This window comes from Pipistrellus hanaki (assembly GCF_964339955.1).
Source record: "Pipistrellus hanaki genome assembly, chromosome: 6".
NCBI lineage: Eukaryota > Metazoa > Chordata > Mammalia > Chiroptera > Vespertilionidae > Pipistrellus > Pipistrellus hanaki.
In genome coordinates, this window is record NC_140508.1 from 7,183,227 (window position 1) to 7,327,405 (window position 144,179).

At 47.7% G+C, this 144,179-nt stretch overlaps 3 protein-coding genes and 1 long non-coding RNA gene across 12 annotated transcripts; 2 read left to right on the forward strand and 2 right to left on the reverse strand.

Annotated features, from left to right (window-relative positions):
- Positions 1–13,598: 13,598 nt before the first annotated feature.
- GNAS (GNAS complex locus) lies at positions 13,599–68,438 on the reverse strand. Of its 8 annotated transcripts, none has more exons than XM_084888015.1 (13): positions 68,319–68,438; positions 24,394–24,466; positions 22,096–22,140; positions 18,182–18,236; positions 17,981–18,100; positions 17,270–17,367; positions 15,325–15,379; positions 15,150–15,223; positions 14,996–15,054; positions 14,777–14,897; positions 14,494–14,624; positions 14,340–14,407; positions 13,599–14,079 (listed from the first exon to the last, which is right to left on the reverse strand). In XM_084888015.1, the coding sequence occupies exons 1-13, from the start codon at positions 68,359–68,361 to the stop codon at positions 13,933–13,935; spliced, it is 1,089 nt and encodes a 362-aa protein (XP_084744141.1). In that variant the 5' UTR covers positions 68,362–68,438; the 3' UTR covers positions 13,599–13,932. The 8 variants fall into 8 exon arrangements, 7 of the variants coding, with proteins under 7 accessions (XP_084744141.1, XP_084744135.1, XP_084744138.1 ...); XM_084888009.1 differs by lacking the exon at positions 68,319–68,438 and adding an exon at positions 53,183–55,322; XM_084888012.1 differs by lacking the exon at positions 68,319–68,438 and adding an exon at positions 27,808–28,243.
- Positions 18,246–21,203, forward strand: LOC311624593. Its single transcript, XR_014795344.1, has 2 exons — positions 18,246–20,889; positions 20,934–21,203. It is a non-coding gene; the product is annotated as an uncharacterized lncRNA (long non-coding RNA).
- Positions 53,499–86,130, forward strand: LOC311624592 (uncharacterized protein). Of its 2 annotated transcripts, XM_084888018.1 has the most exons (6): positions 53,499–53,614; positions 57,656–58,137; positions 66,748–66,839; positions 67,084–67,180; positions 70,789–70,877; positions 77,616–78,034. In XM_084888018.1, the coding sequence occupies exons 2-6, from the start codon at positions 58,110–58,112 to the stop codon at positions 77,634–77,636; spliced, it is 327 nt and encodes a 108-aa protein (XP_084744144.1). In that variant the 5' UTR covers positions 53,499–53,614; positions 57,656–58,109; the 3' UTR covers positions 77,637–78,034. The 2 variants fall into 2 exon arrangements, with proteins under 2 accessions (XP_084744144.1, XP_084744143.1); XM_084888017.1 differs by lacking the exons at positions 66,748–66,839; positions 70,789–70,877; positions 77,616–78,034 and adding exons at positions 85,421–85,518; positions 85,616–86,130 and having other exon boundaries at positions 57,656–58,339; positions 67,084–67,182.
- LOC311624591 (neuroendocrine secretory protein 55-like) lies at positions 68,361–69,426 on the reverse strand (the record flags this gene model as incomplete). The annotated part of the gene is made up of 1 exon (XM_084888016.1): positions 68,361–69,426. The coding sequence occupies exon 1, from the start codon at positions 69,087–69,089 to the stop codon at positions 68,361–68,363; it is 729 nt and encodes a 242-aa protein (XP_084744142.1). The 5' UTR covers positions 69,090–69,426.
- Positions 86,131–144,179: the final 58,049 nt, after the last annotated feature.

Genomic DNA, 144,179 nt, shown 5'->3' on the forward strand with positions numbered 1-144,179 from the left:
GTGCATGGCTCCGACGGGAGTCCAGTCCACAACCCTTTGTTCCACGGCTGACACTCTAACCACCGAGCAAACTGGCCAGGGCACTCCTGCCACTTTTGTTTAGCAGAGTAGTGCAAGTTGTAGCCAGAGCACTTGGGTAAGAAAAAGAAATATGAGGCATTCAATTGGAAAATAATAAGTAAAATCATCTCTGTTTGCAAATGACAGTATCACATATGTAAAAAGCTCTTAAAGACTCAACAACAACAACAACAAAATTGTTAGAACTCATAAATGAATTAAATAAGGTTGCAGGATAAAAATAGCAGTCACATTTCTGTACACAAATAACAAACTTTCCAAAAGGAATTTAAGAAAATAATCCCATTCGCATAGCAACAAAAAAGAATAAAATGTTCAGAAGTAAACTAAACCAAACAGGAGAAACACTGGTACACTGAAAATGATAAAACATTGATGAAGGAAGCTAAAGATAACTCAGATAAATGGAAAGACATCCATGTTCATGGACTGGAACAACTTATTTGTTAAAATGTCAATTCTACCCAAAATGACCTATAGATTCAATGCAACCTCTATCAAAATCCCAAAGGTGTTCTTTATAGAAAAATACTAAAATTAACAGGGAATGACAAAAGACTCCAAATAGCCAACACAACCTTGAATTAGAACAAAACAAGAGGCATCACACTTTCTGATTTCAAAATGTATTACGAAGTGATCGTAATCAGAACAGCAGAGTGAACAAAAAAATCAATAAACAGGATTGCATCCAACGAGAAAAACAATCAGCAGAGAAAAAGGCAAACCACAGGGTGGGCGAGTATGTGTGCAAATCATACCTCCGAGTAGGGGTTATTAACCGAAGAGCACAGGCCAACCTCAGAGACACTCGGTTTGGGTTCAGGACACTGCAATAAAGGGCCTATCGCAATAAAGCAAGTCATGCTGATTCTTGGTTCCCTGTGCGTATGAAGGTTATGTTATACGAAACCATGGTCTATTAAGTGGGCAATAGCATTATAGCGTTAAAACCGATATACAAACCTTGATTTTAAAATCAAACATTTTATTTTTTATTTCTGCTCTTTTTAAAAAACCTTCATTGTTGAAAGTGTTACATAGGTGCTCCTTCACCACCCCCATGAACCCCTTCCAGCCCACTCCCATCCTCTCCCCCCAACCTCCCCAAATCAAGCATTTTATTGCTAAAAATGCTAACCATCACCCGAACCTTCAGCAAGTTGTAATCTTTTTTGCTGGTGAAGGGTCTTGCCTTGATGTCGATGCCGGCTGACTGATGAGAAGGGCTGCAGAAGGTTGGGGTGGCTTTGGCCATTTTTAAAATAAGAAAACAATGACGTTTGCCACATCAACTGATTTTTCCTTTCACAAATGATTTCTCAAAGATCACTGATCACAGATCACTGTACCAACTATAATAATAGTGAAAAGTTGGAACTATTGTGAGAATTACCAAAGTGCGACAAAAATTGAGCAAAACACAACAAAACTATGTATGCCTGTATAAGGAACACACACAACTCAATAGCCAAAATGTCAAATAACCTGATTATAAAATGTGCAAGGACCTGGATAGATTTGCTCAAGAGAAGACACACAAGCCCTGGCTGTGTGGCTCACTTGGTTGAAGCATCATCCCAAACACCAAAAGGGTTGCAGTTTGATCCCCATTATACGACAGGGGTTGTATATGACAGGCAACTGATCAATGTTTCTCTCACAAATTGATGTCTCTCTTTCTCTCTCTCTCTCTCTCTCTCTCTCTCTCTCTCTCTCTCTCTCTCTGTCTCTCTCTCTCTCTCTCAAAATCAGTGAACATATACTCGGGTGAGGATTAAAAGAAAAAAGAAGACATACAAAAGGTCAACAGGAATATGAAAAGATGTTCAGCTTCACTAATCATCAGGGAAATGGAAATCAAAACCACAATGAGATATCACCTCTCACCTGTTAGAATGGCTGCTACAAAAAAGGTAAGCGATCACTGTTGGTAAGTCTGTAGAGAGTAGGAAACCCTTGTACACTGTTGGTGGGACTGTGTATGTGTGTGTGTGTGTGTGTATATATATAATACACACACACACACACAACACATACTGAGTGGCCAGATTATTATGCGTTCAGAGATCATAATAATCTGGCCACTCAGTGTATATGTTACATAGTCATTAATGACACTTTAATTACACTGTTATTGAATTTCTAAAAATATAAATGGGTATTAAATTTTGGCAAAATTTAATTTTGCTAATATTGGACCAACCTTGAATTCAAAGGATACACCTCATCTAGGCATAACATATACTTTTTAAATTTAATATTGTATTCTGCTTGCTTGCATTTAAAGATTTTCATATTGATATTCATAAGTGAGGTTAGTTTATCACTTTACTCTGAGATGCAGTCTTTGACGCGGTTTAGAGACATTGTTATACTTCATAAAAATAATTTTGAAGTTTTCCTTTGGTTCTACTCTGAAATAATTTAACTAGTATTGTAATTATTTTATCTTAAAAGATTAGGTAGAATCCCCTGTGGGTGTGGTGCCTTTTTCCTTTTCCTTATTAAAAAACTTTAAAATGTAATATACATACTGAAAACTGCACAAACCATAGATGTATTATAGTTCAATGAATGTTCTAAATGGAATATGCTTATTTGATAACCTAAATGCTGATGGAGCAGACACTGGCACCCAGAGCCTCCTTTAGGCTTCTTCCCAGCTTCCCACTTCAAAATGCCTAGAGCCATTTTATCTCGCTGCTCTCAAACTATGCACTGTATTTTTTTCTGTGGAAACTTGGATTCAATTTTGATAAACAGTATTTATCTGGAAAAATTATCTATTTCATGTAGGCTTTCAAACTGACTTACACAGAATTACACAAATTAGTCTCTTATGATTTGAAAGTTTTTTACCTGTTATCTTCCATAATCCTTACAAACTATAGGCAATGCACATATCTTTCTGGGTATTCTTTCAAGATCTAAGTGATAAGTCCGTGTGTGTGTGTGTGTGTGTGTGTGTGTGTGTGTGTGTTATAGTGCTATTGAATAGGCATTTTTCTGTCAGTCTAGCTAGCTGTGTATCTATCCATACACCAATTTATCTTGCTATCTGGTGGAGAGAAAGAAGAGCATCAGGAAAGCATTTGCATTCCTGATATAGGAAAGAATTGACTGAGCTGTCCTTTTCCTCATCTTTCTGCCTTGGGCTGATGACATGATACCATCTTACCGCCTGGAGAGAGAAGCCAAAAGACTTTGGTGGTGGCATTGGCGCTGCCACTGAGGAGCTGCTGAAATCACACAGGAACCACCTACCTGTGGAATGCTCAGCGAGTGAGAGAGAAGCCTCCTTTTTTCTGTGCCACTCCAAGTAAAGATTCTGTTATTTGCAGAATACCTAAATGATACAGAGAAAATAGTTAAAACCAGAAAAGTTTACTCATTTATAGTATATGAATGTTTGAACACAGGAAAATTATGGTAGAGACACTAAATTACCCAACCCCAGAATAGCAATTCCTCAAATAAAATGGTGATTGCAATGGCCTCTTAGTGTAACCATTGTTGAAAAAATAATTTGCCTGAATTCTTCACAGTGTTTTAGAAGTAATTTACCTTTTTCATTTTTGTGCAGTGCAGTGCAACCTTGGGTACATGTTGTAGAGATGTTAAGGATACACTCTCATAGAGTTTCAAAATGATTAAGTGAGATAATCCATATCAAGGGCCTAGGAAAGTTCTAGGCACATAGTAAAGTGCTCCAAAAACATTAATTAGAATGTTTTCTTAATTGGCATTAATCAGAAATAGTGCTACTTGTCCTTGGATTTCTAGCTCCTTCTTATCCGTGTACTCCCATAAGAAAGGTCACCTCTTCCAAGGGATCCTGTTGGCCATTATCTCTAAAGTGGAATCCTTCCCTAGATATATCCCATTCCCCATTGTCACCAATTTTCTTATGAGCTTAGGCACCTTGTCATCATATATCATTCTTTTGATTATTTATTTGGTAAATGTGTATCTCCCCTAATCCAGTATAAACCCATGAAAGCAGTACTCCTAGTACTGGCAGTGATTAAGGATCTCTCCATTTGTTGAATTATAAAATGACTAAAAATGTCCAAGAAAACACACATTATGGTAACAGAATGTCATTTGACAAAGAAGGACATTTATTTTTATGTAATTTTGCCCATATTTTAAAAAAAGCTGAAAGTGGGTAAAAATTCTGCCCATTTCTAGGCATTCCTTACATTAGGCCTCATCCAGGGACTTAGTCACTTTATTACTATTATTATTATTATTATTATTATTTCTCTAAAAGATCAATGACTAGACTTCTGAGATGGAGAATGCAGTTGATTGACCCATGGGTGTCGGCAGCTCCCAAATTAAAAATGGCGGGGGAGTTAGTGGATGCTCCCAGGACCAAATTGAATTACAACAAAAATGCAGAAAAGACTCACTGAAGAATCCTGATAACCAAAGGCAGAAAATTAAGACTATAAAGAGACTGGCAGCCAAAATGAGGAAGCAAAGAACCCACAAATAAAAGAACAAGAGAGTTCTCCAGAAGAAGAGATAAATGATATGGACATAAGAAATTTATCTGATACAGAGTTAAGAATAATTATGGTAACGATGCTCAACAGTGTGAGTAAAGATATAGTAATTATAAAAACAGAAATACAGAATGACAGCACAAATAAAGAATACATTGGATGGAATACACAGAAGATTAGGGGAAGCTGAAGAAAGAATCAGTGAATTAGAAGACAGGGTTGAAAATATCATTCAATCAGGGAACCAAAAAGAAAACACAGTTTAAAAAAACACACACACACACAAAAAAAAAAAAAAAAAAAAAAAAAAAAAAAAAAAAACCCACAAGAGAACAACTTAAGAGAGCAGTGGAACAATATGAAACAGAAAAATATTCGAATAGCAGGTTTGCCAGAAGAGGCAGAAAGGGAGAGAGGGCTAGGGAACATGTTTGAAGAAATATTGGCAGAAAACTTCCCTAAACTGGTAAAGGAAAAAAGTCACACAAATCCAGGAGACACAAAGAACCCAAAGCAAGAAGAACCAAAACAGTCCCACACCCAGACACATAATAATTAAAATGCCAAAAATTAGAGACGAAGAGAGAATCTTAAAGGCAGCAAGAGAAAAGCAAACTGTTACCTACAAAGGAACTCCAATAAGGCTGACACCTGATTTCTCATAAGAAATTCTACAGGCCAGAAGGGAATGGCATGAAATATTCAAGGTAATGGAAAGCAGGGATCTGAAACCAAGATTACTATATCCAACCAGGCAATCATTCAAAATAGACAGTCAAATAAAAAGCTTCCCAGACAAGAAAAGGCTAAAGGAATATATAATCACCAAGCCAACATTACAAGAAATGCTAAAGGGAATGCTGGTTTGAAAAGAAGAAATAAAGAGAGAAACCTAAGCTTACAGAATTAAAGTGGCTATAAATAAGTATCTATCAATAATAACCTTAAATATGAATGGATTAGTGCTCCAATCAAATGGCAGATGAATAGCTAGGAAAACATGACCCAACAATATGCTGTCTACAAGAGACCCACCACAGACCAAAAGATTCACAGAATGGGGGTGAAGAAATAGAAAGAAGAAAAAAAAAGACCTTTCTCTGCAAAAGGAAAAGAAAAAAAAGCTGGAGCAGCAATACTCATGTATGACAAAATAGACTTCAAAATGAAGGTCATCATAGGAGATAACAAAAGTCACCACATAACACTAAAGGGATCAATCAAACAAGAGTATATAACTCTGGTAAACATATATACACCTAAATTAGGACCACCTAAATATATATTAAAAAAAAAAAACAAAAAAAAAAACTTCTAGAGGACTTTAAGGGAGAGATAGATAGCAATACAGTTATATTATGGGGCTTTAACACCCTGCTGATGTCACTGGCTTGATCTTCTAGACAAAAACTTACAAGGAAACAGTAACTCTAAGGGACACACTGGATCAGATAGATTTAATTGACATTTATAGAACGTTTCACCCCAAGGAAGCAGAATATACATTCTTCTCAAGTGTACATGGATCATTCACAAACATACACCACGTGTTAGGACACAAAACAAGTTCCTCTAATTAAAGAAGATTGAAATAATATCAAGCATCTTCTCAGATAACACTGGAATGAAATTAGAAATCAACTAAAATAAAAAAATATCCAAATGCATGGAAGCTAAATAGCATTTTATTAAACAATGGATGGGTTACCAACAAGATGAAGAAACAAATCAAAAACTTCCTGGAGACAAATGAAAATGAACACACAACAATCCAAAATCTCTGGGACACATGAAAAACATTCCTGAGAGGGAACTTCATAGCACTACAGGCATACCTTAAAAAGAAGAAAAATCAGCAATAAACTATTTAACCCTAGAACTTAAAAAACTAGAAGGAGAACAACAAGAAAAGTCCAGAGTGAGCAGAAGGAAGGAAATAATAAAAATCATAGCAGAAATTATGAAACGAAGAGCTGGTCCTTTGACAAGATAAACAAAACTAATGAACCATTAGCCAATCTCATCAAGAAACAGAAATGATCCAAATAAATAAAATCAGAAACAAAAGTGGAGGAGTAAACACTGGCACCACAAATATACAAAGGATTGTAAGGAAATACTATAAACAACTATACACCAACTGGACAATGTAGATGAAATAGACAAATCCTAGAAAAATACAATCTCCCAAAACGGAAACAGGAAGAATAAAAAAAACCTGGATAGGCCAATAACAACTGATGAAATAAAGCAGTAATCACAAAACTCCCAGCAAACAAAAGTCCAGGTCAGGACAGCTTCTGAGGGGTATTTTACCAAACATTTAAGGAAAACGGACACCCACTAGTATACTCCTCAGACTATTTCAAAAGATCCAATAGGAAAGAACATTTTCAAAGTCTTTTTATGAGGCCAGCATTTTCCTAATTCCAAAACCAGATAAAGACACTACAAAGAAAGAGAATTGAAGACCAATATAGATGCTAAAATCCTCAACAAAATATTAGCAAATTTGATCTAATAATATATCAAAAAGATCTTATACCATGACCAAGTGAGATTTATTCCAGACATGCAAGGCTGGTACAATATTCACAAATCAATAAACGTGATACATCACATAAACAAACTGAAATACAAAAATCACATGGTCATATTGATAGATGCAGAAAAAGTGTTTGACAAAATCTAAAACCTACTTCTGAAGAAAAAAAAAACCTCTCAGAAAAGTGGGAATAGAGGGAGCATATCTCAATATGATAAAGGCCATATGACAAACCTGAGCAAAAACTAAAACCATTTTACCTAAGACAGGGATGCCCACTTTCACCACTCCTGTTGGACATAGTACTAGAAGTCCTAGCCATAGCGATCAGACAAGAAGAAAAAATAAAAGGCATAGAATTGGAAAAGAAGAAGTAGAATCATCATTATTTACTGATGACATGATATTGTACATAAAAAAACCTAAAGACTCCATCAAGAAACTACAAGGTTAATAAATGAATTCAGCAATGTAGCAGGATACAAAATTGACACCCAGAAATTTATGGCTTTTTTTATACACCAATAATGAACTCACATAAAGAGAAACTAAAAAACAATCCCATTTACCATAGCAACAAAAAAAATTAAGATACTTAGACATACATTTTTTAAAATATATTTTATTGATTTTTTACAGAGAGGAAGGGAGAAGGATAGAGAGCTAGAAACATCAATGAGAGAGAAACATTGACCAGCTGCCTCTTGCACACCCCCTAATGGGGATGTGCTCACAACCAATGTACATGCCCTTGACCAGAATTGAACCTGGGACCTTTCAGTCTGCAGACCGATGCTCTATCCACTGAGCCAAACCGGTTTCAGCCTTAGACATAAATTTAACTAAGGAAATAAAAGGCCTGTACTCAGAAAATTAAAGAAATTAAAAAAAGAGATAGAGGAAGACAGATGGAAGAATATACTGTGTTCATAAATTAGTAGAAACACCATAATTAAAATGACCATACTACCCAAAGCAACCTATAGATTCAATGCACTCCTCATTAAAATACCAATGGAATATTTCACAGACCTAGAAAGAACTCTCCAAAAATTCATATGGAACAACAACAAAAAAAGACCTCGGATATTCACAGCAATTTTGAGAAAGAACAACAAAGTTGGAGGGATCACAATACCAAATATCAAACTATATTACAAAGCCACTGTTCTCAAAACTGCCTGGTACTGGCACAAGAACAGACACACAGACGAATGGAACCAAACAGAGAACCCAGAAGTAGACCCAAGCTATTATGGTCAATTAATATGTGACAAAGAGGGCAAGAGCATACAATGGAGTCAAGACAGTCTCTTCAATAAGTGGTGTTGAGAAAATTGAACCAAAAAAATGATACCAGACCACCAACTTACACCATACACAAAAATAAACGCAAAATGGCTGAAGAACTTGAATGTAAGATGGGAAACCGTAAAAATCTTAGAAGAATGTATAGGCAGCAAAATATCAGACTCATATCATAGCAATATCTTTATTGATATATCTCCTAGTACAATGGAAATTAAGGAGAGAAAAACAAATGGGACTACATCAAAATAAAAAGCTTCTGTACAGCAAAGAACCATCAACAAAACGAAGAGGAAGCCCACTGTATGGGACAACGTATTTGGCAATGATACATTTGATAAAGAGTTAATATCCAGAATATATAAGGAATTCATACAACTTAGCAGAAGGAAAATAAACAATCCAATCAAAAAATGGGCAAAGGACCTAAACAGACACTTCTCAAAAGAGGATATACCAGTACAGATGGCCAAGAGACATGAAAAAATGCTCAATGTCCCTGACCCTGATCATCATCATCAAGATGCAAATTAAAATGACAAGGAGGTATCATCTCACACCTGTCAGAATGGTTATCATCAACAAATCAACAAATGACAAGAGCTGGTGACAAGTGCTGTAGAGAAAAGGGAACTCTGGTACAGGGCTAATGGGAATGCAGACTGGTACAGCTATTATGGAAAATGGTATGGAGTTTCCTCAAAAAGTGAAATATGGGTCTGCCATTGGACCTAGTGATCCCACTTCTAGAAATATAACCTAAGAATTCCAAAGCACCAATCAGAATGGATATATGCATGCTGATGTTCATAGCAGCACAGTTTACAATAACTAAGATCTGGAAACAGCCCAAGGGCCCATCAGTAGATGAGTGGATAAAAAAGCTGTGGTACATCCATACCATGGAATACTATGCAGCAGTAACAAAGAAGACTCTCTTACCTTTTGAGACAGCATGGAGGGATCTGGAGAGTATCATGTTGAGTAAAATAAGTCAGTCATAGAAAGACAAGTATCCCATGATCACACTCATATGTGAAAAATAAATAACAAAATAAATCAATAAACAGTGTGGATCCAGAGACATGGAACAGGGTGTGGAATCTCAGAGGAAAGGTAAGGGAGGGAAGGTAACCAACCAAGGACCTTGTATCCATGACCCATGGACACAGACAGTGTGGGAGTGAGGTCCTGGGGGCGGCGGCGGGGGTGGGGGGAGGAAGGGGGGGGTTGGGTGGGAGGAGGTTAAAGGAGGGCATATATAATACTGTCTACAATAAAGAATTATATATATGGCTAATATGCAAAGTACCCCCTCAGGAGTTCGACCAGGAGAGCAGAAGTTGGATCACTCACTATGACATGTGCTGACCACCAGGGTGTGGCGCAAAATGAAGGAAGGCCCCAGCCGGCAGCCAAAGGGCCTTGATTGACCCTGGTCACCAGCCAGGTGTAGGGTCCCTACCTGTGCATGAATTTCAGGCACCAGGCCTCTAGTCTATATATTTAAAAGCCCAGAGACCAAACAGCAGAATGACCAGAATGACCAGTTGACCAGTCGCTGTGATGCATACTGACCACCAGGGGGCAGATGCTCAATGCAGGAGCTGCCCCCTGGTGGTCAGTGCACTCCCACAGTGGGAGCACCACTTGCCTGACTGCGATGAGTGATATTCCCACAGCTGGGCCGATCCCCGCAGGCCACGCCTCCACCAGTGTAGGAATCCATGCAGCAGGCCTCTAGTAAAAAAATAATTTTAAAAAGGTCAATTAATATTTGTTTATAATAATTGGCCTCTGCACCTTAATTAATTGTGGCGTAGATTGTTACTTTTATAAACACATGTTGCTTTGTAAACTCATGGACACATACAACAGTGTGATGATTACAGGGTACAGGGGGATGGGCAGAGGTGGAAGAGGGCATCTATTCTAATAAAAGGGTAATATGCAAATTAGGCCAGGTCAACTGGCTATCTTCCGGACATCTGAATTCCTTCCAGACAAAACCATGTTGGTGGGGGCTGAGGCAGAAGCAGTTAGGGGCAAGGTCAGGCTGGCAGGTGGTTAGGGGTGGTCAGGCCAACAAGAGAGGGCAGTTGGGGATGACCAGGTCTGTAGAGCAGGGCTGTTGGGGGCAACCAGGCTGGCAGGGGAGGGCATTTGGGGGTGAGATCAGACCAGCAGGGGAGAGCAGTTGGGGGCGACCAGACCAGCAGGGGAGGACATTTGGGGGTGACCAGGCCAGCAGGGGAGGGCAGTTTGGGGCAAGATCAGACCAGGAGGGGAGGGGAGTTGGGGGCGAGATCAGACCAGCAGGGAAAGGCAGTTGGGGGCAACAAGGCTGGCAGGGGAGGGCCATTGGGGACGAGATTAGACCAGCAGGGGAGGGCCATTAGAGGCAACCAGACCAGTAAGGGGAGAGTCATTGAGGGCTACCAGGGTGGCAGGGGAGAGCCGTTGGAGGCAACCAGGCCGGCAGAGGCATGCCATTAGGGGCGAGATCAGGGCAGCAGGGGAGGGCAATTGAGGGAACCAGGACGGCAGGGGAGGGCCATTGGGGGCAACCAGGCCAGCACGGGAGGGCCATTGAGGGCGACCAGGCCAGCAGGAGAGGGCAGTTAGGGGGCGCATCCAGGCAGGCAGAGGAGGGCCATTAGGAGCGAGATCAGACCGGCAGGGAGGGCCATTGGGGGCAACCAGACTGGCAGGAGAGGCCATTGGGGGCGACCAGGCTGGTAGGGGAGGGCCGTTGGGGGCGACCAGGACGGCAGGGGGGGGCCGTTGGGGCCGAGATTAGACGAGCAGGGGAGGGCCAATGGGGGCAACCAGGCCAGCACGGGAGGGCCATTGGGGGCAACCAGGCCAGCAGGAGAGGCCATTGAGGGCAACCAGGATGGCAGGGGATGGCAGTTGGGGGCAACAAGGCCGTTGGGGAGGGCAGTTAGGGGGCACAACCAGGCTGGCAGAGGAGGGCCATGGGGGGCAACCAGGATGGCAGGGGAGGGCCATTGGGAGTGACCAGGATGGCAGGGGAGGGCTGTTGGGGGCGAGATTAGACCAGCAGGGGAGGGCCATTGGGGGCAACCAGGCCAGCAGGGGAGGACCATTGAGGACGACCAGGACGGCAGGGGAGGGCCGTTGGGGGTGACCAGGCCAGCAGGGGAGGGCCATTGGGGGCGACCTGGATGGCAGGGGAGGGCCGTTGGGGGCGAGATTAGACCAGCAGGGGAGGGCCATTGGGGGCAACCAGGCCAGCAGGGGAGGGCAGTTGGGGGCGACCAGGCCGGCAGGGGAGGGCAGTTGGGGGCGACCAGGCCGGCAGGGGAGGGCCGTTGGGGGCGACCAGGATGGCAGGGGAGGGCCGTTGGGAGTGACCAGGATGGCAGGGGAGGGCCGTTGGGGGTGAGATTAGACCAGCAGGGGAGGGCCATTGGGGGCAACCAGGCCAGCAGGGGAGGGCAGTTGGGGGCAACCAGGATGGCAGGGGAGGGCCGTTGGGGGCGACCAGGCCAGCAGGGGAGGGCCATTGGGGGCAACCAGGCCAGCAGGGGAGGGCCATTGGGGGCAACAAGGTCATTGGGGAGGGCATTTAGGGGGCGCAACCAGGCCGGCAGAGGAGGGCTATTAAGGGCGAGATCAGATCAGCAGGGAGGGCCATTGGGGGCAACCAGGCCAGCAGGGGAGGGCAGTTGGGGGCAACCAGGATGGCAGGGGAGGGCCATTGGGGGCAACCAGGCCAGCAGGGGAGGGCAGTTGGGGGCGACCAGGCCGGCAGGGGAGGGCAGTTGGGGGCGACCAGGCCGGCAGGGGAGGGCCGTTGGGGGCGACCAGGATGGCAGGGGAGGGCCGTTGGGAGTGACCAGGATGGCAGGGGAGGGCCGTTGGGGGTGAGATTAGACCAGCAGGGGAGGGCCATTGGGGGCAACCAGGCCAGCAGGGGAGGGCCATTGGGGGCAACAAGGTCATTGGGGAGGGCATTTAGGGGGCGCAACCAGGCCGGCAGAGGAGGGCTATTAAGGGCGAGATCAGATCAGCAGGGGAGGGCCATTGGGGGCGACCAGGATGGCAGGGGAGGGCTGTTGGGGGCGACCAGGCCATTGGGGAGGGCAGTTAGGGGACGCAACCAGGCCGGCAGAGGAGGGCCATTAGGGGCGAGATCAGACCAGCAGGGGAGGGCCATTGGGGGCTACCAGGCCAGCAGGGGAGGGCCATTGGGGGTGACCAGGATGGCAGGGGAGGGCCGTTTGGGGCGACCAGGAAAGCAGGAGAGGGCAGTAAGGGGGCACAACCAGACCAGCAGGGAGGGCCATTGGGGGCAACCAGGACGGCAGGGGAGGGCCGTTGGGGCCGAGATCAGACCAGCAAGGGAGGGTATTTGGGCAAGCACACAATTTTTATGTGGACTGCATATTTCATAGGAAGCTTTGAGAAGATTTATGGAAATGGTGTTTGGTACTTTTTGCACCCTCCTAGGGGTTCATTTTGCTTGATGTTTAATGCTTGATTTGGTTGGGATTCATTTGATTTGGGAAAAAGGAAATGGATTTTGGCCTGAATTGCGGAGTTGACTCCGTTAATGTTCCATTAGGCCAGTTTCAGAAATGTGCAACAGTTGATGGCTGACCCTGGGGGCGGTCTCAGCTGCAGTGCTTGTTGCTGTGGCTCCCACCACCTGGGAAATCACGCCGCGGTGACCACATGCTTACGGGATGATCCTGGGGAGGAGCACTAGGGATCCCGAGGGGACCTTCGGTCCAGCACCAGCCCACCGGCCTGAGGATGGACAACCGCCCGCCCAGCAATGGCACACGTTTCACTTATGACTGAGGTTCCCTGGCTCCCCCGTCTTATTTGTGTATTTCTTAAGTAAACTGCTTGTTCATGTACTTTGCTCATTTTTGTGATGGGTTAGCTTATTAATTCTTAAGAGCTTTTTGCTTATCAGGGAAATTAACCCTTTGTTACGGATTTTTATGCAGTCCCCACCCCCATTCACATTTTATTATATGTGGTTTTCTGTAGGCTCCCTCTTCCCTCTCCTCCCTCCCCCACTTATAACCGTGGGGCCTCCCACCTTTTTATCACCACCACCACCGTGAACAACGGCATTTGCTCGAAACCGCAAATAAGTCAAAGGAGTCCCAAAGTGCAATTTTTAAATTTTTATTGATTTTTTAATGCTGCACAAGACAATATTGAATTCATTTCTTTTATTTCTGTTTGCTGCTTTTAATTTTAGTTACTTAAAGAGAGAGGGAACTGTTTTGGCCTTTTTTTTTTTATTTATCTTTATCTGAAGGCCGCCTTAAGCTTTCTAAATTTGGAATATTTAAGCAAGCTGAAAGGGAAGAGGGGTTTGTAATCACTCAAGGGGAAAAGGGAAGGTTGCTTTGTTAATCATGCCCTATGGTGGGTGATTAACTGCGTGTATTTCATGTTAATTAATTGTGCTTAAGGCTGTAATTAAGTCGGGTTCCCCTCTTAGAGCAGCTCGTACTGGCGGAGGTGCATGCGCTGGATGATGTCGCGGCAGTCGTTGAACACGCGGCGGATGTTCTCGGTGTCCACGGCGCAGGTGAAGTGGGGGTAGCAGTAGTGGCGCCCATCTCCACTCGCAGTGCTGATTCTCTGCGGCACAGACAGGGACGCTCGGTTAGCACCGCCTCTGCACAAACCCGCCCCGCCCCGCCCCCCAGGACGCCTGACCAGCTACTAACGTTAATGAAAACAAACCCAAGTCCAGGGGCACAAAAGCTAAAATTCACAGGGCAACCCATGAGATGAAATGGAAGTACTGGATGGTTTAATCTCCAAGTGTGGAATTAAGTTAATTTCCATCCTCGAGAATCAAAAGCAACCAGAGAGAGACGTGAAGACAGTCTACTCACCAGGAACTCATCGCGGATGAAGTACTTGGCCCGGGTCACGCGGGGGTCCTCGCCAGGCTCGGGAGTAGCTAGGAAGAACATAAATATTTTGTTATGGACACATGATTGCATATGGAAACTCACATGCCGATTAACTGGAGAAGGTCCTACGTACCATCCTCAGGAGTAGTGTAGCGAGCAAATTCCGGAAAGTAGTCCTCAATCTTGGATTTTCCAGCGAGGACTTTCTCAGCAAGCAGGTCTTGCTTGTTGAGGAACAGAATCACAGAGATGGTGCGCAGCCATCTAGCAGAGAGGGGAGCAGGGTTAGAGCCCAGGAGAAGAGATTTCTCCTTCAAGGGGCTTGAGATGCTCTCACCAGGACTTGGACAAGATTCTGCTCTAACGCGGGGGAAATGCAGGGCCGGACTCAGTCCGAGGAGGGCCGCTCCACCCACCTGTTGTTCCAGATGCTCTTGAAGAGGTTCAGAGCCTCCTGCAGACGGTTGGTCTGGTTGTCCTCACGAATGACCATGTTGTAGCTGCTGCTGGCCACCACGAAGATGATGGCAGTCACATCTTCAGCGCAAGAAAGCAAGGCAAAACGTGTCAGAAGCAGAAGGATCCCTCACCGTTACAGAGGCAGACAGAACTCAGACGGAGAGAAGCGTCCTTACCGTTGAAGCACTGGATCCACTTGCGGCGCTCGTCGCGCTGGCCACCAACGTCAAACATGCTGGAAGGGAAAGGACGCCGGTTACGCCCCGGGGCCTCCCAGGGGAACACCTAGACCCCGTTATCTCCGCTTCCTAACGGGACCCCTTCACTTACTGGAAGTTGACTTTGTCCACCTGGAACTTGGTCTCAAAGATTCCAGAAGTCAGGACACGGCAGCGAAGCAGGTCCTACAACATAACCGAGGTCAATGGGTCTCCCCAAAATCGACCGAAATGTTAAAAACCGCCAATCTAGAGCAAAACTCGTAAAAGCTGGAGAACGTGTGTACCTGGTCGCTGGGGACATAGTCGTCCTGCTTGATGACATCAATCTTGTCCAGGAAGCTGGGAGGGGAAGGAAGACACGGGGGCAGTTGAGCGTCATGCCAATGTGCCCAATATTTCCAAATTATCTTAAATTGCATTTGCTCTGCTGCTCAGAGTCAGAGGGTGGGGGTGGTGACCCCTCAGGAATAGGGGACACTACAGCTGCAGTCTGAAGTCAGGCCTATCAGATTGTGTGCCTTTGATAATGTCTAAGTAAATAGAAATTTACATTTTAAATGTAAAATTGTTTGGCTTGGACTAAATTAGCGGGTAACTTGAAAATTCTAATGGAAGTGAGCTGTTTGAGTTACTCAGAGGGGAACCCCTTCCTTCTGCCTTTAAGAACCTCGATAATGAAAGAACAAAAGAGGCTGGGGTTGGGGTCTCAGGGAGTCCCATGGGGAGCACCTCCTCTCCCCCAGCTGAACTTGGTGCTTTGGTGTTGCTGGACCGGAAACACCATTAGGAAAAGTAACTTCTGGAAGACTGGATTAACTTAATTAGTGTTTAGTTAACCCAGTGTTTTGTGTGTTTTTTGGGGGGAGTCGGGTGGGGGGCGTTGGGATTGCTCTAAGTGGCTGATCAGAAAACGAAGTGCGAAAGGGGAAAGTCTATTTAAAGAAGTTCTCTAAGTCTTCCCCTTCCTTTTCACCAGGTTAGAGTTAGTCTGGCTCGGAGGACACACTAACTTGCCCAATCAGGCTTACATTACAGCACCAGGCCAGAAATAGCTCCCCCGCCGCCCTGGCCTCCAGCGTATTGCCATGGCAACAGAACCACAGTTCTATAAATAGCTCAACAGCACCAAATCTTGCGAGAGAGACAGCTGGAGCTGGGCCAGCCCAAACCCCAGCTCAACAAATAAAAATAGGCGGCTTCAGACATGGGAAGGCCCCGCTACCTCCACTTTTTAAAATGAGCACCGAGGCAGGGGAGCAGCAGCTCAGTGGTCAGTGCTAGCCAGGGCCTCGGAGTCCTCCTCCAGGGAAGACATTTTATAAGCTATGTCCTCTTTTTCCCCAAGTTTCTTAAAACTTTTCATAAACTGGGGGTGTTTGCCACTTCCATCTGAAGTTGCAGGAGTCACTGAATGTTGCATTAAGAAAAACTTTTGAGTGGGCGGGGAGAGGCCAATGGGGGAAAAGGAGACATCCGTAAACTTTCAACAATAAAGAACCAAGAAAACAAAAGAAAAACACTAAGATGGTGGAAGATTAAAAAACGACTACAAAGCAGCCTAAACTGCTATTAAGGAGGCCGCCCCGCCTCCGGCCTGTACCTGTCCTCTGACTTGGATCCAGGGCCCAAGCAGAAACAATTCCAGGATTTCCATTTGTTTTTCGTTACTATAATTAGCACTTCCAGCTTTTAGTTCAAACTTTTTAGAAAATCAGGGGCTTTGTTGAAGAAGGGGTGGGGGTCGCAAGGACTGGCCCAGATGGGGCTGTTTTTCTGTCTGCTGTGAAAACATACAAACTTGCTTGTCTAGTAAACCCTTGGCAAAGCAATTATCAGCTGCCAAGGAGGGGGGCGGGCGGAAGGGGGGTGGCGGCATCTTTTTGCATGTATTTAAATTACAATAAGTAAAATATTTTTACATTATTCCAAGTATGAGAGCTGCCCTGTCTATCTACTGCCTGGAGATCAAGCCAATTAATTACTTTAAGCTAATTAATTATAAATGTCACCTTATTGCTGATAGTGACCATTTTTGGCTAACAGACATTAATTATTTATGTAAAATAATGTCACTGCACTAAAAAGGGCAATAAGGGCTTTGAGAGGGAGTGAATGGCCCCCGTTTACAAGTGGCTTGGTGTGGACTGCGGCCTCAGTGTGTGCCGTGTGGCTTGGTGTGGATGCGGCCTCAGTGTGTGCCGTGTGGTGCTGCCGGGCGAGGTCACTTACTACTGGGCACAGTCGATCAGCTGGTACTCGTTGGAGCGCTCATAGCAGGCGCGGACGCCCTCGTCCTCCCACAGAGCCTTGGCGTGCTCGTAGAATTCCTGCGGGCAGGGAGAGGCGTCAGGGGGCCGCCCGGGCTGCAGCAGGGCTCTGGGTGCGAGGGGCGAAGGGTGACAACTCCTGGCTTTTGCTGGCGCACACCCTTAGCGTGACGCGCACTTGTGGGCACGGGAGAGCTGAGATTTGCAAGGGGTGACAGGCTTTCGCTCACCCATCTTGAGCCAGGCCCTAGTGATTCTTAGTGGTTTTTTGTTTTTATTTTTTTTTAAATACATTTGTATTGATTTCTGAGAGAAAGGGAGAGAGATAAAGCATCAATGATGAGAGAGGGTCATTGATCGGCTGCCTCCTGCACGCCCCCTAAAGGGGATGAAGCCCGCGACCCGGGCATGTGCCCTTGGCCGGAATGAACCGGGACCTTTCAGTATGCAGGCCGAGGCTCTAGCCACTGTGCCAAACTGGCCAGGGCAGTTGTTTTTTTGTTTTTAAATATTAAGGATCTTATGGAATTAACTCTCTCCTAAGAATCACTGGGATGTGTTGGGCAGGACACAGGTGTGCTCTGCCACAGGTGGGCCTGTGCCACCTAGAGCTCTGGGCACCGAGGGGTGGGGTGGGGAGAGGAGGGGCCCTGCGGGGCGGGGCGGAGCTTACGGGAGGGAAATCAAAGTCAGGCTTGTTCATCACACTCAGAATGTAGTCCACGCGGAACTGGTTCTCAGGGTTGGCCAGCTCCACGGGCGGCACCAGGTTGCTCATGGCGGCCACAATGGTCTGAAAGGGATTTAGCAGGCGGTCAGGGGCAGCACTGTGTGGTGGGGGGGCTAACCGAATGAGAAAGAACTGAGCACATACTTCAATGGCCTCCTTCAGGTTGTTTTTGATGTCCTGCACCTTGGTGGCCTTCTCACTACAGTGGGATTGAAAAGGAAAAAGGAAGTCACGTGGCGTCGTGGTGCCTAACAGGGCCCGTTTTAGTCACACATTCCGCTAAGGATAGTATTCTGTTCTTGAAGGGGGGTGGAGGGTCCCGAGGAAAGGTGGTCTCAAAGCGCCACCGCCCAGCTCTGCCTGCAGGCCACGCCTGCCTGGGCTCCATCAGCAAACTGGCATCTAGGTAGTGACCGAGGCCTACTGTACCAGAGGTTGTGCCCTGCGCGCTGCTCCCCTCACAGTGGGCCTGCTCGCTGGAAGCCCCCAGCACACACTAGCAGGTCCTCGGTGTCAGCGTCCCTGTGGGGGCGGGGGCGGGGGCGGGGGCGGGGCCGTGGTGTGGCCAGGGAGAAAGTCTCATGGTTCCTCTTGGGGCTTCCTCCCCACGGGGGCAGGGGCTGAATGAGGGGGTTATAAATCCCACCTCGGGGCTTTTGCAGCCCTGGTCACTGGCGTATTGATTGATTTTACTTGTTTACTGGTCATTGTGTCTCACTGTGGCCAGCAGCAATGACTGGCTGCTGGCGCGGGCCTGTGGTGCGCTAGGGTTGAGACTGCCCCAGAAGCCTTTTTGTGACCTGGGGCTTCTGCACTGGGAAGGGGAGGGGGGAGGGGGACACAGGCTAGAAGCCTTGTTGCTTTAATTTGGACCTATACAATGGCCTTTGGAGTTAACTCTGCTGAGAATCCCCGGGATGTGCTGGCAGGACACAGGTGTGCTCTGCCGCAGGTGGGCCTGTGCCACCTGGCGCTCCGCGCCCCAGGGGCGGGGCGGGGCTTATGGAGGGAAATCCAAGTGTGGAATGATCTCGACCTCCTTCCCTGGCAAAGGCCACACCCTAGGGCTTCTGGGTGCCCTCCCCCAACCCCCTGCACCCCATTAGGTCAATGAAAGCGCTGTCTTCCCCAAGCTGCCCTTCACCAGAGGCTGGGCCGGCGTGTTTTTAAGGGCAAAGGACCCCTAGCTTGGGGCGTGCATCATGCCAGGCCCATGGCCCCAACCAGCCTCTGGGCTTGGGGGCAGGTTTGGAATCCAAACACCTGCTGTGCATTAGACGCAGGTGGGTGACTGAGGGGACACTGAGGCCCGCAGAAGGGGCGGGGCTTATTTCTCCCGCTGTAACTTCTATAAGAATCCCCTGAGATTGTCTGTTTGAAGCCTTCACCTGGGGGAGTCGGGGTGGGGTGGTGACCCCTCGGGAGGAGAGGGCAGAACATGAAAAGGGGAAGCGCAAATGTGTTAATAGCAGCCAGTCCGCCTGGGTTAGTGGGGGGAGGAGGGGAGGCCGAAGGAGGGGCCGGGGAGCAGGGAGCTGAGGGGGGTGTGCTTGCCCCCCAAACCTGGTCTTTTGTCTTATGTTCCCCATTGCATATGAGGGGCGGCTCTCATCTCCAGGATGAGCTCATGTGGCCCCTTTCCAGAATCCCCCCTCCCGTCCAGCCAGCCCGGAGGCCTGCCCCCCACCAGAGGGAGGGGCCGCGCCGCAGAGTCGGGGGGCGGGGTGACTGGCTGTTCGGGCCAGAGCTGCACTGGGGGACTCCAGGAGCTGGGGCGGGGCGGGGGGACTGGGAGTCTGGGCCCTGTGTGCTGTTTGTGCAACTCGCAGCGCCTCCTGCGCCCTGGGTGCCGGCTGGGCTCGGTGCGCAGAGGCCTGCACCTTGGCAGGACGTGTCTGGCCCCGCCCCCCCCCCCCCCCCGCCTTATTCAGGGGTTCAGGCGCGCCTAGGCCCCGGGGGGTTGGGGCGGGCTGTGTGGGGCGCGTTCTGGGGTCTGAGTAGCGGGATGGCAATGGGCACGTGCCCGCCCTGAAGCCCGGATCCCCTGAGGACGCGCTCGGCGCTGTCGGGGAGGTGGGAGTGGATCAGTGGGAGCCGCTAAGTAGGAAGCCGGCCTCACTGGGGTGTAACACTCCGTGGGCGCCGCCTTCGGCAATTAGCGCGCAGACGGAGCCGCACGCCGGGCTGAGGGGGCGGCACCCCAACTGCTGCTCCATGGGCGGAGCTGGGGGCAGACTGGGAGGGGCTCCGCGGGCTGGGCTGGGCCGGGCTTCCGCCCGGGGCCGCTGGGCGGGACCAGGAGCGCAAGGCTCCGCCCCGTGTGGGAAGCAGAGGGCTCGGTTCAAGTCCTAAGGGCCCCCTCCCCCTCCCTGGGCCTCGGGGATGGTGGCGGGGGGGGGTTCCTCCATTCTTGTACTTTTTATGGGGAAAGACAGACAAGGAGAGACAGAAGACAGACAGGGACTGCTGAGGCATGCAGAGTTTTTTATTTATCAGTTAGAGAGAAGAGAAGGCAAGTGTTAGCAGGGCAGGGTTAGGGCAGCATCTAGCAGCCGGCGTTGTTCAGTAAGGACTGGTCACTACTTCTCAAATGCCAACTTTTGGTACAGTAAACTGAGTCAGTCACTTGTTACATAGATGCCCATTTTGATGCCACACTGCATTTCTGAACAATTAAGGAGTGTATTTAGTTTCATGTCACACTACATTACTGAACAATTAAGAAGTAAACGTCTATTTTGATATCACACTACATTTTGAATTAAGGACTACACGTCTATTTTGAATATCACACTACATTTTGAACAATTAAGGACTACACGTCTACTTTGAATATCACTACATTTTGAACAGTTAAGGACTAAATGTCTACTTTGAATATCACTACTTTTTGAAGTTAATTTCATCCCATTTTTGTTTTTGTGATTTTGTATTTTTCAATTTTTTTGTGTGTTTTTTATTTCCCCCCCCCCCCCGTTATCTTCAGATGTTAGGTGGAGTCCCCCCTCCCTCCGCCCCCCGCCCCCCTCCCTCCTCCCCTCCACCTTCAGCCCCCAACAGAATAGTATTCTTATTAGAAGTTCCTAAAACGGGCGATCCCAGCATGCAACAAGGGTGATAGGACAGTCGGGAAGGGGAAGAGGAGAAACCGAGAGGGGGGAGAAGAGAAACCGAAGCCATCATCTAGAGGGAAAGTATTCTAAAAGAAACAGATGAACAAACATGTGTCAGTCACTTGGTCCTGACCCCCACCTCCTTTGCCCCGCCCCTCCCAGCCACTTCTTGGAGGAGCCCTGACTCAGTCCATGGCCCTGCATGGTCTCATGAGAAAGCTGCCGATGACAGCATGCTGGACGTGCAGGCACAGCTGGAGCAGGGTACCTGTCATGCATGCATGTGTGTGCTGGCATGTGATGGTGGTGATGCAGGAAGTGAAGGAAAACATAACTCGGTAATGAATGGGGGACAAGATGGATGCCATCACTCATTTTCTGTCCTGCCCACTAGCTGACATAGAGCCTCGGATTGAATTGTTACCTTTTTGACCAGAGGCTTTTCGAGATCAACTCACCCCCCCCGTGCCAAGTCCTTCTTTCCCCCCAAATTAAGGAGGGTGTGGCACCTCGTGTTTTAGGGGAGATTTTCCTCAGAGAGGTCTGAAATTTTAAAATCAGACCCCCCCGGTGGTGGAATTTTTTATTTATTTTTTTTTTTAAGTAGCAGATTCAAACGAAGAGCTGGGGGACTGGACTGGGTAGGAACATAGGAAAAAATAGCAATTCTCAAAATCTTAAACTGGTGGTCTGAGCTGGCAGCTAGTTTCCCCCAGCTGTATCTAATCGTACTCTAAGGATGGCCAAAAGAAAAGCCACAACATAGCTGCTTTGCATTTCACGTGCCATGAGATGAGGTTGCTTATGTGTTGTGTGCAAACGTATGTCAGGATGGATGATGGCCCCTGCATGATCTCTGCCTTCGTCCCGGGCTCTGCCTCAGTTTCCCAATCTGCTCTTCATGTCTGTCTGCTGGAAAGTTTTTCTGTTTTTGAATGTGCCTACCCTTCGCTGTTGCTCCTGGCAGCCTGCGGGTCCTCTTCGCCGCCCCTTTTAAAGAGAGATTGAAAGCTCACCTAATCTGCAAGGCACTGCAATGTCACAAACCCCCACCCAAAGGGCCGCCATCCCGCTAGTGCTCAGGCCGCCTCCTTGGCTACTAGGAAGGCCTCCGGGGCTGCGGCCTGGGGAGCGCCACGCCCCGGCTGCAGTATTGGCGGAGCCCTCCGGAGGCTCTGGCCGGGGACAGGAGGGACTGCTAATTATTTTCTCGTGCTCTCACTAATTGTGCATGCACCAGGGAGCCGGCGGCGTTCCTCTCCGTCCTCCGGAGACCACGGCAGTACCTGCGAGGTCCTCAGTGTTGACTGAGCACGGGCAGCGCGGTGACGTCTGCCTGTGACATCTGCTGCGACAGTAAGACCTCCCTTCCTGCAGCCCGGAAACTACCCGTATGACGTCATTGGTGAGTAATTGTCATCACTTCAAACCACATCTGGACTTTGAAAACCGAACCAAACCAAACACACCTTTCACAGCCTAGTCTTCCCGATGGGGGGCGCCCCATCCCGAAGGGCTGAGGGGCAGCCCGGCTAAGTGTGGTGGTTTTATCATCGATTAGCTCAGCTGGCATGAATGGTGCTGGGGTGTTTTTTTTTTTCAGTGCAAGAGGAGTTAGCTGTGCGTTAGGGAAATCTGACTTTGACCTCTACTTCTGGAAGTCAGGTTAGAATTACGTTACTCTGACAGGTAACCAGCGTGGCAGTTAGGGCGAGTTGAACAGCTCAGCTAGCACTAAGGAAGCGCATTTGCTTACGGGAGGGCAGGGACCCCCCGCCCGGAGCCCCTGCCAGGAGGGAACCCGTTTGTTGCGACACCGCATCAAGGAAAACAGAAGTCCTGGGACCAGATAAAAATAAGGGTTCGGACTCCCGCTAAGAATCCCCTGCATGTCACTTTCGCAGGCTAAATTTAACATCCTACAAGATTACCTATGGCTTCCTCTACGAAGCAGGCAAACTGGGAACTCACTTCCTCTTTTTAAAAAAAGAAATTAGAAAAGAGAAGTTTTGGTTTAAATGCCTGGACTGCATTATAGATGGGCTGACGGAGAGAGGAAAATCCTTTCTCTAAAAATAATAAATAAGTAAATAAATAGGGCAATTAGGAGTTATAAAACTTTAAATAACTAAGGTAAACGTGGCCACTACATCCCTTTAAAAATGCTAGCCATGTCGTTTCAAACAAAATATTTATCTCAGGTCCGCAGGCGGGGTCATTCCGGTTAACCGGCCTCCTGAACCGCTCCCGGTAAGTTGTGTGTGTGTGTGGGGGGGGGGGGGGGGGGAGGGGATGTCACTAAAGTAGCCATTGGTATGATGTCATCCTTTTCTTACCCCCCTCCCTTGATCTAAGAAATTCTAGAATTTTCCATAAAGAGCTGCCTTCAGGGCAGTGCACCCTCTGAAAGGGGGAAATTAACTGTGTCCCTGGCACTGGGAGGGCAGTGGGTTTGCGTTTCTGCTTGTGTGCCCCCGGGAGCAACGAAGGGGTCGGCTCCCGCCGGGTAAAGAGGGGCTGGGACTGCTAACCAGCTAGCAATGGGAAGCAGGCCGGTTAACTTTGCCGGTCTGAGGGGGGCAGCTCCCCGTACCCTCCCCTCCTGCGTTTTCCTTTCCTCTCCTTGCACTGCGGCTGGTCACGGCCTGAGACCCCACGCCGAAAAGGGCGTTTCAAAGACAAAAGTGCCCCCTGATCCGCTACAGCACCTACTCCTGGCCTCCCCACCCATCTCCCCTGTCTCTCCAGGCCCGGTACTGATTGTTAAAAAGGAAACAAGGATTCGGGTAACATTAATTCCAGGGAGGGGGCAGTAATTAGCAAGGCTGCCTCTCTAACTTGCTTTGCGAGGGGGTTATTGAAACCATGTTTCCCTGACAGTGAGGGCCTGCTGGGGCACTGCCGGGAGGGGAGATCTGGGGGGTGCTCTGCAGTGGGTGTCACCTGACGGGGTGCCGCAGCCCGGGCGGCCATGCTGGGGACCCACTGCACCACGGCCTGCGGCAGGCGGTCCGGGCCGCCCTTTCCTCACCCGCCACCGTGCCTTACTGCTGTTACTGTCACCTTTGTGGCTGCCCCAAATACCCAAGGGGGGAGGGGACCCCTGAAGAGCCCCCCTCGGGATTCTCCAATCCCAGGCTGAAAAAGTAAGTGGAAATGGGCTGCCCGGTCTCCCCAGGCTCCTGAACGCCCTAAAGGTCAGTGTCCAGTGTGTCCTGTCCCTGGTGCGGCTCAGACACTTACTCTCCATTAAACCCATTAACATGCAGAATCCTCATTTGCTTGACAATGGTGCTTTTACCAGACTCTCCCGCACCTAGAAAATGAAAGTGAGGCTCAGGTTAAGAGGGGCATTTGGCACGGTGGGCAGCGGGGCCGTCTCCCACGGGAGCAGCACAGAGAGAACAACAAACAACAAACAAACAAGAGGCGTGCACTTCTCACTGGCAAATACAGCAATGTCCCCTTGGTCCCTGCAGTATTTCACCACTAAACAACAAACAAGAATGAAAGGCTCTGTGGGCGTGGGCCGTTTTGTTTTAAATTTGTGGGGTGGGGACCCCCAGCGGGCGGGGGAGCGATGCCATTTTGTCATTTTGGGGAGGGGGTGCGAGGAAATTGAAGTTCAAACTGTGAAGCTGAATCCTCCAAACAGAGGATCCAAGTGAACTGCACACGTGGATATGTGGAGCCACGTAATTCGTTGTTTGTCCATGTTTCATGGTTAAAATACCCAGGTCCCACCCAGCACCAGCCCTGCAGTCTGCCGCAGCGCGTGCCCCCAGCCCGTCCCAAAGCAGCGCCGCCGGGCAGCGGCCCCGCCCGGCCCCGCCCTCAGCCCAGGGGCCTTCTACCCGCACCCCACTCTGGGCCCAGCAACCCTGGTACATGGGAGGGGGGTGGTAGAAGACCGCCCATTTTCTCTTCTGGAAAAACACATTTTAATATCAAATACAGTGCTTGAGAACGACATTAACATGCAGCAACTCTAATTAAAGAGTTAAAAACTTTAATCCTAAGGAAACCACTGCATTTTCAAAGATGTCAAGCCCTTCCCAACTAAAAGAAGGGTGACATAGCTCCATTTTAAATGACCTTACCTTTATGCGTTCCAGGCTAGAAGGAGGATTGCTATTGTTTTAATTTTTTTTTTTTTTTTGTAAATACACACTGTTCCACAAAATAATTCTTGTGTGAACCATTTTTTTTTTAACATTTCTCTCACACAAACTGAGGTTTTTTTGTTTGTTTGTTTTTTCTTTACCCCCCCTCCCCTTACTTTTCTTGTTTGTTTTTTTTAATTTTTTAAAAATTTTTATTTCCCAGAGACTAAAGCATTCCTCCTTCTCTTGCTTTTCACAAGGCTGTAATCAATACCTGGGGAAGTTAAAAGTTTCTGAAGAAACATTGATTTCAAAGCAAACACTCCATCTTAATGAGCCTCGCTCTCATTAAAAATAGGAGATTCCATGAAGAAAAAAAACATAAAATTAATCAGAATCTCCAATATTCTTATTTGAGAGGTGTTAGGATGCGTAATAGTGCTTTTAGAGGCACAAAACAGATCGGCGCCTCAGTTTCCACATAAGTGAAATAAGAGAATTGGGCCGGAAACGTTTTTTTGGCGCAGTAATTCACTATTAAATTAAGACGGATTAAAGAGAGGACTTGGGGCGTCACTGTTTCCTCTCTTTTTTTGGGGGGGGGGGGGAAATTTGGTGAGAATCACCTTAAAAATGCAAAATGTCTTGCCCTGGCTAGGGCTGCAGACACCTGTGCCAGCGGCTGCGGCTCAGCTGGGCTAAGATGCAGCCACAGGACCTTGGGGAAGGTGAGCCCAGTGGTGCAAGGTGTGGCCAAGCAGAGGCGGCTGTGATTACTGCCAAAGGTGCTAAGATTTAAGGCACCATTAGCATCGCACTTGTTTCAAATTAGTATTCAGGTATGGCTCGCAGCCAAGGAAAAGGTTCTAGACTTTTCCAGGCTTACTTACACTTTGAAATCAAGTTTTTGCATATTATTCTTCACACAGTGTAATTCTGCCTTTAGGAGTTTTAAATAAGACCTCAACATATGTATCATTTAATTACTGAAAGCGCAAGTGCAGAAACACCAAAAAACACTTATTTACACTTAATATTTCCTGCTTTATATAAACCTGGACTCAGGAGAACAAAGGCATAACCCATCCAAACAAGCAAAGCAAACACCACAAAGAAAATCAGCCTTTACACTTTATTCTTTATAACTAAGCTGGTTTGTCGAAGGGTTACCATCAACTAGGTCTTAACCTACCAATTCACCAACCCAGATAACCAAATAACTGAGGAAGTGGAAAACTTCCATACTAATTAATGCTTGTGTAATTCTTCTGGTCATTTCACCACTTTTTAAGATTTTTTTTTGTTTTATTTTAACTTCTCCCCCGCCCCCCCCCAAAAGCCGCACCTTTAAGAAAAAGGAGGAAAGGTCATCTCAAATTCCACCCCCCTTTTTGGCCAAAGTGAAAACCGCAATCAGGAGCGAAAGCCCAGAACCAAACAACCAAATGTCACTTGACAAACAACTAATTAGCGTCTTTTCATCTCCTCCACCTGGAAAAGTCTCCTCCAAGCGCAAGCCGCCTCCCTGCCCCCTTCAAAGGACAGAAAACGCCATTTCCAGACCCAGAAGCCATTTCCAGACCAATGTCATTTTCCAGTTCTGATTTGTGAATGCTCCCCCCCTCCCCTTCCACAAAGTCCTGGCAATGTGGGGACTAACAGGAAAATGCGTGTGTTAATTTATTGAATTTGTCGGGGGGAGGCGATGCTGCTGGGGGTGAGGGCAGCTGCTGCCATTAATTCTCTTCTCTGCTTTTCAAAAAGCCTGCGTGTCTGGGAGGGGGAAAAAGGTCATACTGTAAAAATGACGTGTCATTTGGCTTCACTGGGCACTCAGCGCACCAACTCCATTTTTTTTTATTTTTTTTATTTGAGTCTCCTTTCCTTCTTTCCGCGGCCTGGCCGGCCCGGGACACATCTGCCCCGCGCAGAGTGTCCGGCCTGGCCGCAGCGAGTCGCGCCCGGCGCCGCGCGCCCTCCTCCCCGCCCCCCCGGCGCCAGGACTCCCCGCACCCACCTCCTCTCCGCAGCCCTCCGAGGGGCTGATGTCACCGCCCCCCCCGCCGCCCCGCCAAAGCCGCCCTGCGGAGGCCCAGGCCGCGGGCGCCCCCCGCGCCCCTTTCTCCCCGTCCCTCTCCGCGCAGATCACCCCCACGGAGGCGGGTCCCCCTCCGGCGGCCCGCCGCCCCGTTTCCTGTCCCCGAGCCCTCTTTGTCGCAGTCTCCCGGCCCGGCGGGGCTCCCCTCCCCCTCCCGACCAGCCCGGGCCCCGCGCCGTGTAGGCCTCGCGGAGAGAAAGGAGCGAGGGGCGGGAGAGCCGCTGAGCCGGAGCCGGCCAGCGAGGGGGACCCGCGCCCGCCGCCGAGCCCCCGACCCCGTTCTGAGCCCCGCCCGCCCCGTCTGCGCCCCGGGGCCCCTTCCGGCCTCGGCCCGAGACAGAGCCCGCGGGCGGCGGGCCGGGAGCGCGCCCGGCGGGGGACGGGCTCGGCGCGCGGGCCTGGGCGCCCCGAGGGGCTCCCGGGCCGGGCCGGCCGGCGCCCCCCGCCCGCCCTTACCCAGCAGCAGCAGGCGGTGGGTGGCCCGGTAGACCTGCTTGTCCTTCTGCAGCTGCTTCTCGATCTTCTTGTTGGCCTCGCGCTGAGCCTTCTCCTCGTTGCGCTGGTCCTCGGTCTTGCTGTTTCCGAGACAGCCCATGGCGGCGGCGGGCGCGGCCGGCGGGTCGGCGGGCGGGCGGCTCGGGCGGGCGGGCCGGCGCGGGCTAGGCTCCTCGGGGAGGAGCGCGCGGGGCGGACTGAGAGCCGCTCGGGGAGGGTGGTGGCGGTCGGACGGAGGGGAACGAGCCGTTCCCGCCCCTCGAGCCGGAGCCAAAGGGGCTGAGGGCCGCTCGGGGCCGAGGCGGACCAGAGCAGGAGCTGCGGGAGCTGCTGGAGCTGCTGCCGCGGCGGCCGCTCTTATTGCCTCGGCCCGGGCCCGCCGCCCCTACCCAAAAGGGCCCCGGCGGGGGGGGGGGAAGCGGGGGGAGAAGGAGGCGGCGGCGAGGGGGGTGGAAGGAGGAGGAGGAGGGATGAGGAGCAGCCGCGGCGGCAGCCCGGCGGCGGGGAGGGCGGGAGCTGGCAGAGGGAGGCGCCCCCCGGGTGCCCGGGGAGGGGGTCCCTCCGCCCGCTCCCGTCCCGGGACGGGAGGCGCCCCCTCGCCCCCAAGCCGGGGCCCCAAACGGGCGGGCCGCGGGGGGAGAGGGGGCGGCCCCGAGCCAGTGACGACCCCTCGCACGACGCCAACGCTCCACCCCCGCCCGGCCTCGCAGCCCGAGGCCCCCCTCCCGCAGGCGCCGCCGAGGGGCCGGGGTGGGCGGAAGGGGAGGGAGCGCGGGCCAGAGCCCGGACTTCGGAAAATTTTCTGAGAGAGAGAGAGAGTCACAGAGAAAGCCAGAGCGGAGTGTGGAAAAAGCTAGGCGAGCATGAACCAAAGGACACAGCAACCGAAAAGGAAAATGTGTTCACACAAACACACGAACTTAATAAAACTCCACACTGCACAGCGATGGTGGTGGTGATGGTGGTGTCTGGTGGTGGGGGGCTGGGGGTGGGGGCTGGGGGGGCTTAGATGAGCCTCTCCCCGCGCCCCCGGCGCCGGGCACCGCGGCCCGAGCCGGAGGGCCCCGTGGCCCCGGGGCGCCCGCGGCCCCTGCGCCTTTGGCCCCAGTAGGAGAAGAAGGCGCAGCCCAGGAACATTCTAAAGCAGCAGGTCGCCCCGAACACGAAGCCGCAGCCGCGGCCATGCTCCCTGCGCTTGTGGAGCAGGAAGTCCAGCACCCACGAGGGGCTGCGCACGGAGAAGAGCAGGAACACCATGAGAGGCATGTGGGTGCTCAGCTCGCCGGTCTTCGGCGGCCACGGGTTCCAGGCGATGCCCCCCACGCGGGGCTCTCGGTAGTAGGCGTAGGCGTCGTCCTCGTCCCAGTAGCACCGGGCCCAGCACCTACTCGTGCCCGCGGTGCCGGCGCCCGCGCCTCTTGCGCCCTCCGCGGTGCCCGCGGCGGCGGCGGCGGCGGCGGGCCCCGGGGCAGCGGACCCCTTCTTCTCCTTCTTCTTCTCCTTCTTCTGCGCCTTCTCCAACTTCTTCCTCTCCTTCTCCTTCTTCTTCTCCGCCTTTCGCCTCTGCTCCAGCAGCTTCTTCTCGAGTTTTCTCTGCTCCTTCTCGGTCAGGAACTTCTCGGGGGGCACCTCGCTCGGCAAAATTTTGGGGTTCTTCCAGGTCTTCTTGGGGTCCGAGCCCTTCCAGGAGGCGCGCGGCTCTCTGGGCTCGGCTAGCGCCGCAGCCACCGCTGCAGCTTCGGCAGCTACCTCGGCCGCAGCGGCCGCCGTCTTCCTCTCGCTGTCCAGCGCCTTGGCTTTGATCTTCCTGGCGATCTTCAGCATAGTTGCCCGGCCACCGCGGGTTGCCGGATTCTCGCCTGGCCCGGGCGCCCTGCCTGCCCCCGGCCTCGGCTTGGCGGAACCCTGGGCGCCCCGTGTCGGGGGTCTCCGCTGCGATGCCCGGCGCGCTGCCCCGGGGCCGCGGAGCGCGGCTGCCCGGTTCGGTTCGGGCTGCTGGGCTGGTTGCCTAAGAGTTAGCGCCAAAAAGGATGAGCGAATGAAAAAAGGGCGAGAACACACCAAAAAGCACCCACAACAGCGAAAAACCAAAAAGCACCAAGAAATGTCAAACAACTAAAAAAAAAAGTGCAGAGCCGCGATGGCACGAGTTTGCCGTTACCCTCAGACGCTCCTTGGGTGGGCTCTTGGGCGCGCCAATGGAGAGAAGAAAAGAGAAAAGAGAGAATTGGGGGCTGCCCGGGAGCCGGAGGGCAGGGAGGCAGCGCCGGGGCGCCCCTGCCCTGCCCGGCGGCTCTTGCCCGCGCCTGGCCACTCGCGCTTCGCGGGGAGCCACGGGGCACCGGGACTTACATGTGAGTTAAGCGCACTCACACGCAAGGCAGTGCCTGCCGGCCGCCCGCCGCCGCCCCGCGCGGGACAGGGGTTCGCTCCAGCCGAGGCGCCGCAGCCCCGAGCCGGAGAGCCGGAGCCGCAGGGCCAGCCACCGGACCAGCCCGCTCCGCGGTGCCGACGCGACTGAGTGTCCCAGCCGAAGACCGGCGCTCCTACCCAGTCCGATGACGCCCCAGCCTCTTCAGAGGACTGACCCACAGCGGTGGCCCCTATAAACCGAAGGGGAAGCCGAAAAATCGGCCCGCCGGGGACGTACCCAAATGGGCCGCCGCGCACCCTACGGGCGTGCGCCGAAATACGGACGTCACGGGAGTGGGCAGGGGGCGTGAGGGGTGCGGCAGCGGGGGGCGCGGGGGCGCCCAAGTTGGTGGGCACCGGACCCCGCCTCCCAGACCTGCCTCCCAATTTTCGGTGAGTGGTGTAGCCCTGGGCGGCGTGCAAAGTGTGCGACGGCGGCGCTTACCCCGCTGCGCGCTTACCTCCAGCTCCCCGGCTAGTGCGCGGGTCCGTTCCCACCCCTCCCTGCTGCGGCGCGCGCCCGCGGAGGTAGGTGTCGGCAGCCTAACAACTTTCGACGCCTAGAGAGGGTTTCAGATCTGGTGAGAGTGCCACGCGAACGCAAAACTACATTGCTGGAAACTGGAGGCGGCCGGCGGCCGCGCGCGCCGGAGAAAGCGGTGTTGGCCGCGGAGCCGGCGTCTTCCCAGGCGGGAGAGGTGGTGGAGTCGGGTGTCCTGTTCTCCAGGCCGGGCCTGGGGGCCGCGGTGTGGCTCTAGAACAGAGGGAAAAGTAGTTTACTGAACACGAAAAAGTTTGCAGAAAGTTTAAAAACTTTACGTCCCCATTGCACTCTCGTCCCCACACTAGCAGAGAGCACTGGCTAAGAGCAAGGACACCAAATTCTCAACTACCGAGCCGCCGCTCATTTCCTGAGACCTCGGTTAAATCGCTTGCCGCTCTCGGGTTTCTGCTTAGGGACAATAACGTTTGGGCCATGTGGTCCGCCTTGTGCCCAGGTGAGCTGGCGTCGCAGGTGATCAGGCAAAGACATGGCACGGCCGCCTCTGCTGCCCAGCAGGCCTAAATGCCAATAAACTCAGGGGGACGGAGTAACGGTACACTCTCTCTCCCACCCTGAAACTTTTTTGACTTCTAAAGGGTCAGTAAAACTTTGGGTGCTTGGGAAAAAAAGAAAGGGCGGAAGCCCACCTGTAAACCAAAACACACACCACACCTAAGGCCCTCTGTGATTGTTTGATACTTTGGAGCAAACTGTTGGGAATAGGTTTAAGTTTTCTTTGAAAAAGGAAGACACTATTAGCTATTCAACAGGACTGTTGAAATTGCCCCCTCAACCCTGTCCAACCCAAAGTAAAAAGTGTGACACTGAGTCACACACACGGGCTTCAGAACAGAAAGCAAAAGCTTCAAGTCAGGCCCCAGCCCCTGCAGCCCCCGCCAGCCCAGGGGGCCTCATTCCAATGAGAGTGCACGGCTGTGCTCGCCCTCCCCCGCACCAGACCAAACTAAGCGGGACTTTGTCACACTTTGGATTTTGGCCTCTCTTCCACAAAAATACCCCTTTTGGAAAAAAAGCTCAAAGGCACGACTGTTCCAGGTGACTAGGTGATGCTTTGAACATAAACAGCAGATAATAATATTGAACCTGACTGTGCCGGGAAGCCAAGCGGCAGTGGGAGCTCGCAATCAATAACGATGTGAAGGAGACAGACTCACAGTCACCCTTCGGCTAGCTCAGAAGCTCAGAAACAACTTGACAAGGGCGCCTGCGTTTTATATATTTATATACTAAGTAAAACTTCTTGGTTACATTTCATTGATCGGTTGTCTTAAAAAAAAAATTGAAGACTTGGAAGAAGGAAGAAGAGAGGTCAGAATTTCTTATCGTGCTCCATTTGTTCAAAAACATCTTCCTCCCTGTTTCTAATGTGGCAAAGCACAAACACATCGTATTTACGAGGAACGAGGAACGGAGGTAAATAGTAACCAACACAACCTCCCTATTTCTGCCAGTGGCTACACATTACTACAAGGAATGTAATGAAGAGGTTCCCGTTTGGAACCCCTCCCGCCCCCCGGAGCTGGGTCACCAGCTCCCCTTTGAGGCGTAACATGCCTAAACTTTGAAAGCAGTGAATCTGTGCCATATCACACACTGACACATATTCCAGACAAAGCACGATCCAGATGGGGCTATTGTATGAAGCAAGGTCAGGCTTTAGTCATTTCACCTTCTAACCTATCAGGCCATCCTTGAAAAAAGGTGCGTTTTTTTTTTAATGTAGGTTTCACATATATTTTACTGTGACCAGCCACTGATGGACAGATAAATGACAGCAGATGGGTCCCAGGCTTTACAGGTAAGCAAACGATACTGAGAACTCGGGAACACAAGCCCATTTGTGGCCTGGTCAGCTTTCTGTTTTCACTTCACACAAAGGGAAAGATGAGATTTTACTTAATTAGCGCTGTGAGCTGGCACTGCATACAGTTTTCAGTCTTGCATTTGACCTACCCAGGCTTTAAAAGTTTTAAATTTTTTTTTTAAAGCCTTTCCAATTTGAAGGCCACCAAGTGTGACCTTTTCATATGAATTAGTAATTTATTTTACCAGGCCATTACCATTTTAAGTAGCTGGTTTATGTTTTAAAAGTAGAACAATGCATTAGCATAATTCTTGGTACAGTGCAGCTAGACTTTTGCAATGGAGGGGCCTCTCATTTGGCTCAGGGAGAGATGGAAGTGGTGGAAACTTCAGGCTCCAGAGAGGAGCAAAGGGTCAGAATGTCCCGGGTATGACATGGCCAGGGAGGGCACAGGTCCCTGGCTCAGGTGACTTGCTTCATGCCTAAGCCTGCAAGTCACCCGATAATAACACACCCCAACCTACAACACTGGTCACTGCGTGATACAACCTGGTCAAACAGATGGATTCACATGCCACACAGAGGGACAGCCTATCAGCCATCTTTTCCAACACTGCACGTTTACCACAAAGGCTGACTTCACATGACAGTGTTGGCGCGAGGTCTTGGGGGCTTCATGTTTATGAGTGGATGTGTTCCTGGGCCCTTTCGCATCTTCCTGAGACTTCCTTGTCCGCTTTTAGAAGCAATAGACTCACCACAGCTTAGAATCTTAAAAATATTATTATACTTAACAATGTAATTCAGTTTTTGGGCCAGAGTGTTCTTGACCTTCCCTTAGTTTGGATCTGTAAGAGCCCAGGGAAAATATAATAGTATTTTAACATCATGGGAAACAAACAGTTTTCCATTGATGCAGAAACCTTAGGTGTAAAATTTTAATAATATTTAGTGCTTTCACTGTCTTCAAAGCACTTTCTGCATTTTTATTTAACTAGAATGGCTGCAAGTGTGGTTTGCAAATGAATGTGACTTGAAAGCTGTGTTGTATAGATGCCAAAAACAAGTATTATAAAACAAAGAAACTAAAAAACCTTCTCCCTAGGCCCAGTTAAGCGTGGTTAAGAAGGTTCTATTCCTTAGGACCATAATGTTCTTCAAACTTTGAGGTAGTGATTATCCAGGGCTCTTCTTTTCTTGTCATATTCACTAGGCTAGTAACTCCAACCACAAGTACTCCTAATCTTTCATTCTAAACTAAGCACAAATGTTTAAATTAGCAAGCCCTTGAACTGCTCTTATTTCACAGTTTCCTTTTCCATTGCATTCAGTTCTTCAAATGTAGCCCCACAGAGTTAAGAGTTCAGAGTTAAACACTGTGGCTTAGAGCTGCTCTGTGTGTGTGTGTGTGTGTGTGTGTGTGTGTGTATGTATATGTATACACACACACACACACACACACACACACAAACCAAACAACGGCTACATACAAATTGTACTTCTTGGGGTTTTACTTTCTCTACCTACCAACCAAAGCGGTTGATCAGTCTCAAACAGCCTGGCAATTAGCTGCTGCCTCGGTTTGGAACAACAGAGACCATGATGGGCCATGGTGCCATTTGCCTTCGCAGCTGAAACACCCTCTCCATCTGCTGTCAGTAAACCCAGAAGTAGGCAATTAATGTGACAATTAGTCACACTTTTAATTCATCTAGAAATGTAGGTACCTTTTTATCTGTGTGTGTTTTGCCCACACACATTTAAATTGAAATAGAAAACGTGTTCCTGAAGTTGGGCCCCGCTATTATTTTGAGGGACGACAGCCCAGGGCCTAAAGCATGGCTCCCCATGAGGGTGAGGACGGCTGCCTTCCCTGCAGATATCTGCACTCCAGCCCCATCTCCTCCCAGGGCGACTTCCATTTGGCCCATGTTTGGTCAAAACGCAGTGTTTGCTTGGGACCCCAGGGGCTCCGCCCCCACCCCCTCACTCAGCTCTTTCTCAGGGGCCTGGCAGCGTGCTCAGCACACCCCCTGGCCTGCTAGGAGCCCACTCAACACCAGCAGGGCCCAGATGGCTTTCTAAGGTTTTAAGTTAGGAGGAGAAAGTTTTTCGGCCAAAGTGTCAAGCCTTTGCAGCCAGCTGGGGGATCAGAAGAAAAGATGTTTTTATGAGCTGCAGGCTTCAGCCCTGCCCTGAGCCTCTCCCGCTCTGCACAGCCCAGGCCTGGGAAAGCGCCGCTGCCCGCTTTCTTGAACATTCCTGGCTTTAGGTCGTGGCTTTAGTCTCTGCTACCTTCTCATATTACGGCTCCTTCTGTGCTAATTATACTGAAAAAAAATGGAAAGAATGTCCCTGACTTTACAAAGAACACAGAGCAGGCTTGCTTTAAACATGAAACACAGCACGTTTCTCTGTGAAGCAGACAACTCGGCCTTCACACCCACTGCAGATGGCCAGGTCACTCACTGAGACCAGGTGACGGAGGGGCCCAGCTCTCAGGAGGACAAATTAAAAAGGGGTGTTGCTTTCGGGGGCCATTTACATAAAATGAGAAGATCCAACTAAGGGCCAGAACTTTCCTCCTCTCCCACCCAGACTTAATTGTGAATTAAGATCTGCCCCCAAACAGCAGAAAAGCCTGTCGAGGATGGCAGGCCAGGTCACAGTGTGGAAGAGGGAAGAGCTAGAGGCCAAGGACCAGCAAGTAGCGCTGGAATAAGCAGTAAACTACACCCGGGTGAAAGGGAGTCTGACTGCGGCTGCTGCCCATGAGGAAGACAGCGGGGAAGGGCCCCGCGGCTCAGGGACGAACCCTCCTGCCTTCCATTCTCTGAAATCCCCTAAGGTTACCAGGTGAGCAGCAGCAGCAGCTCCGAATGCCTTCTTTTCTTAAGAAACGTGAAATCCTGAGCTCATGCTGAAATCATGCTACTGCCGTGACCCTCAGGGCTGACTGTGGATGCCTGCCCTAGGGACAGGTGTGTCCGATGTGTGCCCAGCTTGGCTGAAATGGCAAAGCCTAACTCAAGTTTTCCCAGCCTGGAGCCAGCCAGAAACGGGGCCTGTGCCACAGAAGACCCTGTGTGCCCGGCGTCCACAGAAAGGCAGCCTGGCGGGGAGAGGCTGTGCGGCCGAGAGAACAAAGATCCCGACAGGCCGGGAGGCAGGGGCCAGAGAGGGGGAGCCAGATAGCTGGTCAGGACCCAACCCTTCCAGGTTCTGAAGCCAACAGGTCTATCAAAAATCGGCTTTTGGAGGATTTTAGCAATCGAAGCAAAGTCCGGGATTCTAGGAAATGTGTTGCCACCAAAATTGGTCTTATTAGAGGAAGTGGCAGAAAGCTGAAGCGCGGAATCTAATCCATAACACACTAATTACACCTATTTTTACCCAGGGTTGCAGTGACCTAACACCAAGAACCAAAACCTCTAGGAAAGGAGCCCTTCACAAAAGCAAGCCTGGACAACCTGGGCGATGGGGCCACAGGGCAAAGGCCACACCGAGTCCCTGGGTCCAACCAGGGGAAAAGTCAGGCGATGTTGGAGGGGCCTTGGCAACAGGGGAGGGAGGCCAGTGGGGCCCTGGAGCGAAGCTGGGCGTCCTGGTGTGACCGCAGCCGCTGGGCGCAGGGCAAGCCTGAGAGGCCAAAGGCCAGCCTGAGCAAACGGCGGCGGCCCGGCGTCCTGGCCGCGAGGCCGGCGGCTGGGCTGTGGGTGGAGCCGCAATGGGCGCCATCCCACCCCGCCAAGGCCCAGGTAAGGGTGACAGGTAGACAGCAGCGCAGGGGGGCACCCCCCCCCCCCCCGCCCATTGGAGATGGCTGCCAGGAAGAGGACGGTGAAGGTGCCCCCCGCTTTGGGCTGAGCTGTTTGCAAATGGAAATGAAGAGCAGGAGATGGAAGACCTGAGGGAGAGGCCAAAGTCCGGGACCTAAGATGGAGGACGGGAGCTAAGATGGAGGGCAGCTCAGGGGCAAAGATGGAGGACGAGCGTGAAGATGAAAGCACCACCTCAGGCTTGAACTACAGACGTCCTGGTCCCACCCTCTGGACACAAATCTAGACACTGAAGGCGTGGTCGGTGGGCCTGAGAGCCGCCGGCCCGTGGAGACCCTGGAAGGCATACCTGGCTCCAGAACCGCAGAGGGGGCGGCCCCAGGCCCCTGCGCCACTGGGTCGCCAGGCGGGCCCTGACCCGGAAGTGCAGTGCCGTGCTCGGGCCCTGACCCGGAAGTATCGGCAGCAGAGGCCACCCCTGGCCGCCTGGCCCGCGCATTGAGGAAATGAGTGGATGGACGGACGGGTGGAAATGCCGGTGGAGGCAGACTCACCGGCCGCGGATCTCTCCTCCCGGCGGGCCCGGAGCGCTGCGAGCGAGCGATCGAGCGAGGAGCGAGGACGCTACTAGAAAGGCAAAAGCTCGGCCACGCCGCCCTCAGGGGCCGCGGCCGCGCACTTATCAGTAAGGAGCAATGGGTGCATGGCACCAAGGACTGGGATCCCATGCGCTCTGCCAAGTTGGACACCATCTAAGATGAGGTAAACCTCACAGCTGCCGGTGGTCAGACATCTGAAAGATGAATTCGTGACAACTGTTTTCATTCGGAAGCACGGTTTTCCTCAATTAGGCGCGCCATTTTATGCCAAGTTCCCATTAGGCACTTCCCAACAACCTTCCTTTTTTCCTGAAGCCCCACCCGACCCTTCTACTCCCAGCGATGCCCGTCTCAGAGGCCGTCTCATAAACAGACTGAGAGTCCCTGCACACACCGGCCCCTCACCGGCCATTCTGCTCTGTCTAATACAGATTGAGCTCAAATCAATTAGCAACGCATTTCTAACTCCAGGCCTTGGGAAAGTGGAAGCTAAACCTGGAGGAGAGAAGCTAAACCTGGAGAACAAATGGAAGCATGGCAACCCCGCCTGTCTCTGGGCCATGTGTGTTTGGGTTGTTGGTTGGTTCACTTGGGAGAAGGGGGTCCCACCACAATAAACAGGACAGGACTGGTTTTGCTGTTCCCTCTTCTCCTGCCCGAGAGAGGCATGGGGTGCCATGTCCACCTCAGGCCCCCAGCACAGAGCAGTCCACGTGGTCCCAGAATTTCCCTCCTCGCTGCCCCTCCCTTCCTCATTGCACAGAGTCACCGCCCCCTCTAATGAACATGCCCAGGAGAATAAAACTTATTTTTCCAAAGTGGGGGGAGGAAGGAAGGGAGGAAGGAAAAAAACAATGCCTATCTCCTGGGTCTGCTGGAGCCAAAATCTTGAGGCCATCAACCTGTCCACCTCTAAGGATTTCCTACCCATCAGAGCGTGCATGTGGTGTACAGCGGCTGCCTGAGCTTTAGGATTTGCTGTTTTTCGAGACATTATCGAATTTTTAAAAATCCATGAAAGATTGGATTTTTTTTGAAGGACAAAAAGTCCACTGTGTGCCAAAGTTCTTCAAACCAAACTAAGTGGGGTAAGGCCTGTGAAAACACTTGGGAAATCAGGTTGTGCAAGAAGGGGGCTTATTACTAACTTAAACAAAAAACAAAATGGAATGATCGTTTTAGGATCAGGAGAGGGACATTTGCGGAAGCTGTGGGAGATAGGGCAAGGGTCAGGGCTCAGCAAACAATGGGGAGGGGAACAGGGGCCTCTTCTCCAGCAAACACACCGGCCTCCCAGTCCCTCTCCTACTCAGTGGGCTCCTGGAACCAACATGGGACCCCAGGGGACATGGGGGGGGGGGGGGTGACGCCCCTGGCCTGCACTCTTCCTCCAGGCCACGCTCAGCCTGGTCCCTCAGCTGTGCTGGCCGCTAGGCCTGGTCCTGGCAGGCCTCCAGCCTCTGCCTGATGCAGCCTCCATGACTTGCAACCTGATCCTGCCTTCCAGACTAGAAGTTCCTAGAGGGCAGGAACCCGGCTGGTGTTGAGAGCTTAATTTAGCAAAGATACTCTTTCTCCCTTTCTTTCTCTCTTCTTTTCTTTCCTTCCTTACAAAGAATTTAGTCTGTGTTTATTTATCTCTTAGGAGACAAATGCACCTTCTCTCTCTTTCGACAATAAAGACCTGGCTAAGGGGAATTGACTCGTAACCTCTTAATAGTTTACAAGGATGCTGGGATTTCAAAAGTTCAGAGAAGGAAAAAGAACAGAAAGGAATTCAGATTCCTGCCCCCTTTCCCCACCCCAGTGCAAGGACTGAATAGGCGAAAGAACCATGAAGTGGAGGACATGGCAGACCTTGAAGGAAATCAGTGTGTGTGTGTGTGTTGGGGGGTGGGGGGGGGGGGGGAGGGAAGAGGGGGTTTGAAGACCTAAATACCAAAATGGTTGCATGCCATAGTTAATACCTTCTTTAGAAATATCCACCCATCTGGGTCAAGAAGAAGAGATAAGGAGAAATCAAATCATGGCAGGACAAAGGTAGGGAATTCCCTGTAATATTATAATATAATTTAAACAAATACAACTTCTGGAAGAAAAAGGGGAAGGGGCCAGGGAAACAATGGGACACAGATTCTCAGTCCCAGGCAAGCAAAAAGTGGGCAGCTTGGCCCCAACTGGGAGACCCTGAGTTTTAAGAGGTCTTAATTCCCTATGAAGAAAAGATGCATGTGTCATGGGGAGGGGAACAGGGGCCTCTTCCCTAGCAAACAAACCCACCTAACAAACAGATCAGAGCCCTCTGCTCCCCCCAAGCACAGAACAGGATTGGTGTTAAGGCTAACCCGCCAAAGGCCCAGGGCAGGATGAAACCTCAACCTGAGATAATAAGATACAGCCCTCCGCCCCCTAAAAACAAACAACAAACAAACAAACGGGCCTTTTCCCATTTTGGGCTTAATTTCATCTAGAGAATTCTAAAAGATCCTACTTCCTGTGAGCTGCTCAGCTCTCTGCTGACCTCTGGTGGGAGAGCAGGTCTGGGCCAGAAAAGGTGTTAGAAACAGGGGTAGCCCACCTGCCCAGCTTCCCCAGCAGCCCCCAGGAGCCAAAGGGTCAGCTGCAGGGGGTGCTGTGGTCAGGACTGCGAACTGGGCGTGTGGAGAAGAAGAAGAGAAGGGAGGGAGGTCTTAAAGAGGCCCAGGAACATTACGGACTGAAGGGAAGAATGTTGGAATGAAGTTTGTCAACTTAAAGAATTTTAGTAGCAGGCTGGGGGGAGCTTTTACCTGAAGTTAATGTCTTATTAGGTTTCTTTGACTTTTCAACTATCTCAGATGGGAGGAGAGGTACCTAAGAGTGGAGGGTAAGTTCCACAGAAGAGGAATGAGTGGCCATTACTGGACCTTGAAGGCCCTTCTCAAATAGACAATGCCGTGACCTCACAGTGGCAGCAGAGAGGGGATGGGGAGTGGGATGGAAAGAAGTGGCAAGGATGCCTGTTCTTTCTGGAACCAAGGACCTCTGCCCATCCAACTGCCCCTGCACTGAAAAGTGGTCTAGAGAAGGCAGAAGTGGCCTGCCCAAAGGCAGTCTGGGCCGGAGTGGATGGGGGGGGTCCCCGTTCTTAGCCAGGGAAGACCCTCCTGAAAGACTGCCCTCTTGCGCTGCTGGTTCGCAGCACCAAGGAGTAGAGAGATACTGAGAAGGGAAAAATGAGAACTAGCCCTGAATCTCAGAGACCCTGAAAACCCCAACGATGTTCTTGGAAATGAGCAAACAGGAACGAATTCATCCTCAGCTAGTACCTTCTCTGTAAAAAATCACTGATAACCACCCACAATCCTCCCTGCATCTTCCCAGGTTGCATCAAATGCTATCTCCTCCAGGAAGGCTCCCTGGGTTTTCCTACCCACCTTTCAGTTTCTTTCCTAGCCCTCCATTGGGGTGGAATTATTAATTATTTATAAAAAGGACAAAAATTTGGCCTAAGAGTCCCTGCACAATGTCACTTTTGAAAGGATGCTTTCAACAAGAGTGGGGGTAGCATACCTGTGTTAGTTGAACTTTCCATAAACAAACGAAAGTTTTAAAGTGAGAAGGACATATTTTTCACCTGAGGAAAGCTGGGACCCAGAAGACAGCCATTTGCCTGAGGTCTCTGAACTGGAGCGTGGGCTGGCATGCGGAGGTCACTGACCGATGTTGTCCTGCACTGGCTCAGGTTTACAGAGCCACCAAAGTGACAGGATTTGCCCCCAGGGGTCAATTGCTCAACTGAAAACCCTTTCAGACTCTCCCAGGGCCTGGGCAGTTGCTGGTTCCTGGGGAGAGGATTAGGGGAGGGGGATGCAGAGCAAGCCTGAGGCGCAGCAGACTGAATTTACAGCCAGGCTCTCAACTGTGAGCACGGAGCGCCATCTGCCAGCCAACTTTGAGCAGGCTGCCTTATTTTATTGTTTTTATTTCCCAGCCCTAAATAGTTGTGTTCTCATCTCTTTCCCTTAAAAAAAAAAAAAAAAAAAAAAAAAAAAAAAAAAAAAAAAAAAAAAGGATTTCCTCATCAGAACCTGCCCCCCCAAATAAAAATCTTATTTTTTTGGTTTGTTTGTTTTTTAAATCTTGAGAGAGAAAACAAAACGGAAAAGCAAGACAGAAATGAGGGGATTGCTAAAGGGGCTGGTTTCTGCTCCCCATTTCTGTGCTGAGTGGCCCTCTGGGGGCGGGGGCTCAGCCCCTCTGCTCCACCAAAGACAGAAGGACGGATGGTCTTTTTCCAGACCCTGTGTCCTGGCAGAATGTCAAGACAGGCTCCCAATTTTGAGCCCATCTCAGTACCTGAAGTCAGACCCTCCCTCTGGGGAATCAAGGTTTCAGGGCCAAGAGAGAGAGGGAGGAAAGGAAGGAAGGACTGTGTACCTAAGAATCAGGGCACACATGTGTATGTGTGCCTGCTGGGTGAGTAGGGGGCTCTGTCCAGAACCCCCTTTCTCAAGCCTGTTCACCTGCTCACCGGGGCCATTACCTCTTTATACAAATGCTGACCACAGACCCTGCACTAACCATGGCAGAATTATCCCAAAATGGAGCGTTGTCCACATGTTTAAGAATAATTGGCTTTTCTGGATGTCACTTGGCAAATTTATGGAATTCGTGAGTAGAGGGCTAGACTCAACCAGGTCCCAGGAATGAGAACTCCTAACATCTAAGCCAGTGCTCTCTTTCCACCATCCTAGACGCTCAGGAAAAATTGGGGCTTCCCACCCCATCCCCCACTAGGACAATGTAGGAAGATAGCAAGGAATAATCACCATAAGCTCACCCCATGCCAAACAGCTCTGATATATGTGATTTCCTAAACCAGTCCAGAATGACTGGATCCCATCAGGAAAATTTCCAAAATCTATTTCAAGTGTCCATTTTAACACCTGTCCTGGCCATTGGTGTGCAGAACAGAGTGACCCACTATGCTTCCCTTACAGCGGCTAAAAGGAAGAAATGAAGTCACATAAGTGTTTAATGGTAAACAGCTATTAGTTTTCTGACAATCCAACTTTCAAAATCTTCCCCTAATGTTTGCCATTTGTTTCGGAGCCTTCTAAACATTTCCTTGAAGGATGCACTTGGTCCCAGACAAAATGTCGAAATCAACATTCAGTCAACACCCCTTGGGTAATTTCGAGGATTCTGCAATAAGGAGTTATTAGTAGGAAGAAACCCTGCTTAGCTGAGCTTGGAACATTTTAAAACATATTTCTAATTTAACACATCTAATACACAACATCAAACTACCTTGCCATTAAAAAAAATTAATAGTAAAGTGTTTAAATTAATAGCTAAAGTGTTTAAATTCATAATAGATGTCTGAAGTGTAGTTGGTCTCCCCCCAAACCCCCCCCCCCCCGCTACACTTTGCAATTAACTTAAAGGCCACAAATTCTAAATTCTCCAAGAAAAAAACCTTTAAAATTAAATCTCTGATGAATTTGTAACATCTGAAGGCTTTATGGAAATACCAGATGGGGACAAAAATGTAATGTTTTAGGCTCAAAATATAATAAAGAAGCAATCTAGTCTTCTTCCGTAATGATTACTTGGGAGAGGCTGGGTAGGTGCCTGTTTAGGAGTTAGACACTGTTTAAAAGTGAAATCATGACTTAGTCCAGTTATGATTATTCCAAAGTATTAGCTATAGTATCTGCCCTACGAATGGGGAGGTGTCCCCCATCCTGTCAAAGACCAAGTGCAAGCCTCCTGATCAGGAAATGTCCTTGGCACAACTAAGCCTTATTCCTGAAAGATCTAAGGTTGCCTTTCTCAGTACAGTCACCAACAGGCAACCTTCCCACTCTCCCTCCCAACCCATCCCTGCAAGGTAACTTCCTGCCTCGAGAAAGCCACTGCTCAGGGTTATGGGTCACCTCCATGCAGTGGGCTGGCTCCCTATGGGACTGGGACCAAGGTCACTCAGCTGATGGGGCCTACAACCTTGTTGCTGGGATGCACGCGTTGCCACTACAAGACTCAGTCGGTGCCTGCGGGACTCATGCATGCCCTTGTGTCTGTCCATATGTGCACACGTGTACGTGTGAGCTTGTGTATGTGTGAGTATGTGTACAGCACACATGTGTGCACATATCTTGTATGCCCATGTGTGGATATGTGAATACACACACACGTGTGTCCATGTGTGCGTTTGCGTGCTCACGTGCATGTGTGCATGTGTATATGCATATAGTTGTACATGCTTGTATCTATACATGTGTATGTGTGTGTCCGTGAGCACAGTGGGTATGGGCACATGTGTGTGCATATATTGTGTACTCATAAATATATGTGCATGTGAACATGTATTTACGTGTATGTATCCATGTGTGTGCACATATCTATACATGTGTGTGTGTGTCCGTGTCTGTGCGCACAGTGGGTATGGGCACATGTGTGTGCATATATTGTGTACTCATAAATATACGTGCATGTGAACATGTGTATATTTACGTGTATGTATCCATGTGTGTGTACGCCTACATGCTTGTATGTTCACGTGTGTGCATGCACATCCATATGCATATGTGCATGTTTTATGTGCTTGTGTATGTGTGCATGTGAATATGCATGCATTTGTGTGTATGTGGGTGCACTTGTGTGTATGTGTTCGTGTGTGTGCATGGGCGTGTGTATATGTGTGCATACTTGTGAGTGCATATGTGTGTACATATGGGAATGTGGACACGTGTGTATATATATCCATACGAATGCACGTGTATGAATATGTGCATGTGTGCGTGCTGTGTGCTCATGTATATGTGTGCATGTGTTGGTGCGTGTTCACATGCATGGGTGTGTGCATTCAGACGTGTCTGTCCATGTGTGCGCGTGAACACACATGTGGGTATGTGTATATGTGTGCATATTTGCATATATGTGTACTTGTGTGTTCGTATTTTGTGTTCACATGTGTGCATTTGTGTGTCCGTGTCAGTGAATGTGTGCCCGTGTGCATGTGTTTTGTGTGCACAAGTGTGTATGTGCACATGTCCATGTGCTCATATTTTGTTCATGCATATTTGTGTACTCATGTGTATGTGTGCATATGAATATGCATGCACATATCTGTATGTGTATATGTGTACATGGGCATGTGTATGTGTGCATAGTTGTGAGCACGTGTGTGTGTGCACATAGGCATGTGTGTATATGTGCCTGTGCACGTTTGTATTTCTATGTATGCACAAGTGTGCATATTTGTGTATGTGCTTGTGTGTGTATTCATCCATATGAGTGGGTGTACATGTGTGTTTTGTGCACTCATGTATATGCGTACCCGTGAATATGTGTGCATGTATTGGTGTGTGTTCATGTGGATGCATGTGTGTATTCACACGTATATGTCCATATGTGTGTGCACATGTGGGTATGTGCATGTGTGTATGTGTGAACATGTTTACATGTGTGTGTGCTGTGTGTTCATATTTTGTGTGCTTGCACCTGTGCATGTGTGTGTGCCCATGTGCATATGTTTTGTGTGCATGAGTGTGTATGTGCATGTGCTCATATTTTGAGTGTGTATATTTGTGTGCTCATGTCTATGTGTGCATGTATTGGTGTGTGTTCATATGGATGCATGTGTGTAATCACACGTGTCTGTCCATATGTTTGTGCACATGTGTGTATGTGCATGCATGTATGTGAGCATGTTTACATATATGTGTACTGTGTGTTCATATTTTGTGTGCTTGTATCTGTGCATTTGTGTGTGTGCCCATGTGCATGTTTTGTGTGCATGCATGTGTATGTGCATGTGCTCATTTTGAGTGTGTATATTTGTGTGCTCATGTGTATGTGTGCATATGAACATCTGTTCACATATTTGTGTGTATGTGTGTGCATGCATATTTGTGTGCATACTTGTGAATGCATATGTGTGTACACGGGCATGTGGACATGTGTGTATATGTGCACATGTACATTCATATTTCTGTGTACACAGGTGTGCATGTTTGTGCATGTACTTGTGTGTACATATATCCATACGAGTGTGTATGCACATGCACATTCATGTTTTGTGTGCTCGTGTGTGTGCACCCGTGAGTATATGTGCATGTGTTGGTGTGTGTTCATGATCACATATACATGTGCATTCAGACATGGGTATGTGCATGTGTATATATGTGCGCATATAATGTGTACTTATGTTCATTTTGTGTGTGCTCGCATGTGTGCATTTGTGTGTGCTTGTCCATATGTGTGCCCGTGCACATTGTATATGTTTGCAATTGTTTTGTGTGCACGAGTGTGCACGTGCAGGTGTTCATATTTTGTGTGTGCATATTTGTGTGCTCATGTGTGTATATTTGTGTGCGTGTGTATGTGTACATGCATGTATTTTGTGTTTGTGCACACACCTGTGCATGTGTGTATATTTGTGCATATACTGCATGTGTATTGCGCTCGTGTGTGTGTGTGTGTGTGTGTGTGTGTGTGTTTGTGTTGCATCTAGTGGGTGGAGGTCAAGGATGCTACAAACGCCTTAGAGTGTACAGGACTGGCCCCAGGATTAGATGGGGCGGAGCCACTGTGGAACACCTCTTTGTTAGACAGAGCCTGCTCAAATGCTACTAAGATCCCAGCACAGAGCCAGCCAACAGAGAGAGATCACAGCTTAAATAGAAAAGGCTGGGTCTGACTGGGTTTTGGGGCTATGAAACCCTGGTTTTGCCCTGGGGGTCATGGGAGTAAAAGTGAAGTGGGATTCTCCCTGCCTTGCTGGCTCCTCCCCTCCCTTTTCATTCCTGCCAGGGCCGGGACAGGTATCCTTACCTTATCCCACCTCACCATCTAGTGGCCACCTGTATATCAGCTCACAGTCCCCATTTCCGGGCCCTTGGAGAGCCAGTCACTAAAAAAGTCACCCCTGAGGTGGGCAGTGGGCTGGAGGACCCGGGAGGGAGTGTGTGGTTTTATGAATAAGCTAAGTAAGCATCTTGTAGGCCTACAGGCCTGTCCAGAGAATGGCTGCAAGGAATTAAGATGGACACTTTAAAAGATTTCAGAAGGCCATGAAGGCCCCAAAACTCAAGGTGCTAATGACAAATAAACTTTCCCTTTTGGACCCCACAGGGCTTCTGCCTAGGTCCTTAGGACATGCAGGCGTAGCATCGATAAGCACAGATAAGAAAATGGCACCCATTTCAAAGGGTGTGTTAAGGTGGTTAAGTAATTTAAGTACCTCTGTCTTCCTAAGTAATTCTGCCTACCCTTGACAGGTTTTTGTTTGTTTGTTTTCAGTTGGACCCATTAGCTACTTTTATAGCTAAGGAAGCTGAGGCCCTGGCATATGGCCCCAGAGGTTGGGGTGTGGCATGGACACCTGCTGAGAACAGACCCCCTCACTTCATTTCCTGTGGCAGACCCCTGGCTAGCAGCCCTTCCTGGTGCTGGGCCACACACAGCGCGTGACTTCAGTTTTTGTGCGTCATTCATCCTAAGCCTTAGCCTTTTCGGAAATCTCACAGCTGCAAACTTACCTGGCTGCAGGTGCCCTGTTAAAAAAAACCTTCACAGTCATTTGCACATCAGCAGGCAGTGTGATGAGAGGCAGAAGTGTTCAAATAGGACAGAGGAGAGAGGTGATGTGGTCTTTTGACTCAGGGGAGAAGTAAGAGCCGGACAATTAAACAGAGGCTCTCACTGCCCAAGTTCATAGTTCCTCCCAAAAATCCATTCTCAGCACGGCACCCCGCCTGCGAGAGCTTAACTGTGGGCACAAGACATTTCCTTCCCATTAGCAGCTCATTAGAGGAAGTTTAAGGTGCGACTGTGTCCCACACACGAAATGTGTGACAACGTCGGAAATGCTGACTGACTCATCATAAATTCGGGATCAGATAACAATTGGTACCTTTTTACCTCTCTCCTCGCCCCAAATTGAACCATTAAGAAAAATTCCGTGAAAGCTAATGTTCAACTTCTGTGGGCAGAACTCCGTGAGTCGAAATGCTCACGAACTTTCCTGAGGTTGAACAAATTACTCCGCAATGCAATTTGGGATTTTCGCTCTAAGTGAGTAAAGCAGAGCCACCCTCCCTTCATCGTCAGTGCTCTGTCACAGATGAGTTACCCAACACCCCTCCCTTACCACAGGCCCAGTGGCTGCCATGCAAAACAGCTCGGATCATCCTCACTGGATGATCGGAGTCCGGAGAACCCTGTCTCCACTGAGCGTGATGGGCAACCCCCCTGAAAAGGCCCACGTTGCATTTTCGTGTCGTTCCCTACCTTCTTCGTGGCGGTCTCGTCCTCTTCCGCTCCCAAGGGCTGGCCTTGTCCGCCATGTGGCTGTCCGGAAGGAAACTGGAAACTAAAGACAATCTTTTTTTCTTTTTCTGCATGTGTGATAAGCATAGAGCAATCTGCACACAGGTCCCAGAGCTTGACCCCAACATTGATGTGATTTAATGAAGAGGTGGCGGGGAACCAGGGCTGGGTGACACTTCTTCAGAAAAAGCCAAAACATCCTCGCTCGACCACGCCGCTCACCCGAGAGTGACCTCACACAATCACCAATCTGATAAGGTGTCATCTGTTTACTGTTAGGGCTCGCCTTCGTTTACAAAAAGTGTCCAAAGAGTGTATCTGAAACCGAGAGGCGGAACAAGTGGCTACCCGGACTCTTCGAACTGAGCAGCGATCAATCTCACAGGGAATACAGAAAACAAAACAAAACACAAAACAAAACAAAACAAAACAAAACAAAAACCTCACCGGGAGCAGAAGAGTTAAAAAGGAGAAGTAAAGTTCTAAAAATGCTGGTTGCCACTCACTGGAACCCCCCCCCCCCCCCCCGCAGGCCCTGGGTTGGGGACCCCCGTCCAGGCCCCTCTCCCCAGGGGAACTTCACTTCTAGTCTCGGGCCTTCTTTTCAGAGGCATGAAGGGCAGTGACATTGCCTCCCTGTCTCGAGGCTGGCAGGCCAGGGCAACTGGGCCTCTCACTTGCCTTCACACTTCCCTGCAGGTCTCCTGCCAGGGTAACCACGGGCCAGAACCAAGACCCTTTCCATCCAATTCAATTAAATCCCGTAAGGCGGGTGCCAGCAGGCCCAGCAGGGCCGGAGAGGGTTAATTAGACTGGACCACCTGTTCCACTGATGGCGGGGACCCTGCGGTATCAACTGAGCCTGCCTGCCTTTGTTTTGAAAAGTGCTACATCCCCTGACAAATTTGATTTAAAAATGGACAACTGTCAGGTTAATGTCACATTCCACTGGGCTCCGGGAGAACCGCACTTGGCCCCTGGTGAAAGAAGCCAACAAGCAGAGACCAGTTTTCACCGGCTGTCACATGCTTCCTCAAAGTCACCTGATACAGAGATTTTAAGAGGCGTAATATTGCTGGGGTGAGGGGTTTGTTTTATTTGGTGGGGAAATCAATTCTAAAAAGAAGAGGCATGACCAGTATAAAGAATTTCAAATCTAGTCAATTAGGTTATCTTCCTAAAAAGAAACTTACTTTCTTGCTTAATACCGACCTTCCTGCATAAAAATCAAAGGTGATTTCTAAGATTATGCACTGACTCTCACTAAGCAGGAATTAGCCCTTGCTAAAAGGGAGAAATACTTTTAAAAAAATCACTCTGAAGGACTCTGAGCAACAGTTATTTTAATAGAGTCATTAGCTCCAAGGCAGGCTTCTAAATAGTCTATTATACCAGAACACTAAAAATGTAAGGAAGCAATGCATAAAAACAACTGCATTTTAAAATTATTATTTTTAGTGGAAACCTGAGTCAATAGGAAAGCTTTAGATCCTGAAGAAAACCACAGGGGGATTTTAAAAAGACTCAAAAGAAAACCTGCATTTAAAAGGAAAAGAAAAAGGAAAAAAAAAAAAAAAAAAGCCAGCAAATGAGCTAAGGCTGCAGTGTTGGCTGATGAGCTAAAGCAAATGGTGGAAACTGGATATTGCCGTGGCAATGACAGGTGTCTCTGGAATGGGGGAGCTCGTGTTTCGCATACACTCCATGGACATTTATAACCAGGAATCTGCCAGGCTCTGGCTGTAAATCAGAAAGCAGAAGACTGCCGGTCACCTGTCATCTGACAAGGGATTTTAAGAACACACAGTACGCTTGCAATCATGCTGTACATTTAATGATGTGATACAGCGACTGCTGCGTTTTTGGATAAGCATGGATTCCTTCACTTACCTTGCAGGCCTTGAGCAAAAGTCCCTGACATTCAATCTCTGATTTGCCTATGAAATGGGGTCCTAGCGTGTTTTTATTGCCCAAGGCTGTTTCAAAGGACAAATGTGACTCTATGAAAGGCTTTTAGAAATACAATGAGAATGTGTTGTCCTTATGCGGAATCATTGCTGTGCCTGGTTACTAAGAACTCCAGGGCCATTGTGTATCCTCTTCTCTGGGTCAGCAGGGACACACAAAACAGCTTCCTACCAGTTTTTCATGGTATATAGAATGAGGATAAATTATAAAAATTAATCTGCCTGGATAGGAAAACACACAGGTTTTTTGTTTGTTTTTTTTGTGTGTGTTTTTTTTTGAGAAATCTAGGGGAAACTGGATTCTAAAAAACAGGCAAGCACTTCGGCCTTTGAGAAGCACAAAACACTATGGGGAGACAGAGGAGGGAAAATAATAAGTCTCTTACTTCTAACAATGTTGTGGCCAGATAGGCCATATCCTTTCCATGGCACTGAACAGCTCAGAGGAGCCATTTTGAATGGAGAAAAATTAGTGGGGTTTTTTGGAGGAAAAAAAAAAAAAAGCCTCCTGCAAGATGGCTGCAATGCAGCACTGTTGCACCTGGTGGCTGGTGGTAGCATAAATAAATCACCAATTAATTGAGACTCGCTGTACAAATGAAGCCTCATGGCAGAACGGCCATTAGTACAGGGAGCATTTTGTCTGCACAGTTTTAATAAATGCAGCAGCTACTAAGAAATTCTAACAGAGCAGCCCCTTCAATCCTTAAGACATGAGGAAATTTAGGATCCAAAAACTGGTAAAGCCTCCAAAATTATCCAAAAGGGCAACAGAAACATGGAAACAGTCTATTATTGGATAGTGTTGAATAAGAAAAAGCCTTTAACACTTTAGATATTCTAGAATTCTAGTCATGTTATTGATTCTTTCTACCTACCTACCTATCTTTTCTCCTTTAGGATTCCCTGACTACAGCAGAGGGAACACAGTAATATGATAGCAACTTTGTATGGTGATGGATGGTTACTAGGTTTTTTGTGATGATCTCTCCATAAGGGATATAAGTGCCGAATCACTATGTAGTACAACTGGAATTAATATAATATAGTGTTTTTATTTATTTATTTTTTAAATCTGTCATGTTAAGCTGTTCGGGCAATAAGAACACAGAGTACATATACACAAATGCACACACACATTTTTAAAGCCACAGATGAATCTGCATGTCACAAATTCAGAGTCACATCAAAGGATGGTCATTTGTTCTGCATTTTCAGTGGCAGGAAGATGGATGTCTTGTTTTATGTGTTAGGAGTAGAATGTTAGTAAAAGGCTTGTTCTAAATATAAGGCCTCATTCTCCCTACTCTCCCCCTCCCCAGTGAGAAACTCAGACCCAGATGTATGAATGAATGGCACTTGGGCAAAATGAAACCTGGAGAGAAACTATAAGCCTGGCTACCTGAATTTAGGCCCATGCCACCTGTGGCTGAGGTTTGGTCTGCTGGACCACCACCCTGGAAGCAGAGCCAGGATGATGGCAAATTTCCTGTGACTGAGGTTAACACCTCACTCCCCACCCCCGCCCCCTAATATAAAACAAGGGTGACTTCTAATATTCTTTAAGACTCTGCCTCAGACAGAGACCATTTGCTGGTGGGTTGATGTCTGTATCATCTATGGTATAAGCCTCCAGTGCTGATTTGAGTGGACTGTGCTCCCTGCCCTGCATCCCCTTTTTCCCCCGCTCAAATAGAGGGCCCAAGTCATTTCACAAATAAGGCAACTGAGGCCCCAGAAGGCAAGGGACACTGCGTGCCCACTAGGGGTCAAGTGCACTGTAACTGACTCCTGTCTTTACCCAATTGTGTCTCCCCCATCGTGGGCTGTGCTTGGAATATTGAAATGGGACTGTTGTGGCAAAACCAGCTGTTTGCAGGAAAACAGTGCATTGTCATTTGAGGCTCGGTGGCTTTAGTGCAGTGGGACATCCGAAATGTTCTTGGGAAAATGATGATGTCATTATCTTTATGGGTGGGCATAAATGACCATCACATTTAACACTGTGATTTGTGAGAGACGCACATCACAACAGCATACAGCCATGTCCATGATGTCATTAATTAAAACCAGGACACATTATAAAGTGCTTAACAAATATTTAGCAAAGCCTTAGAAATGGTGATCTTCAAATCCCTTGAAAGGTCTTAGAAAATAAAATAAGGAAATTCACTTTGGAATTTTTATTTAAGCCACACATTCAGACCATTGCTAATTACTGCTTTGATTAACTGTGACACAAGAGTCAACACTCCAGATTGGAGCTAAAGGAGTCTGGAGGGGGCAAAGAGGGTGGAGACTGGGCGGGGCCAGGGAAGGACATGAAGATGGGGCGGGCGTCTTGCTGTGGTGGAAGATGTGCCCCCACCCCCGTAAGGGAGGGGGGCAGGCAGAGGGCCCCCAAAGGTACCCTTCTAATATGATTATGAGCACAAGACCTCTTTAATGTTTTTCAATCACCAGCCCATTTGCAGAGGATCTTACCTTTGAGCCTCTTTGCCCCCAGCTAAAGCTACCTGAAAAGATGCACATGCAAACATTTACAGATTTCACAAGTCATGGTCAATTTTATCACGTTTTGTCCACACACTTAAAATACACTCGGAGCATTTTAAAAAATGATTTATTTTAATTGCATTTGAAACATGACTGTGGTCCACTCCCAGGCATCCCTCTTTTACCTAAGCCCCTCCTACTGCATGAGCGGGGAAAGTGTCAATGATGGGCTTACCTCGGGTGGTCCGGGGAAGGGGTGGGTGAGTGGGTGGGGGGATGGATTATCTCATGTTTTTAATAACAGCCACGCCCACCCCCTCGGAACCGGCCCCGCGTGGTTTGCATCCAGACTTGCCTAGAGCATGTTTGCGTGCTTTTCCCGCCCCCATCCCACCCCCGCCCCTCCACCAGGTGAGCCGAGTGTGTGCAGAATGCCGAACTTATGTGTGCAGCCCCTGACGCCCCAGATACCTGAGTGTCTGGTTTTTTTTTCAACCGTAAAGGCGAGAGGGTTTGGCGGAGGAATGAGAAGAGAGGAAACGCTTAGCGCAAAGGGAAAAAAGAGAGAGACACACAGAAAACAAGGTTATGCAGGCCATCAGGAGGCGGCCCCCGGCCCCTGCGCGGGGCGCCCACCGTATTACCAAGATGTCCCACCGCCTTCTCTCCGCGTTTTCCACGCCGCCCGCTGCAGAGCCGGCTGGCAGGACCGCAGAGAGTGCGGACGCACCAAGTTTGCGCCCGCGCCATGGCGCACAACACAAGGCAGCCCGCTCCCCAAACAAGTACACAGTCGGCGGGTGGTTCGGGGTGCCAGGGGTGGGAACTGGGGGACACTTTAGCGCATGTCATGCACAGCCGGACACAATATGGACACCAAACACACACCAACAACAAGCTGTCTTGAGTTCAAGCAGCCGTGCCAGGCGAGGCGGGGCGCGCCTTTCCCAACGACCCCATCCCACCACGGCCACAAACAGCTCAGCCGGGCCCCCCCAGGCCCCTCCCCGGCAGCTCCTGGCTCACCTGTAGACCCCGCCTGTCAGGACGCGCCCCCGGCCTCTCAGGCTGGCCCCCACCCTGTGAAGTCGGGTCGTCCTGCGGCCACGGCCGCGGCCCCTGGCACGCTCAGCTGGAAACGACCCCAGTGTTGTACACCATCTTTTTTTTCCCTTTTCTCCGCGCCGCGCGTTCACTCCGGCCACCCGAGCCCACCCGCGCCCTCCGCCGCCCGCTCCCGGGGCAGAGAGGGGCCCGCGCGGGGACTCCTAGCAGGCTCTCCGGCCTCCGCCCGGCCGCCCGCCGCCCGCCGCCCGGCCCCGGGCCCCGGGCAGCCCTGCCTCCCGCTCCCGCTCCCGGGCGGCCCTGCTCGCCACGGGCAGAGTCCGCCGCTTTACCTAGAAGCAGCAGGCGGTGGGAGCACATGAAATCCACCCTCTCGGGCCCGAGCTGTCGGTCGAGGAGCTGGCCGCCGTGCCATCTTGGGTCTCCCTGCTGGGCGAGGCGCTGGGGGAACTCCCGTCGTCGGTCCCGCTCCAGCATAGGAATCGAGACCTGGCCGCCGGCTCCGGACTGGGCTCCCTTGCGCTTGCTTTTGCCTTTTTTGCCGAAGCAGCAGGGGAGGAGCCATTCGAAGAACTCGCGGAACACGTTACGCTTCGACTTTCGGCTGCGGCTGCGGCCACGATCTCCGTCTCCGTCGTTCTCGCCGCCGCAGGGCAGGCATCCCCACTGGCCCTCGCTGGACTCGTCGCTGCTGCTGGCCCATCCTGGGTCGTCTCCGCCGTCTCCGCCGTCGTAGGCCCTCGCCCGGTACAAGCGAGCAGGTGGTGCAGCAGGCGGATCGGCAGGCTGAATCTCGGGGCTCGGGGGCCTGAGGAAGCGGGGGTCGGGGCGGACGATGGGACGGTGGTCGGACTGGGATCGCCTGGCTGGGCCTGCCCACCGAGCGGACAGCTCTCGAGCTGTCTGGGCATCTCGAGCAGCCCGGGACACGCGGAGGGCTGCGTTGTGTGGACCATAGCAGGAGGGTGGGACTCCCCAGGCTGCAGACGCATAGGGGACTGGCCGGGGGGCAGGATCGGGCCGGCGGGCAACACGGGGTGGGACAGCGGGATCTGCCCTGGCAGTGGGATCTGCCCCGGCGATGGGGGGCCGGGGGGCAACAGGGGGTGGGATATCTGCATCTGCCCCTGCGGCAAGATCTGCCCCAGTGACATCGGGGCGGGGGGCAACAGGGGGTGGGGCTGCAGGATCTGCCCCGGCGCTGGCGGGATCTGCCCCGGCGCTGGCGGGATCTGCCCCGGCGCTGGCGGAATCTGCCACGGCGGGATCTGCCAGGGCGGCTGGCTCCGCTGCGGCTGCCGGGTAGTTGGGAGAGGCTCCGGGAGCAGTTGGTGCATCAACGGCTGCTCCAGCGTCAGGAGCTCCGGCGTCTGGAGCTTCGGGGGCCGCGGCGACAGGAGCTCGGTCTCCGTCTCCGTCTCCGTCTCCGTCTCCGTCTCCGGCTCCGGCTCCGAGAGAAGGGAGCTGGTCTCCCTCTGCGGCTGCGGCTGCAGCGGGGGCTGCTGAGCTTCCTTCCATCTCGGCTGCTTCTCCTTCAACTGGGGGTCTCTCTCCCTCTGCCTGCTCTGCCGCGGCTGGGGCTCCGGAGACCTCGATGGGCGGGCTGTCTGGCGCGATTGGCGGGCTGTCCATGTTGACGGGAGCGTCGCCGACCCCAACGGGAGGGGATTCAATTTCGAGCTGGGGTCCGGGGACCTCCATCGGGGGGCTGAAGCCCACGGAGTGTGGAAGAGCTCTGGCTGCCTCTCCGGATGTGCTGGCGATGGCTCCGGGGACCAGGCGGGGGGGCTCGTTCGCGGCGGGAGCGAGGACGATCGCACTCTGCTCCGCGACTGCCGCGGAGTGGCCGCCGCCACCGTCGTGGATTTGTAGGGGAGCTCGGGGGAGCCCGGGGGGTGGGCTGTCGTGCCCACGGACTGCTCCATCAAATGCAAATGGCATAGACTCCTCCAGGGGAGGGCTGCCGCTTCCGCCGCAGCCTGCGTAGGCAGGGCTGCGCACTCGGGGCGCCAGTGAGGGGGCGCTAAAGACCCCCGCGGCGGGGCCTCCGGGAGCGCGCCCGCTCCGTGAACGAGGCTGACTGCTCCCCCCGCCCCCGGCAGGCTGCTCCCACTCGAAGGGCATGGCTTCTTCCGGCGGAGGGCTGTAGCCTCCCAGCTCTGCTCCGGCCTCACCGCGGGCTCCGGGCTGCACGGGCGCTGGGCTGTCGGCGCGGGGGCCTGCATGGGCCCCCCTGGCGTCTGCAGGCCGCCCCAGGACAGGCCAGAAGCCTCCCCCGCCGGGCTGCTGGACCTCGAAGGGCATGGCTTCCTCCGGAGGTGGGCTGTAGCTTCCGTGGGCTCCGACTTCCGGGCCTGCCTCGCCCTGCACGTGGGGTCTGGAGGGCTCTGGAGGTCCGCGGGCCTCGCCGTCAGTCTCGACGGGGACGGGCTCCCTGGAAGGCGATGGGGCCTCCATTTCTTCGGCTGCGCCAAGCCCAGCACGGGGGGCAGCTGCCCCTGAGGCTTCCAAGGGTGGTTGCTCGGGCTATTATTTCTCGAGTTCAGGGGGGAGATGGCGTTGTCCTGACATATGGTTGCCGTAGAGGCAGTGGCACATGCCCATAACACGGTGGCGGCCTCTTAATCTATATTTGGGGCTCCGTGAGACGGAGCACCCAACCAAACTAGGGTGAAAAAAATACTTTCCAAGAAAATGAAAACAAAATTACCAGCCAGCCGGTTCTTCAACCTCACTGTCCAATCCCCGCTGGGCTGGGGGTTGAGGCCCTCAAACCCTAGGCTGTGGTAGAAGCAATTCTCTTGTTGCTGGTGGCATCTCAGTTCCTTCCTGGCCACTTTTTACCTCCTGGGGCTGCTCACGGCGCCTCCCCTCCCCCACGCCCTATCCTGGGCCCCCTCCTCAGACTCTGTCTCTGTCTCTGTCTCTGTCTCTGTCTCTGTCTCTCTGTCTCTCAGGGCTCTCCAGGCTAGCTCCGCCCCTTTGGATGCGAGGAGCGCGCCGATTCGGTCCGAAAGTCGCACGCAGAGCTCCCCCTCGGCCGCCAGAGGCCGCCGGCGGGGGCCCGGGCAGCTGCGGGAGCCGCTTCCGCTGCCTGCAGCCCGGGCCTTGGGGTCCGGGGCGGCGAGCAGGCCTCGCAGGGATGTGGCGGCTCCTCCGCTCCGCTCCGGACTGCCGGGAGCTGTCTGCTCTCGCTCCCTGGCCGCAGCACGCTGCTGCGTGAGGCCACGTGACGCACGACGTGGGTCCGGGACGCGGAGCGCAGGAGCTGCCACCCTCCCTCCCAGACGCCAGGCTCTCCTTGGAGGGAGGGGGGAGCTGCAGGAAGGTTTCATAACCCCAAAACACTCCTGAGCCCGAGCCGCAGCCCCCAGCTCTGCGCAGCCTGCGATCCCGGGCCCAGATCCCAAGCACAGGGCGTTAGGAAGGGGGCGAGGGCGCGCGCGGGGATGCGACAGGTGGTCGCGAGCCCACCGATGGGGAGGGCAGGAGGCGAGGGGCACGGCGATGCCGAGCGTGTGCACACAGTTTGTTTTTAAAAAGCCTCGGGGCACTTTCCGGCGCCGCTGCAGCTTTGGTTGGCCGGCTTTGCAGGGGCTGGCTCCTGTCAATCACCTCACAGCCCCCTCCCCACGGCGCTCTGGGGTCTCCGCGGGCGCCGCGCGGGCCGGGGTCCGCGTTCACGCGGACAAGTGATCCGGGGAATAAGAGGGTCTCGGGTCTGCATCACGGAGACCTTCTCCAGCGGTCGCCAACCGGCGGACCACAGACCCCTGGGGGTCCGTGAGGTCCGAAAGGTTGGCGACCGCTGGTTTAAGGAAACCTTTGGCGCAACGGTCGCCAAGCGGTGGTCCGCGGGCCACGGGGGGTCCGGGAGGCCCGAGGGTGGGCGACCCCGGCCCGCGGTAACGGCGGCAGCACGGAGGGAGGGCGGAAGGGGACGCGGGGCGAGGAAGAGACCTCAGAGACAGCAGGCCTCAGGTGTTCGGGGGTCCTACCGCTCTGGGGAAGGGTGAAAGGGGATTTCATGGGGATTTAAGGCGGATTTGGGGTGCGTTCAGAGACTGTTCAACCCTGTGCGCGCTGAGCCCAAAGGCACCCACCACGCCGTGCCGCGCTGTGCGGGCAAAGGCGGCCGCGGTGCCTGCTTCCCGCCTCGGGCGCCCGCCGCAGCGTCCATTAGTCCCCTCCGCCCCCGGCCCCGCTCCAGCCCCCTCCTCTCGCTCTGGTATCTCCAGGTAGCCGCTTTATTTTCCAACTGCTAGAGCCGCAGAGGCGGCAACAAGCCTGGCCCTAAAGCCCGCGGCCGCCGGCTGCGCTCCCGCCTCTGTGGCGCGCGGGGGGCTCGCAGCCGGAGGGGAGGGAGACCCCCGCTGCCGGGTGGGCTCTGCGCATGTGTGTGCTGCTCGCGCTCGGGGGTCTGCAGTCAGATTAGAAACACGAGGAAAAAAAAAAATCTCTGCTTGCGAATCTCGTAAAATCCGCGGCATGGGCATCAGGTCTGTGTTGCCAGCGGGTGACACGGGCCTGCGAGCCATCTTTAAGCGGCCGCGGGGCTTGGGGACCACCCGGCCTGCAGAGCGGATGGCACGGGGATGAGTGTCACACAGGGTGGGCTGCGGCAAGCGAGGCGCAGCGCCTGCATCCGTGTACTGCCGCGCCGCAGGTGGATCTCTGTATCCGTGGATCCCTGTACCGACGTGCCGCGGGTGGATCCCTGAATCGGTGGATCCTTGTATCCACGCGCCGCGGGCGGGCGAACCACTCACGATGCAATCTCATTAAACCCACCATTTCCCTTTCAGAACGAGGAGACCCCAGCCCGGCGCAGCATGGCCCCCTCGTCTGCCATCCAGCGTTGCCGCGCTGCGCGGAGGGATGCCGACAAAGTGCAACCCTGGGTAACGTTTGGATCCCCCCGACAGGTGCATCGTCTCACTTCCGGGGGTCCACACGCTCCCAAATGTCAACACTGAACTTCGGTCTAAACTTTAGCAACTACACCCACGTGCAAAGACGGCTCAACCATTTGAACAATCACTCAACGTGCCAATTGGGTCCCAACAGTCAACTCGCTCCCCTTTGACCCCCAGTGCTGGGTCAGCCATTGGGCCGGGGTCACGCCAATCAAGGCTGCCTGGCGAATGAGCAGGGGGCGTCGAACCGGAAACCGGATGTGAGTGGGAGGTCCCTTAGGGGGCGCCGAGTTGGAACGCCCTAAGAGGTGGTGCTACTTGGAAGCTGTTGGCGGGCGTGTATATGGCGGCCAGGCCCGGGATGCCACGAGGTCAGCGGGCACTGGGGGTCCCCTCTTCCTGACTCCGACACTCACCAGGCTGGAGGGGAGGTCGGGGCTCACAGGGGCCAACTCCTGGTCTCACTGATGGCGGTGGGCAAACATACCATCAGTGAGAGCGAGCTGACCGCCCCATGCAAATGAGAGCCCCGATGGATAAGGAGTTGAGGCGACGGGGATGCCGAAGAGCAAGGTCAGTAGATGTTGGGGTTGGAGCCCCAGGGAGGCCGCGGTGGGGTCCCCAAAGGGATGATTGCTCTCCTGAGAGCTCGCTCTTTCCCAAAGCGCTCTCCCTCAAGGAGTGAGTACAGACTCCCTTTGTTCCACACGCTCACGGGCCCGGGACCCCTGTGTTCCTCCCTCTTCCCGGCACCTGGCCGTTAGCAGGAGAGCGCGCTTTGAGGGGATAAGGATCGGGCAGTTGGCCTAACCTCCATTCTAAAGGGTAAACAGCATAGATGTGAAAGAAAAGACCGTCAACTGGGGGATCTTGAGTGTCTTGATGAAGGTAATGGCATTTCAAATGAGCTTCCAAAGAGGGACAGAGGGCTTGCTTTACTATGAATAGGAGGTGGGGGATGGTTGGTGTTGGCTGGCGGTGAACTAAGATGGTTGGAAACCACGTGTAGGGCTGCGGAGAGAGAGCATCCTGTGGGGTCTTGGAGGAGCAGTTGGAGAAAGCAGGAAAGTTAGATGGGGTCTCTCCAGGATATGGTGAAGTATCAGGGCAAGCAATTTTGAAGCTATTTTGGTAGGAAATGGAAGTGTTGATTTTTAATTAATTAATTTATTATTTACTTTTTTGTCCTGCAAGTGAGGATTTGAGGCTAGTTTCAGTACAAAGGTTAGAGGGGGTCTCTCCAGGATATCATGAAGTATCAGGGCAAGCCTACCAAAATTTTGAGGCTATTTTGGTACTAAATGGAAGTGTTGGTTTTATTTATTTATTTACTTTATTTATTTGTTTACTTTTTTGTCCTGCAAGTGAGGATTTAAGGCTAGTTTCAGTACAAAGGTTAGAGGGGATCTCTCCAGGATATGGTGAAGTATCAGGGCAAGCAATTTTGAGGCTATTTTGGTAGGAAATGGAAGTGTTGATTATTTATTTATTTATTTATTTATTTATTTATTTATTTATTTATTATTATTTTTGTCCTGCAAGTGAGAATTTGAGGCTAGTTTCAGGACAAAGGTTAGATGGGGTCTCTAGGATATCATGAAGTATCTGGGCAAGCAATTTTGAGGCTATTTTGGTAGGAAATGGAAGTGTTGATTTTTAATTAATTAATTTATTTATTATTTACTTTTTTGTCCTGCAAGTGAGGATTTGAGGCTAGTTTTAGGACAAAGGTTAGATGGGGTCTCTCCAGGATATCATGAAGTATCAGGGCAAGCCTACCAAAATTTTGAGGCTATTTTGGTAGGAAATGGAAGTGTTGATTTTTAATTAATTATTTACTTTTTTGTCCTGCAAGTGAGGATTTGAGGCTAGTTTCAGGACAAAGATTAGATGGGGTCTCTCCAGGATATCATGAAGTATCAGGGTAAGCAATTTTGAGGCTATTTTGGTAAGAAATGGAAGTGTTGATTTTATTTATTTATTTATTATTTATTTATTATTTTTGTTCTGCAAGTGAGACTAGTTTCAGGACAAAGGTTAGATGGGGTCTCTCCAGGATATGGTGAAATATCAGGGCAAGCAATTTTGAGGCTATTTTGGTAGGAGATGGAAGTGTTGATTTTAATTAATTGATTGATTGATTAATTATTTATTTTTGTCCTGCAAGTGAGGATTTGAAGCTAGTTTCAGGACAGGCTGAGGCAATGTGGAGGAAGGTCTGAGGAAGAGAATACATAGGGGCTTGTGTCTGGTCATCACCTTTAAAGGAGGAAAGCCCACAACTTGTGAAGAAAGCAGCAAGGCTGAAGAAAGGTCCCACAGGACCCGATGACAGTTGATATGCTAGAATGGCACAAGAGATGGCAGAGCCAATGTCTGACATCTGGATGATGGGACAGGAGTGGGAAGGGAAGTCAGGAAGGATCTGGGGAGGAGTTGCCAAAATGGCGGAGCTGATTTGGTTTTAGACAGAGCAGAGGCGGAGGAAGGATGGGCAACTGGCTGGAGATTCTCACAGCCTATTTAGGAGGATGGGTCTGAAGTTTAAAAAGAAAGGTTAAGACCCCAAATTCAAAGTGATGGTCATCCTTGCGAGGATATGAAGTCACCAGAGAAGAAGACCCTCAAGGGGAGTGACAGAATCTTGAACACTTGCAGTACTGGAGAGGAGAAGGGAGCCACCACAGGGCGTGGCAAGAGGCTGGGAGGGACCGGTGGCATACATCAGAGGAAGAGGAGGAATTGGTCAGCTTGGCTAATCTAGACAGAGTTTTCTTAGCCTCCGATGGTTGCCATTTGGGGCCGGGTACTTTGTTGTGAGTACTGTGGGATGCTTAGCAGCATCCCTAGCCTCTACCCACTAGCATCCCCTTAGGCATAGCAACAAAAAAATGTCTAGACTTTGCCAAACGTCCTCTGGAGGGCAAAAGTGCCCCCCACCCGCTACCCCGCCCCCACCCCTGGTTGAAACTACTGCTATAGGCTGAGAAACAACCCTTTGCCTTGAGTCGAAATCATCTTAAAGGCAAATTAGGACTGAAGAAAAAAGTCCAGGATTGAATTCTTTTGTGTCTTTCTGCCCATTTTTACTTTTCTGTAGTGACTCTAGACTCTGAAACCCCAATTGCTTGGGTGAGTGGGGCTGAGAGTTGAAACTCCGCTGCAGATCAGAAGTGAGACTCCAGAGGCCCAGAGTGTGGCCAGATGTTTAACTCAAAACGCAGCTGGAGCCTGGCCAAGGGCCTGAGGAGCTGGTACGGTAGAGCTGGGGGTGGGCAGGCGGTGGCTTGACTGGGCCGTTCTGATTGATGGGACTACCGGGGAGCCTGCTCAGGGCTGGCAATCTTGTTGGCTTAAAGAAAGAAATGTGATCTTGACTTAGATGGAGGTGGCCAGTGATGAGTGTAGTATGTAGCCTGGTCCAGGCTACACCCAGGGCCTAGTTTTTAGGGTCTGCCACTAATTTTGTAATAGCAAAATATTTGAAGCCCAGAATTCCAAGTCTGGGTGGTTTTCTATCAAGGAAAGAGGTAAATATTTCATAGGGATGAGAGGGAAGAAAAGTCAGTTCATGTAGCTCAGGAGCTGGCCTGCAAGACAGGCTGGTCCGAGTTCCTGCGAGCTGGCTGGCTGGGGTGAAGGACCAAAGTGGAGTGCCAGGGCCTGGGCCCTCCCTCAGGGAGTGGATGGTAGGGAGATGCTGTGTCCATCAGAGGAGGGAAAGGCTTGGCTGTCAAAACCCCGGTGAGGGCTCCCTGAGTTCCAGCCACCGAAGAAGAACGGGAGGCACTACCATCAGTTAAACCCTCCGATGGCTCAGGGGCCACAGGTAGCACACCGGCTGGCTTTTTGTAAATGACTAACTCAAACACAAAGAACTGCACCGCTACTGCCTGCAAGGACATGGCCCCTTCCTTGCAGGCCCCAAGTGACACTTTGGGCTTCCCAAGCTCAGTCTTATCACTACCCCGCCACCTCCACGCCAGCACATAAATCAGCCAACAGCTGTTAACATCCTTACATTTGGGGATTCTTAGTGCCAAATGCACAAGGCACATCTACATTTTAAGGAGCTGCCCGCCAATCTTCTTAGCTTATCCCTATATCCAAGGAAGCCAGAGCAAAGCAGTGGAAGAGGGTCCTTCGTCAGGGAGTGGAGGAGGGCGGGAGAGAAGGGAGCAGAAGTCGGAAGAAAACATGTTTCTGGGTGGTGCAGGGGGAGGGGGTTACCGCAGAGAGCTCTGAGCCCGCCATGTCGTTAGTGTCAGTGGGTTTCTTTCCAGAGAGGAAAGGAGAGTCTCTCCACCAGTTGTGAGGAAGTGGCAAAAGGAGAGAAGGTAGGAAGGAGAATTCAGGTTTCTTAGGCTCCCAGTGACAAGTGTTTTGAGTGCTGACTGAGGAGCAGTGAGACTCGAAGCTGGTCAGTTAATTACTGCGCAGTTAAGATGTGCTGCATCCCTCCTTCTACCTGCCCCGGCTCCCCTGCCAGCTCCTGCTGTCTGCAGAAGGGTCTGCGGGACTGGCTGTTTTAGGCAAATGCCAACGGAAGGGAAAATGCTTCCAATGGCTGAGGGCTGGGAGAGATGTCGCCCTGATTTACAGGCAGTGGAACCCAGACTTGGGAGAATGCGCTCCCCCTGGCCTGCTCACCCTCACCTGAGGGGTAACCCACTGTGCTGCTGGGCTGGAGGCTGCCATCCGACCACCGTGCGCCCTTTGGTCAGGCGGTCTCCAGCCTGAGGACGCCTCCAGGCCCCCGGTGAAGCGGCAGAGAATTCTGAGGGGAGAGGTGGCCATTGCAGGAGAGAACGGTGCCACAGGAAGGGGACTAAGATGGGCAAAGTGGGGGTGGGGGGTAGGGTGGTGAGAGGGAATCCTGGAAGATAAATTTGGCTTTAGTGGAAGCTCTGTTTAAGATGTCGGTAATTCACGGTGGAAATTCCAGGCACCCTGGGGGCTTCTGGGCAGCGTCATTTGCATGTGAGGGGAATGGTATATTTCACCTTTGAGCAGAAGCCCAATTACCTAGAGTGAATTTCCTGATGAAATCTAATTGACACAGCGACATAAGCCAGGCGCTCAGAGGCAGCTCCTGCCCGGGGAGGACATTTGTGTCCTCTTCAGCTGCGGGCAGGCCTCGGCCCTGTGCCCCCACACCCCGCAAGACTGAGGCTGGTCTCCAGGAACTGAGACCTAAGATTAAGATTTAAACTATAAGACAAGATTTCCTAGGGTTTAATTCTTTCTGCTTGGTTGAAGCAGTTGAGCAGCATGTATGGGAACTCCATTGCACCCAAGAAATGGAAATTTCTGGGTCAGGTCTGGGAGAGACTTGGGGAAAGCAAGGTCAAGGGTAGCGCATCTGAGCTCCCTCTACCAGTGGCCTCCACTGCTGCCCTGACTGCCAAATGCTGAGCACCCTGCCTCTGAAGCCTGCCACTAATCCCTCCCCCCCATCCCTCACTCAGACTGCGCCGGGGCCCTGGCCTTGGTGGGCTGTGAGTGCCACCTCCAGTCTGCGTTCCTCCCTGGGGGCTGGTCTCCTTGCATCCTCCCCGCCCCCCAAATCTCAACCCTTTCCTTTTGCTATCCTCAAATCTACCCCCACACTACAGCCATCACCCACTCTCTCTGTCCACGAAGCCGTCTTATTCACTCTGGCCTTTCTGATAACTGTACACTTGGAGCATGCTCATCCTAAATAAGCCCAGAGAATAGGAGCTGCCATGTCCACACACAGCCAGCAAGGAGCCAAGTCTGCCCTGGGATAGGGAGCTGGCAAGCTGGCATGCAGGTGGCATGACTCCTCGGATGCCCTGTCTCTGTGGGCGGAGTGCTGTCAACTCGTGGTCTCGGGAGGACTGTCACTAGGCTCCTTAATCTGGCTCCTCTGCCTGTGAATTCTCTAGGCACCAGTACCAGCATCTGTACAAGGGCTTTGGGGAAAAACAAAAGATTTAACAAGGGAAAACAAGCATCGGTAAATTTCACCTTCTGTGTAGCTTTGTAATATGTAGCAAAAAAAAAAAAAAAAAAAAGTTAAATAGAAAACAAAAATGAAATGTTAAATTACTTAATTTGACATAACCAGTTTTTAAAAACACTTTCTTGGCTTACCCCATGCATTGGTAATAGAGGCGGAATTGGTTCGGGGCAGTGCAAATATCTTAGTCATTACCAGCTTCTGCAGAACAGAAGCAAACAGAACAGCATATGGAAGTTTGTGTCTGTGCTAAATTTCATGGGAAAGGCGAAATTAGGACGAAATGTCTGAAACCCCTCCTGGGAGGGAGTGATAATGAAAAAGAAAAAGGTTGAGAAAATTGGTTTAGCCTAACCAGCTGCAGCTTCGGAGCTGGTTTTGCAGGCCTAGCCTGATTAGGACTCTGAGAGGTGTTACTGAAGAATGTGCTCCACACCTGTGGCCAGTTAAGCCTGGTGGTCAGCGTGGCTGTCTGTCTGCTGGTCCATACCTCTGAAAGGCTTGTTCTCAGACACAAGGGGGGAGGGAGACAAGCAGACCAACACCTAACATGTGCCCACTTTTCTCATAGGTTAGTCATGGGACACCGTGGAATTCTGTGTGCTCTAACTCACCTCTTTGAACCATTTTGTCACCAGTGCAAACACAGATTTGACAAACTCAAATGAGATGACCACAACACAGATTTCTTCACAACTGGTGCTTTTGTTTTGATCAAACATTGAAAAATTTTTTTGTTCCATTTAGTATTAAAATGATTGACAGAGTCAAACTGGGGGACTCTGCTGAAAGGGATGCTGGAAACATCTCCTTCAGAGATTTCTCTTTCCCTGTGAAGAAACTGAGGCAGAGGGGTGCTGCGGCTGAGCCAGGTAGGCAGGCTGGGACCAGTGCTCAGACCTTAGATCGCACTGCCCGGCTCCGAGCACCAGGATGCAGGAAAGAGGCACAATGTCAAACCCTGAAGAGCAGGGCGAGGCATTCATCCCTCATTCTGGAACCTGGGGATTAAGGACTCATCCCCTTTGCTGGGCTGTGACGTCACTCACTTCTGGAAGCTTCATTTGATTTTAGTGATTTGTTTTCTGCTAAGAGACATGCTTTCCCCACCACCGTGCTTTCTGTGTCCTCTCAGTAGCTTCCCTCTGCGTGAAGAGCAGCGATATTCAAATATATTAAGAAAAATTCATGCAGTTCTTTAAAAAAGACCTCACTCTTACACTGAAGTTTCCATTTTCTTCATTAAACTTCTATCACAGCTGCTAAAATCCAGGGCTAAAGAGTCAAAGGGCTGTAAGCAATTGGGAGGGGGGGGGGGCAAGGAGTGGAGCGGCGGAACTACAAGCTCATTAAGGAAACATTATTACACAATTCCAAACTTTAAAATTCCCAATTCATGAATTCTGATAAACAGATGAAAAGTTGCCAAACTTTTAGAAGTAAGCCCACAACAGACTGTTGGTACCACACAAAATTTGAACATATCTACATGATTTTCCAACTTGCAAAGTTGTAAGAGCAGCTTTATCAAAGAAAAAGCAAATTTCCATTAAGCAATTGATTAATGTAGTAAAGGAAAAAAAAACCACACCAGATATTGGCGCATACATCAATATAACTAACTGTTTTCTCCCCCCCCCCTGAAATAGTGCTTCTGGCTGGTAATTCACCTGTGTGGTCGACTAGGTGTGACCTTTGGGGAATTTCCTCACACCCTGGCCCCACCTGAGTTGAAAGGGCCAGCAAGCCCATTCAGATGCTAAGTGCCCTGTAGCTGGGTGAGACAAAGGGCGGTTGGGAGACTGTTGAATTGGGAATGCTTGGAGAACTTGCCAGAAACAACTGGAAAAGAAAGGCAGCTAGCTGACCCCAAGGGGCTCAGGTAGAAAGAGTGTTTGCCTGCCTATGTAGCTAAGTCCCCTCTCCTCGGGGGGCGCTGGGTGCTTTCCCGGGAGTTTGGCATACTCCTCAGTTGTGTGTGGTCCCAATGGCCTTGGCACCCTGGAGCCAGGATGGCAGGAGGAAGTTGGGGAGGGGAGATGGGTGGAGGAAGTGTGGGGGTGGGTAACAGGCTTTCACAGTTTGTAAAAAGGAGTCTAGAAGATGGCAAAACTATTTGTGTGTTCCTAGATGAGATGGGGACACCCCAATCATGAATCTGTATATAGCTTAGGTTAAGAAAGCCAGCACCCCACATGCAGACTTTCTGTTTAATGTTTAAAACACACACACACAGAAAAGCAGACTAAGACTAAGGATGGAGGGATGGGTTGGGCACTGAGAACTTTTTAAAACTCTGTTCATTCATCCTGCAACAAGTCAGCGCAACATACTCTGCAGAAAATCTGGAAGACCCAGATGCCCAACCTGTGAAAACAGCTCCCCACTGCAAACCTTGCCTGAAGCCAAGCGGGGCCCCAGCCTTGTTCCCGGAGCCCTTCTCCTCAGGGAGCTCAGGCTGCTCAGACTCTCCCAAAGGGAAAACAACGCTTAAAGCCCAGAAATGGCATTAACGCACCACTGTGTAAGCAGGAAAGTCAGCTTTAGGGATCTTCCTTTTCACTCAGGCAAGTCCACTCTTTCGAGGACCGCAGGACACCCCCCTCCTGTAAGTACACGGCCGCCTCCAGGCTTCCGACACGGGGAAGCCCCTGGTGGACAAATTGCCCGCCTGGTATTTACCGGTGAAAACCACAACCGCAGCCGCCGGTCATTAGCCCGCGCCCGCAGCCGCGCGCAGCCAAGTCCCCGCGCCGCGCCCCCGCCCCCGGGGAAGAGGCCTGGAGCGAAGACCCCTGGAAGTGTGTTCCCTCTGGCCGCATCCTTTTCTCCAGGGGGCTAAGAACCCTCCAAACGCTTCACCTATCCCCCAAATCATTCCCATCATTAGAGTTCAAACCGACACCTGAAAACGAGACGCGCGCGCGCACGAAGAAAAGATCAGTTTCCAAGTCGGGAGAGGTTTGCAAACATTTCACTTATCGGTCTTTTCCCCCAGGACTGGCGAGGAAGGGACACACTCCGCACCGACGCTGTGTGACCGGACCGCGGCCAGTGAAGCGCTCTGGCACCGGGCACTTTCACCTCCAGGTTAGCCTGCAAACTTGGCTCCGCCGAGCCGAAAATGGCCGGTGTGCGCCGCGTCCCCGCCCCGAGCCGCCGGAGCCGCCGGCCCCTTCTCCGCCCGGCGGGCCGCCCAAACACTTGCCTCCGTTCCAAAATCCTTTCCCCAGCCCGGTGGATGCCGCGCTCTTTGGGGACTCTTTCTAGAGGATTCTGATGATCAGTGCGACCCCCTGCACCGGCCGTTTCCTGACCTCTTTACCTTCCGCAGGGAACACCTCGCGGGGCTCTCCGCCCTCTCTCCGCCTTGCGCAACGGGACCTCTCCAGGCGGCCGCCCGGCTCCGCCTCCGGAACCGCTGCGCCAAAGGGTAAGCGATACCCCGACGTGACCAAGTCCGCGCCACCAATCCTGGTAGCCAGGCACCCCCCGAGACGCCTCTACCTTCTCCGCCTGACCCCCAAACACCGGTATTGGGCTGGGAGGCCGCCCGCCGCTCTGGGAAGCCGGCTCTCGGGCGCCCGGGCAGGTGCGCACGCTCTTTGCGGCGGCCTCCCGCCCCGCGAGCGCGCGGAGATGAGCGGCGCGGCCAGGGCTGGCGACCAGCCTCGCGGGGCACTGGCACCAAGGATCCAAGTTGGCAGCCCCGGGACCCGGGCTCCTGGCCCCGAGTGTCCGTGGCGCGGCGCGCCTCTCCCGCGGGCGCCCGCCAGCCCGCTGGCTCCTTCCGCGCTTTGCAACCCGCGGCCGCTCCGCCGTGAGGGCTGGCCCGCGCGCACAGAACCACACATCCGGCGCCGCTAAAGCCACCTGGGCTGAGATTAGTCTCTAGAAGGGAAAAAGCGCAGAAAATGAGTCGCTTACCTGTCCTTTAGGGTGTGCGGTGAGAAGTCTGGGGCGCTCCGGGATCCAGTCGCGCTTCCTGGAGACCTCAGGTTGTCTCCAGCCGGGCGCCAGGTGCGCCCGCGGTCTGACAAGCCTTTGGCCAACAGGGCGCCCTCCGGCGCCGTGGGGAGACTTGTGGAGCCCTTCCCAGTTCTCGGGGACCTCAGGCTGTCTCTAGCGGGGTGCACCCACCGTCTAACAAGCCTTTGGCCAACCGGGCGCCCTCCGGCGCCTTGGGGAGGTTTGGGGAGCTCTTCCCAGCTCTCAGGGATCTCAGGTTGTCTCCAGCGGGGTGCCAGAAGCACCCACCGTCTAAAGCCTTTGGCCATCCGGGCGCCCTCCGGCGCCTTGGGGAGACTTGGGGAGCCCTTCCCAGCTCTTGGAGACCTCAGGCTGTCTCCAGCGGGGTGCAAGGAGCACCGCCTTCTAACAACCCTTTGGCCACCTGAGCGCCTTGGCGAGGATTGCGGAGCCCTTCCCAGCCCTCCCGGCCGCCCACCTCCCCGCCTGGCTAGCCGAGCCCGCTATCTTCCCGCCTTCCTCCTAACCTGCATTCCTTCTCCCTCTTCCCGCTGCTCCCGCACCCACCCCGGCCCCCCAGTTCCCCGGTGGGCAACCTACCTGGACCAAAGAAAACAAGGAGAATCTGGACCGAGTCCTCCATTAGAAACGCCGGATGGGGATGGGTCCCCGTCTGGGAGGGGACCGTGGAGATTGGTCTCGGCGGGTGGGCTTCTTGGGCTTGCAGCCGCCGCGCTGCTGCTGCTGCTCCTTCTTGGGCTTCTGAGACTCTTCGGGGTCCCGTGCAGCCCGGGGCGCGGGCTGAGGCTCCTCCCCCTCGCGGGGGCTGCGGGGCTCCGGGCGGCGGCGGGGCTGGGCGCGATTCGGGGAGGCGTCGGGGCTGCGCACCCGCAGAGCCTGGAGGCGCTGGGTGAGGGACTGGGCGAAGGCGCTCTGGATGGGCACCACGGGGCCGCGCTCGTCCTCGGGCTCGGTCTCGGGCTCAGTGGTGGGGGCGGTCTCCGTCTCGGTGTCGAAGTCGATGTCAGACTCAAGATCAGATTCGGACTCGGTCTCAGATTCGTAGTTGAACCCTTGCTCGTAGCCAGGGCACTCGGGGCGGGACACCTCTTGCTCTGGCTCCTCGGGATCCGATTCCGAATTGGGGGGCTCAGGGGCCACCGGCGCGGCGGAGCGGTGGTGGGCGTTGAGGAAGGTGCGGCGGGCAGCCGCGCGCTGGGCGCGGGAGTTGGAGGTGGCGAGGGCGCGGAGGAGCGCGATGGAGCAGGAGAGCCAGAGGAGCGCAGTGGCTGCTCGGCGGCCAATGGGTGGGCACAGGTCGTTGTAATTGTGGCGAGCTCGGCGCCAGTGAGACCGGGACCTGCGATCCATCCTCTTAGGCGCGCACCAAGAAGCTGGTCCGCTCTCTGCAGAGCGCGGCTCCGGTGCGCATTGGCCGCGGGAGCCCGAAAAGGTGCACCTTACGAGGTGGGAACCTGGGTCTGGCGGTCCCAGCCCCACCTCGGTGTAAGGGCAAAAAGGGAAGCACCTACCGCTGCGACCACCCAACTTTCTAAAGCTCCGCGCCTCTTCTCGCCGCTCTGAGCAAAATGAAGGGATGGGGGAAAGCCCGTCTCCTCCTAGGCTCCTCTCCCGAAGTCTCAGACTCTGCGGTCTAAGACCGGGGAGGGGCCTCCGCAGATCCTCTCTCTGGGAGAGGAGAGAGGAGACTGAGGCGCGGAGCGCTGCTGGAGAGGTTCTGCAAAGTTGCGCGCCCGGACTTCTGCCGGGCATGTGCAGTAGGGCGGTGGGGGCGCCTCCCCGCGAGCTGCGCGCGCGGCGTTGAGTCTGTGGCGCAGACCCTAGTGGGCCGGCAGGTGGCAGGAGGGAACCTTGTTTGAGAGGATTTGGGGGAAGCAAGGGGGCGGGGTGGCGGGTGCCAAGGAGCAAGCAATGGAGCCACAGGTTAGCAGCTGGGCATGGGTTCTCCATGGGGTTCACATCCTCTCCCCAACTTCTCCAGTGTTATCCTTACAATGAACAGAGCCGGAAGCAGCTCAAACTAAACCTCAGATTTGCACACATTCAGGGGAAATGAGGGTCTGGACAGCAGTATTAATGATCCTGCCCGGGCATTTTCCAAGGGCTTAATAATTTGAGGATGGTAATCTCAGGCAGTCATTAATCATGAAACCACCGTTGACAGAGTTGTTATAGTGACTGTAATGGAAGAAGTGTCCCCCAGACACCCCCTCCCATCCCCTGAGTCTCAATCTGCTAATTACTTGCTTAGGAAGGGTCTCCATGGAGCAGTGATGGTTCTCAAGCCCAGGGTGCTCCTGGAGGAGCTGTAGTGGAGAACGTGGCCGAAGGCAGACTTGGATCTACTAGAACCACCACTTCCCGGCAGTCTTTCCTGCACTGAGAAGCAGTAGGCACAACCAAATGTGCCCTCTGGGGCATGGGGGGCGGCGGTGACTCAGGGTGTTGGAAACCTCATTGGGTATTCCTTAAAACTCATAGTTTTTCAACAAAATTCATTCAACAAACATTTATTGAGTGGCAATCTCTGTTCTAGGTGCTGAAGGTAAAGTTAAAAAAAAAAAGACAAGAGAAAAAAAGTCTTAGATTGAGGAAAGGATATTTCGAATTAATCTGCTGTGAATCGGAGCATCAAACCACTCAGAACATCTTACCCAGCAGCCTGGTGAGAAACGATTGGCTCAGCCAGCGCATTAGATCGAGGGTTCAGCTAATGTCCCTGGAGCACGTTGTCGGACCTCAAAGGCTAAGCCTCTTTCTCGGCCCCGGAGGTCCTCCGGGAACCCTGGAGTGGGTGGGCCGTGCTCAGGAGCGCGGTCCTGTGGGAGCTCTGGAGCTCCGTCTGCAGCCCGGGCGCTGGGCGCCCTTGGCCATTGTAACAAGACCGAAGGTGGGGAAGCCAAGGCCAAGCCCCTCCCGCGCCCAGAGAGGCATTCATTAGCAAGGGGCTTCACTCGGGACACGTTTCTTTGTGTTTGAGCCCACGTGGGGAACGCTTAGAGAGCCACAGCCCCCTAAAACTCTGCTTTTCCCTTTTCGCCCCCCTGGCGGCCCTCCTGGAGAGCCACGCGCCCCTACAGGTGGGATTCGCCCTCTGAAGACCAGCACCGCGCCCGTATGAAGACCAGCAAGCCAGAGGTGAGGTCCTAATGAGATTCCAGCCGCTGCTTTGGAGGCATTGAGGTTCAGTGTCTGCATCTTGGATGCCGCCGTCTTGAATGTTCCTGACTGGCTTCTTGGCTGTGTCTCTCTTACATCTTGAGTTCTTCCAGTTAGTTTGCAGCATTAAGATGCTGATTGGTCTAATAAAGTGGGATTGATTTGGCAGACCCCATAAAAGGCTAACGTCTGTATTCTAGCCGTGCCGCACTCTCACACCTTCTGGAGAGCCTGGGATGGGTTTTATTGTCACAAGTTGCTGGATGGCTCCCGTCACCGTGTGGATGTTGTTATGGGGCATCTCAAGTCGTGATTGCTCCGCCACGAGGGGGTTGTTTTCAAGGCTCTGCTCACAGTGACCTGCCGGCTTTGTTTCTCTCAGTGAGCGCAGCCCATTGACAGTGTAGGCACATGCAGACGTTGTTCGCTGGGTTTCGGGGCACCCTGGGGGAAGAACCGGGAACGTGGGTGCTGGCGGATGCCCTTTGAATGGAGGGGAACACCCACTGTCGGCGACGGTGTGGGTTGCGGTTCGGTAGTGTGGGTGCGTGGAAGCGCTGTCTTTTGGAGGGAGTGCTTTATGCTGTAACGGAGATGGCAGCCCAGAGCTGGTCCGCTCACAAGCACACAGACTGCCTACATTTCTTAAAATGTGCATTACATAATACATATTTTTGGATTCGATTTTGCGTTAGTAATGCACGTTCTTTGCAAGATTCATTTTAACCGACAAACGGATGTTGAATAGACGGGCATTCTCCAGCCCCAGGTGCGTGCGGTGGCCAGCCGCCCCGGCTCCGGGAGGAGCGCCGCTCCTCTCCCACTCAGGCCGAGGCCGAGGCCGAGGCCGAGCACATGGAGCTGTGCGGAGAAGCTCTTTAAAATGCATCGCGTGCCTGGCTTTAAAAGTGCTTGCTGCAGAGTGAATTTCAAAAAGGAGCAAGCGGGTGATGGACGACCCCGCTTGTTAGCAGGCTGAGGAACAAGGGCTGTGTCTGTCTGCCGGCGAATGGAGTGCGGACATCTCTCACCTGCAGGCGTGCGGGCGGGGCTGGGCCTGCTGGACAGGATGGCGCCGGTTCCCAGTGTCCCCGGGCCCTACAGTCGGGTGCTTATTTGGATGAATTTGAAGAATGTTGTCTTCAGTCCCTTCAAGGATTGTCCTGTGGACAGGGCATTAAGATGTGTTTTGTGTGACTCCAGAGACTAAATTAGAACTGATGGGTGGTAGTTAAAACAGACAGACTTCAGCCCAGCCCAAGGAGGAATATTCTAACAATTAGGGCTCTGTTGTCAGGCGGTGGCTGGCTCTCTGTCAGGAGCAGTCTTAAATCAGAGGACAGATGACCGCATATTGGAGATGTTTTCCGTGGGACTCATGAGCCGAGAAAGCTGGAAGCCGATGCAGCCCAGGTTCTCGTTGCACGAAAGGCATGTGAGGCCCCGGAGACAGGCTGGGGGCTCCTCGGCTCCGCTTCTATTTTGGAAGCGCCGGAGAGAGCGGTAGCTCGGCGACAGGAAGGAATGCGCGGGTGGCGTTTCAGGTCACGAGCAAACAGGTGTGCGCTGTGAGCTCCCACAACCGGGCCGGACTCACTGGTTGGAGCAAGAAATGAGGCAAGTCTGTTCCTTATATCAGTCCTCTTGCCTCCCCACCAGGAGAGGGCTTGGAAATTAAAGATTATCCTGGCTGTTCAGCAGTCATGCATTGAGTCACTTCTGAGACCAGGACCCTATTCCGGACATTGTGGGGGGTTGTAGTGGCGAGGGAACAACCGCCCCCACAGCGTAAGGCGCAGGTCAGGGTGAAGTGTCCCAGCATTCCAAAGGGGATCGCCGACAGGGGCCACGTCGTGGCCCGGGAGGGACGGTGGACGATGCAGCGATGGGGCACGGCCAGCGCGAGAGCTCCTCTGGGGTCTCTGAAAGGTGTGGTCTGATTTGGAGATTTTCCTTTTAAACGTTGGTGGGGATATTGCTTGCCATCCCCGTATGACTACCCTATGTGAAGCCCTGTGGTCGCTCAGGGCGAGACAGATGAGGCGCCAGTTCTCTAAAGGCCTGCCTGGCCTGGCCACAGGTCCCGAGGACGCCACCACATCCTCTGAGACGAGATCCACGTGAAGGCGGGCTCTGCTCTGCCAGGCGAGTGGGCCTGGCGCTCCTGAGCCTGTTTCGAACAGTCATTGGGAAGGACCGTTGGGAGACGGAGAGCTTTTCCAGCTTTCCTTGGGGCAGGATTGAGCTCCCACTACCTGGCACTCGCCCGCGCGCCCCCCCCCCCAGGTGTGGGGACAGCTCAGGCACATGTGGCTCATTTCTGGGATGCTGCCTCGCCGTTGTTCACAGGGCTCTGATGGCGGCAGGGTCCCCAGTAGAAATGGTGACAACCCTGAGCTGATGTCCCGGTTTTGAGGGAATGCCATCTGAAGCCAAAAGCAAACCTCAGGGGCAGTAACGATCTTCTGACATGACTGGTCTGTGGGGGCCATTGTTGGGATGACGATAGTCTGTCTGTGCCCTTCATTTGAAAAGGAGATGGGGTTGTACATGGAGCTGATTCCCGAGTCCACAGCGGTTAGCAGTGTCTTTTTCAGGAGGGCCTTACCTTCCTCTCACCACATCCTCCATCACAGTTCCCCCTCCCTCCCTCTGTCAGGGGGGAGCAGTTTCTAGGCTATTGACCCACCAGGAAGCTTCTGGAAAAATTCCTCGGGCAAAGCATAAATTGGGGCATCAGATCCTCCTTGGGCATGCTGTCTCCATTCTCTGCTTTCATGTGGCCCCTGGCTTACCCTCTGAACTCTGACCCTTTACCTGGCTTTGTCCTGTCCATAAGTGGGCATAGAGATCTGTCTGTCTGCCTAGCTCAAATTTCCTCTCCAGCTATCTGGCTCATTGGCATGGCCAGCTGAGACATCAGTGTCCAGAGGTGCCCGAAGCCCAGGGCATTATCTCAGATGCCCCCCTGTGCCCTGCGTACAGCTTCTTCCGGTAGCTGGGGGCTACGGGTGAAAGCATGGCTGGCTACGAAGGATGACTCAACGCTCAGTCCCTCAGCTCACGGCTGTAGCTTTTGTCCAGCTCTCCTGGTCATCCCACCTTTTCCTCCGCCAGCGGCACTGACAGAGGGCCTCAAAGTTGTTTTTCTCTCCTCTGCTGAGGCTCTGACTCACCCTTCAGACGTGGGGGGAGAAAGCCTTACTGGTGTCATGGTTCAGGCACAAGCTCATAGAAATCCTTTCAGCTTGAGCTCTTCAAAATATGATTAGACCAATTTCACATGTCTAGTCACTGAGGCTCCGGTAGATTGGGACTGTTGCTATATGTGCAAAGTGAAGTGGAGAATTGAGGCAATTATCTTCAGGCAAATGACTCTGGGCTCTGTAATCAGTCCCTCCGGATAACGGAAGTCGGCTTCGTTCACGCAGTGGTGTGAGGGAAAGAGAATGCTAAGGTATTTGTTTGTCTTGGGCACTTGCTTTGTTTTTCCAAAATGCATTTGGTAGTGGGGTGAGTGGTTCAGTGCAGGACCCTGAAGCCACGCAGGTGTGTGGGAATTCGTGTGGGAATTCGCGTTCCACCTCTGCTGGCTCACTGCATCTCCACTGCCCCCTCCCTGTCCTCAGGCCTGAGAGGCCGCTGGTGGTGGACAGGTCACCTCCCTGCCACCATGCTAGGTTCTTGTGGGCCCGAGGTTAGACATGTGCCGCACACGTTAAAGAAAACATCATGAAAATAGGAGAATAAAGGAGCAGGCTTCTCAAAGCCAGGAATGAAAACTTATAGGCTGGTGATGGCTCCAGACCCTCCCTCCTCCATCCATTGTTTTGGGCTAAAAATACATGTGAATTGTGAGTTTTCCCTTTGCTGGCTTAGAAATTCCCTCATAAAACAACCACTACTTCCTCCCAGCTCTTCACGTGGGAAGCATAAGGAAGAGAAGCCCATCGTTTTTCTAAATCATCATTGCCCTTTGGGACAATGTGGGCAGTTAGGAAGCCAAGGACGGGCCAGGAGTCTGGGAGGACCTGTAGGCACCAGGTGGGCAGGCGGGCGGGCAGGGCCCTTGCTAGGGAGCCCAGGCAGGAGATCCTCCCCCCCACACACACACTCACACTTACACACACACACACACACACACACTAACACACTCACACACACACACTCACACACACACACTCTCACTCACACTCACACACACACACACACACACACACTCACAAATGTGAATGTGCTTCTGATTACAGGCACTCTAGGAACGGGGTTTGAGATGACCTAGGAAAAGAGGAATCCCAGAGTGATGGGTTTTTTAAGACTGTTGAGAAATCTTCATCTTTGTCACTTTGAAATTTTCTGATGTTGCTTAATACATAAGAAAGAAAGACAGAAAGAAAGGAAGGAAGGAAGGAAGGAAGGAAGGAAGGAAGGAAGGAAGGAAGGAAGGAAGGAAGGAAGGAAGGAAGGAAGGAAGGAAGGAAGGAAGGAAGGAAAGGGAGGAAGGAAAGGAAAGGAAGGAAGGAACCAAAAGTTCTGTCCGCAGTCAGATGAGGTTTTAAAAAAGCATCTATCTGTCCTCAGACTATGGAGGCATAATGTCAGTAATGTGTGTTCTTATTAATAGTGATTTATCCTGGTTACATGGTCACATCTTCCCTTGAGTTCTGCTGTGTCTGGCTTACAGCCTCAGCCATCATGGCTTCCATTGTATTTTAAGATCTGCTGGGGCAAGTGCCTTCGACCTCATGTTATCTCAGAATCCTGAGAATTCTGCCCATTTATTTTTTATAGAACTTCACCATTTTTATCAAGTTCTGTAATGGCCTGGCTGATATTTTGACTGGAATTGCATTATCTGTAAATTAAGTTGGGAAATGTCATCTTTCCTGCATTTAAGCCGTAAGCCTTAAGCCAGAAGTATGATCTCTCTCTCCATTTTTTTTTTTTTTTTGCATTTCTGTTTCTCCCAGTAAGGGTTTGTGCTTGGAATTATGTAATTCTAATAAATCAGCATGGAGTCTGATGTGTGTCCTAGCTCCCAAGAATTTGATACTTTGCGAACAGGCTCTCTGTTTTCATTCTGCGTTCAGACTGTTTATGATGTGTTTATATTGATTCTTGTGCATTTTCTCAGTTGGCTCCCTGAGATTTGGTGGTGGATGCGGCAGCCCGAGGCCCGCTGGTGAGGACACTGGCTGGAGGCCTCGGGAGCAGGGACTCCTGAACCGGGGAGAGAGCTGGGCTGCAGCCTGGCTGCCAAGGCCAATCCGCAGTGAAACAGAAAAGATGAAGAAGATGGAGCTCTCGGGCAGCCCGCACTGCTCTGGGGAGGGGAGGAGCTTCCTGCTCACAGTGTTTCAGTGGCATTTATTTTCTAATGTTAATAGACAGTCATTTGGGCTTTTTGTTTTGCTTTAAGATAGTGGTTTTTAAAAGGCTAAATTTTGTTTTTCAGATACTAGTTTTTTAAATTAAATGTTGTTTTTATTTGTTTTTGTTTTTTTAAAGAAAGACAGCATATTTAACAAGAATAAACCATCTGGCAACCCAGATTGGCACCCTCGTTTCTTTTGAAATTTTAGCACCGTCTGCAATCCCACATCAGGAGCTTCCACTGAGCCCTCTTGCACTTGAATTTTGTGATATTTGGTAATTCAGGCCTTTACTTTTTAATTAAAATAATTTTTGGTTTCAATCTTTTGTACTCATTTAGTCACGTCATTTAGTTTTTATTTTGTTTTTATCTTTAATTGCCAGTTTCTCTGCCTTTCCTTGTCTTACCGTGTTTGCCGGAAGTGCAGGAGGAGGAGACTTCACTCCTTCCCTTTGAGAGTGAGGGGCACCCTCACTGAGTTCTCTCCTTTTTAAAAAAATGTCCACTCAAGGATCTCTTTCTCTTTATATTGATTTTTAGAGAGAGAGAGAGAGAGAGAGAGCGAGAGAGACATCACAGTTGCCTTCCATGCATGTGCTGAACCTGCAACCTTTCAGTACATGGGATAACACTTCAACCAGCTCTGCCATCTGGCCAGGGCTAGTTTCTATTTCAAAGGGATTTCTTTTAATGCCTTCTCTCTGACAGTATTTAGGTGGATTTAAAAACAAAACAAAACAAAATCAAGAGAGTGCCCTGTGAAGGGCTGGGAGGTAAGAAGTGAAGAGCCAGCTTCGGGGCCACATGGACCTGAATATATAGCTTGCCTCTCACCGGCATTACCTATCTGGGTTTCTGCCTCAGTTGCAAAATAAGGTCCTTGTAGAGTCCAAGAAAATAAAAACAAAACAAAATAAAACAAACAAATACACCCTGCCTTCCAGGGATATGGAGATGGTCAAATGAAAACAGACAAAGGGATAGAAAGTGCCCAGCAATGGGCAGCTCAGTAGTTCAGGTGTCATTGCAGCTGTCATTGATGACAGTGCTGGTATTGGTGGTGGTGGTGGTAGTAGAGGTGGTGATGGTGGTGGTGGTAGAGGTGGTGGTTGGTGGTGGTGATAGAGGTGGTGGTAGAGGTGGTGGTGGTGGTAGTGGTGGTGGTAGAGGTGGTGGTAGAGGTGGTAGTGGTGGTAGTGGTGGTGGTAGAGGTGTGATGGTGGAAGTGGTGAAGGTCAAGAGGAGGAGAGGGATGGTGAGGACTGGGAGGAGCCCAGCGAGGCAGAAGGAACCAGACGGAAAGTTGGAAAGGCCACTGAAGCGTTTTTCCCTCTGAATTTCAGTTTCTCTCCGTGGACTCTTGATGAAAGGTCTTAGAAGCCATATTCGGATCTCCAAATCTTCACTGAATCCCCTCAATTGGCCATTCAGCGCCAGCCACCAGGAACATGATGGCGAGCTAAGTCAGATTCTTCTCTCTCCTCAGCGCAGTTAGTGGGGATTTGGAAAGAATGAATCATCGCATTCAGTAGGGTCTTATTACAACCCAAACTGAGGGCACTGGGAAAGAAACGTGCTTTTCAGTGTCCAGCGGAGGAAGCTGCCTGCAGCCGGGCATGTGAGGGGACCCTTCTGCAGAGATGACCGGCGCAGCTGTCCTGTGAGCTGGAGGAGGAGCGCTGGCAGCGGGGAGTCCCAGCGGGAACGGTGTTCGCAGGCCCCCTGCTGGAAGCAGCGCCGGTGGGGAAGCCGCCGAGGTCAGGGGAACGGAGCAGAGCGCAGCAGTCTGCAGGGCGGCCACGGGCAGGGCAGAGTGCAGGCTTGGAACCGTGGGAAGCCCTGGTCCCGGTGGCCAGGAGGTGCAGCCCGGTTGCCTGCTTCAAAAACCTCTGGCCACATGGGAGGGGCGTGGCCTTGAGGGGAAGCTAGAGATAATGGTAGCCGGTTTAGGGAGTGTGTGGTTCTAGAAACAGACAAAAACTGGTGGTGAGAGTGGCCTTGACAGTTACTAAGGAGGTTGTCTAAAAGGCTTGGCGACAAATGGATGTGAGGACTTGGCAGTGAGGGTGACACTTGGGGACTAGAGGAAGGCAGTTCCTGTCACTAGGAAAGGTGGACAGAGGCCTGGGGTGGGCCGAGGGCAGCCTGAGTCCTCTCTTTGGAAGGGCCTTAGGACCCCATGTCCTGCATCCAGAGGTCAGCAGTGGGCTGTAGTGGAAGCAGAAACAACTAGTGGTGGGGCACAGAGGGACACCCCAAATCGAGATCCATCTAAAGTTGTTGTAGAGCCAAAACCGGTTTGGCTCAGTGGATAGAGCGTCGGTCTGCGGACTGAAAGGTCCCAGGTTCGATTCCGGCCAAGGGCATGTACATTGGTTGCAGGCACATCACCAGTTGGGGGTGTGCAGGAGGCAGCTGGTTGATGTTTCTCTTTCATCCATGTTTCTAACTCTCTATCCCTCTCCTTTCCTCTCTGTAAAAAATCAATAAAAAATATTAAAAAATAAATGAATAAATAAAGTTGTTGTAGATAGAAGTTGTCCCAGAGCTGGAAGGGGCTTGGGCAATGGAGTCTTAGTCCCTCCGCTGTACACGTGAGGAAACTGAGGCTCAGGGGCTTGGGAGCTGCTAGTTAGCAGCCACACCATCTCTTGGGCAGAGGGTTTGCAGTCCTCACTCATCCCCTTCTGTTCTCTGCGCCAAGTGAGGCTCTTCCTGTGGAGGGGACCGAGCCCAGGGCTCAGATGTCAGCCCCTTGACCGCAGATCTATTTTTTGCCAGCATCCGCACGGACCGTTCACAGCCCACATTCTTCTCGCTCGCTTTAGAGCTCACATTCCACCAGCTCCTTACTGGAGCAGGAGCCGACGAGGGTGGTGTGAGCGCTGGAAATAGCACTACTCCGTGCCCTTAACGAGCAAGCTTGGCCCGGGCCGCCGCGCAGGCAGGGCTGGCCAGGTGAAGGCTGGGGTCATCTGGTGGCACTCTTCTGCTGATTAGTCAAAAGTCCAGTCAACTCCAAAGCAGCAGTTGTTACTGAAAGCTGCTCCCCACATGGGTTGGGCGTAAGGAAGGGGAGCCCGCTCCGGGAGGCCTGTGGCACAGCAGCCACCGTTGCTGTTAAGAATTAAATGTCAGTCACACGTGGAATGTATGAAATCGATGCCAGGAGTTAGAGACTAACGTCGGCTTCACTGACCCTCCACCAACCTCTCAAGTCCTCCCCAGATCGCCAGCCTCACATGGTGACCAGTTCCCACAGAGATGCCTTGTGTCACCCAGCAGGCACCTCGGGGACCGGCCCTGTCTGGGGTGGTCTGAATAGAAGGCCTCCGTGGCCACCTCACTGTGGGCCTTTTTTACCCATTCGTCTTCTGATGGGCTCTTGGGCTGTTTTCAGATCTTTGCCAAGAGCAAAGATGGGCACTTGGTCCCAGAGCACCAGCCTCTCGCCCCCTCCTGCGCCGGCCTCTGCACACGCTCCCCGGGCTCTCCAGGCACCTGTCCGCCGCCCCTGCCTCTGCCCGGGTGCTGGACCCCCCGCGTTGGAAGGGAGGCTGGGAGCCGTTCCCCTGTGGGGCCTTCACTGAACACCTTTCAGCGGTCTGCCACAGAGAGGGGTGGGGGGACCCCGACAGGCTGGGGGAGTGTCTGGGAGAACCGCCTGTCCCAGTCCTGCAGAGACCTCTTCTGGCGCAGCATCTACACGGTTGAAAGTGGGAATGGCCACAATTTAAAGAATGCGCTAAGCCTTTGAAACTGAGGCCTCTGTGCTCCCCGTCTGCTCCCCACCCTGCTGGCTGCAGGCACAGACGAGTTAGTCATGGGGCAAAACTCGGGTAACAGTGCAGTTTGTCATCTGAGGGGGACAGTTTTGAGCATGAAAGGTAGCGCTAGCTGGAGGGGATGCTGGTGACAGACGGGTAAAGCAGGTCTTACCTGGCAAACCAGGTCATGTGGGCACCCTGGCTTTTCCTTAATGAGAACATGACTACTCCTGTTATTATTATATTATTTTGTAAATCCTCACCCAAGGGTATGCTTTTATTGATTTGAGAGAGAGGAAGAAAGAGAGAAAAATATCAATATGAGAGAAACATCACCTTGACCAGGGATCGAGCCTACAATCTAGGTGTGTGCCCTGACTGGGAATCGAACCTGTAACTTTTGGGGGTACAGGATGATGCTTCAATAACTGAGCCACCCTGCAAGAGCAGGATATTGATATTAATAATACAGCTGTAATACTGTAATATATTAACAAATTAAAATATAATTAATTTGACGAGTATTTTTAGCTCATTCAAACAGAGCTCCGTGGGGTGAGGAGGGCCTCCCGTCGAGCGCCTGTGAGCTGGGCGGCAGGACTTCTCTCTGAGTCTGTGGGAACTCGGAAGCACATGGGGCCAGAGGCCACAGATATCTGTGGGGGCTCGGTGGCTCTGCAGCCCCTGTGGCAGAGGCTCTGCCCAGGTTGTGTGGGGGTAGGATGGCCATTTGTAGGCTGAGAATGTAGTAAAAATTGAGCTTAAAAACACTTAAAATTAGGAAAAGTCTTAGAGTCTCTTAGAAATAATGAGATCGTCTTTGCTCAAAGTACAGTTACCCCCCACCTCACCCCCAGTACTATTTCTGCCATATTCCCATGGTGTAACTACACTTAACAGTTTGCTTTAAATCAACTCGCTGCCTTGACCCAGCAATTCCATCTCTCAGAATAGAACTGAAGAAACCCCAACACACTAATTCAGGAGTATACGCTCCCCTCTGCTCGTTGCAGTGTTATTTACAGTAGCCGTGATCTGGAAATAGTCTTTATCAGTAGATAAGAAAGCTGCTAAGTTTACACAGCATAATACTACTCGCTGTGAGAAAGAAAGAACTCTTATCCTTTGTGTCACATCGATGGGCCTGGAGAGCATTGTGCTAAGTGAAATAAGCCAGTCAGAGAAAGACAAGTACCATATGACTTCATTCATATGTGGAATCTAATGAACAAAATCAAATAATAAAGTAGAAACAGACTCACAGATACAGAGAACAGACTGACAGTTGTTAGAGCAGAGGGAGGTTGTGGGGCTGAATGGAAAAAGTGAAGAGATTAAGAAAAAAAGTGTCATGGACACAGACTCTAATATGGAGATCACCAGAGAAAGGGAGGTGTGGGGAGGCGGAAAAAGGTTAAGGGGGCACAAATGGGAATGAAAGGGGACTTAGCTTGGGGTGGTGAACACAGTACAATATACAGATGATGTGTTATAGATTCAAACACCTGAAACCTATATAATCCTACTAACCAACAAATCCAATAACAATTAAAAAAGTGAAATCAGTTTGCTTTCTTTATGTAAATTAGTTTTAAAGGTCAATTGTATCAATTTTGGCTTCTCGCTGAGAATTTTTAAATGCACTTTGCTTCTCACATGGATGGTGTTGGCCCTTGTCCCCTGCGAGGCATCTTGGCCTCCACCTTGGGCTGGCCCCACCCTCTCTTCTCTCGGCTATCACAGGGCACCGCCCGGGCCCTGGGGGGCGGGGGGTGGTGGTGTCAAGACAGGGGTGTCTGTTGGGCAGCAGGCTCTGGTTCCAAGCAGCTGGGGCCTGTTTCCACAGGACCCAATTACCCGGCATGTTTTCTCTCCATGGCATTTGCCTCCTAATAATAAATCGACAGATGTGGTTGTCTTGATCTGCCTTTACCATGACATTTGCTGCCACTTCACATGTTTGTGTCTGCGGATGCAGCCAAGAAACAGGCTTATCTTTTGGGCTTAAGCCGTGCCCGTGGCCTCCGTAGAGCTGCGTCCCACCCACAGGGGCCCCCACCCCTTTACGGCCGAAGCTTTTCCTTCTTGAGGAGGGGAGGGGAGATGGGTCTTTGCCTCCATTCTGTTCCCTGTTCGTGTTTGGACGCCAGAAAAGCGCCCGTGCCTAAGAATACTGGTGTGCCCAGCCTGGTGGGTGGCTTTTCCTAAAGCCCACAGTGAGCAGAACTAAGCGCATGCATGTGACCCACTAACGGTCCACAGCGAGCCCAGAGCAGGTCTGTCGCCTGCTGGGAAGGGGCCCGGGGGCGGGAGAGCACTGGGGGCCCGGTAACCGGCTGTGCCTTTTCTTGGGTTGGCTGGAGGGCTGCAGGGCCGGCTGTATTTTTAAACTAAATGTTAAAAGAATGTGTTCAGACTGTCTCCTTGGGTCAAGGACCTGGGACAGCTGAAGCGTCCCAGGCGCTGGGCCAGGCCAGGGGGTGAGGCCGGGGCCGGTGCGGCGTGTGCTGACCGAGGGCCTCCTTCCTCTGCGGGCCGGGGCGCCCCTAGCATGTCCCGCCTCCTTCAAACGCCTGCTGGTGTTTTCCACATGTATGTATTTATGTGCTCCATACGGAAATCCCTGAGTGTGCCGAGGGGGCGAGGGGGCCCGGAGCCCTGGCACAGCTGCCTGCGGAGCCCTGGGCCTGCCCATCGGGTTCCCTCTGTGCCCACTTTCCTTTGGGTCTTTTCAAGCCACCCCAGATGCCTGTCCCCTCACCCCACTCTGATGCCCTGTCGTCAGCTGAAACCCCCAGGAGAGTGGCAGGATGCCGACCCCGGTCTGCTCTCCTCCCGCGGATCGCTGCTCCGGTCCGGGCGCCGTGCTCCTGGGAGCCCCTGGAGCTTCCCACAGCCGCCCCCCCCCCTCCCATCCTTTAGGCCCTTTACAGGCCCCGGACAGATCGTTGGCAGTTTCCCCAGTTCCCAGAGCAGAGTGGGCACATTTTCAGCGACGAGGCAGACTTCAGCTGTGCTTGCTAAAAGAGCACACGTCTGGAAGGTCCAGAGCCCAGATCGTGTCAGTTGTCGCCGTCCGTGTGGGAAGGCTGTGCCCCGGCCAGCTGCTGGCCCCTCTGCGTGTATTAATAGCAGGGCGTGGGGCCGGGGGCCGGCGGCCGGCGGCCGGGGAGAACAGCTGAGGCAGGCCGCCATGCTCCAGGCATGTGCTCCTGCCCGGCGCAGATGCCCCACGTGCCCCGCCGCCTGCCTTCTCCTTGTAGGGTCAGGAACGGGCTCCGCAGATTGGGGCGGGCGCGGTGGGGTGGCCCCACACTCGGGTCAGCTTACGCTTTTACTGGAAGTGCGGGCATGTGCGGGCCGAATGAGGCAGTGCCCTGACAGCTGGGGTATTGGGTTCTACGTGCCAGGGCTAGACGGGGAGTTTTAAATGTCACAGGCCGATTGGAAGCTCATTTGGCAGCGGGGGAGGGGGGAGGGTGGGGGCCCCCTCATCATGGCCCAATCTGGCCAGGAGGGTGGGCAGGGTCAGCGCCTGGGAAAAGCCAGCACACGAGGCCCATGAAGCAATGGCGAGGGTCTCTGGGAAGCAGGAGGCGGGGCCGTGGGCGATGGAAATGCCAGGGGTGGGTCTAGAGTTGAGAGGTCAGCCCCCATGCCCAGAGGAGCGGCTGAGGACCAAAGCCTATAGTTAGGGTCCCTGGTTTTGGTGCCAAACTGAACTGAGCACCAACTTCAACCCCCACTGTCCTCCCCACACCCTGGGGCAACTCACTGACTTGCTGACTTACAAGGACGGCACCCAGGCTGCTGCCGACTAAGCCTGCAGGTAGCACCTGACGCTCAGAAAGGAGTCCCTAAACCCGTGGTCGGCAAACTGCGGATCGAGAGCCACATGCGGCTCTTTGGCCCCTTGAGTGTGGCTCTTCCACAAAATACCTCGGCCTGGGCAAGCCTGTTTTGAAGAAGTGGCGTAGGAAGAAGTTTTAAGAAATTTGGCTCTCAAAAGAAATTTCAATCGCTGTACTGTTGATATTTGGTTCTATTGACTGAGTTTGCCGACCACTGCCCTAAACTGGGGTGCTGTTATGAATAGCAAATGTTAGGTTTGTCAGGCCTAATCCCCCCGGAAACACTGTGTTTCAGCAGCACAGGACCTTCCCAGCGTCTGAATGGTCACGCTGCCAACGTTTAGATACTAGATTTTACCAAGTGCTTTGGAGACCCGACTGCTCTTGGCCTTGGGCGCCTCATCGCGGGGGGCCTGCCTCCCGCCGGGCCACGGCAGCCGTAGCCGGAGGGCGGCTGCCCCCTGCCTGTGAGCTGCGAACCCACCATCGTGGGGCTGCGGCCACCTGGCCTGTCACTCACCCGAGTGGGCTGGCCTCTGGGCATTTCACTCGCTCCCCTGCAGTCAGGGGAGCTATTATTATCTTGGAAGGAGTAAGGGCCGTCAGATTGGCACCGAGGTGCTGGCCGGGCCGCCTTGACTTTGCCGTGACATTGGCTGGGAGACCAGGGCTCATGGGCTCAGAGAACTGGGGTCCCGGCCTGGGGAGAGGGGGCGAAGAAAGGGGGTCCCCGTGCTTTCACGGGGCCTTGGCCGGGGCCAGGAGCTAGCCTCCACCCCTGTGGGCCGCTCAGCCGCTGCGGGGGAGGCTTAGGAAGGCCCGGGGCCGGGTGGTCGGAAGCCAGGGCGGCGTCTCGGCGCAGGGCGGGCAGGGAGGAGGCGCTGTGGGTCCTCTTGGGCCTTGGCTGGTGGCAGGCCGCCTTGAGTTAACTCTTCCCGCCTGTCTTACTGCTTGTCCGGCCTCGAGGAAGAAACCCTGGCAGCAGTGGCCATGACTGGGCCTCGTGCGCCTCATGATCCCTCTTCTGAAAGCCCGTGGGAGGAGTGCTAGGGTTGGAGGTTCACAAGCAGCACCCGCCCCAGCGTGGTCTTGGCCCAGAGAACCTTCCCCCTCACCTGTTTGTTCCTGATTTATTGGGCGTGTCTCGAGGTGCCTGCCACGTCCCAGGCATTAAGGGAACACACTGATTCCTCCGGCTGCACCTTGCAGGGAAACTGAGGCACGGAGAGCTCAAACAGCCTGGCCAAGGCCACGCAGCACTAAAGTGTTAGAGTCTGGAACCCACTTTCCGGACCGCACCCTTGAGCGCCGCTCGGGGGTGAGGGGCCCCGGGAGGCCCCGGTGTGCTGGCGGGCAGTGATTAAGCGAGAGGGCAGAGGTGGCTGATCCGGGTCTGCTGCCGGGTGCTCCACCCTGGGGCTTTCTCTCTGAGGTCTCTTTCTTGACACAGTACAGGGGAGAGTCCCAGGTACCTACAGAAACGTGGCCCACGTTTTCAAAACCATGACGGCTTCTCTCTTAAACCAACAGAGACCACAGCCTACAATCTGCCATGAACCTAAGAGGCCTGATGGCAGTCTGGCCATTGGAAGACAGACATCACGTGGGAGAGCCACCTGAGTGCCGTGGTGCGTTGCTGTGTGTGTGTGTGTGTGTGTGTGTGTGTGTGTGTGTGTGGTTTTGTTTATTCTGAGTCCTTCCCTCCCCTTCTCTCTCCACCCCCAGCCTTGCTGCTCTCCGGTGTCCTTGGCGCCTGCAGCAGCGGCCCCTTCGGAGCCGTGGCACCTCCGACCCATCGCCACAGCCTCCGCGATGTGAAATCTGAATGCTTCAGCCTCTTCTCGATGGGAGCTTACTTAACCTTTGCCTCGAAGGAAAGGTTTGCTAAGAAAATAGTTTTATGAACAGGTCTTGGGAGGGAGGGCTGATCTCCCCCTCCTCCAGGACCCAGCTGCTCTGCTGTTTACACGTTGCCTTCTCTGCAAATGCCAGCTGGAGCCGCGTCACGTGTGGCTCTGAAGCAGGCCAGCCCGTGGCCTCAGGAACCCGGTCTCGGCTGGCTTTGGGGTCCCCTCGGCCGTGGATCTGCGGGATTAGTGGGAAGCCCCTCCGGCAGACAGCTTGTTCCCTGCCCTCCCCTCCAAGCCTGCACCCCGGCCGAGGGCAGAGCTGCCTTGCCAACTGCATGCAGTCTGCTTTGTCTCCATGCGGCACACAGTAGGTGCCTAATAAACCTGTGTAGAGTGAGTCGTGGGCGTCTGTGCATCCTGCTTGGAGCCCAGCTCCACATGGGTCTGCCCTTGCTCCCTGTCCTCATGCCTCCCGTGCCCGCTGGCTGCTCCGGCCCCGGGAAGCCTGAGCCTCCCCTCGCCCCGCATCCAGCCAGGTCTCCGCTGTCGGTTCCCTCGTTGCGGGAAATGACACTCCTCCTCCATGGCCCTCCCCACAGCAGAGTCCGTGCTTGTGTTCTCGATGCCTGTCCCCCCACAGACTGAAACAAGGGCCCAGCCTGCCCTTGCTGCCCACTGAGCACAGAGCAGGCGCTAGGTAACTGGTGGTGGATGGGCAGAGCAAGATGCAGACCCCTGATTGGAAAGATGGGAAAGGCTTCTCCGCGATAATGACATTGGGGCTGGACCGTTCTCTGTGGGGTTCCCTGAGCAGCAGTATCCCAGCCCCCCAAGTTTGACCAGAAATGTTGCCAAGCATTCTCAAAGGTCAATGGGTAGGAGAGACAAACCTCTGACAGGATCCCAGGAATCCTCCAGGCCAGCAGTCAGCGCAGCTTCCTGGAGGAGGTGGCGGAGGTGGGGTGAGGAGGAGGGAGCTGGTGACTGAACAGGAGGCAGGGGCCAGCCCTTGGATAGGCCTTGACCCTGTACAACTCTCACAACCGCTACCCTGGCTTAGATTTCACCAAGAGGGCAGGAACTAGCCATCATCTGTATCTTGGAACGTTCCTCCCAGAATGCCATTTGAGGCCAGAGTGGGTTTGGGAGACAAAGAAGGTGGGAGGCTGGTGGGAGATAGGGCTTGGGAAAAGGCCTGTGTAGGGTAGGCGAGGTGGGGGGAGGGCCGTCCTGGGTGAGGCATGTGGCGAGCAGGGTGCCTTCCGGTCTCTGGCCCTGTCTGTAAAAGAAGGGAGCTAGACGGGCTATTGGCCAAGTCCCTCCGGGCTTGGCAGCCCCAAGATGCTGTAAATGTATGACTGGGGCCCCCAGGAAGGGCTCGGACACCGAATGCCCACCCCGACCCCACCACACACAGATGGTCTGCCCCCACCTTCGATTAAACATTCAGGCACCTCATCACAGCCCACGGCTGCCGCCACCGGTGCCCTTTCTGCTTGGATGACTAATGGAATTAATGTTCATCTGATTTTTACTATAAATTATGCCTCACATAATTCCTCCTTAAGGGCAGAGGCTCCTCGGCAGGCTGGAGCGGGCCACTTGGTCATCCTGCGGGGGAGCGCAGAGTCACGCTTCTCCGCTCGCCGGCCGGGCGGGGGCCGCCCGGTGCACATGGAGGGTCTCCTAGTCCACTGAAGGGAGAGGGTGAGGGTGAGGCAGGAAGTTAGCCTGAGCAGCTGGGTCCCGAGCAGGGTCGGACCAGTTCTGCCTTCACACCGCCTCTGGCGGCTGCCGAGGCCGGCGGGCAGGTTCGCGGCAGCTGGTGCTTGGCGCGGGCTCAGAGGAGAACAACATGACCTCCATGCCAATGCGACCTCACTGAGGCCCCGGACTAATTACAATAAAATTTGCATTTTGGTTTTGACCCCACCCCCGTGGGCTTTTCTGTATACATTATGGGTAAGGTCGTGCCCAGAAGAAAGATAGTTTCTGTCAATCATCCCTGAATGCAAATGAAAGTCTCCACTCAGACAATCCCTCTGTTAAACCCAGGAGTTGGGGACCATGATCTCTCTTGGCGCTTTACCTCTGAGGAGCTGCGGATCCATTCCTCTTCCCTTCCCCCACAGGCACGCATCCCCCGGCCTCTAAGGGACCCCACGAGACTTGCAACCAGGGGATCAATGGGCAGCTACTGCTCGCCGGGCTTTCCCCCTGAACCTGTCTCCAAGGCCTCTCTTCTCCCACTTCCCAGGGAGCTCACAGCCCGGCCACGGTCCCTCTCCGCTGACTGAGGTCCCAGCGGTAAGCCCATCGGTAACAAGGCAGGAGGGCAGGCGGCAGTGAGCTCCGTTTCATGTGCCACTTGAACATGGAAGGCTGGGATGTTAAAGTCACACCCCTGGAGATGGGACGGCCTCCCTCCCTGTCCTTCCCGGACTGCCCACTTGCTGGGCGCCGTGATAAACGGAAGAGCCTTCCGCTGCTTACAGCCCTCAGGCCAGGCCAGTGGCTGAGGAGGGTGTGCGGGCCCCCCCCCCCCCCCCCCAGAGCACAGGAGGACGGGCTGAATCCCAAGGAGGAGGTGTGACCAGGAGACTCACCTGGGGAGAGTCTGGGGGCAGGCACCACGCAGGCCCGAGGACTCATGCTGTGATCCCGAGAGCGTGGGTGGGGACAACACACAGATCTGTGTGTCATGGCAGATCTGAGGGACAGGCTCAGCCAAGACCACCCGGGATTTGTGAAGGGAGGGTTCCTTCCGCCTGCCGACCTGGGTCTGAGTGTGCCCGGAGACTCTGGGTGGGACAGGAAGTCCATGGAGAAACGGAGGCAGGGCCTGAGGGGTGGGACAGCAGGGAACAGGAGGCCGAAGACCCTCCGTCCCTGGCACCGAACCATACGCCTGGTAAAACTGACAAGCCCATGGCCTCATCCACCCCAATGCGCCTGGCACTGGAATAAACCAATTTGCTTAAACCTCCAGCCAATGTTGCATATTTACCTTTTTCTTTTTTAAATGTCTCAAGCTCAAAAGAACCCAAAATTTATACAGAAAGAACAAACTTAGACACTAGATTGAAGCCGACGTGTGCTTACCTGTTTCCTAGAACTGAATAAAAACAAAGCCCACACAGTCTCAGCCGCCGTCTGCGCCGCCCCCAACGGCTCTGGATGCCGAACGAGTCACCGCTGCCCGCCGGCCCCCTGCGGGACCAGCCGCCCCACCGCTCCCGGTGGGCGTCCCACAGGCAGCCAGGGGGGGCACCAGCGAGGCCCCAGGGGCCATTCCTGGCACTGACGTCCTCTCGATCTGGTCTGCCACAGGGAGACTGAGGCTCAGGAAGCCAAGTGATTTACCTAAAGCTCTTACCCTGTAATTATCCGAGCTGGGCCTTGGTCCCCAACTCGGACCCTAAAAACCAAAGGACGGAAGTCACAGCCTTGCCCTTCTCCCTCTCCCTCCCGCCCTCTCCCAGCTCTGCAGACGCCGGGTTACACAGCACCGTGGGCACAGGAAGCCATTTGTCTCGGTGGTCTTTCACTGGCGTCAGTTTTGCCCTCGGGGACATCTGGCACTCTCTGGGGATGTTTGGGTTGTCACACTCGGGGGTGAGGTGAGGCTATAGCATCGAGAGGCTGTGCTACACGCCAGGAGAGCACTGCCCGGACCAGGAAGGGCGGGGGGAGAATCCCGGATCTGGGTAAATGGTGGAAAGTAAGTGTGTGCCCACAGGAGAGAAAGGGCCCGAAAGACAAGCCCCACACACAGTGCCAGTTAAGAAAAACTCACGGGGGGGGGTGGGGGGGGGTGATGAATTCCGAGGAAACACACCCGAGCGTGTCACCGGGGGCAGATCCAGGCCCTCTGGAGCCTGAGGTCTATCGCTCGCAGCGCTGTCTCAGGGTTCTCTGCTTGGTTAATATTCTGTGACGATTTAGCATCTTCCGAGTGACAGCGTGGCCCTCGGCGCTCTCCGAGCGGGTGCCCCTCGCCCCACGCCCCCCACCCCCACAGGCGGATGGTCTTTGGGTATTACTTCCTGTCTGTGGCAAGGGAGGCAGTCTTCCCGTCGCTGAGGTAGTGTAAAAGCTCCTTTCAAATCGATTTAAGCAACGCAGGAGCAAAAGAAACACGTTGAGTAAATTCCAGCCCCGCTAAGCTGCAGACGTGCAAAGGCCACGGAGCGGGGCCTGCAGCTGGAGCCTGGGACACGTGGCTCTGCACAGCGCCCCCCACAAACCCCTTCCTCCTCCGTCACCCGGCCGCGGGGGCCCCGGCCCGGTAAGACCGGGAAAAGGGAAAAACAGGCATGTGCAGCGAGCGTAGGGGCCCTGCTGAGCCGCAAACCCAGTGTCCTGCCAGGGGCGGGTCAGCCTCCCCAAAGCACACATGCTCCCTGGCCTGTCCTCCCTACAGCCTCCCGTCCATCTCAGCCCGTGTTTCCGTTCCCTGTTGGGAAGGACGGCCCACTTTCTGATGCTGACGATGCTTTAAGCGCCACACATCCTGAGCTGACAAGGGGGCCAGGTGAGTGGATCCACACCTGCCTGCAGCCCGTTCTCAGAGGTCTGCCCGCGGGCAGGGCCACGCTGGTCCCGGCACAGACCTGTGGGCTACAGACTGGTCAAAGGCACTTCCTTAATCGCAGGGCGCTTGGTTACGCTGTGAAGACACATGGAGGGGCCCAGGGAAGGTGTGAGGTCACCTTCCCCAGGGCCCTACGGGACCGTTCTGTTCCCATAGCCCAGAGAGGGACCAGGCCCAGCTCCACACTACGGGGTGGGCGTGGGTGGGAGGCGGAGGCAGAGCTACACAGACCTTTACAAATACCGACCCCAGGCCCTCAGGTCTCTGATTCTGTCCCCAGAAGTGGGCCCCCGTCTGCATCCTCATTAAAGGCCCCTCCCACAAGCCCACCGCAGAGCAGGGCCTGAGGACAGTTCTGAAATGGAGTCTCCTTCCAAAGGGCTGCAGGAGCGGAGGCGGGGGAGCAGCCCGCTGATTTGCATGAGGGTGGGAGGGCAGAGAAGCTCCCGCCACCTAGAGACCTGCTCTCTGAACAACTCGAGGCTGTAATTATACATGCAAAGTGAAGCTAGAATTTCAGAGAAGTATCTGGAGAATTCAAGTCAGAAGAAGCACGTTCGTCTGAAATACCTAGATAATTAAAGAAAAAAATATATTCATTGCATAAATTGCTCATTAATTCACTCCGCTATGGGGGCACGCAGCTTAAAAGCCTGCGCCTTGATTAATCCAAGCCATCCGAAACCCTCGAGAGGCCCTTCCCGCCCTGAGCCTGCATCTCCTTATTCCCTTCCTCTCCTGAAACCGTAAATGAAGTTGTCCCTTTGCAAAAATGTGTTTCAGATCTACCCATGGCCTCTCGTTGGCAGAATCAATTTAGGTGCGCTTTCCTCCTTAAGCACACATTTTGAAATCAGATGCATTCTTTCCAGTTCACTGGAAATGCTAATTTTTCCCCTTCACATTTTGAAGTTACATTGTGTGTGGCTGAGCATGTAAGCGCCTGCACAATAGCACTTCCGAGTGACTGAGGAGGGACGCGATGCCAATCAGAGGGAGAGCGGGGAAAGGGTTAATTTCACAGGCAGGCCACTGATTGGGAGAAGAATCTATAGAATTATTTCCTTAAAAAAAAAAAAAAAAAAAAAAAAAAGCCCTGAAAATTCAAAAACCACTTAGAAAGAACAAACGTCTAATCCTGATGGGTTGATTTTTCAAGACCCCCTAAAAGAATGTCAGCACGTTCGGTCCCCACTCATCCCCCTGCCTGCCTCCGCCTCGGCCTGGGCCACCTGGCACCTTACCCAGCGGCTTCTTCCTGGTCAGCTGTGCCTCTCACTCAGGTACCACGGCTCCTCTGCTGTCTGTCTACCTGGTGCTCCGCTCTTCCCCACCCTCCCCGGCCCTCCGAGGGGGGCGGCCAGGATGACAGCCTCCAACAGGGACAACGCCCTCCACCCAGCCCGCCTTGGGAAGCACCTTTTTATGTCTGCTGCTGGAGCAAGCGCGTCTCTCGGTGTCTTGCTTGGGATCGGTATGGAATACCCTGTACCGCCTTGTCTTACAAAGCGGTGGAGGCCCACCGACATCCCGGGTCAGAAAGCCCTGCGTGTAAACAGGGAGGCGGATACGGAGAAGCCATTTGCAGGCGCGAAGGGACACTTCTTTCCAGTCGGTTAACACACTGATGGGTTGTTTTACTGCTCAGTGGAGGTCCCGCTCCCCAGTGTGGGGTTTCACAGGCCGGTGGGAACCATTAGAGGGGAGCGGGCCACGCGCCGCTTTGCCAGGAGTGCACTGGGAAGCAGCCACCTCCCAGGCGTGTTTCACCTGCTCCTGCTTGCCCTCCTGGCCCCCGCTCACTGCCACGCTGACTCCCTGCCTCGCCCAGGTCCCTCCTGTTTCCTGAGCCGTGTGTGAGTCCAATAAACACAGTTACACGTATTGCCTCTAGATTGATTTTTACGTCTTTTTATAGCATACGCTCCTCTGAGTACAACAGAAATCCATGCTTATTATAAACAAAATCCTGGCTGACATGGATAACAGAGGACATGCGGCGACACGGCTGCTGGATACACCTGCCTCCCACACCGGTCTGGGTCAGAGCCTCGGGCCTCCTCGGGGCGCACAGACGCTGGTCGCTTCCGGGTGGCAATCTACCGAGACGCCGTCCTCCTGCCTCCGGACGGGAGCCGGACCGTGCTCCTCTGGACGGCTGCGTGCCCCCCCGAGGCCACCGCTGTGCCACCGCACCTCGGACCCGGGGCTGAGGGTGTGAGCTAAGGAAGCTGGTCCTCCTCTAACTTCCTTCCCCCAAAGCAATGCACGGCATTGTTTACAGGCCCGAGTCCCGATGCTCTGCCACCCTCAGTCCCACGCTGCTCCTCCGCCATTCCTTCCCGTGTTCTAACCACCCTGCTTCCGCGGACGTTTCTGACTGACCCCGGGGCCCCGGCCCCAGCCCCGGGCTGGAGCCGCTGTGAGCAGCGGACGGCGGCGGAGACGCCTCCCTCGCATCGCCCCGGCGCAGCCACCGGGCGCCTGGCTCCCAGCACTTGGAATGTGGCGCAGGCAACTGAGAAACAGATGTTTCATTTCCCCGAATTAAAGCGAAATTTCAAAGACTAACACTTGACTCCGTTATTGGAAAACTTGAAAGTTTGTTTGGAACAACTCGGGTGAGTGGAGCTGTGTTTTCCACTCTAAACTTTATGAAATTAAAATACAGGTCAAGTACTTTCGATGAAAACTCAGCGCTCACAGTGCAAGGCCAGAGGAGCAAGACACACACCAGGCTCGGAAAACTTGCCGTGGCCAGAAGGGACGGTGTCACGGTCGTGTCTCACATGGCCAACCCGCTCACCTGGTGACTTAAAAGAGCAACGTGTGGTGCTTTAAATCGGCACTCCTGCCCCTCCCCTGCCCCCCCCCACACACACACAGCAGCCCTGCCCCGAGGGTGAGCAGAGCGGGGTTCGGGGAGGGGTTCCCACTCAGCGGCCAGAGGTGTCAGCGGCCGGCCTTCCTGCCAGCAGCCTCGGCTGGCCCTTCCCCGGGCTCTGAGGACGGCCGGGCTGTGGAAGCCGCATTTTCCTCCGGAAACCAGAGCTGGAGGGGCTCCCAGGAGGTCAGCAAGCAACGAGCTCGGCCCTGGGCTGCAAGGAAGACCAAGACAGACGGGCACGTGCCAGGCCACCGCACTTTATTGTGGAAACGCTCTCAGGGTCACAGGAGCAGCAACAGGGAGAACCAAGCCCTGCACAGGCTCGCCCTCCTGTCCTACAGACGGAACCCGGGCAGAGCCCCCCCTGCTCAGGACCGCCCATCGGTACCACCGACTGCGCCCGCTGCCTCCTTAGCGGGAGGCCTGCGGGGAAAGTGCCCGCAGCGGGCTCACCCCCTGGCACCGCCCGGGCTCAGCCACCCGGCTGGAGTGGCGGCCGGCGGCAGGGCAGGGCTCCCAGAGGCAGGCGGGGGCTGGCAGGGGCTGCTCGTCTCACAGGGTGTCAGGGCCCCAGAAGCAATAACTCGCCCAAGGTCCCACTGCCAGCAGAGGCTGTCCATCTCAGAGGAAACGGTCTGGGTGAGTGATCGCCACGTCACGGCTCCGGGCGATGGCAGTCCGCTCACCTTGGCCGGACGGCCGTCCTTTATCTTGTGTCTGTGCTGCGTGCCCCGCCACGGCCTGGGAGCGGCCCGAGGCGCCGCCGGACCTGCAACACAGGGAGGGGAGGTCTGTCAGAGGCGCCGCCATCACAGCATTTCTCCCCACGCCCGACCCAGAGGGCCGCCCAGGGCGCCGAAGCCCCAAACCAGAACCTGCTGGATTAGCTAGACACACAGAACCCGAAACCACACCCAGAATGTCCTCGAAGCATCAGAGCCACCAGCCTGAGGCCGATCCGGGGACAGGAGGGGGCACTGGCCCAGGACTCGTTCACATCCCACCCCACCAAGCACCCGTGTCCAGCAGGCCCAGCCCCGCCCGCACGCCTGCAGGTGAGAGATGTCCGCACTCCATTCGCCGGCAGACAGACACAGCCCTTGTTCCTCAGCCTGCTAACAAGCGGGGTCGTCCATCACCCGCTCGCTCCTTTTTGAAATTCACTGAGCAGCGGCGTCTCTTTAAATGCAGGCACGCAATGCATTTTAAAGAGCATCTCTGCACAGATCCATTTGCTCGGCCTCGGCCTGGCGGAGATGGAATGGTGTCTGAGTGCGCCTCCGGGCCTGTTTGGAATGCAGACCCTGGGATGTACGTGGCTCCGGGCCCGGGCTCCTGCGGGAGCCGTCCTCGGCATTCAGGCTGAGGGACGGTTCCGGCAGGACCCCGGCCAGGGCCGTAGGGGCTCTAGGGTTAGGAGGGTGGGTCTGTCCTCCAGAATGGAGGTGTGGGTGTGAGAGGGGATGTGTGGGGCGAGAGCAGCAGAGCGGGAAGCCCTCCGGTGGGGGGAGGGCCTCCTGCTGCTGGTCCTGGAAGATCGGCCTCTGTGAGGGGTGCGGGGGAGCTGGTGCGTGGCAGGGGTCCTGGGGGAGGAGCTGGCGTGAAGGGTGCTGGGGGTCTCTCTAGAGTGGAGGTGGCGGAAAGGTCATTCCTGGGTGCAGAATATCCCGGGGGAAGTAAACATTTCTTGATGTGAAGGCAGTAGGTCTGGGCTAAGAAGGAGCACTGGCTAAAGTGGGGGTGCAACGAATGCCCTCAAGGCCCTCGAATTCACTTGCCCCAAAACCAGCCTCAGGATCTGCCCTATCTGGTCTCCTTTCCGAACGTCCAGCCTCAGTGGATGGTAGCTGTGTCCAGCCACATTCTGCCAACGATGTCCCTCACCCTCCACCTGTAAAGACAGCCCTCTCCAGTCCCCTCCCCAACCCTGAGCATCACCGCCCCCCCCCCCCCAGCTCTCCCTGGGTCTCCACACCGCCCCACTGTGCCCACAGAGTCCTGTCCTCTCTAGTCTCTTCCATACACAACAGCTACAGACATTGTCAGTAAATCTCCCAGCCCCGTGACGCCCGCAGCAGCTCCCCGCTGCTCTTCGGATAAAGACCAATATGCTCCACTTTGCTCCCCCCTTGACTCAGCCCTCACCATCCTTCCTTCAGCTCAGCCCTCACCTGCTCCCAGAAGCCACCCTGACCTCTGATCCCAACCATAACTTCGTGTGTGTGCCGTGTGTGTGTGTGTGTGTGTGTGTGTGTGTGTGTGTCTGTCTGTCTTCAAGGTCTCGGCTCCCTGGCAGAACGGGCTATTTTTGTTCCGCTGTATTCATGGCACATCACATACCCGGATGGATGGATGTGTGAGACCTTGAAGTTGCCAAGGAGTTTAAACACCACCGTGTAGACCACAGAGGGCCCCAAACGGCGGTGATATGCTGGGGGTATTGGTGCTGTAGGTGGTGGGAGGGTAACAGAATGAAGATGCCCTAGGATGATTCTTCAGAAGCACAGCATGGAACAGGTGCGACAGAGGCCAGGCTGGAGGCGACAAGAGCTGCCCAGAGCCACTGCAATGCCGAGGTCTTGGAAGATGGGAGCACCGCGTTCATGGTGCTCTCATCTTCCAAGACACTTCAACACTTCAACACTTTGCTCCAGATAAGCCAGAAGTCCTGATTTGAAGGGGAAAAGCACGTAGACAAGGCTCAAGCTCTGAAAAAGGCTTTTTAGACACCACACTCCACCAAGCAAGACACCAAGGCCCTGAGGGTCCCATTGGCTTCTTCATGAATCCTCACCGGAAACGTAACAGCTTACAGCCCTCCCTGCGGCCTGTGCGGTGTCCAGGCCTCATCGGGCATCCTAGGAGTGCCACAAAGCCCACCAGGCGCCAGATACTGCGGGGCGTGGGCCAGTAAGGGGGCCTGCCCGTGTGCATCCATCTTCACTCTGAGCCTCTGTGAGAGAAGGGGGTGGGGGATGGGCACAGCATGAATCCTCTACTCTGCACCACGGGCTCTGCGGGCATAGCACAGTGATAGGGAGCCAGGCACCCAGGACGGGGTAGACATGTCCCCACCCCCACCCCAGACCCTGACAGCCCTGCCCTGCCTCTGTAGCCCCCACTCCTTGGATGACAGGGCCTCTGAAGGAAGCAGGAGCTGGTTTCCGCTCCCGGCCCGGTGACAGCATGGAAACTCATGATTCATGTCCCGGGGAGGCTGCGGCTAAGCAATAAAGCTGTCGTTTGTTTTCCACTGCGGAGTCTATGCATTTTCATTTGGCGGCTGCTGCGGCAGCAGGTCCTGGAGAGGTGATGCTGGCAGAGGCGAAGGAAGAGGCTCAGAGGGAAGGGGGCGGGGAAGCGGTGGTGAGGGTGGGCCTAGGGACCGGCTGCCCCGCCCAGAACTTCCCAGGACATCTCTGTGCATATTCCGAGCTAACCACTCGCCTGGGGAACGGTTAGGGAAAGGTGGCGGCGCCCCGCCCATGTTGCTGCCCCCTCGTAGCTTTCAGCGAGCTCCCAGCAGGGTCTCAGGTAGCCCGGGCTCTCCCAGGAGCTCGGGGCAGGAGGTGCCATGCTGGTTAATAGCTTTCCTGGCACTTTGGTCTAGAATTCTCTGGGCCACAGCCCCCATGCTGAAAAGAGTGACTCCCCGGGGGGGTGGGAATGAGCAGGTCTTAGAGGGATCCCCTCTGACCTTTCGTGGTCCTCAGAGGCCACTACCTCCCCAGCCATTGGGCAGGACCAGTTGACCCCCCTCCGCCGCCCACCTCCTCAACCTGGTCTGTGTCTCTCAGTGGCCAACACAGGGGCCCTCACTGAGAGACAGGGCTGTGCAGGCCTCGAGAGGCAGGCCGGGCTCACTGCATTCCCCAGGGAGGTCCCAGAGCCTCATCCAGACCAGACACTTCAGCATGTGGCTCGAGATAAGCCAGAAGCCCTGACCGCAAGCAGGGAGAGGCTGTGAGTGTCCAAGAACCAGGGAGAGGGAGGTGGGCTGGCAGTCACTCCACAGGCAGAGCCCACCCCAGGGGCTTCCAGGCTCTGAGCTCTGCTTTCCTGCAGGTGGCTTTCCGATGGTGGGTGTCGCTCCTGCTGTCCTACTTGCTGGAAGGCCCTCCTTCTGCCAGAAACCATGGCTTCTGGGAGCAGGAGCAGCTGGGCAGTCAGGTGGAGCGCTGCCCCGGGCTCCTTGGAAGCCTGCGGAGGAGCGGGGCAGTGACGCCCAGAGCTGCTCGCGGGCGGGCGCTGAGCAGGTGAGGTCGGCCTCAGGCCGGGGGAGAAGGGGCTTCACTAATTGGCTCCATGCTCCCTGGGCCCCTCTGCAAAGCTTCTGGGCCTGGTCCGCGGCGAGGCCTCTGGCAGCTCCACGGCTTCGAGTCAGTACCTGAGTCCAGGCGGGGGAGCCGCCAGGACATGGCTTCCAGACCGCTCCTGCTCTGTCGGGATCCAGAGCCCATGGACTTGAAACCGCAGGCATCTCACCCACCCCTGGGGGTTTCGTCTGACCCTCACAAACCATCCGCAGCCGCACCCTCGACCTCCCTAAGAGTCCGAGTCTGTGCCACGAGCGCACATCCTGGCGGCTCCCTGAGTGCTGGGCCCGCTCAGGCCACGGAGCCCCCCACCCAAGCCCCGGAGCTCCCTGTCAAATGCGCCTCCTGGGTCCCTAGAAACGAAATATTATTCAGTTATGAATGGAAATGGCTGCATTTCTATTCATCAGACCCCTGGAGGATGGTCTCTGCCAGGCAGGACCCAGGCTGGGCCTGCTTCTCTTCCCTGGGGCCCCCTCCCAGGTCAGAGCCCCGCCCCCAGCAGTGTCCACTGCTGCCTCCTGGCTGCTCCAGTCCTCCAGCCCATCGCCTGACGGAGACCTGCCAGGGCCACCGGCCGCATAATATTCCCGTTAAATGCAAGGGCACATCTGCCAGGTACCGCGGTCCCGCAGAGCATTCGGAGATCCCGCTCGTGGACTCAGCGATGGGTTTCGCTCAGAGGAGAGAATCGGATTTACTCGCCATTTGCTGAGTCATCCGTTTGCAGGTGTCCTTTCCCCACTGGTGGAAGTTAGGCCTGTGTCTTCCCAGGGTCAGGGGACAGATGGGAGCATCCCGCTGCAGAACCTGGCCGGCAGGGTGCTTTGTGTTCAGTTTTGTTTTTTTTGTAATGGAATGAGCTTTGTTTTTTTTTTGTTTGTTTGTTTTGGGGCGCTTTGTTTTTGCTGAGCCTCCTTCAAAGCTCGCGTGCACAGCGGCTGCTTAGCTGATGTTCTGCGTGCCCAAGGATCTGTTTTGTTTTTGTTTTTACCATTCTGTACTCCCACTGAATTAAGACGCTGGCTGTGAAAGTTGGCTTTGAAAAGTTTCCTAATTTTCAGACTGAGTCACTAACATGTTAGGATATTTCGCAGAATTATTATTTTAAGAGGTTGTACGCTGCCAAAGCGATTCGTTTTTTCTTACTAAGAAACATTGCACAGAGGCTGCGTCTTCTTAGGCCTGAATCCGGTTTTCAGACCGAACTGAGCAGCATTCCACACGCTCTGTGAAAAATGCACAAAACCCACAGCTTGATTCTTCTTCTCCCCAGGGGTTGTGGAATACTTGTTTTTGTCAACACTGTGTGGTTTGTTCTTGGCTTTTACTCAGCTTTGCTCACATCCACTCTGGGAGCTGAGAGCCCCGAAGGCAAAGGGAAGGTGCTGTGAGCTCACCTGCCCGCGGGGCCGGGAGACCTGTGCACGGACCACATCCTGCTGGAAGGTGAGGACAGAGCTCGGGGAGAAACAATCTCTTTTGAGGCCTCCCTCCTGGGCCCACTGGGTCAACTCGCGGAAGGGCATGGAGGGGGGAGATTTTCAGAGGCAGTTGACCAGGTTGGGGACTGGGTTGCCATGGTGATGTAACATGAGCACCAGCCCCCACTGTATTTCCAACACAAGTGCCCTGTGATCTGTATCCCCAGCAACACGAAGGACACTACTTGCATCTCCTGGCAGTCTCTTTTCTTTAGAATCTCCTCCCGTGGGGGTTCTCTCCTGAGGGCCTCAGCCTACGCTCAGCACCAGCCCCGCCCAGCCGCACCCTGCTCCTCACCCTGTTGGTCTCATGCTTTAAACCAAGGTGGGGAACCTTTTTTCTGCTAAGGGCCATGTGGATATATATAACATCATTCAAGGGACAAACAAGATTATCAACTTAAAGATTAGCTGCTCTATTTGGTCAAACATTTAATTAACTTACACCTAAATTAAGCTAGAGCCAGACTGAATGATTTCACAGGCATTATACGGCCCTCAGGCCAGGCGTCCTCCAGCCCTGCTTTAAACAGGTATGCCCATCCCTGGGGACTGAACTAATGATGGGGTAGCTCCTCATATCCTGAACGGGAAAGGCTTCATGGTAGATTGCCCAGTGAAGAGAGCCGGGTGCACAGCATTGTACACAGAATGCGCTGCAGTTCATGTAAGGGAAACACACACACACGCACACGTTTACATGCACAAAACACAGCTGTGGGGAATGCAGACAACACCTGGCTGCCTTTCTGCCTGCCTTTCCGGAGTGAGAGAGAGGAGAGAAAGGTGGTCACTTTCACTGAGAACTTTTTGTATCTTTCAAATTATTTTTAAACTATGCACATGTGCTGTCTAGTCAATATAAGAAATAAATACGGTATTAAAAGTCCATTAGAGAGTTTGCTATTGAAAGAAATCCAAATGAAAAGGAATACTTTTATAAACAGAGGAGACTAGAGAAATTAAAAATGGTGGCAGAGTAAGTGGATGCTGTATGGACAAGCTTCCAGGAACAAACTGGAATTAAAACTAAAATACATAAAAGCTTCCTGAATAGTAAGTGGAAGACTTCCAGGAGAAACCCTGATACCCAGGGGCAGAAAGAAGAGATTTTATAGAGACTAGTAAGAGGGGCAGAAGTGAAAAGGGGGTGGCTGGGCTCCCACAGGTAACAACTGAAGTTCCAGAGAGATAGCGCAGCTGTAGGGATTGCCACTGAGAACTCTGGTATCTAATCCCCAGGCTGTCTCCCCAGAGAGCACTAGAACTGAGAACGGTACCCACACAACATTTGCTATGAAAAGCACCAGAGTTGCTGTCTGCCAAGGAGAGGAGGCTAGAAATTTGGGCGCCCTCTAAAAGGGCTAATGCACAAAATTCCCTGAGGAGCCACCCACCTTGTGCTGCAACAGAGGGAGGGTGGAGTGGACTGGAGCTGTGTGAGCAGAAGCCAGGATTGGGGACTCAGGGGTTAGAGCTAAATAGGCAGACACCCCAATTTCTGGTGCTGAGCCGTATACAGCAGAGGACATCTTTCCCACATAGATATTTGCCTTGCCAGGGGTGGGGGGGTTGGACGACGACGATGGACAACACGGGACAGCTGACCCACCCTATTGGAAAACACCTTGCCCTGAGGCCACATAAGCGATAAGAAATAACAATTGGCCTCCAGGCAGAAGCAACACCTCATCCTGTTGGGGAAAAAAAAAAAAAAAAAAAAAAAAAGCTCTTAGCACTAGGGCAATTCAAGTCAGAATCCTATCAGTCTCTGGAGGCTTTGAGTCTTTGCTGACCTAATTAGTCAGAAATAGCATTTGACACTATCCTCCACTAGAGATTGAGAGGCATAGAAGCTCTACCTAAGACATAGTCACAAACCTTACCAGACAGCCAAAATGAGAAGATAAAGAAATAACCCCAAAATGAAAGGACAAGAGAATTCTCCAGAACAAGATATAAATGAAGGAGAGATAAGAAATTTCTCTGGAACAGAGTTCAGAGTAATGATGGTAAAGATGCTCAACAGCATAAGAGATATAGTAACTATGAAAAAGAACAGTCTGAGATAAAGAATAACATAACACAAATAAAGAACACGTTGGAAGGAATACACAGCAGATTAGGGGAAGCTGAGGATCGAATCAGTGAATTACAAGATAGAGTCGAAAATATCACACAATCAGAAAAACAAAAAGACAAAACAATTAAAAAAAAAAAAAAAAAAAAGAGGGCAGTCCTAGCTGATAGAGCATCAGCCTGCAGACTGAAGGGTCCCAGGTTCAATTCTGGTCAAGGGCACATGCCCAGATTTCTGGCTTGACCCCCAGTGGGGAGCACACAGGAGGCAGCCAATCAATGATTCTCTCTCATCATTGATATTTCTCTCTCTCTCCCTCTCCCTTCTCTCTAAAATCAATAAAATTATAATTTAAAAAATAAAATAAAAACAGAGGACAGCTTAAGGGAGCGGTGGGGCAATGTGAAACATTATTCAAATAGCAGGTGTGCCAGAAGAAGCAGAAAGAAAGAAAGAAAGGCGTAGAGAACATGTTTGAAGAAATAATGGCAGAAAACTTCCCTCACCTGGTAAAGGAAAAAGACACAAAGAACCCCAAACAAGAAGAGCCCAAACAGGCCCGTACCCAGACACATCATAATTAAAATGCCAAAAATTAAAGGCAAAGAGAGAATCTTAAAGGAAGCAAGAGAAAAACAAACTATTACCTACAAAAGAGTTCTCAAGGTAATGGAAAACAAGGATCTGAGACCAAGATTATTATATCCAGCAAGGCTATCATTCAAATAGTTAAATAAACAGCTTCCCAGATTAAAAAAAAAAAAAAAAAAAAAAAAAAAAAAGGCTAAAGGAGTACATTACCACCAAGCCAGCATTACAAGAAACGCTAAAGGGATTACTGTAATGAGAAGAAGAAACAGAGAAAGAAACCTAATACACAGAAATATAACGGCAATAAATAAATATCTATCAATAATAACCCTAAATGTAAATGGACTAAATGCTCCAATTGAAATATGTAGTGTAGGAGAAAGGATACAAAAATATGACCCAGATATATGCTGTATACAAGAGGCCCATATCAAAACAAAAGACACACAAAGGATGAGAATGATAGGATGAAAAAATTTTTCCATGCAAATGGGAAAGAAAAAAAAGCTGGAGTAGCAATTCTTATATCCAACAAAATAGACTAAAAATGAAGGCCATTATAGGAGACAAAAAAGGTAACTATGTAATACTAAAGGGATTGATCAAACAAGAGGATATAACCTTGCTAAATATATATGTACCCAACATAGGAAAAAAAAAAAAAAATATATATATATATATATATATATATATATATATATATATCAAGAGGACTTTAATAGAGAGATCAACAATAATACAGTCACAGTAGGGGACTTTAACACCCCATTGACTTCACTGGATAGATCTTCCAGACAAAAACTTAAGAAAACAGAGACTGTAAAGGACACACTGGATCAGATGGATTTAATTGACATTTATAGAACATTTCACCCAAACGCATCAGAATATACTTCCTTCTCAAGTGCACATGGATCATTCACAAAGATAGACCACATGATAGGACACAAAACAAGTCTCTACAAGTTCAAAAAGATTGAAATCATATCAAGCATCTTCTCAGATCACAGTGAAATGAAATTAGAAATCAACTACAGTAAAAAACAAACAAACAAAAAAAAAACATTAAATGCCTGGAGGCAACATAGCATGTTATTAAACAATGCATGGGTTACCAATGAGATCAAGAAAGAAATAAAAAACTTCCTGGAAACAAGTGAAAATGAACACATAACAACTCCAAACCTCTGAGACACAGCAAAAGCAGACTAGAGAGCAAAGTTAATAGCACTATAGGCATACTTCAAAAGACAAGAAAAATCAGCAATAAATTTTTTAACCCTAGAACTTAAAGAACTAGAGAGATAACAACAAGAAAAGCCCAGAGTAAGTATAAGGAAAGAAATAATAAAGATTAGAGCAGAAATAAGTAACATAGAGCAAAAAAGAAAGAAAGAAAGAAAAAGAAAAATCAATGAAACCAAGAGCTGTTTTTTTGAAAGGATAAACAAAATTCATAAACCATTAGCCAAACTCATCAAAAGACAAAGAAAGAGGATCAAATAAATGAAATCAGAAATGAAAATGGAGGAGAAACCACTGACACCACAGAAATAGAAAGGATTGTAAGAAAATACTATGAACAGTTATATGCCAACATTAGAATGATCTTACATCATGAACAAGTGGGATTTATTCTGGGGATACAAGGATGGTACAATATCTGCAAAAACAATAAATGTGATACAGCACATATACAAACAGAGACAAAAAAATCACATAAGTATATCAATTGATGCAGAAAAAGCATTAGACAAAATCCAAAACCATATGTTGATAACAATTTTCAGCAAAGTGGGAACAGAGGGATCATACCTCAACATAATAAAAGCCCTATATGACAAACCTACAGCTAACATCATTCTCAATGGGCAAAAATTAAACCATTTCCCCTGATAACAGGAATAAGACAAGGATGCCCACTCTCACCACATCTGTTCAACATAGCGAACTAGCATAGTGATCAGACAAGAAGAAGAAATAAAAGGCATCCAAATAGGAAAAGGAAAAGTAAAACTGTCCTTATTGATACTATACATAGAAAACTCCAAAGACTCCATCAAAAAAACTACTAGATCTAATAAATGAATTTGGCAATGTAGCAGGACACAAAATTAACACCCAGAAATCTATGGCCTTTTTATACACAAATAATGAATTCACAGAAAGAGAAATGAAAAACCAATCCCATTTACCATTGCATCAAAAAGTTAAGATGCCTAGGAATAAACTTACCCAAGGAGGTAAAACACCTCTACTCAGAAAACTACGGGGCATTAAAAAAAGGATAGAGGTCCCTGGCTGGTTTGGCTTAGTGGAGAGAGCATCAGTCAGTGGACTGAAGGGTCACAGGTTCGATTCTGGTCAAGGGCATGTACCTTGGTTGTGGGCACATTCCCAGGGTGGGGTGTGCAAAAGGCAGCAGATCGATGTTTCTTTCAGCGATGTTTCTGACTCTCAATCCCTCTCACTTCTTCTCTGTAAGAAAATAAAATATATTTTAAAAAAAGAGAGAAATAGATGAAGATATAAGCAGATGGAAGAACACACCATGTATTCATGAATCAACATCCATGCTACCCAAAGCAATATTCAATGTAATACCTACTAAAATACCAATGGCATATTTCAAAGATCTAAAACAACTCTCAAAAAATTCATCTGGAATAAAAAAAGAAATGATCCAGAATAGCCACAACTATCCTGAGGGGGAAAAAAAAAAAAAAGTAAGAGGGATCACAATACCAGACATCAAGCTACATTACCACGCCACGATTCTCAACAATGTCTGGTATTGGCCCAAGAACAGACATATAGATGAATGGAACAGAATAGAAACACAGAAATTGACTCAAGTCATCTTACTCAATATTTTACAAAGAAAGCAAGAGCATACAATAGAGTCAAAATAGTCTCTATAATAAGTGGTGTTTGGAAATTTGGTCAGATACATGCAAAAAAAAAAAAAGAAACTATATTACCAATTCAAAACATCCAAAAACAAACAAAAACCCTCAAAATGGATAAAGGACTTGAAAGTAAGATGGGAAACTAAAAAAAATCCTACACATTTCCATAGGCAGCAAAATTACAGACTTATGTCATAGAAATATCTTTACAGATACACATCCTAGGGTAAGAGAGACAAAGGAGAAAATAAACTAATGGCACTACATCAAAATAAAAAGCTTCTGAACAGCAAAAGAAACAACCAACAACAACAACAAAAACAAAACAAAACAAAAAAGCCCACAGTATGGGAGAACATATTTGCCAATATTATCTACAATAAAAGTTTCAATTCCAACATTTATAGAAAACTCTTACAACTTAACAAAAGAAAGACAAACAATCCAATAAAAAACTGGGCAAAGGACCTAAATAGACACTTTTAGAAAGTGGATTTTTAGGAAGCCTAGAGACACATGAAAACATGCTGAAAGTCAGTAATAATCCGAGAGATGCAAATCAAAACAACATGGGGTACCACCTCACACCTGTCAGAATGGTTGTCATCAACAAAGGACAAGTGTTAGAGAGCATGCTGAGAAAAAGGAACCCTCCTGCACTGCTGGTGGGATTGCAGACTGGTGCAGCCACTGTGGAGAACAGTATGGCGTTTCCTCAATAAATTAAAATGGAACTGCCATTTGATCCACTAATAATTTTTTGAGGAATATATCCCAAGAAAATAGAAACACCAGTCACAAAGGATATATGCATCCATATGTCCATACCAGCACAATTTACAATAGCTAAGATTTGGAAACAGCCTAAGGGCCCATCAGCAGATGCATGGATTAGAAAACTATAGTACATCTGTACAACAGAATACTACGCTGCTATAAAAAAGAAGGAATGCTTGCCATTTGCAGCAGCATGGATGGAAATGGAGAGCATTATGCTAAGTGAAATAAGCCAGCCAGTGAAAGAAAAATACCACATGATATCACTCATTTATGGATAATAAAGAACATTATAACCCAATAAACAAAAAGATAGCTAGAGGCAGAGAAGCATAGAACAGAGTGTAAAATAAATGTGGGAAGGCTGGGGATGGTTAAGGAGGGGAGGTAAGAGATCAACTGAAGGACTTGTATGCGTGCACAAAGCATAACCAATGGATGCAAGACAACAGGAGGGTAGGGTGAGGGCATGTGCCGGTGGGTGGTAGGGTAGGATAGGGGAAGGTCAATGGGGATAAAAAGGAGACATATGTACTACTATTTGTAATACTTTAAACAATAAAATAAAATTATAAAGAAAGAAGAGAAAAGAAAAGAATATTCATTAGATTGTTTTAAAAAAAGACACTACAAAGAAAGAGAATTACAGGCCAATATCCCCAATGATAATAGATGCTAAAATCATCAACAAAATATCAGCAAATCACATCCAGCAATATATTAAAAAGATTATATACCAAGATCACGTGGAATTTATTCCAGGGATTCAAGGCTGGTATAATATTTGCCAATCAATAAACGTGATACATCACATAAACAAATTGAAAGGCAAAAATCACATGATCATATTGATTAACACAGAAAAAGCATTTGACAAAATATAACTCCATTTATTATAAAAACCTGTGAGTAAAGTTAGAATAGAGGGAACATTCTCAACATGATAATGGCCACATATGACCAACCTACAGCCATCTTCATACACAATGAGTAAAAAATGAAACCATTTCCCCAAAGAACAGGAACAAGACAGGGATGCCTACTTTCACCACTCCTGTTCAACATAATACTGGAAGAGCTAGTCATATCGATCGGGCAAGAAGAAGAAATAAAAGAAATCCAAATTGAAAAAGAATAGGTAAAACTATCTTCACTATGACAAGATATTGTACATAGATAACCCAAAAGACTCCATAAAAAAATGCTAGACTTGCCGAAACCGGTTTGGCTCAATGGATAGAGCGTCGGCTTGGGGACTGGAAGGTCCCGGGTTCGATTCTGGTCAAGGGCATGTACCTTGGTTGCGGATACATCCCCAGTAGGGGGTGTGCAAGAGGCAGCTGATCGATGACTCTCTCTCATCGATGATTCTAATTCTCTATCTCTCTCCCTTCCTCTCTGTACAAAATCAATAAAACATTTTTAAAAAATGTTAGACTTGATAATTGAATTCGGCAATGTAGCAGGATACAAAATTAACACCCAGATATCTATGGCATTTTTATACACCAATAATGAACTCGCAGAAAGAGAAATTAAAAGAAGAAACAATCCCACTTAACACTGCAAAAAAGAAATTAAGATACCTAGGAATAAACTTAACTAAGGAAGTAAAAGACCTGTACTCGACATACTATAGGAAATTGAAAAAAGGATAGAGGAAGACATAAACAAATGGAAGAATATACAGTGTTCTTGGATTGGTAGAATCAAAATCATTAAAAATGTCCATACTACCCAAAGCAACCTATAGATTCAATGCAATCCCCTATAAGATACCAACGTAATATTTCACAGACCATGAATAAACTCTAAAAATTCCCATGGAATAAAAAACGACCCCAAATAGCTGCAAAAACCCTGAGTAAGAAGAAGAAAGGTGGAAGGTTCACAATATGAGACACAAGCCACTGATCTCAAAACGGCCTGGTCCTGGCACACGAACAGTCATCTAGGTCCATACAACAGAACAGAGAACCCAGAAATCAACCCCAGCCACTAGGCTCAATATTTGACAAAGGAGACAAGAGCATACAAAGGAGGCATCACAGTCTCTACAAAAAACGGTGTTTGGGAAATTGGGCAGATACATGCCAACAAATGAAACAACCATACACAAAATAACCTCTAAATGGATAAAGGACTTAAACATAAGACGGGTAACCTAAAAATCTTATAGCAATCCACAGACAGAAAAATATCAAACATGTGTCGTAGCAATATCTTTACTGATATAGCTTCTAGGCCAATGGAATCTAAGGAGATGATAAACAAATGGCCCTACATCAAATAAAAAGCCTCTGCACAGCAAAAGAAACCATGCACAAAACAATCAGAAAGCTCACATTATGAGAGAATATATTTACCAATGTTATCTCCAATAAGGGTTTCATCTCCAACATTTACCGGGAACTCTTACAACTTAACAAAAGGAAAATGAACAATCTGATAAAAAAGTGGGTAAAGGACATACATAGACACTTTTTGAAAAAGGACATTCAGGAAGCCAAGAGACACATGAAAAGATGCTCAAAGTCACTAATCATCTGCGAGATGCAAATCAAAACAATATCAGGTACCAGCTCACACCTGTCAGAATGGCTGTCATCAACGAATCAAGAAATCCCAAGTGCTGGAGAGCTTGTGGACAAAAAGGAGCCCTCGTGCACTGCTGGTGGGAATGCAGACTGGTGCAGCCAGTGTACAGAACTGTATGGAGTTTCCTCAGAAATTAAAAATGGAACTGCTATTTGGTCCAGTAATACCACTTCTAGGAATATATCCCAAAAAAACAGAAACACCAATCAGAAAATATATATGTACCCCTACGTTTACAGCAGCACAATTTACCAAAGCTAAGATTTGGAAACAGTCTAAGTGCCCATCAGCAGATTAGTAGATTAAAAAACTCTGATACATCTACACAATGGAATACTATGCTTTGGTAAAACAAACAAACAAACAAACAAACAAACAAAAACACGGAGTTCTTAGCATTTGCAACAACATGGATGCAACTGGAGAGCATTATGCTAAGTGAAATAAGCCAGTCAGTGAAAGAAAAATACCACATACTTTACTTATGGATAATAAAGAACATTATAACCTGATAAACAAAAATATAGATACAGAGGCAGAGAAGCATTGAACAGAGTGTAAAATTCTGGTGGGAAGGCTGGGGAGGGTTAAGGACAGGTAGTAAACAGCAACTGAAGGACTTGTATGCATGCACATTAGCATGACCAATGGATGCAAGACACTGTGGGCGAGGGATGAAGGCATGTGTGGGTGGGAGGTAGGAGAGGCTATGGGAAGGCAGATGGGGATGAAAAGGAGACATATGTGCTACTATTTCTAATACTTTAAACAATAAAATGGAATTTGAAAGAAAATAAAGAATATTCATTAGATTGTAAAAAAAATAAAAAAGATACACAAAGAAAGAGATTTACAGGCCAATATCCCTAATGAACATAGATGCTAAAATCCTGAACAAAATATTAGCAAATCGCATCCAGCAATATATTAAGTTGGTTATATAGCATGATCACGTGGGATTTATTCCAGGGATTTAAGGCTGGTAAAATATTTGTCAATAAAAAAATGGGATACATCACATAAACAAACTGAAAGGCAAAAATCACATGATCATATTGATAGAATCAGAAAAAGCATTCGACAAAATCCAACACCATTTTTGATAAAAAACTGTGGGTCAAGTGGGAATAGAGGGAGCCGTGATAAAGGTCATATATAACAAACCTACAGTCAACATCATACACAATGAGTAAAAACTAAAACCATTTCTCAAAGAACAGAAACAAGACAGGGATGCCCATTTTCACCACTCCTGTTCAACATAATACTGTAAGAGCTAGCCATATCGTTTGGGCAAGAAGAAGAAATAAAAGGCATCCAAATGAGAAAACAATAAGAAAAACTGTCATTTTACTATGACATATCATACACAGATAACCCCAAAGTCTCTGATAAAAAAGAATACTGGACTTGATAAATGAATTCGGCAATGTGGCAGAACGCAAACACCCAGAAATCTATGGCTTTTTTACACACCAATAAGGAACTCACAAAAAGAGAAACTAAAATAAATAAATAAATAAATAAATAAATAAATAAATCCCAGTCACCATAGGAAAAATATAATAATTAGGATACCTACCCTGTCTCCCCGAAAATAAGACAATGTCTTATATTAATTTTTTCCTCCCAAAGTTACGCTAGGTCTTATTTTCAGGGGATGTCTTATCTTTACAAGTGCTAGGTCTTATTTTCGAAAGAGGTCTTATTTTCGGGGAAACATGGTAGGAATTAATGATACTGAGTAAGTAACAGACCTGTACATGGAAAACTATTAGAAGTTGAATAAAAGGTACAGGAAGACATAAACAAATTAAAGAATATACAGTGTTCTTGGATTGGTAGAATCAACATCATTAAAATGTCCATACTACCAAAAGCAACCTATAGATTCAATGCAATCTCCTTTAAGATTCCAACAGAATATGTCACAGACCACGAATAAACTCTTTAAAAATCCCCATGGAATAAAAAAAGACCTCAAATAGCTGCACCAATCCCGAATAAGATGAAGAAAGGTGGAAGGTTCTCAATACCAGACACAAAGCTGCCTGGTCCTGGCACACGAACAGACATCTAAGTCCATACAACAGAATTGAGAACCCAGAAATCAACCCCAGCTACTATGCTCAATATTTAATAAAGGAGGCAAAAGCAGACCAAGGAGTCAAGACAGTCTCTTTAATAAACAGTGTTTGGGAAATGGGCAGATACATGCACAAAAATGAAACTAGACCACCAACGTAAAGGACCTACAAAAATAAACTCACAAAGGTCTTAAACATAATATGTGTAATCATAAAAATCTTAGAAGAATCTGTATACAGCAAATATCAGATAGTTTCCATTGACCCAGGAACTATGTTTTTATTAATATAGCTTCTAGGGCATTGGAAACTAAGGAGATGATAAACAATGGCACTGTGTAAAAATAAAAAGCCTCTGCACAGCAAAAGAAACCATCCACAGCCGAAACCGGTTTGGCTCAATGGATAGAGCATTGGCTTGGGGACTGAAGGGTCCTGGGTTTGATTCCGGTCAAGGGCATGTACCTTGGTTGCGGGCATATCCCCAGTAGGAGGTGTGCAAGAGGCAGGTGATCAATGATTCTCTCTCATCGATGTTTCTAACTCTCTATCTCTCTCCCTTCCTCTCTGAAAAAAATCAATAAAATATATATTAAAAAAAAAAGAAAAGAAACCATCCACAAAACAATAAGAAGGCCCACTGCATGAGAGATTATATTTGCCAATGGCATCTCCCATAACGGTTCCATCTCCAACATTTACATGGGCCTCTTACAACTTGACAAAAGGAAGACAAACAATCCAATCAAAAAGTGGGCAAAGTTTTATAACAGCAAAATCCACCACAGGTAAGATCTGGAAACAGTCTAAGTGCCCATCAATAGATGAGTGGATTAAAAAATTGTGATATATCTGCACAATGGAATACTATGCTGTGGTAAAAAAAAAGGAGTTCTTGCCATTTGCTACAATGTGAGTGGAGATGGAGAGCATTATGCTAAGTGAAATAAGCCAGTACTGAAAGAAAAATACCACATGATATCACTCATTTATGGATAAAAAAGAACATTATATCATGATAAACAAAAAGATAGATACAGAGACAGATAAGCATCGAACAGAGTGTAAAATTCCTGTGGGAAGGCTGGGGAGGGTTAAGGACAGGAAGGAAGAGATCAACTGAAGGATTTGTATGCATGCACATTAGCATGACCAATGGATACAAGAAACTTTGGTGAGGGATGAAGGCATGTGTGGAATGTAGGAGGAGCTATGAGAAGGTAAACAGGGACGAAAAGGAGACATAAGTGCTACTATTTGTAATACTTTAAGCAATAAAATAAAATTTGAAAGAAAATAAAGATTACTCATTAGATTGTTAAAAAAAAAAAAAAAAAAGACTACAAAGAAAAAGAATTACAGGCCAATATTCCCAATCAACATAGATGCTAAAATCCTAAACAAACTATAAGTAAATTGCATCCAGCAATATATTAAAAACATTATATGCCTTGATCACATGAGATTTAGTCCAGGGATTCAAGGCTGGTAAAATATTTGCCAATCGATAAATAGGATACATCACATAAACAAACTGAAAGGCAAAAACCACATGATCATATTGATAGAACCAGAAAAAGCAGTTGTCAAAATCCAACACCATTTTGATAAAAAACTGTGAGTCAAGTGGGAATAGAGGGAGCATATCGCAACATGATAACAGCCATATATGACAAACCTACAGCCAACATCATACACAATGGGTAAAAACTGAAACCATTACCCAAAGTACAGCAACAAGACAGGGGTGCCCATTTTGATCACTCCTGTTCAATGTAATACTGTAAAAGCTAGCCATATCTCTCAGGCAAAAAGAAGAAATAAGAGGCATCGAAACAGGAAAAGAACAAGTAAAACTGTCATTTTACTATGACATGATATCATACATAGATAACCCCAAGTCTCCAATAAAAAAAATAAATACAAGACTTGATAAATACATTCAGCAATGTGGCAGGATGCAAAAATTAAAACCCAGAAATCAAAGGCTTTTCTATGTCCAATAATTAAAGAGAAAGAGAAACTAAAAAAACAATCCCACTTACATTGCAGAAAAAAGAAAAAAATCCCCACAACTGAGATATCTAGGAATTAAGGAAACTGAGGAAGTAAGAGACCAATACTTAGAAAACTACAAGTGTTGAAAAAAAGGTACAGGGAGACATAAACAAAAGGAAGAATATACAGTGTTCTTGGATTGGTAGACTCATCATTATTAAAATGTCCATACTACCCAAAGTAACCTATAGATTCAATGCAACGGAATATGTCACAGACCATGAATAAACTCTCTAAAAATTGCCATGGAATAAAAACAGACCCCAAGTAGCGGAAATAATCCCAAGTAAGATGAAGAAAGTTGGAAGTGTCTCATAATATGAGACACAAGCCAATGTTCTCAAAACTGCCTGGTCCTGGCACACCAACAGACATCTAGGTCCATACAACAGAACAGAGAACCCAGAAATCAACCCCAGCCACTATGCTCAACATTTGACAAAGGAGGCGAGAGCACACAAAGGACGCAAGACAGTCTCTTCAATAAATGGTGTTTGGGAAATTGGGCAGATACATGCAAAAAATGAAACTAGGCCACCAACTTACACCATACACAAAAATAACCTCAAAATAGATAAAGGGCTGAAACAAAAGACAGATAACTATAAAAATCTTAAAAAATCCACAGACAGCAAAATATCAGACATTTCGTAGCCATATCTTTACTGATATATCTTCTAGGGCAATGGAAACTAAGATGATAAACAAATGGGACTACATAAAATAAAAATCCTCTGCACAGCAAAAGAAACCATTCACAAAACAATAAGAGAGCCCACTGCATTTGAGAACATATTTGCCAACGTTATCTCCAATAAGGATTTCATTTCCAACATTTACAAGAAATTCTTACAACTTAACAAAAGGAAGACAAACAATCCAATCAAAGAGTGGGCAAAGTTTCATAATAGCAAAATCCACCATAAGTAAGATTTGGAAACAGTCTAAGTGCCCATCAGTAGATGAGTGGATTAAAAAATGGGATATATCTGCACAATGAAATACTACGCTGTGGGAAAAAGAAGGAGCTCCTACCATTTGCAACAACATAGATGGAGTTGGAGAGAATTATGCTAAATGAACTAAGCCAGTACTGAAAGAAAAATACCACATGATATCACTCATTTATGGATAAAAAAGAACATTATAATCTGATAAACAAAAAGATAGATATAGAGACAGATAAGCATTGAACAGAGTGTAAAATTTCTGTGGGAAGGCTGGGGAGGGTTAAGGACAGGAAGGAAAAGATCAACTGAAGGACTTGTATGCATGCATATTAGCATGACCAATGGATGCAAGAAACTTTGGCGAGGGATGAAAGCAAGTGTGGGTGGGAGGTAGGAGAGGCAATGGGAAGGTAAATGGGGATAAAAAGGAGACATATGTGCTACTATTTGTAATACTTTAAACAATAAAATGAAATTTGAAAGTACATAAAGATTATTAATTAGATTGTAAAACAACAACAAAAAAGACACTACAAAGAGAATCACAGGCCAATATCCCTAATGAACATAGATGCTAAAATCATGAACAAAATATTACCATATTGTATTTAGCAATATATTAAATTGATTATATAGCATGATCACGTGGGATTTACTCCAGGGATTTAAGGCTGATAAAATATTTGCAAATCAATAAATGGGATACAGCACATAAACAAACTGAAAGGCAAAAATCACATGATCATATTAAGAGAAGCAGAACAAGCATTTGAAAAAATCTTATTCCATTTTTAATAAAATAGTGTGAGTCAAGTGGGAATACAGAAAGCATATTTAAACGTTGTAACAGAAATATATGACAAACCTATAGCCAACATCATACACAATGGGAAAAATCTATAACCATTTTCTGAAAGAACAGGAACAAGACAGGGATGTCCACTTTTACCATTCCTGTTCAACATAATACTGGAAGAGCTAGCCATATCATTCAGGCAAGAAGAAGAAATAAAAGACATCCAAATTGGAAAGGAATAAGTAACACTGTCATTTCAATATGACATGATATCATACATAGATAACCACAAAGTCTCCAATAAAAAAAAATCCTAGAGTTGATAAATTAATTCGGTAATGTGGCAGGATGCAAAATTAAGACCCACAAATCTATTGCTTTTTTTATACACCAATAAGGAACTCACAGAAAGAGAAACTAAAAACACAATCCCACTCATCATTCACACGACAAAAAATTAATATACTGAGGAATTAACGAAACTAAGCAAGCAAGAGACCTATACTCAGATATTTAATATAAGTTGAAAAAAAGGTACAGGAAGACATATACAGTGCTCTTGGATTGATAGAATCAACATCATTAAAATGTCGATACTACCCAAAGCAACATATATATTCAATACAATCCCTGTAGGATACCTACAAAATATTTCACAGACCATGAATAAACACTCTAAAAATTCCCATGGAATAAAAAAAGACCCCAAATAGCTGCAACAACCCCGAGTAAGAAGAAGAAAGGTGGAAGGTTCACAATATGAGAGACAAACCACTGTTCTCAAAATGGTCTCTTCCTGGCATACGAACAGACATGTAGGTCCAAACAACAGAATAAAGAACCCAGAAATCAACCCCAGCCACTATGCTCAATATTTGACAAAGGAGACAAGAGCATACACAGGACTTAAGACAGTATCTTCAATAAATGGTGTTTGGGAAATTGGGCAGATACATGCCAACAAATTGAAACAAGACCACCAACTTTCACCATACACAAAAAACACCTGTAGCCGAAACCGGTTTGGCTCAATGGATAGAGCGTCGGCCTATGGACTGAAAGGTCCCGGGTTCGATTCCGGTCAAGGGCATGTACCTTAGTTGTGGGCACATCCCCAGTAGGGGGTGTGCAAGAGGCAGCTGATCGATGATTCTCTCTCATCGATGTTTCTAACTCTCTATCCCTCTCTCTTCCTCTCTTTAAAAAATCAATAAAATATATTTTAAAACAAACAAACAACAAAAAAAAAACACCTGTAAATGGGTAAAGGACTTAAACATAAGACAGGTACCCATAAAAAGCTTAAAGGAATCCATAGACAGCAAAATATGAGACACGTGTCATAGCAATATCTTTACTGATATAGCTTCTGGGCCAATGGAATCTAAGGAAATGATAAACAAATGGCCCTAACTGAAAAATAAAAATCCTCTGCACAGCAAAAGAAACCTTGCACAAAACAATAGGAAAGCCCACTGCGTTTGAGAACATATTTGCCAATGTTATCTCCAATAAGGGTTTCATCTCCAACATTTACATGGAACTCTTACAATTTATCAAAAGGAAGACCAACAATCCGATTAAAAAGTGGACAAAGTTTCATAACAACAAAATTCACCATAGATACGATTTGGAAATTATCTAAGTGCCCATGAGCAGATGATTGGATTAAAAAACTTTGATATATCTGCATAATGGAATACTACGCTACAGTAAAAAGAAGGAGTTCTTACCATGCAACAACATAGATGGTGTTGGAGAGAATTATTCTAAGTGAAATAAGCCAGTACTGGAAGAAAAATAGCACATGATATCACTCATTTATGTTTATCATGATAAACAAAAAGATATAGAGGCAGAGAAACATGGAGCAGAGTGTAAAATTCCTGTGGGAAGGCTGTGGAGGGTTAAGGACAGAAGGGAAGAGATCCGCTGAAGGACTTGTATACATGCACATTAGCATGACCAATGGATGCAAGAAACTTTGGCGAGGGATGAAGGCATGTGTGGGTGGGAGGTAAGAGAGGCTATGGGAAGGTAAATGGGGATGAAAAGGAGACATATGTGCTACTACTTGTAATACTTTAAACAATAAAATGAAATTTGAAAGTAAATTAAGAAAATTCATTAGATTGTGGAAAAAAAAAAAAACACACTACAAAGAAAGAGAATTACAGGCCTATATCCCTATGAACATAGATGCTAAAATTCTTAACAAAATATTACCAAATCACATCCAACAATATATGAAAATGGTTATAAACAATGATCATGTAGGATTTAGTTTAGGGATTTAAGGCTGGTAGAATATTAACAAATCAGTGAATGGGATATATCACAAAAACAAAAGGTAAGGCAAAATAACATGATCATATTGATAGACTCAGAAAAAGCATTCGACAAAATCTAACACCATTTTTAACAAAAAACTGTGAGTCATATCTCAACATGATAAAAGCTGTATAAAACAAACCTACAGCCAACATCATACACAATGGGTAAAAACTGAAACCATTTCCCCAAAGAACAGGAATGAGACAGGGATGCCCACTTTCACCACTCCTATTCGACATAATACTGGAAGAGTTAGCCATATTGTCCAGGCAAGAAGAAGAAATGAACAACACCCAAATTGGAAAAGAATAAGTAAAACTGTCATTTCATAATGACATAATATCACACATGGATAACCCCTAGGTCTCCAATAAAAAAAAAATACTAGACTTGATAAATGAATTTGGAAATGTGGTATGATGTAAAAAAAGACGCAGAAATCTATGGCTTTTTTATACATCAATAATGAACATACAGAAAGAGATATTTTAAAAAAATTCCCACTCACCATAGGAAACAAAATAATTAAGATACATATAAATTAATTTCACCAAGGAAGAAACAAGAAACAGACCTATACATGGAAAACTACTAAAAGTTGGAAAAAACAGGTATGGGAGACATAAACAAATGGAAGAACATACAGTTTTCTTGGATTGGTAGAATAAACATCATTAAATGTCCATACTACCCAAAGCAACCTATAGAGTCAAAGCAATCCCGTGTAAGATACCAACGGGATATTTCACAGACCATGAATAAACTCTTCAAAAACTCCCAGGGAATAAAATAAGACCTCAAATATCTGAAACAATCCAGAATAAGATGAAGAAAGTTCGAAGGTTTACAATATGAGACACAAACCACTGTTCTCAAAAATACCTGGTCCTGGCACACAAACAGACATCTAGGTCCATACAACAGAACAGAGAACCCAAAAATCAACCCCAGCCACTATGCTCAATATTTGACAAAGGAGGCAAGAGAACACAAATGAGTTAAGACAGTCTCTTCAATAAATGGTGTTAACGAAATTGGGCAGATACATGCAAAAAATGAAACTAGACCACCCACTTACACCATACACAAAAATAAACACAGAATGAATAACGGACTTAAACAGAAGACAGGTAACCATAAAAATCTTAAAAATCCATACACAGCAAAATATGAGATGTTTCATAGCAATATCTTTACTGATGTAGGTCCTAGGGAAATGAAAACTAAGGCCATAATAAACATCCACAAAAAAACAAGAAAACCCATTGCACGGGAGAACATATTTACCAATGTTATCTCCAATAAGGGTTTCATCTCCAACATTTACAGGGAATTCTTACAACTTAACAAAGGAAGATAAATGATCAAATCAAAAAGTGGCCAAAGGACTTAAATAGACACTTTTTAAGAGAATTTTCAGAAAGCCAAGAGACACATGAAAACATGCTCAAAGTCACTAATCATCATTGAGATGCAAATGAAAACAACATTAAGTTACCACCTCACACCTGTCAGAATGGCTATCATCAACAAATCATTAAGCAACAAGTGCTGGAGAGCATGCTGAGAAAAAGGAACCCTCCTGCACTGCTAGTGAGAATGCAGACTGGTGCAGCCTCGGTGGAAAACAGTATGGAGTTTCCTGAAATGACAGCAGGAAGGCTGAGGAGGGTTAAGGAAGGGAGGTAAGAGATCCACTGAAGGACTTCTATGCATGCACATTAGCATAACCATTGGATGCAAGACTCTGGGTGGGGGGAGATGGGTGAGAATAGGATGGGGATGCCAGGGGATTGCCAATGGAGATAAAAGGAGACATATGTACTGCTATTTGTAATACTTTAAACAATAAAATAAAAATTTAAAGAAAGGACAGAAAATACAGAATGTTCTATGACTGAAAAAAGAGACATTACAAAGAAAGAGAATTACATGCCAATATCCCTAATGAACATTGAGGCTAAAATCCTCAACAAAATATCTGCAAATCACATACAGCAATATATTAAAAAGACTATATACCAAGATCACATGGGATTTATTCAAGGGATTCAAGGCTGACATAATATTTGCCAATCAATAAACGTGACACATCACATTAAACAAATTGAAAGGCAAAAATCACATGATCATATTGATAGAATCAGAAAAAGCATTCTACAAAATCCAACTCCATTTTGATAAAAAACTGAGTCAAGTGGGAATACAGGGAGCGTATCTCAACATGATAAAGGCGATATGTGACAAACCTACAGCCATCATCATACACAATGGGTAAAAACTGAAACCATTTCCCTAAAGAATAGGAACAACACAGGGAAGCCCACTTCACCACTCCTATTCAACATAATACTGGACGAGCTACCCATATTGATCAGGCAAGAAGAAGAAAGAAAAGGAATTAAAATTGATGAAGAATAAGTAAAAAAGTCATTTTACTGTAACATGATATTGTACATAGATAACCACAAAGATTCAAAACAAAAGTAGTACATTTGATAAATGAATTGGACAATGTATCAGGATACAAAATAAACACCCAGAAATCGATGGATTTTTTATACCAATAATTAACGGAGAGAAAGAGAAACTAAAAAAACAGCAATAAGAAAACAATCCCAATTATCACTGCAATAAAAAAAATTAAGATACCTAGGAATAATCTTCACTAAAGAAGTAAAAAAGGCCGGTTCTCAAAAAAATACAGAAATTGAAAAAAGATAGAGGAAGACGTAAACAAATGGAAGAACATACAGTGTTCTTGGATTGGTAGAATTAGCATCATTAAAATGTCCATACTACCCAAAGCAACATATAGACTCAATGCAATCCCCTATAAGATACCAAAGAAATATTTCACAGACCATGAATAAACTCTCCAAAAATTCCCAGGGAATAAAAAAAGACCCCAAATAGCTGAAACAATTCCGAATAAGATGAAGAAAGATGGAAGGTTCACAATATGAGACACAAACCACTGTTCTCAAAACTGCCTGGTCCTGGCACAAGAACAGACATCTAGGTCCATACAACAGAGCAGAGAACCCAGAAATCAACCCCAGCCACTAGCTCAATATTTGACAAAGGAGGCAAGAGCATACACAGGAGTCAAGACAGTCTCTTCAATAAACGGTGTTTGGGAAACTGGGCAGATACATGCACAAAAATGACACTAGACCACCAAAGTACATCACACACAAAAATAAACTCACAATGAATAAAGGTTTTAATGATAATATGGGTAATCATAAAAATCTTAGAAGAATCCATAGATAGCAAAATATCAGATATAGTTTCCATTGACCTAGGAGCTATGTTTTTATTGATATAGCTCCTAGGGGCCTACATCAAAATAAAAAGCCTCTGCACAGCAAGAGAAAACCATTCACAAAACAACAAGAAGGCCCACTTCATTAGAGATCATATTTGCCAATGGTATCTCCAATAAGGGTTTCATCTCCAACATTTACATGGACCTCTTACAACTTAAAAAAAGGAAGAGAACCAATTTAATCAAAAGGTGGACAAAGTTCTGTAACAGGAAAATTCACCATAGGTAAGATTTAGAAACAATCAAATTTGGAAACAATCACCATAGGTAAGATTTGGAAACATCAGTAGATGAGTGGATTAAAAAATGTGATATATCTGCATAATGGAATACTACTCAGCGATAAAAAAAAAAAAGGAGTTCTTACCATTTGCAACAACATGGACAGAGTTGGAGAGCAATATGCTAAGTGAACTAAGCCGGTACTGAAAGAAAAAGACCATATGATATCACTCATTTATGGATAAAAAAGAACATTATATCATGATAAACAAAAAGATAGATAAAGAGGGAGAGAAGCATCGAACAGAGTGTAAAATTCCTGTGGGAAGGCTGGGGAGGGTTAAGGACAGGAAGGAAGAGATCCACTGAAGGACTTGTATGCAGGCACATTAGCATGACTAAAGGATACAAGAATCTTTGGTGATGAATGAAGGCATGTGTGGGTGGGAGGTAGGAGAGGCTATGGAAAGGTAAATGGGGATAAAAAGGAGACATATGTGCTACTATTTCTAATACTTTAAACAATAAAATGAAATTTGAAAGAAAATAAAGATTATTCATTAGATTGTAAAAAATAAAAAAAAGACACTACAAAGAAAGAGAATTTCAGGCCAATATCCCTAATGAACATAGATGCTAAAATCTATGAACAAAAAATAAGCAAATCGCATCCAGCAATATATTAAATTGGTTGTATACCATGATCACGTGGGATTTATTTTAAGGATTTAAGGCTGGTAAAATATTTACAAATCAATAAATGGGATATAACAGGTAAACAAACTGAAAAGCAAAAATCAAATGATGATATTGATAGATAAAGAACAAGTATTCGACAAAATCTAACTCCATTTTTGATAAAATACTGTGAGTCAAGTGGGAATCAAGGAAGCATATTTAGATATTGTAATGGCCATATATGACAAACCTACAGCCAACATCATACAGAATGGGTAACAACTTAAACCATTTCACAAAAGAACAAGAACAAGACAGGGATGCCAATTTTCATCACTCCTATTATAATAGTGGAAGAGCTAGACATATCATTCAGGCAAGAAGAAGAAATAAAAGACATCCAAATTGGAAAGGAATAAGTAACACTGTCATTTCACTATGACATGATATCATACATAGATAACCACAAAGTTTCCAATACAAAAAATACCAGACTTGATAAATGAATTCAGCAATGTGGCAGGATGCAAAATTAAGACCCACAAATCTATGGCTTTTTTATACACCAATAAGGAACTCACAGAAAGAGAACCAAAAACACAATCCCACACCATTCACACACCCACAAAAATTAATATACTTAGGAATTCATGAAACTGAGCAAGCAAGAGACCTATACTCAGAAAACTACTAGAAGTTGAAAGAAAGGTACAGGAAGACATAAACAAATGGAAGAATATACAGTGTTCTTTTATTGATAGAATCAACATCACTAAAACGTCCATACTACCCAAAGCAACATATAGATTCATTACCATCCCCTGTAGGATACCTTCAAAATATTTCACAGACCATGAATAAACTCTAAATATTCCCATGGAATAAAAAAAAGACCCCAAATAACTGCAAAAATCCTGAGTAAGTTGAAAGACGATGGAGGGTTCACAATATGAGACACAAACCACTGCTCTCAAAACTGCCTGCACACAGACAGACATATAGGTCCATACAACAGAATAAAGAACCCCAAAATCAACCCAAACCACTAGTTTCAATATTTGACAAAGGAGGCAAGAGCATACAAAGGACTAAAGAGAGTCTCTTCAATAAACGGTGTTTGGGAAATTGGGCAGACACATGCCAACAAATTGAAACAAGACCACCAATTTACACAATACACAAAAATAACCTCAAAATTTATAAAGTGCTGAAACAGAAGACCGGTAACCATAAATAGCTCATAGGAATCCACAGACAGAAAAATATCAGACATGTGTCATAGCAATATCTTTACTGATACAGCTTCTAGGGCAATGGAATCTAAGGAGATGATAAACAAATGGCCCTACATCAAATAAAAAGCCTCTGCACAGCAAAAGAAACCATTCACAAAACAATAAGAAAGCCCACTGCATTTGAGAACATATTTGCCAATGTTATCTCCAATAAGGGTTTCATCTCCGACATTTACATGTAACTCTTACAACTTAACAAAAGGAAGACAAACCATCCAATCAAAAAGTGGGCAAGGTTTTATAACTGCAAAATTAATGATAGGGAAGATTTGGAAACAATCTAAGTGCCCATCAGCAGGTGAGTTGATTAAAAAATGGGATATATTTGCACAATGGAATACTACACTGCAGTAAAATTAAGGAGTTCTAATCATTTGTAACAAAATGGATGGAGTTGGAGAGCATTATGCTAAGTGAAATAATCCAGTACTGAAAAAAAAATACCACATGATATCACTCATTTATGGATAAAAAAGAACATTATATCATGATAAACAGAAAGATAGATACAGAGGCAGAGAAGCATCGGACAGAATGCAAAATTCCTGTGGGAAGGCTGGGGAGGGTTAAGGACAGGAAGAAAGAGATCAACTGAAGGACTTGTATGCATGCACATCAGCATGACCAATGGATGCAAGCAACATTGAAGGCAAGTGTGGATGGGAGGTAGGAGAGTCTATCAAAAGGTAAATGGAGATAAAAAGGAGACATATGTGCTACTATTTGTAATACTTTAAACAATAAAATGAAATTTGAAAATAAAGAATATTCATTGGATTGTAGAAAAAAAGAAAAGAAACAAAGTACAAAGAGAATTACAAGCCAATATCCCAAATGAACATAGATGCTAAAATCCTGAACAGAATATTAGCAAATCGCATCCAGCAATATATTAAATTGATTATATAACATGATCACGTGGCATTTATTCCAGGGATTTAAGGCTGGTAAAATATTTGCAAATCAATAAATGTGATACATCACATAAACCAACTGAAAGGCAAAAAACACATGATGATATTGACAGACGCAAAACAAGCATTCGACAAAATCTAACTCTATTTTTTATAAGAAACTATGAGTCAAGTGGAAATAGAAGAAGCATATTTAACCATGATAATGGCCATATATGATAAACCTACAGCCAACATCATACACAATGTGTAAAAACTGAAACCATTTCCCCAAAGAACAGGATTAAGACACGGATGCCAACGTACATCACTCCTATTTAACATAATACTGGAAGAGCTAGCCATATCATTCAGGCAAGAAGAAGAAATAAAAGGCATCCAAATTAAAAAGAATAAGTAAAACTGTCATTTTACTTATTATGACATGATATCATACATATATAACCACAAAGTCTCCAATAAAAAACAAAAACAAAAAAAACTAGACTTGATAAATGAATTCTGCAATATGCAGGATGCAAAATTAAGACCCACAAATCTATGGCTTTTTTATACACCAATAAGGAACTCACAGAAAGAGAAACTAAAAAAAACAATCCCACTCAGCATTCATACACACACAAAAATTAATATACTTAGGAATTAATGAAACTGAGCAAGCAAGAGACCTATACTCAGAAAACTACTAAAAGTTGAAAAAAAGGTACAGGAAGGCATAAACAAATGGAAGAATATACAGTGTTCTTTTATTGATAGAATCAACATCACTAAAATGTCCATATGAACCAATGCATCTATATCTATTGCATCTATATACAATCTCCTGTAGGATACCTACGAAATATTTCACAGAAACCATGCACAATTTTTAGAATAAACACTCTAAAAATTCCCATTGGAAAAAAAAAAAGACCCCAAATAGCTGCAAAAATCCTGAGTAAGTTGAAAGACGATGGAAGGTTCACAATATGAGACACAAGCCACTGCTCTCAAAACTGCCTGGTCCTGGCACACGAACAGACATCTAGGTCCATACAACAGAACAGAGAACCCAGAAATCAACCCTAGCCACTAGCTCAATATTTGATAAAGAAGAAAGAGCATACACAGGAGTCAAGACAGTCTCTTCAATAAACGGTGTTTGGGAAATTGGGCAGATACATGCCAACAAATTGAAACAAGACCACCAACTTACACCGTACACAATAATAACCTCAAAATAGATACATAAGATGGGTAATCATAAAAAGCTTACTGGAATCCATAGACAGCAAAATATCAGACATGTGTCGTAGCAATATCTTTACTGATATACCTTATAGTGCAGTGGAATCTAAGAAGATGATAAACAAATGGCCCTACATAAAAATTAAAAATCCTCTGCAGAGCAAAAGAAACCAGGCACAAAGCAATAGGAAAGCCCACTGCATTTGAGAACATATTTGCCAATGTTATCTCCAATAAAGATTTCATCTCCAACATTTACATGGACCTCTTACCACCTAACAAAAGGAAGAGAAACAATCCAATCAAAAAGTGGGCAAAGTTTCATAACAGCAAAATTCACCATAGGCAAGATTTGGAAACAATCAAGTGCCCATCAGCAGTTGAGTGGATTACAAAATGTGATATAACTGCACAATGGAATACTATGCTGAGGTATAAAGAAGGAGTTCTTACCATTTGCAACAACATGGATGGAGTTAAAGAGCATTATGCTAAGTGAAATAAGCCAGTCAGTGAAAGAAAAATACCACATGAGATCACTCATTTATGGATAATAAAGAACATTATATCATGATAAACAAAAAGATAGATACAGGGAGCATTATCTCAATCCACTGAGGTTCTGCTTCCCGGCATATATCGACAGTTTGGCTCAAATAAACTCACTAAAATTCTTTACAAGTTTCAATGTTGTTTTTTGTTGTTGTCGTTGTTGTTAACATTAATTGGCGAAGTCGTGGCAGGATTCCAAAAACAACTCACAAGGGATCATCCCTTGGACTTGGATGGAGCTGGGATCCAGCAAAGGGCCCGTGAGCCCACCGGTTCTCCGCCCATGGGGTGAACTGGGTGAGCTGTCTCTTGGATCCAGGACCTTCTCTGGTTTTGGCAGAGGGTCTGACTTTATTTGAGCTGTGTTTTAAAATCCTCCAGGTGGAACCAGGGTTGACAGAACCCCAGGTTAAGGGTTGGCAGAACCCAGGCTTAGGCGGGACTGGAGGAAAGAAATGGGTGGCTGGTTTTGATTTTGGCTTTCCAATTGGAATTGCTGAGAGTCTGAGCAAAAATAACCTTTGTCGTATAAATGAGCTGAACTCATTCAGCTTCTAAGATAAAGGAGTAACTTTTTTATTTTATTTTAAGAATAGTCCAATTCCGGGTGGCTAATAATTTTGTGGAGGTGTCAGAAATGCAGGAGCCCCATCTGGAAGTCCCAAAGCAACTGTTAACTAAATGGCTTATTTGGGGGCCACCATAAGGCTTGGTCTGCCCGGGCCCCGAATCTTTCCTGCGGTTTTAGACAGCCGGGAGAGAAACTGAGGCCACATTTGACCCACTACATAAGTTTGCTCAGACTACAGGTATCCAAAAATAAAAATTAAATTAAAATGGGAAATTGTGCCTCCAAGGCTAGAAGCTCCCAAGACCCCAGCCCTCACTTAATAGTCCTGGTAAGAAGCCTTTACTTGCAAGTACTTTACAGAAATGAGAAGATTTAACTAGAAAATATTAACTGAAGACTGGCCAAAAATGCAGTTTGTTTGGGGCACCTATGTTAATATTTTGCATGCAGAAATTAGAAAATGCCAGCTCTGAAATTAAACTGAATGAGTATATGGGAAGCATATCTTGATTTGGAAACTAGAAGCTTCTAAGGAAAAGCATAGAAAAATTTTCTTTCATTAAGATGGAAATTAATTAAAACAAATTTTAGAGACTGTCACAGAACTATTCTGAAGTTACTAAATGTCTACAACCTTTTTTTTTTTTTTTGAATAGTCCATTGGGAATATACTGAAATTCTAGAGAGGAGCAATTACTGAACTGGGGACAAAAGACACTGCTTTAGTAATTTTTAATGCTGGACATTCTCTGGTGTAAACTTTTAGTGTGTTCTGTGTGCTGTACAAGATTGTTGATGTTGCCGGAGCCGGTTTGGCTCAGTGGTAGAGCATCGTTTTGCAGACTGAAAGGTCCTGGGTTCGATTCCGGTCAAGGGCATGTACATTGGTTGTGGGCACATCCCCGGTGGGGGGTGTGCAAGAGGCAGCTGGTCGATGTTTCTCTCTCATCGACGTTTCTAGCTCTCTATCTCTCTCCCTTCCTCTCTGTAAAAAATCAATTAAAAAAAAAAAGAGTGTTGATGTTTTTGTGTCTTTTTGTTGTTGTTTAATTTGTTGAAAGAAGAGGCAAGTCCTGCTCTGGGAAGCCTAGTTGTGTGTGGTGGAGTTGAATGCTTGAGAGAGGTTGCCAGAACGTCCTAGGAGCTGTCAAGAATTCTTTATCCTGGGCTCTTCTTGCTCTCCCTCTCAGGGTTCAGCCTCCAGGAATAGCTAGTGAGATTTCTGTCTGTTTGTCTGCAATATAATTGTGGCTATCAATCTTTTAGGGGTTTCAGTTTGCTCTATCCTTATTTATTGTGAGAATAAACAAATCATCTTTCTGTCAAAGAACAGTTTAGACTGCCTCCAATTTGGACTGTGAGTTGGCAGCCGCCATATTGACCACATGGCTTGCTGCTCACTTTGAATTAGCCAATCGGGAAAGGCTGTGCGGCTGTGCTCCAATCAGGAACACGGGACAGGTCATGTGCATTGTTAAAGCACTCTGCTTCAGAAAGGAACTTGCAAAGATTCTCAGATCCAAGTTCAAACAGGGAACTTTAGGAGGGTAGCATGCGTAAAGCAGGGACACTGGCAAGCCAAGCATCATGATTCCCGGTGGGGGCATCTGCTAGTGACACTCTGGGTATTTGCGTTTCACAGGTGAGGAGTTTAGGAATTATTTTCAATGCTCAATACACTGCTTGCAATAAGCCATGTGCCTCACTTTAGAATCTTACATATTATTCTTTATATGTTGAAATTATAATTGAATCTAAAGGTATAAAAGTTTTATATTATTCTCTATGTCATTTTACAATGATTACTACTTACCAAAAAAGTTTGTCTTGGCATGTTATATTTTATAGAAAAGTAAAGTTTTTATCAAATCTATAACCATGACACCTTTAAATATTTGTCATTTGTGGACAGCTTTATTCGGATGCATTTGTAGATATATAACTCTAGAAAAATCCATGAAAAGGACTCGAACTTATTCTCACTTGCAGGCTTCTAAGCAGGTCATATTTTGAACTGGATGAAGATTTATAGAACTTCAAGGGATAACTGAATTCAGAAACTACTGGCCAATAATCAGGATAAACAAAAACAACTATGGGACTAAGTGAGTTTAATTATTCTTATGATTCTGTTTAAAATATTGTTGATTTTTAAATCTTTTGTTTCCCGAATATAGGGAAAAGCAAAGAGCAGACATTCTGCATTGTAGGAACTAACAAATTGGTAACAGATTCATTTCACAGTGCGCTCCCGGGAGACGAAGATTTCAAAGATCATGGCTTACTGCCAGGAGATTTGGTGTCCTGGAAAAGACACCAAATAAGATGCTCAAACCTTGTTGGAAGGGACCTTACCAGGTATTACTAACTAATCCACGTGCAGCTGAACTTAAAGGAGCTAGCTCGTAGATTCACATTTCTCAAAAATAAATAAATAAATAAATAAATAAATAAATAAATAAATAAAATAAAGGGCACTTAATTGTGAATGAACGACTACTCCCATCTCTGACACTATCTCCGTCTGCAGCGGAGATCACAGACTTTTCATTGATGAAAAGTCGCTGACCACAGAGGCAGACAGCTATCCCAAGACAACGTCAACAAGGCCTATATGCTCACAAACTGATATTGCTTGCTTTTATATCATCTTACTGATATTGACTGAATTTACATAAAATTATTTTTATATTAAAAAAAAGATACAGAGGCAGAGAAGCATCGAACAGAGTGTAAAATTCCAGTGGGAAGGCTGGGGAAGGTTAAACACGCTAAGGAAGAGACCAACTGAAGGACTTGTATGCATGCACATTAGCATGACCAATGGATGCAAGAAACTTTGGCAAGGGATAAAGGCATGTGTGGGTGGGAGATAGGAGAGGCTATGGGAAGGTAAATGGGGATTTAAAAAAAGACTTATGTGATACTACTTGTAATACTTTAAAGAAGAAAATGAAATATGAAAGTAAATAAAGAATATTCATTGGATTGTAAAAAAACAACAAAAAACAAAAACACTACAAAGAGAATTACAGGCCAATATCCCTAATGAACATAGATGCTAAAATTCTTGTTCTTGTTCTTCTTTTTTTTTTTTTTTTTAAAGAAATATAGTTTTTATTCTTTTTTTATTTTTTTTATTAAGGTATTATACGTATACATATCTTACCATTCCCCACCTCCACCCAGTCCCATATATGCCTTCCCCCCCCCCAGAGTTTTTTGTGCATTTGGATTTGCTTATATGCATGTATACAAGTCCTTTGGTAGATCTCTTATCTTCCCCATAACTCCTTCCCTCCCTGCTGTAATTTGACAGTCTGTTTGTAGCAAATCGCATCCAACAATATATTAAAATGATCATAAAAATGATCATGTGGGATTTATTTCAGGGATTCTAGGGTGTTAAAATATTAGCAAATCAATAAATAGGATACATCACAAAAACAAATGGAAAGCCAAAATCACATGATCATATTGATAGACTCAGAAATAGCATTCGACAAAATCTAACTCCATTTTTTGATAAAATACTGTGAGTTAAGTGTGAAGAGAGGGAGCATATTTAAACATTGTAGCGGACATATATGACAAACCTACAGCCAACATCATACACAATGGGTAAAAACTAAAACCATTTTCCCAAAGAACAGGAACAAGATAGGATGCCCACTTTCACCTCCCTATTCAACATATTATAATACTGCAAGAGGTAGCCATGTCGTTCAGGCAAGAAGAAATAAGAAGCATCTAAATTGGAAAAGAATAAGTAAAACTGTCATTTTATTATGACATGATATTATACATAGATAGGCCCCAAGTCTCCAATAGAAAAAAAAATTCTAGAGTTGATAAATGAATTTGGAAATGTGGCAGGATGCAAAATTAAGATCCAGAAATCTATGGCTTTTTTATACACTAATAAGGAACTCACAGAAAGAGAAACTAAAAAAAAAATCCCACTTACCATGCAAAAACAAAAACGAAAAAAAGCAACAAACAACTAAGATTTCTAGGAATTAAGGAAATGGAGGGAGTAAGAGACCAATACTCAAAATTACACGTGTTGAAAAACAGGTAACGGGAGACAAACAAATGGAATGCTTGCATTGGTAGAATCATCATTATAAAAATGTCCATTCTACCCAAAGCAAACTATAGATTCAATGCAATCACCTATAAGATACCAACGGAATATTTCACAAACCATGAATAAACTCTCCAAAAATTCCCATGGAATAAAAAACGATCCCAAATAGCTGCAACAACCCTGAGTAAGATAAAGAAAGGTGGAAGGTTCAAAATATGAGGCACAAGCCACTGTTCTCAAAACTGCCCGGTCCTGGCACACAAACAGAACAGAGAACCCAGAAACCACGCCAGCCACTATGCTCAATATTTGACAAAGGAGGCAAGAGCAAAGGAGTCAAGACAGTCTCTTCAATAAACGGTGTTTGGGAAATTGGGCAGATACATGCAAAAAATGAAACTAGATCACCAACTTACAACATACACAAAAATAAACACAGAATGGATAAAGGACTTAAACATAAGACAGGTAACCATAAAAATCTTTCAGGAATCCATAGACAGCAAAATATCAGACATGTGTCATAGCAATATCTTTACTGATATAGCTTCTTGGGCAATGGAAACTAAGGCGATGATAAACAAAGGACCCTACCTAAAATATAAAAAGCCTTTGCATTGCAAAAGCAACGATGCACAAAACAATAAGAAAGCCCACTGCACTGGAGAACATATTTACCAATGTTATTTCCAATAAGGGTTTCATCTCCAACATTTATAGGGAATTCTTACAACTTAACAAAAGGAAGATATACGATCAAATAAAAAAGTGACAAAAGGACCTAAATAGACACTTTTCATAAGAGGATTTTCAGAAAGCCAAAAGACACATGAAAACATGCTCAAAGTCAGCAACCATCATTGAGATGCAAATTAAAACAACATTAAGTTACCACCTCACACCTGTCAGAATGGCTATCATTAACAAATCATCAAACAATAAGTGCTGGAGAGCAGGCAGAGGAAAAGGAACCCTCCTGCACTGCCAGTGGGAATGCAGCCTGGTGCAGCTTCTTCTATACTGGAAGACAGTATGGAGCTTCCTCCAATTACAGCAGGAAGGCTGGGGAGGGTTATTGAAGGGAGGAAAGAGATCCACTGAAGGACTTCTATGCATGCACATTAGCATAACAAATAGATGCAAGACTCTGATGGGGGGAGGGGGATAAGAAGGGGAAGGGTAGGATGGACATACCAGGGGATGGCCAATGGAGATAAAAGGAGACATATGTACTGCTATTTGTAATACTTTAAACAATAAAATAAAAATTTAAAGAAAGGACACAAAATAAAGAATATTCTATGACTGAAAAAAGAGACATTACAAAGAAGGAGAATTACATGCCAATATCCCTAATGAACATAGATGCTAAAATCGTCAACAAAATATCAGCAAATCACATACAGCAATATATTAAAAAGACTATATACCATGATCACATGGGATTTATTTAAGGGATTCAAGGCTGATATAACATTTGCCAATTAATAAACGTAATATATTACCTAAACAAACTGAAAGGCAAAAATCATATGATCATATTGATAGACGCAGTAAAAGCGTTCCACAAAATCTAACTCCATTTTTTATTTAAAAAACAAAAAACAAAAAAACCCAACTAAGTTAAGTAGGATTAGAGGGAGCGTATCTCAACATGATAAAGTCAATATGTGACAAACCTACGGCCATCATCGTACACAATGGGTAAAAACTAAAACTATTTCCCCAAAGAACAGGAACAATACAGGGATGCCCTCTTTCACCACTCCTATTCAACATAATACTGGAAGAGCTACCCATATTGTTCAGGCAAGAAGAAGAAATAAAAGGAATTAAAATTGATAAAGAATAAGTAAAACAGTTATTTTACTATAATATGATATTGTACAAAGATAATCACAAAGATTTCAAAACAAAAAGTGGTACATTTGATAAATAAGTTGGACAATGTAGCAGGATACAAAATAAACACCCAGAAATCTATGTATTTTTTATATATCAATAATGAACTGAGAGAAAGAGAAACTAAAAAAAAAAAAAAAAAACAACAACCAGAAAACAATCCCAATTATCACTGCAACAAAATATTAAGATACCTAGGAATAAACTTCACTAAGGAAATAGAAAAGTCTGGTACTCGAAAAAATTCAGGAAATTGAAAAAAGGATAGAGGAAGATGTAAACAAAAGGAAGAATATACAGCGTTCTTGGATTGGTAGAATCAGCATCATTAAAATGTCCATACTATCCAGAGTAACATATACACTCAATGCAATCCCCTTTAAGACACCAACAAAATATTTCACAGACAATGAATAAACACTCTAAAAATTCCCATGGAATAAAAAAAGACCCCAAAGAGCTGCAAAAATCCAGAGAAAGATGAAGAAAGATGGAAGGTTCACAATATGAGACACAAACCACTGTTCTCAAAACGGCCTGGTCCTGGCACATGAACAGACATCTAGGTCCATACAACAGAACAGAGAACCCAGAAATCAACCCCAGCCACGATGATCAATATTTGACAAAGGAGGCAAGAGCATACAAAGGAGGCAAGGCAGTCTCTTCAATAAACGGTGTTTGGGAAACTGGGCAGATACATGCACAAAAATGACACTAGACCACCAACGTACATCACCCACAAAAATAAACTCACAATAGATAAAGGTCTTAATGACAATTCTTCTTAGAAGAATCCATAGATAGCAAAATATCAGATATAGTTTCCATTGCCCTAGGAGCTATGTTTTTATTGATATATCTCCTAGAAGCCTACATCAAAACAAAAAGCCTCTGCACAGCAAAAGATACCATGCATAAAACAACAAGAAGGCCCACTGCATTAGAGAACATATTTGCCAATGTTATCTCCAATAAGGGTTTCATCTCCAACATTTACATGGACCTCTTACCACTTAAAAAAAGGAAGAGAAACAATTTAATCAAAAGTGGGCAAAGTTCTATAATAGAAAATTCAACAATGGTAAGATTTGGAAACAATCAAGTGCCCATCAGTAGATGAGTGGATTAAAAAATGTGATATATCTGCATAATGGAATACTAATCAGCAGTAAAAAAAAAAAAAAAGTTCTTACCATTTGCAACAACATGGATGGAGTTGGAGATCATTATGCTAAGTGAACTAAGCCAGATCTGAAAGAAAAAGACCACATGATATCACTCATTTATGAATAAAAAAGAACATTATATCATGATAAACAAAAAGATAGATACAGAGGCAGAGAAGCATCAGAGTGTAAAATTCCTGTGGGAAGGCTGGGAAGATTAAGGACAGAAAGGAAGAGATCCACTGAAGAACTTGTTTGCATGCACATTAGCATGACCAATGGTTGCAAGAATCTTTGGCGAGGGATGAAGGCAAGTGTGGGTGGGAGGTAGGAGAGGCTATGGGAAGGTAAATGGGGATAAAAAGGAGACATATGTGCTACTATTTGTAATACTTTAAACAATAAAATGAAATTAGAAAGAAAATGAAGATTATTCATTAGCTTGTAAAAAAAAAAGAGACATCAAAGACAGAGAATTACAAGTCAATATCCCTAATGAACATAGATGCTAAAATCCTGAACAAAAAATTAGCAAATCACATGCAGAAACATATTAAATTGATTATACAGCATGATCACGTGGGATTTATTTCAGGGATTTAAGGCTGGTAAAATATTTACAAATCAATAAATGGGATACATCACATAAACAAACTGAAAGGCAAAAATTACATGATCATATTGGTAGATGCAGAACAAGTATTCGACAAAATCTAACTCCATTTTTTTAAAAAAATATATTTTATTGATTTTATACAGAGCGGAAGGGAGGGAGATAGAGAGTTAGAAACATCGATGACAGAGAGTCAGAGATCAGCTGCCTCTTGCACACCCCCTACTGGGATATGCCCGCAACCAAGGTACATGCCCTTGACCGGAATCGAACCCGGGAACCTTCAGTCCCCAAGCCGACGCTCTATCCATTGAGCCAAACCTGTCCCGGCTAACTCCATTTTTGATAAAATACTGTGAGTCAAGTGGGAATAAAGGGAGCATATTTAAATATTGTAACGCCATATATGACAAACCTACAGCCAACATCATACAGAATGGGTAACAACTTAAACCATTTCACAAAAGAGCAGGAACAGACAGGGATGCCAACTTTCATCACTCCTATTATAATAGTGGAAGAGCTAACCATATCATTCAGGTAAGAAGAAATAAAAGGCATCCATATTGAAAAGGAATAAGTAAAACTATCATTTTACTATGACATATCATATATAGATCACCACAAAGTCTCAAAACAAACAAACAAAAAAAAAAACAAACCACACACCAGACTTGATAAATTAATTTGGCAATGTGAAAGGATGCAAAATTAAGATCCACAAATCTATGCCTTTTATACACCAATAAGGAACTCACAGAAAGAGAAACTAAAAACACAATCCCATTCACCATTCACACACAAAAAAAATTAATATACTTAAGAATTAAGGAAACTGAGCAAGCAAGAGACCTATACTCAGAAAACTAGTAGAAGTTGAAAAAAAGGTACAGGAAGACATAAACAAATTAAAGAATATACAGTGTTCTTGGATTGGTAGAATCAACATCATTAAAATGTCCATACTACCAAAAGCAACCTATAGATTCAATGCAATCTCCTTTAAGATTTCAACAGAATATGTCACAGACCACGAATAAACTCTTTAAAAATCCCCATGGAATAAAAAAAGACCTCAAATAGCTGCACCAATCCCGAATAAGATGAAGAAAGGTGGAAGGTTCTCAATACCAGACACAAAGCTGCCTGGTCCTGGCACACGAACAGACATCTAAGTCCATACAACAGAATTGAGAACCCAGAAATCAACCCCAGCTACTATGCTCAATATTTGATAAAGGAGGCAAAAGCAGACCAAGGAGTCAAGACAGTCTCTTTAATAAACAGTGTTTGGGAAATGGGCAGATACATGCACAAAAATGAAACTAGACCACCAACATACAAGACCTACAAAAATAAACTCACAAAGGTCTTAAACATAATATGTGCAATCATAAAAATCTTAGAAGAATCTGTATACAGCAAATATCAGATAGTTTCCATTGACCCAGGAACTATGTTTTTATTAATATAGCTTCTAGGGCATTGGAAACTAAGGAGATGATAAACAATGGCACTGTGTCAAAATAAAAAGCCCCTGCATAGCAAAAGAAACCATGCACAAAATAATAAGAAAGCCCACTGTACTTGGGAACATATTTGCCAATGTTATCTCCAATAAGGTTTCATCTCCAACATTTACATGGAACTCTTACAACTTAACAAAAGGAAGATAAACAATCCAATCAAAAAGTGGCCAAAGAACTTAAATAGACATTTTTCAAAACAGGACATTCAGGAAGTCAAAACACACATGAAATTATGCTGAAAAGTCACTAATCATTAGTGTGATGCAAATCAAAACAACGATGAGGTACACCTCACACATGTCAAAATGGCTATCAACAAATCAACAAACAACAAGTGCTGGTGAGGATGCAGAGAAAAATGAACCCTGGTGCACTGCTGGTGGGAATGCAGACTGGTGCAGCCACTGTAAAGAAAAATATAAAGTTTCCTCAAAAAACTAAAAATGGAATTCCTATTTTACCCAGTGATCCTACTTGTAGGAATATATCCCAAGAAAACAGAAACACCAATCAGAAAGGATGTCTGCACTGCTATGTTCATAGCAGCACAATTTACAACAGCTAAGATTTGGAAACAGCCTAAGGGTCCATCAGCAGATATGTGGATTAGAAAACTATTTTACATATGTACAATGGAATACTACTCGGCTACAAAATGAAGGAATGCTTGCCATTTGCAGCAGCATGGATGGAAATGGAGAGCATTATACTAAGTGAAATAAGCCAGTCAGTGAAAGAAAAATACCACATAATATAGCTCATTTATGAATAATAAAAACATTATAACCTGATAAACAAAAAGATAGATACAGAGACAGATAAGCATCGAACAGAGTGTAAAATTCCAGTGGAAAGGCTGGGGAGGGTTAAGGACAGGAAGGAAAAGATCAACTGAAGGACTTGTATGCATGCATATTAGCATGACCAATGGATGCAAGACACTGGGGCGAGGGATGAAGGCATGTGTGGGTGGGAGGTAGGAGAGTCTATGGGAAGGTAAATTAGGATAAAAAGGAGACATATGTGCTACTACTTGTAACACTTTAAACAATAAAATGAAATTTGAAAGAAAATAAAGAATATTCATTAGATTGTTAAAAAACAAAACAAAAAAAGACACTACTAAGAAAGAGAATTACAGGCCAATATCCCCAATGAACATAGATGCTAAAATCCTGAACAAAATGTTAGCAAATCACATCCAGCAATATACTAAAATAATTATATACCATGATCACGTGGGATTATTCCAGGAATTTAAGGCTGGTAAAATATTTGTCAATCAAAAAATGGGATACATCACATAAACAAACTGAAAGGCAAAAATCACATGATCATATTGATAGAATCAGAAAAATCATTAGACAAAATACAACACAATTTTTGATAAAAAACTGTGAGTCAATTGGGAATAAAGGGAGCATATCCCAACATGATAAAGGTCATGTATGACAAACCAACAACCAACATCATACACAATGAGTAAAAACTAAAACCATTTCTCCAAAGAACAGAAAAGAGATAGGCATGCCCACTTTCACCACTCCTATTCAACATAATACTGGACGTGCTGGCCATATCATTCGGGCAAGAAGAAGAAATAAAACACATCCAAATGAGAAAACAATAAGAAAAACTGTCATTTTACTATGACATGATATCAGACACAGATAACCCCAAAGTCTCCGATAAAAAAAGAATACTGGACTTGATAAATGAATTTGGCAATGTGGCAGAACGCAAACTTAACACCCAGAAATCTATGGCTTTTTTAAACATCAATAAGGAACTCACAGAAAGAGAAACTATAAAAACAATTTCACTCACCATTGCAAAACAACAAACAAACAAACAAACAAAAACAAATTCATTAAAAAACTTAGAAATTATTGAACCCGAGGAAGTAGGAGACCTATACTCTGAAAACTACTAGAAGTTGAAAAAAAGGCACAGGAACACATAAACAAATGGAAGAATATACAGTGTTCTTGGATGGGTAGAATCAACATCATTAAAATGTCTATACTACCCTAAACAACATATAGATTCAATACAATCCCCTTTAAGATACCAATGGAATATTTCACAGACCATGAAAAAGCTCTCTAAAAATTCCCATGAAATAAAAAAGACTGCAAATAGCTGCAACAACGCTGAGTAAGAAAAAGAAGGGAGGAGGATTGACAATATGAGACATAAGCCACTGTTCTCAAAACTGCATGGTCCTGGCACACGAACAGACATCTAGGTCCACACAACAGAACAGAGAACCCAGAAATCAACCCCAGCCACTGTGCTCAATATTTGACAAAGGAGGCAAGAGCATACACAGGAGTCAAGGCAGTCTCTTCAATAAACGGTGTTTGGGAAATTGGGCAGACACATGCCAATACACTGAAACTAGACCACAAACTTACACCATACACAAAAATAACCTGAAAATGTATAAAGGACTGAAACATAAGACAGGCAACCATAAAAATCTTAGAAAAATCCATAGATAGCAAATATTAGACATTTATTGTAGCAATATCTTTACTGATATACCTTCTAGGGCAATGGAATCTAAGGAGATGATAAACAAATGGCACTACGTCAAAATAAACATCCTCTGCACAGCAAAATAAACCATGAACAAAACATTAAGAAAGCCCACTGCGTTTGAGAACATATTTGCCAATGTTATCTCCAATAAGGGTTTCATCTCCAGCATTTACATGGAACTCTTACAACTTAACAAAAGGAAAGCAAACAATCCAATCAAAAAGTGCGCAAAGTTTCATAATAGCAAAATCCACCATAGGTAAGATTTGGAAACAGTCTAAGTGCCCATCAGCAGTTGAGTGGATTTAAAGCTGTGATATATCTGCACAATGGAATACTAGGCTGAGGTAATAAGGTGTTCTAACCATTTGCAACAACATGGATGGAGTTGGAGAGCATTATACTAAGTGAACTAAGCCAGTACTGAAAGAAAAATACCACATGATATCACTCATTCATGGATTAAAAAAGAACATTATATCATGATAAACAAAAAGATAGATACAGAGGCAGAGAAGCATTGAACAGAGTGTAAAATTCCTGTGGGAAGGCTGTGGAGGGTTAAGGACAGGAAGGAAGAGATCCACTGAAGGACTTGTATGCATGCACATCAGCATGACCAATGGATGCAAGAAACTTTGGCAAGGGATGAAGGCATGTGTGGGTAGGATGAGGCAGAGGCTATGGGAAGATAAATGGGGATGAAAAGGAGACATGTGTGCCACTATTTGTAATATTTTAAACAATAAAATGAAATTTGAAAGTAAAGATTATTCATTAGATTGTGAAAAAAAAAAGACACAAAAATATCAATACAAATACAAACAAAAATACAAAGAAAGAGAATTACAGGCCAATATTCCTAATGAACATAGAAGCTAAAATACCGAACAAAATATTAGCAAATCACATTTAGCAATATATTAAATTGATTATATACCGTGGTTACATGGGATTTATTCCAGGAGTTTAAGGCTGGTAAAATATTTGCAAATCAATAAATGGGATACATCACATAAACAAACTGAAAGACAAAAATCACATGATCATATTGAGAGAAGCAGAACAAGCATTCAACAAAATATCACTCCCTTTTTAATAAAATACTGTGAGTCAAGTGGGAATAGAGAAAGCATATTTAAACGTTATAACGGCCATATATGACAAACCTAGAGTCAACATCACACACAATGAGTAAAATCTATAACCATTTTCCGAAAGAACAGGAACAAGACAGGGATGCCCACTTTCACCACTCCTGTTCAACATAATACTGGACGTGCTGGCCATATTGTTCAGGCAAGAGGAAGAAATAAAAGGCATCCAAATTGGAAAGGAATAAGAAACATTGTCATTTTACTATGACATGATATCAGACATAGATACGAACAAGTCTCCAATAAAAAAAAAATCCTAGAGTTGATAAATGCATTCGGCAATGTGGCAGGATGCAAAATTAAGACCCAGAAATCTATTGCTTTTTTTTATACACCAATAAGGAACTCACAGAAAGAGAAACTAAAGAAACAATCCCACTCACCATTCACAAACATACAAAAATTAATATACTTAGGAATTAATGAAACTGAGCAAGCCAGAGACCTATACTCAGATATTTAATAGAAGTTGAAAAAAAGGTACAGGAAGACATATACAGTGCTCTTGGATTGATAGAATCAACATCATTAAAATGTCCATACCACCCAATGCAACATATAGATTCAATACAACCCCCTGTATAATACCTACGAAATATTTCACAGACCTTGAATAAACTCTCTAAAAATTCCCATGGAATAAAAAAAGACCCCAAATAGCTGCAAAACTCCTGAGTAAGTTGAAGGAATATGAGACACAAACCACTGGTCTCAAAACTGCCTGCTCCTGGCACACAAACAGACATCTAGGTCCATACAACAGAACAGAGAACCCAGAAATCAACCCCAGCCACTATGCTCAATATTTGACAAAGGAGGCAAGAGCATACAAAAAAGGGAAGATAGTCTCTTCAATAAACGGTGTTTGGGAAATTGGGCAGATACATGCCAACAAATTGAAAGAAGACCACCATCTTACACCGTACACAAAAATAACCTCAAAATGGATAAAGGACTTAAACATAAGACAGGTAACCATAAATACCTTAGAGGAATCCATAGACAGCAAAATATGAGAGATGTGTTGTAGCAATATCTTTACTGATATAGCTTCTAGGGCAATGGAATCTAAGGAGATGATAAATAAATAGCCCTAAGTAAAAAATAAAAATCCTCTGCACTGCATTGGAATCCATCCACAAAACAGTAAGAAATCCCACTGCATTTGAGAACATATTTGCCAATGCTATCTCCAATAAGGGGTTCATCTCCAACATTTACATGGGAACTCTTACAATTTAACAAAAGGAAGACAGACAATCCAATCAAAAAGAGGGCAAAGTTTATAATAGCAAAATTCACCATAGGTAAGATTTGAAACAGTCTAAGTGCCCATCAGCAGGTGAGTGCATTAAAAAATGTGATATATCTGCACAATGGAATACTAGGCTGCGCTAAAAAGGAGTTCTTACCATTTGCAACAACATAGATGGAGTTGGAGAGAATTATGCTAAGTGAACTAAGCCAGTACTGAAAGAAAAATACCACATGATATCACTCACTTATGGATAAAAAAGAACATTATATCACAATAAACAAAAAGATAGCTACAGGAGCAGAGAAGCATGGAACAGAGTGTAAAATTCCTGTGGGAAGGCTGCGGAGGGGTAAGGATGGGAGGTAAGAGATCCACTGAACGACTTGTATGCATGCACATTAGCATGACCAATGGATGCAAGACAATGGGGTGAAGAGGTAGGATGGGAATGCCAGGGATGGCCTATGGAGATAAAAAGGAGGTATATGTACTGCTATTTGTAATACTTAAAACAATAAAATAAAATTTTAAAGAAAGGACAGAAAATAAAGAATATTCACTAGACTAAAGAAAATACATTACAAAAAAAAAAAAAAGAATTACAGGCCAATATCTCTAATGAAAATAGATAGTAAAATCATTAAAAAAAATCAGCAAATCAAATACAGCAATATATTAAAAGGACTATATACCATGATCACATGGGATTTATTCAAGGGATTCAAGGCTGGCATAATATTTGCCAATTAATAAATGTGATACATCACCTAAACAAATTGAAAGGCAAAAATCACATGACCATATTGATAGATATGGAAAAAGTATTTGACAAAATCTAACTCCATTTATAATAAAAATAAAATGTGAGTAAAGTTAGAACAGAGGGAGCACACTCAACATGATAATGGCCACATATGACCAACCTACAGCCAACGTCTTACACAATGGGTAAAAACTGAAACAATTTCCCCAAAGAACAGAAACAAGACAGGGATGTTCATTTTCACCACTCCTGTTCAACATAATACTGGAAGAGCTAGCCATATCGTTCAGGGAAGAAGAAGAAAAAACAAAAGGCATCCAAATTGGAAAAGAATAAGTAAAACGGTCATTTTATTATGACGTGATATTGTACATAGATAGCATCATAGACTCCATCAATAAAAAATTAATAGCTTGATAAATGAATTGGGCAATGTAGCAGGATACAAAATTAACACCCAGAAATATATGTATTTTTTATATACCAATACTCAAAACTGTGATAGAGTTTTAATAATGAACTCAGAGAAAGAGAAACTAAAAACAAAAGAAAACAACAAAACAATCTCAATTCCCACAGCTACAAAAAAATTAAGATACCTAGGAATAAACTTAACTAAGGAAGTAAAAGACTCCAAAAACTACAGGAAATTGAAAAGAGGATAAAGGAAGAAATAAACAAAAGAAAGAATATACAGTGTGGAAACAACATTATTAAAATGTCCATACTATACAAAGCAACCTATAGATTCAATGCAATCCCCTATAAGATACCAATGAAATATGTCACAGACCATGAATAAACTCCTTAAAAATTCCCATGGAATAAAAAAAAAAAAACCCACCTCAAATAGCTGCAAAAATCCTGAGTAAGATGAAGAAAGATGGATGGTTCACAATATGAGACACAAGCCACTGTTCTCAAAACTGCCTAGTGCTGGCACACAAACAGACATCTAGGTCCATACAACAGAACAGAGAACCCAGAAATCAACCCCAGCCACTAGCTCAATATTTGACAAAGGAGGCAAGAGCACACAAAGGAGTCAAGACAGACACTTCAATAAATGGTATTTGGGAAATTGGGCAGATACATGCCAACAAATTGAAACAAGACCACCAACTTACACCATACATAATAACCTCAAAATGGATTATGGACTGAAACATAAGACAGGTAACCATAAAAATCCTAGAGAAATCCATAGACAGCAAAATATCAGACATGTGTCCTAGCAAAATCTTTACTGATATAGGCCCTAGGGCAATGGAGTCTAAGGAGATGATAAACAAATGGCCCTACCAAAAAATAAAAAAGCCTCTGCACTGCAAAAGAAACCATCCACAAAACAATCAGAAAGCTCACATTATGAGAGAATATATTTGCCAATGTTATCTCCAATAAGGGTTTCATCTCCAACATTTACAGGGAACTCTTACAACTTAATAAAACGAAGATGAACAATCTGATCAAAAAGTGGGTAAAGGACCTACATAGACACTTTTCGAAAAAGGACATTCAGGAAGCCAAGAGACACATGAAAAGATGCTCAAAGTCACAAATCATCTGCGAGATGCAAATCAAAACAATATCAGGTACCAGCTCACACCTGTCAGAATGGCTGTCATCAACAAATCAAGAAATCCCAAGTGCTGGAGAGATTGTGGACAAAAAGGAGCCCTCGTGCACAGCTGGTGGGAATGCAGACTGGTGCAGCCAGTGTACAGAACTGTATGGAGTTTCCTCAAAAATTAAAAATGGAACTGCTATTTGGTCCAGTAATACCACTTCTAGGAATATATCCCAAGAAATAAGAAACAGCAATCAGAAAGGATATATGCATCCCTATGTTTATACCAGTAAAATTTACCAAAGCTAAGATTTGGAAACAGTCTAAGTGCCCATCAGTAGATAAGTAGATAAAAAAGCTGTGGTACATTTATACCATGGAATACTATGCTGCAGTAAAAAAAGGAGTTCTTACCATTTGCAACAACATGGATGGAGTAGGAGATCATTATGCTAAGTGAAATAAGACAGTCAATAACAGAAAAATACATGATATCACCCATTTATGGATAATAAAGAACAGTATAATCTGATAAACAAAAACAGATACAGAGGCAGAGAAACATCGAACAGAGTTTAAAATACTGTGGGAAGGCTGGGGAGGGTTAAGGACAGGTAGTAAATAGCAACTGAAGGACTTGTATGCATGCACATTAGCATGACAAATGGATGCAAGACACTCTGGGCATGGGATGAAGGCATGTGCGGGAGGGATGTAGGGGAGACTATGGGAAGGTCAATGGGGATAAAAAGGAGAGATATGTGCTACTATTTGTAATACTTTAAACAATAAAATGAAATTTGAAAGAAAATAAAGAATATTCATTAGATTGTAAAAAACAAAACAAAACACTAAAAAGAAAGTTAATTACAGGCTAATATCCCTAATGAACACAGATGCTAAATCCTGGACAAAATATTAGCAAATCGCATCCAGCAATATATTAAAAATATTACATACCATGATCAATTGGTATTTATTCCAGGAATTCAAGGCCGGAAAAATATTTTTCAATCAATAAATGGGATGCATCACATAAACAAACTGAAAGGCAAAAATCACATGACCATATTGAGAGACACAGAAAAAGCATTCCACAAAATCAAACTCCATTTTTGATAAGAAACTATGAATCAAGTGGGAATAAAGGGAGCATATCTCAAAAGGATAATGGCCATATATGACAAACATATAGCCAATGTCATACACAATGGGTAAAAACTGAAACCATTTCCCCAAAGAACAGGAATGAGACAGGGATGCCCACTTTTACCACTCCTATTCAACATGATACTGGAAGAGCTATCCATGTCATTCAGGAAAGAAGAAGAAATGAACAACACCCAAATTGGAAAAGAAAAAGTAAAACTGTCATTTCATAATGACATGATATCACACATAGATAACCCCCAAGTTTCCAATAAAAAAAAATACTAGACTTGATAAATGAATTTGGAAATGTGGTATAATGCAAAATAAAGACCCAGAAATCTATGGCTTTTTTTATACACCAATAATGAACTCACAGAAAGAGAAACTAAAAAAAAAAAAAAAAATTCTCCCTCACCATAGGAAAAAAAATAATTAAGATACATAGAAATTAATGACACCAAGGAAGGAACAAGAAACAGAAATGTACATGGAAAACTACTAAAAGTGGGGGGGAGGGGGGGGAAGGTACAGGAAGACATAAATAAATGGAAGAATATATTGTGTTCTTGGATTGCTATAATCAACATCCTTAAATGTCCATACTACCCAAAGCAACCTATAGATTCATTACAATCCCCTGTAAGATACCAACGGGATATTTCACAGTCCATGAATAAACTCTCCAAAAATTCCCAGTGAATAAAAAAAGACCCCAAGTAGCTGAAACAATCCCGAATAAGATGAAGAAAGATGGAAGGTTCACAATATGAGACACAAGTCAATGTTCTAAAAAATGCCTGCTCCTGGCACACAAAGAGACATCTAGGTCCATACAACAGAACAGAGAACCGAGAAATCAACCCCAGCCACTGTGCTCAATATTTAACAAAGGAGGCAAGAGCATATAAATGAGTTAAAACAGTCTCTTCAATAAATAGTGTTAAGGAAATTGGGCAGATACATGCAAAAAATGAAACTAGACCACCAAATTACACCTTACACAAAATAAACACGGAATGCATAAAGGACTTAAACATAAGACAAGTAACCATAAAAATCTTAAAAATCCATACACAGCAAAGTATCAGACATTTCATTGCAATATCTTTACTAATATAGGTCCTAGGGAAATAAAAACTAAGGCCATGATAAACATCCACAAAACAATAAGAAAGCCCACTGCACGGGAGAACATATTTACCAATGTTATCTCTAATAAGGGTGTCATCACAACATTTACAGGGAATTCTTACAACATTACAAAGGAAGATAAACGATCAGATCAAAAAGTGGCCAAAAGACCTAAATAGACATTTTTCATAAGAGGATTTTCAGAAAGCCAAGAGACACATGAAAACATGCTCAAAGTCACTAATCATCATTGAGATGCAAATGGAAACAACAATGAGGTACCACCTCACACGTGTCAGAATGGCCATCA

Coding starts and splice junctions, on each gene's coding strand:
- GNAS (XM_084888009.1), bottom strand. CDS start 55,307: ATGGAGGCCCCATCGCCTTCCAGGGAGCCCGTCCCCGTCGAGACTGAC. Junction 15,380..17,269: donor CTGATCGACTGTGCCCAGTA/GTAAGTGACCTC, acceptor TTCCCCTCCCAG/CTTCCTGGACAAGATTGATG. Junction 14,408..14,493: donor CTACACTACTCCTGAGGATG/GTACGTAGGACC, acceptor TGTTCTTCCTAG/CTACTCCCGAGCCTGGCGAG.
- LOC311624592 (XM_084888017.1), top strand. CDS start 58,281: ATGCAAATGAGAGCCCCGATGGATAAGGAGTTGAGGCGACGGGGATGC. Junction 58,340..67,083: donor CGGGGATGCCGAAGAGCAAG/GTCAGTAGATGT, acceptor TACCTTCCGCAG/GGAACACCTCGCGGGGCTCT. Junction 85,519..85,615: donor AGAGCCACCTGAGTGCCGTG/GTGCGTTGCTGT, acceptor CTCCACCCCCAG/CCTTGCTGCTCTCCGGTGTC.